This window comes from Cydia splendana, chromosome Z, assembly GCF_910591565.1.
Source record: "Cydia splendana chromosome Z, ilCydSple1.2, whole genome shotgun sequence".
Lineage (NCBI taxonomy): Eukaryota > Metazoa > Arthropoda > Insecta > Lepidoptera > Tortricidae > Cydia > Cydia splendana.
The window spans coordinates 15839307-15959345 of NC_085987.1; the positions used below are offsets into that span (position 1 = coordinate 15839307).

The 120039-nt window shown below is 37.5% G+C and overlaps 4 protein-coding genes across 5 annotated transcripts; 3 read left to right on the plus strand and 1 right to left on the minus strand.

Moving 5' to 3' along the window:
- Nucleotides 1-7413: 7413 nt before the first annotated feature.
- LOC134804570 (serine/threonine-protein kinase Pak) lies at nucleotides 7414-32722 on the minus strand. Of its 2 annotated transcripts, none has more exons than XM_063777679.1 (13): nucleotides 32509-32722; nucleotides 29514-29644; nucleotides 27725-27885; nucleotides 13732-13903; nucleotides 13294-13409; nucleotides 13097-13198; nucleotides 12841-12986; nucleotides 12245-12373; nucleotides 11585-11762; nucleotides 10535-10736; nucleotides 10227-10342; nucleotides 9010-9228; nucleotides 7414-8666 (listed from the first exon to the last, which is right to left on the minus strand). In XM_063777679.1, the coding sequence occupies exons 2-13, from the start codon at nucleotides 29623-29625 to the stop codon at nucleotides 8583-8585; spliced, it is 1737 nt and encodes a 578-aa protein (XP_063633749.1). In that variant the 5' UTR covers nucleotides 29626-29644; nucleotides 32509-32722; the 3' UTR covers nucleotides 7414-8582. The 2 variants fall into 2 exon arrangements, with proteins under 2 accessions (XP_063633749.1, XP_063633747.1); XM_063777677.1 differs by having other exon boundaries at nucleotides 7417-8666; nucleotides 12841-12989; nucleotides 32509-32721.
- Nucleotides 32723-35394: 2672 nt separating this feature from the next.
- Nucleotides 35395-61856, plus strand: LOC134804564 (GRIP and coiled-coil domain-containing protein 2-like). Its single transcript, XM_063777670.1, has 15 exons — nucleotides 35395-35540; nucleotides 37406-37520; nucleotides 37930-38373; nucleotides 39293-40942; nucleotides 41029-41125; nucleotides 41375-41664; nucleotides 44562-44752; nucleotides 45012-45428; nucleotides 45908-46035; nucleotides 46211-46376; nucleotides 47174-47398; nucleotides 47916-48118; nucleotides 48456-48612; nucleotides 54151-54259; nucleotides 57003-61856. Exons 1-15 carry the CDS (start codon nucleotides 35520-35522, stop codon nucleotides 57059-57061), a joined length of 4272 nt encoding a protein of 1423 aa, XP_063633740.1. The 5' UTR covers nucleotides 35395-35519; the 3' UTR covers nucleotides 57062-61856.
- Nucleotides 61857-63783: 1927 nt separating this feature from the next.
- Nucleotides 63784-85161, plus strand: LOC134805181 (elongation factor 1-alpha 2). The gene is made up of 11 exons (XM_063778490.1): nucleotides 63784-63936; nucleotides 64997-65211; nucleotides 71051-71200; nucleotides 71291-71510; nucleotides 72776-72921; nucleotides 76783-76915; nucleotides 77218-77333; nucleotides 79786-79875; nucleotides 81348-81468; nucleotides 81863-82029; nucleotides 83848-85161. Exons 2-11 carry the CDS (start codon nucleotides 65038-65040, stop codon nucleotides 83917-83919), a joined length of 1389 nt encoding a protein of 462 aa, XP_063634560.1. The 5' UTR covers nucleotides 63784-63936; nucleotides 64997-65037; the 3' UTR covers nucleotides 83920-85161.
- A 4274-nt stretch (nucleotides 85162-89435) lies between these two features.
- LOC134804566 (glutamine--fructose-6-phosphate aminotransferase [isomerizing] 1-like) lies at nucleotides 89436-91887 on the plus strand. Its single transcript, XM_063777673.1, has one exon. It carries the CDS (start codon nucleotides 89668-89670, stop codon nucleotides 91690-91692), a length of 2025 nt encoding a protein of 674 aa, XP_063633743.1. The 5' UTR covers nucleotides 89436-89667; the 3' UTR covers nucleotides 91693-91887.
- The last annotated feature ends 28152 nt before the right edge of the window (nucleotides 91888-120039 follow it).

The following is a 120039-nucleotide window of genomic DNA, read 5'->3' on the forward strand; positions in this document are numbered from 1 at the left end:
GCGATGTATAGTCTGGTGCAAAACTGAGTCAAGGCAAATAGCCTAACAAATTTGTAATTAGTTCAATTTTGGAGTGATCTTCATTCTGGGATAACTATAAAAATACTTTAGATATAATATTAATTATATACCACATTATAAAGAGCATGTAATGTACTATTTTAACTAATTACCTTACATGGACGTGTCAAAGAAATATATAAATTTTAGGCAGATTTAAAAAAAGGAAGTTTAACAGTTTTTCCGTCAAAATATAGGATGAACGAAAAAATCAAGATTGTGAATGCCATTAATAGGAATCAGTTTCACATATGGATAGATTGCTGACACCGAGACAAACACATATCACCTAAAAGTTTTATATTTTTCTGTAGATTTATCTGACTAATCTTCATTTAACGACATTGGTGCAAAACTGATTCAGTACTAAATAGTATCTAATGGATAAAATTATTATTTTTTATCTGCAATAACATAATGGTTCAGTCAGTTTATCAGTGTTGTAAACCATTAATAATAAAATAGTAACTGAATAACTAGCCTTTTCTGAAATAATGATAGAAGCATGTCAAAGTGATGCACATTGACTCAGTTATGCTACTAACTGTATGTTGCAAGTATTCATTTACTTCTCTCAAACTAGGAGAATTAGTACGCAGTACTCTAAGTTCTTGAGTATCAAACTATCCTCTGATAGTTCAGCTTAAAAACATCGAAATGCCGAGACGTGCCCCTAGCCAGTCGCGTGTTCCAAGTCGAATGTAAGAACTTCGTTCGCTTCGCTCGCTCGTTCGACTAAACATGAAACAAAAATATTAAATAATAAACGTCGGTATTTTAAAAGTAAAACTCTCTAGGTAAGTAAATAAAATAAAGGTAACTCTAGATTTGACCGGTTAACCCCGGGTTAGTGGGTTGGTGCAAGTAGCGTTGAGGTGTTAAAATGTAATGGCGATGGTAGTAGGTAAATAATAAAACTTGTTCATGGTGAGTCTTTTATTATAGTACCTCTATGTTCGTAATGCATACGCACAAGTTGCTCATACATGGCACTGGTGTTTTACAGCTGTCCAAAATCATGAAAACGTTTTAATCGCTTTAAATGTATTGTACATAACCTATTACATTTATTAATACAATCGTAACTTAGATTAAATACATAATTACAATTATATATCAAAATCAAATTTTTACGCTTTAATTTATGTTCATAATCACGAACTTGTTAATACGTTTCTTTCACAGAATATTATAGTGCTAGCGGTTGACCAAAATCAGCTGCAAATGGTGTTAAAGGTATTAAAATCGGCACGATTAATCTTTAGGCCATTTGAATCAATTTGACCCGTAGCACCAAAAAAAAAACAAGCGGAAAGGAGTTATGACGTCATCTATTTTTTGTATGGAAAAAAATTTGTTCAGAAACCTAAACCAGGATTCGAACCCGGGACCTCCTGCTTTATAGGCAGGGTCACTATCGACTAGGCTAGGAGGCCGTTTCATTGATAGATTGATAGATCACAATTTGTAATAATAAAAAAATTTAAAAAATACTAAAACTAAATATTTTCGAAATTAATTTCTTGGGGTTAGATATGACGATATTGGGTATTACTTGAGGTATATTTAAAAAAAAAGAATTCAAAGGTTTCGTATCTGGAGGAGCCCAAACTTGGTATGTTTTGAAATTTATTTTAATTTTAATTGAATGCAAGTGACGGAAATATAATAATGTGATATATTTTTAGAACCGGGTCAAAATGCCCTATCAGTCAATACCACACACGATAGGTTTCTGAACAATTTTTTTTTTTCATACATAAAAAAAGATGACGTCATAACTCCTCTCCGTTTTTTTTGGTGCTACGGGTCAAATTGATTCAAATGGCCTAAACATTAATCGTGCCGATTTTCATACCTTTAACACCATTTGCAGCTGATTCCCGAATTTCAGGCTGTACCGCTATCACTATTACAAGTGTTTAGCGATACAGAATAACTTTGTGTGAACTCCCTCAATGTTATACATAATTTACATTATTGCACAAAAAAATACTTTTGCCGTGGTTGGTGCAGTTCATAGTACATACTTAACTAACGTAGGCCATCTCATGAGTGGCCACATAACTGAAATTACAACTAAGAATTAGGCCGGATTGTTTACAACTTAAAATACCCAAGTCCCAGTGAATTTATTGCATGTAACTATATGCTGAAGAGTCGAGGCCATCAAAACACAAAGTAGAACTTTGGGCCCTAGGCCCGGGCCTACTGGGCCTTAGGGCAAATCCGCCACTGAAAGAGTGGTAACTCCATACATCAGTTTTCTTGTCAAAACGCGAGTTATTTCGTAGTCGACATCTAACGTCCAGATGTCACAAGTGTCGCTACTGTCGAAAAATATACTGCTAAAACAATTTACAAATAATATTGCGATACAGCGAGGAAATGCCGCCAGCATCCTTGGTACAATGCCTTAGGGGCCTATTTTAGATTTAAGCTAGTTATTAATTTCGTTTAGTAGTACCACTGTATATATACATATATTGTATTTAAATAAATGACTTTCCGTTCTGTTAATAGTAAAAAAAAATATTATAAGCAGGAGTTGGAAATAGAGTTCCGGTTAATCTGGTTATAATATTAGCTGAAAATTGTTGAGCATTAGAGTTTTTGTTCGTTGCGACATCTATTGTCAACTAGCAGTACTGATAAATTCCGCTACTTTACGCTAGATATCCACTACGAAACAACTCGCGTTATGGTATGAAAACTGATGTATGGACTTATCACTCTTTCTTTACTTATATTTCTCTATGGTGTAGGGTGACGGCACCAGTAATGGACAAGAACCAGTTACGGACATTTTAAATCGGTTAACTCAATTTTTAAATCATAAATGATCATAAATGGTGGGTTCTAAGGCATTACACCATTGCTGTCCATTACTGGGTACTACTGTGCTTAACATGTCCATGATTGGTGCCGTCACCTTAATATTTGTGTTTTTGGCGCTATATATTCACGCCACCTGCGGTTTTGGCGTCAAACGGTTAATACTTTTTAAATAGAAAATTACAGTAATCTGTTAGATTAATATATTAGTTCGCATAATTCAAGTCGTACTCGTAATTTTGATGGCTCCCACCTTTAGAATATAAATAGGTAACTGATACCAATACAATAAGTGCATGTTGTAGATGGCACCAACCTGAAACCTTTGCAGTACTTACGTAGCATTAATTGGTCACTTCATATTGTCAAAGAGTACTCGATTCTAACGTGTCTGTTGTATACTATGTACAGTAGGGTGGGCCGGCCCCGACCACACGCCCTGTTGTTTCTGTAATACCTTTTCTATACAATTCTCACTTTCACTCCTGCATTCATATCAACACTTACCTACAAGTAATAGAATTATAGCGAATATGCAAAGATCTAGACTAAATTAAATCGGAAACAATAGCATCATTCGGCACAACCTAAAATAAAAGCAGAGAGCCATTGATTACTAAGGCGTTAAGTATATTGAAAGCAGACTCAATAAAATATAATAAAATAAACATTAATCTTGATTATTTGAATCATTGGTACATATTTTGAAAATTGTGCCATAAAACGAGGAAACTTTAGCTTCGTATTACCGCCCAAATGTATACAAAGTTAATGCTCCGATAGACTTTATAAACTTAATACTAAGTAAATGCTTCACTTCTACACTAATATTTAATGACCTGAGGTATTCTTCCATAATGCGTTGCGGTTAGGAAGTAAACATTGCGCACATTTATCAAACACGGGCGCGAGATGTTCAACTCACACGTCATCTTAGGCTGCTTATTGCTGTTTGCATCTGAGTAAACCCTGACTTAGAATATATTTGGCTCTCAGAGTGTCGCTACAAGCAGCTTATTTATAGTGGCAATGTGCGTACGTCATGTATGGTCAAATAACATGCCAGTACAGTCAACTGTAAAAATATGGGTGTACAAATCATCTCAAAAATATGTTCCAAAACTCTTATGTCAGTGAATTAAGAACTATGGGACATATTTTTGAGTAAGTTGTCTACAACCATATTTTTATAGTTGACTGTACCTACCGGTCAGGTCAATGACACAATTTGCCTAACTTCAAAACATTGTTTATTGGAATTATACGCAATTAAATGTTTTCTTCTTGACAATCATTTTCGTCATTTTTGTGGTTAAATCGTTTGAGTCTCCTTGCCAGTAAAATAAATTAGTACCACTGAAAAGCCGCAACATGGCGAAGGCCAAATATAATCTTGTCGGGGTATACGCAAATGATATATAAGGACCGCTGTTGCCAAGACATACGTCACTAAAAAACTAAAGCTTTTTATATTGTTTCAAATCGTCTACTTGGTTAGTTTAAACATAGGCCCGCAGACACCATTGCATCTTGTGCAAAAAAATTAAAACCCTTAAGACGAAAGTGAACCACCGCCCCTAAACCACCTTACCATACAAACGTAGTCCCCATTTTCCTCTCTGGATATTAACATTGCCTATTCAAAATATTTTAACACAATTTTATGTATCTCAACCACCTTGTTTGATATTTTTTGAATTTTGAATTATTATAACTTAAAATAAGAGTTAGGAGTATTTAAAAAATTGTATAGAGGTTGATTTTTACTTGTAGCTTTTATAATAATCAAAAACTAGAAAATCAACTCAAACGCATATCTATGGTTAATCTTAATATACATCAAATTGCATAAACATATGTTCTATATGTGTATATCCAGACAGGAAAATGGGGACTACGATTATATGGAGAGGCGGTTATCCCCTTTCCTCTTAATATTACAGGCAACATACAAGCACACCATAAGTCAAAAATATAAAGACATGTCTTAATATAAAAGTACGCGGTCATAGTGCTCCAAACAATATTAGGTACACAGGAAAAACCTTATAAAACAAGCTAACATAGTAATTATAGGTAGGTAATGAGATGGGCCCCTAGACAGCGGGCAGACACAGCATTACGGAAACATACCTACCCCGACATCATTTCTCATTCAATAATAATTATAATATAATAAACATTAGTGTAAACTTTAATTTAAAAAATACGCACGGGTAAGAACAAAAGCAGTAAAATGCACTATAATTACAATAAAATTAACGTGTTACGAAAAATAATGATATAGTGATTCATTTTAATACATAATATAAGAGGCTTAAGGTGCGCCAAGACTATTGTAGCTAATGTTTCGGGTTTTCCCATGATTTTATAGAAACGTACTTATTTATAAGTACCTATACATCAGGGTTTTTGGTGCGGGAATGATTTCGTGTATTTATAAAGTGCATTTATTGTAAAATAATAACAAAAATAGTTATGAAATGTTAAAATAGTATATCAGTTTTTAGTGTTTTTACCTATTTATTGGCTAGTGTAAAACATTTCCGCACCAAAAACTCCGATGTATGCTTATAAGTGTTCATGGGAAATACCAGCTTCAAATAAACTTATAAATCCGCTACTTGACACTAGATGTCGACTACAAAAACAATAGTCGTTTTGGTAACAAAACTGATGTATGGAGTGGGCACTCTATGCTTACTTATTTCTCTATGGGTTAAGTCACTGATATAGAAGGTACCTATTATTCACCGATATTCTCGGTGACCTTGCTTTACAGTACGGTTGGTGACCTTGAAACTTGAAAACGGTGGAGCATATGAAAAAAATACGAGATATTCCGCGACTAATGAAGAGTCATTCATAATTTTCCAGCTTATTATCTCTCATTCCGTGGTGAAACTTTTATTTGACTGGGTTAATAAGGTTATTAATTGAACAAAAACAATATTTCGCTAATACCCCTTATAAGCTGCAAAAACTTTTGTATGGAAAGACTCACAGACATGTACTTAATGTACATACAACACCGTCCTTACATAATATATTGATTAAGTCAAGGCAGCATTGTAGTTTACATAACTTTACTCGTAAATCCATCCCTTCCACTTGGGTACCGTTGTGGTAACACGCCATGATTTAATGTCCGATTTCATGGGCGTATTGGAATGTACCAAAGGATCGCTCGAGTCTATTAACGAATTATGTCAAATTGGCCCTCGTAGCAGATGGTACATACAAATATAACAAAATCCTAAATTTATTTATGGGACTGCGACTAACTATATAAATGTACGAAAAGTGCAATTGCAAATAAGGAGAGTTGCCACAAGTTAATAATGTTGTAGGAATTCTTCTATTCCACGTCAAAAACATAAAAATCACCAAGAGTGTATAATTGTTCGTGGTTTAAATTATAATTGATCCACATACATTCCTCTTCCTTAAGAGGTCCTAAATAACATTGGAATATTATCAAAAAGGTTGTTTATTTATTAAATAATTCTGTTGTAGGTTGGCAAAATGCCAAAACGTCAATTTCATATAATAATATTGATGACTGTGTTTCCGTCTTACTGTACTCGATGGCTACCTCCAGATTTGAGGTAATCACTGTTACGGACCTAACGTATTCTACAATTTACATTTTACAAGATCTTCGAACTTTTAACTGCCAGTCTTCATTTGCAGCTACATTATTTATTACATTAGTAATGTCAAAATATCTAAGAGATCTATCTATTTCTATCGGTCCTAGAGTCAATCTCTATATGACGTCACAGTTGAAAAAACACGTCAATAAGAGATATCGTCGCTAATTAATAATAAATAACACCGCTACGTTACATAGGATTCCTTAAATACTTTAATTACTGGACTGCACTCTTAATTAATCTCTTCATGTAAAAATATGATCACTTTATTTTCAGCAGCCACTATACAGATAAAATATTGCTCTCTAACTATCGTCATCTCTAACATATTGCCTAGTTGTTTTGCGAAAGAGCATTATAAGTAATACGTCGGGCACGTGGTGAACTGGCGAGCTTCACCCTTTCACGACACTTGTACTCGTTGTGTAGGTATTAACTTTACTGATCGATGACAGCTTAGTTAAACGAACCGACTGGCTTGTATACGGGACTCGAACGGAACTTACGGAACGAATAGGCATTCTCTGACGGTCCTGAACCAATGGCCAAGTAAGGTTCAGCCACTATTTCATAAGTCAGTTAAATATCGACTGTCGTGATACTATAATTATATCTATTTATTGCTATCATGGAACACGATCTGTATCATCCGCTCGGGCTCCTCGTTTATATCCAGATTAAGGTAGACGTCCGAGTGATCGTCACTGTCCCAGAACATGACATTTTTAAACATAAGACATTATCAATAGAGGTGACGGTAGGGTGTCATCTATTGGGTTAACATGTTGAGCATTAGGACGTTTACCTTGACATTGCAAAGGATAAAAACAAATCAAAAGTAAAAATACTAAATGGATAGTGATAGTCAGACCCGCCTTTTCTTAAACAGTGGTATAGGGTGTTAAGTATTTAAGTCATTAGATCAATGTTATTACTCGTGAGTGTGCTAAAAGAACCATACAATTTCATGTTGCAGAGCTTTAAAGAATACATATATCACCTACACAAGTACATAACAAAACGTGTGGCCAATTTATGCCCCTCATATGTTTCCACGTTACCAAAGATTAATTTCATTAAGTAAGATGTGTCAACTCTAAGACATTTTCCCGTTTCGAATAAGACAGTTGGTGTAGATGGCGCTGTACGGCCCCGTACATTACGCGGTAATTCTGGTTGTCAAATATTACAACCAATAAATCTTTGCACGACACTTAGACATACATCCTAGTCATCACATCATATAGAAGTGAAGTCTTATATTCCAGAAATTATTAAACAACCATGTTTTAAAAATGCGTAGCCCTAGAGATATGAGAAATGATAATGTCCATAATAATAACAATGCACTGTATTAAATAATCTATGCAATACGAGTTAACTTTATATGTTTATCCCAAAAACATTAAAAAAGAGGGTCAACATTTTAAGTGTTCATCAGGATGACTCCTGGTTATTTGGTGAAGAGTAATTTCTCATTGAACAAGATGAGAGAGTGAAACTACGGCATCACATATTATTGTCAGGTCAGATACCACACGAATGTACCTACACATGCGTCTCTTGCGTCATCTCTTGACCTGCCATAACAAGTGATGCCAACGTTCACATCCCATTTTATGTGGCATCAAATTATTACATGAATATACATATACGACGTATGAAGACCATATTTAGTATCACGTATCACGGAGGTGGACTATACATTATCCTATTATTTTCTACACAGGTCTTAGCTAGGTGATCGAAAACGTTAATCATGTGAAAAACGCATATTTTAGCTATCAGTCTAAGTGATAGTCTGGAAGTACTGAATGTTTATCACAAATACGATCAATTCATGTAAATGAACCAAAAGAGGTTAATGTAGGTATTAATTAGTGGATTCGTACTGTGGCTGAGGTGTGTTGTAGTTAGTTTGTGTGAAGCGTTCGTTTAGGATGCAGCAGGCACTGAGGGCGCTAGGGGCGCTAGGGGCGCTAGGGGCGCTAGGGGCGCGGGCGCGGCAGCGGCGGCCGCCGGCAGCCTGCGCTAATGCCCCTTGGCGGCTTCCTTCGCCGCCATGATCACAGGCGTTAGCGACGCCAGAGGCCGGGCCAACTTCAAAAACGGATGCTGAAATGAACATTCATTTTTGTACCTTACAGGCATGATACACACATCAGCACATCACTTGTATATATATTTTAGAACGGCATCAATGCTCTAGTTCCAATATTGGAGTGTTTCTCAAACAGTTTTCCGCTGTAATGAAATAAACTGTCGCTTTGTGATAGATACACACAGCAAAGAAGCAAAAGTGTCAGTTATAATACTAATGTAAGTATATGATGTTGAACGGTCTAATGTATGCAGTAAGTAAAAAAGCGCCTTAGGGACTAACCTAGGTTAAGGCACTAGAAGAGTAAAAAACGGAATGCTTTCCACACGTTTAGTACTTGGTTTGTAAAGAACTAACCTTTAACAAATCAAGCGCGGTGGCCCGCCGGTCGACGTCCACCTCGAGGCACTTGTCTAGGAAGTCCTGGAACACGGGGCTGAGCTTCTCCTTCTCCTTGATGTCCGGCTTGCCGTTGGTCGCGATCAGGTACAGAGCTCGAAGAGGATTTTCATTCAGATAAGGCGGTTCTCCTTCGATCATCTCTATAGCCATAATACCTAACGACCACACGTCCACCTGCACAACATATACCACTTTTAGTACTTTTCTCATTTTGATACTGTCTATGTAATAGTTTAAGTAATCAAATACACTGACTTACAAATTGAAGTTTTTGAAATAAACTAATTAATCAACCTTTAGTCTAGGGGTGGTATTTCACCTGTCAAACATTTGATCAAATGTGCATTATTGTGCATGGCGTCTGACTCTCGACGCAAATACAAAGGAATGGTCCTTTGTATTTGCCCATGGGGGCAACTTTGTATGGAGCCTGGTCCAAAAACCAATTGAAATGAGAGTTAGATCATTAGGTATGTATTTCTAGGTACTTCATTTCATTATATGGGTACTGGACACCAAGCGGAATTCCATTGCAGAACTGAGATATTGGTATTTTAGTCAAAATGCCGTCATCCTCAGGGCGCCTGTACACGGTGCCGCCTCCGCGTCGACACCGCACGACGCGGAGGCGGTACCGTGTACACGAGCCCGTGCGGCGGCAGTGCGGTGTCGGCGCGGAGGCGGCACCGTGTACATGCGCCCTTATTACCTAGGTAATAGAGTTTAAGTAAGTAAATTAATTGCTGCAAGGTAGATGTTCGCGCACCGCCGGGCGAGCACGGCTAATGGTTTGCCACGCTCGTCGGGCGGTGGATTCTATTCCCTAGGTAATAAGGGTGATGAAATTATGACTAAAATACCAATATCTCAGTTCTGCAATGAAATTCCGCTTGGTGCCCATAGAATGAAAGTACTTCATTCTCAACTCTTGGTTTTTGGACCATTTTGAGGCATAGTCCTTTGATCAAATATTGGCCAGGTGGAATACTACCCTAAGCTCTCCGAAATAAGTAATCTTTGTAAACTGTACTAACTGCAGTTAGCTACCGGCAGCTTATTATAAGGTCCAAGAAAAGTTCTCAATGACATTGTCCCAGAAGGTTGACGTCAAGTTTTTTCCATGTTCTATTTCGAGTGTAGACCAGGTATTGTCAAATATCATTGAAGTTTACCTTTGGTCCATATTGCTTTCTCGTGACAACTTCAGGAGCCATCCAGTAAGGAGTTCCCACCATCGTCGTTCGTTTGTTTTGTTCGGGGGATATTTGCGCACAAAAACCGAAGTCAGCTGCAATAGAGCACATTCGTTTAGTAACACAATCTGAAGCAATTGTCTCTCAAACATATGATAGATTTGAATTTATTTATTACATAGTAGATTACGAAATAAATTATTTTAAACTAATCTGAACAAGAAATAACAAGCAATATATACATTATAAAAATGTCTAGATGTGAGTGATTAGTGAACGTAACTTACTCAACTTAACTTGTCCATCAAGGCCGAGTAGAATGTTATCAGACTTGATGTCTCGATGTATGACGTGGTTGGTGTGGAGGAAGTGCAGCGCCTGCAGCACCTCGCGGCACACGGCCGCGATCTGCCCCTCGTCCATGCACGTCTCCGTCACCACGTCCGTCAGCGACCCGCCCGCCAGGTACTCCATCACCACCCACAATTCCTATACCAAATCATATGTATTCATATCATATCAAATATTATAATCATTTGATATTTGCCAGTCGCTTTTCGCTGAAGGAAAACATCGTGAGGAAACCGGACTAATCCCAATAAAGCCCAGTTTACCAGAGGGTAAACTCCAACTAAAACTAATGCCTACGCCAATTCTTGGGATTAGTTGTCAAGCGGACCCCAGGCTCCCATGGGCCGTGGCAAAAATGGCGGAACAACGCAAGGAAAATGATATAATGTCAAATATTATGAATAGCTATTGAAAAAAGTAGACACGAAGGTAATTTATTATTGGCATGTATTGATGTAAGTTATTTACTATTATTTAGCCACTTGAAAACCTGTGTCATTTATTAACACTTTAACTGTCCCTCGCCTTCACTACTCACATGGATCGATACGTCCGTGCATTACAGGTAATGCACAAATATATAGAACATTCCCATTTCTGACGTCACTTGGACGTGACAGAGCTAGTTTGACGGTGCATGGCATATAATGCACGGACGGTAAACGTGTTAATACACTAGTGGTCCCGGCCAAGTTCGTACGAACTGAATGTCTTGTTAGCTTTTAGCTAAATTGAATTAAGGAATTTATTAAGTATTTTCTTCCACATTTTAATACTTACTTACTTACTGCTGTGGCGCAGCGACCGGAAGTGGATCTTGGCCTCCGACACCAAAGACCGCCATGCTAATAGCTATTCTGCTAATGGGGCAGAGACGCATCCAACAAGTCAGAAATCATTAAAGTCGATCAAGCAGAGTTATTAAGTTATAAATGTTGCAACTAACCCGACATTATTCTTTATATGTATATATATATATGATTTACCTCGTTAACCAAATAACTGTCTAGATAGTTAACAACGTTGTTGTGTTTGTTCTCCCGCATAACCAGGATCTCATTGATGATGAGCTCTTTCTTGGGTTGCTGGCTGAGGTTCATCTGTTTGATGGCCACTTCCATGCCCGTTGATGTTTCGATAGCCGTGTACACAGTGCCAGATGCCCTACAAAATACAGATTATTATACAATAATCACCGTCTCCGCACCGTCCGTTGTAATGTTTAGTAAGCTCACATCACATCGTCTTCAGACGCATATTTTTAACACAATTGATTGTAAGTAAGTATTATCATAGATAAATAAGTATGCTTAGAGTGCTTACTCCATACGTGAGTTTCCTTACTTAAAAATAATAAGTTGCCTATATACGGGAGATATGGTAAAACGTATTATTAATAAGTTAGAAACTTACTTAAACTGAATACTTAAGATTCAATCTTATTTATTACAAATAAATTTTCGCACAGCTCGCTTAAAACTTATTATTTCTTGTGTTTCACTTTACAATAGACCCACTATTGCATTGAAAATAACCTTTTTGCTTGCATCTTCCAAATTAATATACAAAATGGTAGTAAAATGTCAATAGTATACCGGATAAGATTTTCTCTTTCTAGAAACTATAATTAGCGACGCCATACGTACCCTTGGCCAATTTTTTCCATTTTTGTATATTTTCGATTGGGATCACCAACGCTAACAATCGTTCTTAACTTCTCTAAAATCTCCTCATCGGTCATTTTCTTTTTCCTCTGCTGCTGTCCAGTCGCTCTTCTGGAAATATATAATGATGTTAATGTTTATATTGAAAATATTAAGACACTTTTTATAAAGGCAAATGCCATGAAATTCCTTAAAAGGTTATAGTTGACTTGATAGAAAATAATCATGAAAACTTGTCTAATTTTCCTTTATTTTCAATTGCAGGTAAGTATATCGTTACCCCGCACATCACAGCAATATAATTTTAGTTTAAAATAACAAGTGATATAGCCAAGGGATTTGACTAGCATATTTTTAAACAGAAGTATACTTTCAGAGTTATTGAGGTAAAACGTTAAAACCCGCGCGATCGCGTAAACTTCCATCGCAGGTTTAGCGCCTTTCTAGATCTTTTGCTCCTTTCTAATTTCCTGGCTTTACGTCCCATCAAGCTGCTCATATAAATCGTGATTAAAGTCAAATAATTGACGTGTGTTGATGTTGACAGTATGTGAGAGAGAAGGAATAGTGTATTATACCCGGTATCGGTGTTGGTCTGTGCGCCGTTAGAGGGCGGCGGGTGCGGCGCGTGCGCGGGCGGCGTCTGCGGCGCCGGCGCGGCCGTCGGGTTCTTGTTGCGGTCCAGCGGCGTCGGCGCCGGGCTCACCTCCACTCTGCTCGGTATCTGCTGCGGTGACAATCACATAATAATCACTTCATACTATGAACATCTTAATGCGTTTCGGTTTCTCCTAAAGTTTTGAACATATAGATAGTAAACAAAACAGTGCATACCGGATGTGCAGTTATGGTAGCATGCGGGACGTGCGGTGGAGACGCCGGCGACGGCACAGGCCGCGGCGGCGGGGCCTCCTCCTCTTCGATTGGTTTCGTATACTGGAACAAATATCATATTCAATTATAACATTTGCTCAATTATTTTTGAAGCCACATCATAATTTGATATTTAAAATGGCTTTTAGTCAACTTACTATACTCTTTGTGCGATCGGGTCGAGACGGTGGCGGAGGCGGAGGCTCGGGGTGCTCCGTGTCCGTCGGGGTCGACGACGACGGACTACTGGAAGACACTCGTGATACCGATGACCCTGTGTTAAAGCATAGATAGCCTTCATTTAACATTCAAATAATTACAATGGGGAAGAGACAGTTATGTATTAACTCCTCCCTTTTATATTACTTATAGCCTAAGTTTCTTTATCTCGATCTTATTTCTCAGTTATTTCTGTTTTATGGAATCTATCAATCTAATTTCTAGTTATTTAAAAGGACTGCCAGTATTTAATGCCCAAGATTCCGTATAACTGAGTGGAGTTCAGTACATTCAGATGTTATAGTATTTGAGTTGTTATAAAGTATATTGCAAAGGCCCACCCCACCGATGAGCGTGAGGGGTGTTGGTGTCAGTACCTGAGTGCGTGGTGTGCATCTGAGCAGAGGTCATGTACTTGGAGGGCGGCGGCTGCGTGGCGGACGCGTCGTACCACTTGAGCACGTCGAGCACAGCCTGCGGGTTGCTCTTCTGCTCCTGCTTGCTGATGTTCGACGCCATAAGCAGCCGCGCCCATGCTTCCGGCATCCCCTGCACACACACGTCATTCATTACTACTGTACACTGTGGAAATACAATGGAGCAGATGGTCATGTTCCACTACGGCATCGAGTGACAGAGCCCAGTCGTCAGTTGGCATGAGTGTCACCACCGGCAACAAGTCGTCGGACTACCACGTTATTCATAAGGATCAAACCTAACGAGCCGTTGATAATAGTTTGTCTGTGTCACTTTTTTTTTTGTTTTTACACAAACAATATTATTGAAGGTAGAATATACTATGATTGATAACCTATGGTCACAATTAGAAACTTAGGTACAAAATAAGTAAAATAACCATACAAAAAAATCCTTACATATAACGAAAACACTTGGTAGGTACATAACATTATGTACATACAGATTAATATGTACATATAGTAATGACATACCATAAAAACAAGCCACAAAAGTGAAAACATCGATCGCTTAACTTTGAATACTGTAAAATGTGCCTACCTTGTACCTACTCTGTTCCCCACTGGGTAATTGTACTCCAACAGTTTTTACATAACCTACCTATACCTACATTAAAACTATATCACAACCTCATTTAAGTGTTACTTTAAGAGGGAGCGAACGCAAAATTGCAGTTTTATATTGAATATTTACGTTTAAATCAAGGGCAAATACCATGAAAATGTTCACTAACAAAGTAAACTATATTTACGAGGGTAGACTCTAAGCACCGTAAGGACCGTAAAAGGTTAAACAAAAAATGTCTAATTTTCATTTATTTTCAATTGTACATCGTTACTATAGCAGTATACAGGGTGTCCCTAGCCATTGGACAAAGCCGAAATGTACATATGCATTAGGGTATTTAGAACCAGTATACAAAGTATCATAACAATCGGTGTAGCGGTTACGAAGAAATTAACAAATTACGATTTTTTTACTTTGGAGCAACCTGTATGTGTTAGTAGCTCCTGAGGTAATAAATAGTATGAAACCTTCTTCAACCGTGTTGATTATCTTTTTTATTTATGACATTACTAAGATTCTGACTTGTGACAAACGTCATCATTGCCGCACATTTTCAAACAAATTGTCAAAAGCACTGCCAATGATTAATACAGTATGTTTCTTTTTGTTGTTGATTATTAGAAATAACTTTTGTTTGATAATTTATTTTTTTATCTTTTGTTCTAATTAAAAAAATATTACCGTTAGAGCATTTCTGAGAAGCAACCCTACGTGGGATTTCAGGGTTTGTCCAATGGCTAAGGTCACGTTGTATGTAATTTTATGGCATTAAACGCGTTACTGCCCTGAATGAGCTATGAATCGTTTGCCTTTATCTGTCATTTTGACTTATGTATTTGTAAGGAAGGTATAAAACATAATTTAACTAAATAAGGCCCGTAAAGTTTTATGAATAAGGGGGTTAGTATAAAACAATTAAATTATAAATTTAAAAAATCCCCTACGCTACGCTACTCTATATTTTAAAAAGTTTTTGGCAAAAATTTCATTTTTGGTACAAGCTTTTATCGCTGACTGTACTTTTCTTTCGACAGACAACTAATACTCATCGAGACAATTCTAAAGAACCCAAACATAATGAGGTTGCGTTGTTCCATCACAGAGTTCCTATGGCCACCTCATATCTCCATCATCAGATCAGCTCGATGGTACCATAATATTGCATTGTCATCCGATTTATACACGCATGCAAAATTTCAGCTCAATCGGAAACCGGGAAGTGGATCAAATTTAACTTGCAAGATTTGATAACAGACGAAAATTTCGGTTTTTGTTTAGTTTTGGGCGATTCTAACCCTAAAGGACTAGTTTTTGATAGTACCTTCCTCAGACCTTTTTAAAGAAGACTAAATTTGCAACAATACGAGATTAGAACTGTCTCTGTAGATTGAACAGTTTCCGAGATAAAGGCTTTCAAAATTTAGATTTTTTTGAAATTGAGCTCGTCAGCTAAGTGAGTGCAGTGAGTATGCACTTTTGACTCAGGCCATGCCGCTTGGCACGATTATTCCTAAGGTCAAACAAAGCTGATTTGGCGCGGTACCCACGATATCGTACCGTGCCTACCCCCCAAAAAGGGAGGGGAAAGGGTCGGATCCCCAAGTCCAATTTAAGCTATATTTCTTCCTGCTCTTAGCAACTAGGCTAAGTTATATATGACTTTCATATAATTTAGGGCTTCCTTATTCTATAAAGTATCACTTCAAAGCAGGCATTCATAGATTTTCAGGCATTCATTTCATTTCCATAGAAATGTAATTATGGCCAAAGTCAAAAATTAAAAATCTTTAAATAAACACTTAACTTGGCGTTTTAAAAGTATGAATATAATGTTTTCATCCCTAAATTATATGAAAATGATATATGTATAACGTGCCCTAGCTCCTAAGAGTAGGAAGAAATATAGCAAAGATTGGACCTGGGGATCCGACCTTTCCCCTCCCTTTTTGGGGGGTATGCACGGTACGATCTCGTAGCTACTGGGCCAAATCAGCTTTGTTTGACCTTAGGAACAATCGTGCCAAGCGGCATCGCCTGAGTCAAAAGTGCATACTCACTGCACTCACTTAGCTTACGAGCTCAATTTAAAAAAAATCTAAATTTTGAAAGCCTTTATCTCGGAAACTGTTCAATCTACAGAGATAGTTCTAATCTCGTATTGTAGCAAATTTAGTCTTCTTTAAAAACGTCTAAGGAAGGTACTATCAAAAACTAGTCCTTTAGGGTTAGAATCGCCCAAAACTAAATAAAAACCGAAATTTTCGCAGGTTTTTCGATTTTTGACAATTAAAGTTGCGTTCGGCGCTCAAGGTCACAAACTTGGATTATTAATTGGGCCAACATCATAAATAAGTCTGCAATAAATCAGAACTACCGGATTTGACGCAGAAGAGCCACGTTACAAAATTCTACAATTTCACTGGATTATACTACTAAACGGGACAGGTGAAAGTAAATAAAAGCTTGTAATAAAAAAAAGAGCTGATACTCTTCAAACTGCTGGATCGATTTCTATGCTATATAGCTAAGTAAGAACCACCGCAAGAAAACTCGCTTTCACGTAAAAAAACCCGCATCGAAATCGGCCCATCCGTTGGAGAGCTACGATGCCACAGAGAGACAGACAAACAGACATTGGCGGCAAACATATACACTCATCTTTTTCCGTCGGGGGTCAATAATATCTAGATGCGGCGAGAGTGCGTATAGGTATATTTGTTACAAAATATACCTATACGCGATAATGTTAACAGAAAAGAGATTCGATCTTTAAACAAACATATGGTTAGTTATGAATAGTGGCATACCCGTAACTGTCACATGCAAAACTCGAATGATGTGCTATCTGGTTGCATGACAACTGGAACGTGCAAGGAACTAGGATGTTTCTGGCTTTCTCAGTCTGATTTCCACCTACGCTCCGTTTAGATAGACAATAGACCTAAGTTTGGAATTCATAAACCTTGTACCCCGTGTACCCCGTGTATAAAGGGTGCCAATCTACCCCTAAAATTGAAATAAATATGATAACCGCTTAACTGCCCACTCCTACAGATTGTTTTCCTTTTTAGGGTTCCGTACCCAAAGGGTAAAACGGGACCCTATTACTAAGACTCCGCTGTCCGTCCGTCCGTCTGGCACCAGGCTGTATCTCACGAACCGTGATAGCTAGACAGTTGAAATTTTCACAGATGATGTATTGCTGTTGCCGCTATAACAACAAATACTAAAAACAGAATAAAATAAAGATTTAAGTGGGGCTCCCATACAACAAACGTGATTTTTGACCGAAGTTAAGCAACGTCGGGCGGGGTCAGTACTTGGATAGGTGACCGTTTTTTTTTAACCCTTCGTGCGCGAGTCCGACCCGCACTTGCCCGGTTTTATTTTAACTTACGTTTACGTGTTTAAGCGTGACACATGAATATTTCTACAATATTCTACATATAATTTTACATCAATCACGGTACAGGCATTCTTAAAAATTACCTGTAATCATTTCTTATTTTTACCATACTTATCAATAATTATAACTATTTAAACAACTATAACTATTTTGATAACTTAAGGTTCTGTTAATCTTACATTTTCATTATTATAAAATCTCAATGTTAATTAGTTATTAAATTATCAACAGTTCTGTAAGAAAATACGAATTTCTTGAACGTTTTAAGAAAGTTTAAACTGTCTTCAACCTTTACTCCTATTGGAGAGGCTTAGCGTGGCCGATTTGCATGAAAATGTCGGGCTGGTATGAAAACAGCTTACGTCGTATTACTACTATCCCATGCCAACAACTTCATTTCAATTATACATAAAATACTAAAAAAATATTTAATACGTGTTACGTTAAGAGTTATTTTATAAAAAAGTACAAGTTACATTCAAATTGCGGAAATACATAAACTGCTACGTATAATTACACATCAATAATAATAATCAAGAAGCATGCCAAATACCAAAAATTTAATAGAACCAGCAAATGGTAGGTAAAGAAAATAAATTCAGTGTGATACTACCCAAGTCAATATCAATACTTAAAAATAAGTACCTATCTATGAAAAATTATTAATCTGTTTTGCCACATACAAAAACCTTATATCATTGTGGCCCTGTCAGGTAGCAAATTATCTACAATATCACCACGATAGGAGCATAGACAATTAATATTATGTATATTTACTTACCTGAGTTATTCATTTACCTACGCTGCGATATTCCTAATTTTATATTAGTTATACATATTACATACCACTTTAGGACGACGTAAATGTAACATTTAAAACTTTCGCGTTTTGAACACATGTTTGAAACCGGGTCTATCGCCCATGTGCCGAAACGTTGGAAATAAAGGTAACAAGGTAAATTCGCAATAGACGAATTTTAAAATATGTTTTAATAAACGACGTAAATTAACTTTACTAATATAGACAAACAACAGTTCTAACGCGAATAGTTGCAACACACGAAAGTATAAACACCTAAGTATGAAACACCGCGTAACCAGTGTTCATTTTGTATGTATATGAAAATTTTCATCAGCCGCTGCTTTATGACAAAGCTTGAAACGTGATTTAGAGTGACCAGGTATAGGTTTAAGAATAAATAGTCCAAACAAAATAGGTTCAATAAGTTTCTGTCATATTCATTTGAAACTCACTTATTTATTATGTACCGAATGTACTTGAGTCCCCAAAGAATTGGATTCGTCGAAATGGATCAATTTCGAGGGCTCTACTAATAAACACCGAATAGATTTACTATCCATATATTGAGTATATTGACACATGTAAATGAATTGACTAAGTATAATACATAGGTACGTGGTACATATAAATTAATTTCTCGTCCTTAACTTATACGAAAATGATACAAAACGAAAAAAATATTAAATAATAAATTTAATTTTAACAAACCTCGTCGTCTTAGCTAAGAATCTAAAATAATTATAGATTAAGCTATTAAGTACTCCAAGCATGTACATATTGAATATTAAGAAATATCCAGTTAAAATTTCAATTTCACTTGACCTGACAGCTAAATAGACGTAGACCGCAAATTGGACCGCCGTTTAGTCGTTTTATTCCTTCCCTTTTTTCAGAAGTGCATACTTAATGTACTTACATCCCTCGCTATTTGAAATCGATTTGCTCGTTAGATACAGTTAATAATTGGGTCTAACTTATAGCTGGTTTGTTAGTGCACGACAGCTTGCATTTTGTGACTATGCGCTGAAACTTGGCACAGTTGATTCTTAGCTGGTCATGAGCAGATACAGACCGGGAGCCGTCGCGAGCCACCTCTCATTTAGTGGGGGAGAGGGGGAAAGTTCGACGCTGCCGCGCTTCACTTGGAGCTACATTTCTCTAAAACTATACTTATTAGGGCATGTGATATCTATATCATTTTCGGATAAATTAAGGACAAGGAATCTATTATGAGAACAAAAACAATACACTTTCTAACAAAAAAAAAATTAAGTAGAAAAGACTAAAAAACGTATTTATGATTTTTTTATAAATACTTTTTTTTAAGCGTAGCAGGAATCTGAAAAAATGTAGTCGTAAAGCTACACTTATTACGTTTATAAAAATATATAGTTTATTATACAAATCTGTTGACAAATGGGAGATAAAAAATAATATTAAGCGTGGGTCAGAGTGATCTCCTATTAAGGTGGGAAAGTTACTTATAACTTGTTCTACAATCGTTTCTTTTTTTTTGTTTTTCGTAAAAACTCGTAAACGGTAGCCCACAGCCAAAAAATATCTTTTACGTAAATAATCTGTTTCAGATTTGTAATAAAATAAGTGCTACTCGCTAGGATGAATATTTAAAAAAAAATTGAAGGGAGAAAATAAATTATATGGTCCCCGTTTTAGTAATTCGTAAATAACTCGTAAACGATGGCCAATAGCAAAACATGTTTATTACATGAATAATTTACATAAAATTTCCTACAAAAAAGGTTATTCAAACTTTTTCGCTAGGGTCAATATTAAAAACGATATTAAAGAAAGACAATAAATTCTAAGGTCTTCTTTTTAAATATTACTAAAATTACGAATTACTAAAAAAGGGGACCTTAGAATTTATTTTCTCCCTTCAATATCTTTTTTTAATATTGATCCTAGCGAAACAAAGTAGCACTTAGAGTCTGGCTAGCCAAAAATTGTTGACAGGTATTTCGTTGTTGTATCACCAATAGGGTATTATACTGTATTTAAAATAAAATATTTTACACCATGCATGAAATAAAGCATCAGATAATTATTAGAAAAACACAGATAGGAGTTATTTTTAAACACAAGTTATATTTAATAAATCGGATAGAAATATAAAAAGTAGGTGAGTTGACCGTGACGTCACGATGTAATGTTTCATATAAATTCCATATTAGCAAATCGTTTTGACAGTTCTAAAAAAGTAACTGATTTGACTAGTAGGAAAATACCCTATTGTCTATTATTAAAAAAAAAAAGCTAAAAGTCAGTTGTCAATTTATGTCATTCATTCAAATTGTTTGCGGTTTATAAGGGGTTTATTTTAAATAATTTTAATAATGTCTATACTGAGTGAGGTTCGCAAACGCTTATTTAAGCTCGTAAATAATTACGACACGTATAGTCGACGTGCAGTGTTGTATAACGAAAAACTGCAATGTTTACAACTGCTAAACAAATGTAAACAAATTAGGAGGTTGGTGCTCTATAAGTATTTTGATACTTAGCATTTAGCATAGTACTTATGTATTTTTTTTCGGTGAAGGAAAACATCGTGAGGAAACCGGACTAATCCCAATAAGGCCAGTTTCCCCTCTGGGTTGGAAGGTCAGATGGTAGTCGCTTTCGTAAAAACTAGTGTCTACGTCAAATCTTGGGATAAGTTGTCAAGCGGACCCCAGGCTCTCATGAGCCGTGGCAAAATACCGGGATAACGCGAGGAAAAAGAAGACTTATGTATTTTTTTTGGTGATGGATTAATATTACGGTATTATCGAGCTAGGTCTTATTTACACTACATTTCATTTTTCGCCTTGTTACAATGGTATATGGTGAGAAAGTGTTAACATATGTGTTTATAGTCGACTGTACTTTACATGTGGTAGAAATTATGTGAGCTGACTTTGAGTGCACGTCAACGTATATTTAACTTATATCCTTGGGTACCTTACGTGTGCACAGAAAATCAAAAATATTTTGTAGTATCAAAACTATAATTCCTACTACACAAAGTGTGACCAGCCCAAGATTTGTTGAATTTCCCGCCAAACATTTGTGTAATATTTCAGTAGCCAGACTCTATTTTATAAGAAATCTGCAACAGATAATTTGCGTAAAAGATATTTTTTTTGCTGTGGGCTACCGTTTACGAGTTATATACGAAAAACTAAAAAAAAAAAATTATAAGTAACTTTCCCACCTTAATATGAGATCACTCTGACCCACGCTTAATATTATTTTTTATCTCCCATTCTTCAACAGATTTGTATAATAAAGTATATATTTTTATAAACGTAATAAGTGTAGCTTTACGACTATATTTTTTTGTTTTTAGATTCCTGCTAAACTTTATAAAAAAAATAGTAATTATAAAAAAATCAAAAATACGTTACGTTTTATAGTCTTTTCTACTTTATTCTTTTTTTTTGTTAGAAAGTGCATTGTTTTTGTTCTAAAGATAGATTCCTCATCCTTAATTTATCCGAAAATGATATATCACATGCCCTAATAGGTATAGTTTTAGAGAAATGTAGCTCCAAGTGAAGCGCGGCAGTGTCGAACTTCCCCCTTCCCCCCCACTAAATGAGAGGTGGCTCTCGACGTCTCCCGGTCTGTATCTGCTCATGACCAGCTAAGGATCAACTGTGCCAAGTTTCAGCGCATAGTCACAAAGTGCAAGGTCCCCATACAACGGTGTGCACTAACAAACCAGCTATTAGTAGTAACTAACCATTTGACCCGAACAAACATATTACAAACACACAAACATTGCAAGTTAAATAATAGCTTGTAAAAATATTTCTACCAGTGAAAGTAACTGGTAGTTAAAATAAAAAAAATATATATATTTATTCAGAATGAACATTGTACAAAGCGAATTTAGACTAGAGAGATATTGTCAAAGTAAATTATGTAGTCAGTACATTTACTGCCATCTTTCGACACAAATGATTAACACTTTTAGAACGCCATTTCACTTTGATCCTTCTTTATTCACTGATATGTGTTAAATTTGTTAAATGTCAAAAAGTATCGCCATCTAGTCGAGAGTAGGCCAAAGGTATGGTGCCATCTTTAGCGATTACATAATTTACTTTGACAATATCCCTCTAGTCTAAATTCTCTTTGCATTGATACACAAAGCTGAGTTATCTCTGTTGTAGTATCACACTGCGCAATATCCCAAAAACGTCTCCGCTCACCCAATGCATCCAACTCTTTAACCATGTCGGCATTAGCCGTCGACATTTTTTAATTGTCCGGTTGTTTACTGATACATTTAAATAGAGAAGTGAAAACAAGGACATGTAATGCATAAGCTATATACTACTATATACTAACACAATATGCTATTACTTACTGTTATAGGCAGCTTGAAACAAAAGCGATAATCATGGCACTCCATCCAAAGTTTATTTTTAATTGACAAATAAATATCTAAATACATATATGTACGTTTCTAAACTGGGTACCTACTCTACAAGAATACGTAGGTTTCTATTTTCTATCTAAACACATCCTAAAATTCCTTAATGATTCAATTAACATTATGAAATTAATTTACGTATTTAGTTAAGAATAAACAACAAAGAAAAGGAGATACCACTCGAATTCATTACGGTTGAGAGGATTTCGTTAATAACACATTATATGTTTTCTTTATTATTGTTCGAACACATATAACCGACCAGTGTTAAGTCGGCTACGATTTCAGTTTTTATTATTTGTTTTTGCATTGATAAACAAATTGATTACTATTTAATATTCATTGTAGGTAGCTACTTACAAGCATATGTAAATAGATAACCCAACAATTTATTATTCACCACACCAGCTCGTAAAAACTCTCTTGGTACTTCAAAAACTGATAAGAAAGTACCATTTTATCCACATGTGCGGCAAAGTTATCTGATGCCAATTTCGAGTGGTTTGCTCGTGTTGGCTGATAGAATTGACTTTTTAGTGAAGATTTTGAATGATAAATAATTAATAACGTTCATTTGAATTTGTTTTGTATTGTTTTACAGGTAGTATTTTCCTCGCGCTGGAGTGGTGAAATAGTACATTGTAGGAGAGGACGGAAAACCGCTAAAAGATGGACGAGTCGTTTGTTCTCGTTCTCAAATAATACGAGTCCATCTTTAGCGTTTCCGGCCGAGGCATTACATAGTGCTTTTCACGACTACTGCGAGGAAATAAGAAAACATTTGCATAACTATACTTAAGTACTAGCCCGCGATTTTTCTGGTAGCAAATTACTAGCCACTGCCTGTGCTGTCTCTTGAATTTCGGTAGGCGCGGGCGTAAGAATATTATTTTCTTCACTAGAAGAACTCATTTTTATAGCGAGCGTAGATAAGTGTTTCTTGTATGTTTTAGTCAAACACAATTAACACTATCCAATTCAGTAAGTATTTTCAGATACCGCCTTTTTTACTTTTATTATCACTTTTAAGAGGCGTTTTTCTGTTATTTGCTTCAAACCGACTCTAAACTTAGAAGCGTTTTTGCTAAAAAAAACCACAAACAGCTACAAAAGTAAAAAACGCCTTAAGCGTGAACTGAATGCATAATTGTTAAAAAAAATGAACTGAATGGTTTTGACATTTCTTTTTTTTTTAAACAAGAAATTGGTCCTATGAATAACCTAATTTTATTTCTGAAGGAAAAAATTTGCGCAAAAAAGACCTTTTATTGATTTTTATGTTTTAAATGATACTCATTGCTGTAGCGAACCGTCGCCAATGACAGATGATGATAACAATGAAACATTGTAGTAGTGGTGGTTCAGGTGCTACAGCTATTGCCTACTTTCCAGCTTGGTTTTAGACCATATATTGCCACATTTCCGAACAGTGGCGTGAAAAAAATTGTGTTTCACTCGGGAGCAAAGTTCAAGATTCCACTTTTTAAACTTTTCGCTTGCTCGGATATAAATGTTAGCAACTTTGTCCCCTTGTAAAACAAATAACTATTGGCACACTTAATATGTTTTATAATATTACATCTTCAATGCATTTTTATTGAATGCTATATTAAATATTGAAAAATAGCATATTAAAAACATTCTACAAAATCTCTAATAAAAATATAAATATTGTCAACGTTCAGTAACTTAATTTGTCTACAAAGTCACTAACTTAAGGACGGGAAAGATGGACCTTAGCAGTTATGAGTTATGATGTATACCTAAGGAGTGGTCCAGTAAAAAAGTAGCAGTGAATTTTATGGTATATTTTTTTTGCTAATTATGAAGCAGTTTATTTTTTTTGTAATTTAGTTAATTATACTATAAAGTAAAAATATAAAATAAAATAATATCGATAAATACGAAATTGTTTGAGTTTTCTCATTTTTATTTTTATTGCAATGTACTTTGTAACTTTTTGAACAGTACAATTTGATAATATTTATTTACCGTTTTCTACAACGCCACAAATGAAGTTCCAGTTTCATAACTTTTTTTATGCTTTTAAGAACATCATCTAACGAATAAGCTATTCCAATAAACTGGAATTTATCTTGGGTAGTTAGGAAGCCTCTCCAATCTAACCTATGACAGAGGTTTTTCTATAGAAGTCAAATCTATGTAAAAATGGCAAATATACAAAAGTAGAAATTCCATGAAACTACCTCAAAGTGAAGTCAAATAAAAAAAGTTTAATATAGAACGAAAATTAATTTAATAATGTATTAATTCGCTTATCATACTTTTAGAAAAAACGATGTGTATGAGTAAATACCTTATAATTTCCTTCAAAAGACACTGTTCAAAAAGTGTCATGAGAGATGTAATATAAAACGCGAAAACTCTAATTCACCCTTTTGTATTAAAACGAGTGTATTTAATTGTAAAGAATAGTATCTACAGATCACTATAGAAATGAACTGCTTACAAATTATTACAAAATAAAATGAAAAATCCACATAATGTGCTGCTACTTTTTTTCCGGACCACTCAAATATTTTTATTAAAATATCATATTTTTCTCCAACATTGATTTGAGATTTGCTGTTATTACTACGAGTATAGAATGATTTATGATTATGAGACAACAATGCATATCTATGTAAAATTATATGTAGAAATCGGCACATGGAAGTATCTACAGATGTAAAGCAATACATTTTTCCTTCGTATTTTCACGGAAACGTAAGAGATAACGAGATACGAACGTGTCTTGCTATTTCAGTCAATCTCGGTACAAAAAGTACTGAGGTTTATTGAAGTAGCATGACAAATACGAACGTTTCCGTGAATATACGAAGGAAAACAATTATGCACTACATCTGTAGCTTAAATTACTAATAAATGTCAATGCGCCCAAATCCGTTCGAGGTGTAATTAGGGAAATTTCATGCTTTCTTTCAGATTACCTATTGTTAATTTTTTTTAGTTTACTTAGTGGGATAAATAGTGGCAGTGAGTCCGAACTTTCGTGTTAAGCAATGTCACTTGGCGCGTTAGTTCCTTGGTCCATACTAAGCTGTTTTTTGCCCCTAGCTACCTGAACTAGCTACCCCCAGAAACTTAGAGGAAAATCCGCGCTAGTTCCGACTCTATTTCCACCTACTTGTAGCTATCAGTTATGAATTTTCGCTCATGACTACTCATCACTAGATCAGCTTGTTTAGAGCCAAAGATACGTCGTTCCAAGCGTTGTCGCCTGATACAAAAGTGCAGATTGTTCCATACAATTATGCCGCAATATACCGCGATAAAGGAGTCGTGCATACTATGTGTAAAGTCCTTATTAAAATTGATCAGCAAGTAAATCATAAGATTATGCCTGCCAAAAAATATTGCAGCAACCCATGATTTGCTGAATGATTAATGTTTGCGGACTATAACTTGCTGTTCAACAAAATATTATACCATGAGAATAATTCTACACGGTTATTTATTAAAGTCCGTTAATCGCAAGGGTGCGCATTCCTGAGCTTAAATTAAGTAACTTTCTCAAATAAACCGGTATTCTTTATACTTCCACAGTATAATTAATAATAATCAATATTTTGCTGCAACTAAAATATGGTAATAAATAATATACTCGATGTACAACACACATATATATATATATATATCGTCAGGTGAAAACCAAATCTCACTAATTACCACCACAAGTTCATAGCCATAGTGAACCATATTAGTACCAAAATAAGGTCGATATTTGTTTAATATTTTTTAGTAATTAGTGAGTGTTTGTTGTCACCTAACGATATACGTATATTTCATTCTGTTATCGATTTTAAACAGAGCTAAGCATTAAAACAAAAAAATACGTGAATCAATACTTAAGCTTACTGAATAATATATAACCCCCAAAACAGAATAACAGCATTTCTAAAAAAATACACTAGAATCCAAACTAATACGCAGTTATTTGTGGGAAATTAACCAACCCATGTTCCAGTATAATATGAATTAGAGCCAAATTATCGCCCATGGACAGGATGTTGCGTTCGTTTCGTTTACAATTTTATAACCTCAAGTGATGCTAACTTTTTTCCTCCAAAATGAAATCTGAGTAACGCACTGAATTATATGTAGTATCGTTTACATATTATTGTATCGTAATACTAAACACATAGGATAGGAACCCTAGCATTTCGGAAGAAAAAGTTAACTACCACTACTTTTAATGTTAGAAAAATTCTAATCTTATAAAAACGGGGTCCAGTTACGTTGTAAAACTGTTTCACACAAACTACAAAATACTACATGCAGTTGTATAAAATCTTCGTCATGTTATTCATGTTTCAGTTTGCCTTAATATTCGATTACCTATTTCAACAATTTAAAAACTTAAAAAGATGTGCGGGTCATGGATTAAAACCGCAGTTCGTTTATCTCCACCTCTTTCACTTTTGCGACATTCTAGTGACGAGAAGGAGGTAAGGCGAATTTAGAAAAAAAGAGTTCGCAGTAGACCCCTCAAAAATATTTCTTTAGCAAGTTTTTGACACTACATATTTATAAAATTATTTATAGACTTGTGCTTCTCTATCGTGATATATGTAGTCAATCCCAATTACCATTATAAAGACAGACTAATTGGATATACTTGAATAAAACAGGCATTCAATTGAAATACGTCCTTACCGTAAATTCTCCGGTAACCGCATCAAACCCAACATGGACCGTGTGCTCGAAGTTGGTTGGATAGCTAATGTTTGGCTTATTATCATTGTGTGCGGTGCTTTTCGATCCCTTAATTTTAGCTTTCAATGTTTTCTTTTTCCTGTCGCCGCCGTCCTCCGGTTCTATAACGATGGGAGATACGTTATTAGTTGTCACATAAGTACGAACGCCATTACCGTACGTTCATTTTAGGTAGGTTTCTATTGTTTTCAATACTCATTACAATATAGTCTGGCAAACACAACTTGGTAGTCAGTAAGAACCAGGATAATTATACTCATCCCTTTCTTTTGGATGCTAACTAGCGTAAGACAAAGACAGTATGATTCTCTGTCTATGTTTGAAATGAGACAGTCCTGGGTCAAACTATAGTACCTTCTGTTCCTTAACGACACCCTTGTAAGTAAATTCTAATATCTTCGGAAGTTGTATACTTCGACATTGACTGCGGAATATTTGTTAGCACGGGAAAAATTATACAGTATGTATCTGAACGAAAAGCAATTACTCAAACCCGTTAATGTTTAGCTCATACTGAGCAACTTTTACTATGGGACCAAACCCGAAAACGCGGAAAACAAAATTGGATGTTTCATACATTTTGCTGGTCTGATGTTGATATTTCCTATGGGAGTCAATTTTTTTTTCGCGAGTTCCGGGTTGGTCCCATAGTAAAAGTTGCCTAGTATGACCTAAACATTAACGGGTTTGAGTAATTGCTTTTCGTTTAGATACAGGGTGTATGTACAGTCGAGATCATACATTGCATTATTCACCTTATTGCAATGGATTAAGGCGAAGAAATGTATACCAAAATAAATAGGGCAAATATGTGAAATCTCAGAAACCCACTCAATTACATTTGTAAAAGAATTTTGCTCGCGAGTGTAGTGCCAAACTCCATCAAAACCGGACAAGTGCGAGTCGGACTCGCCCACCGAGGGTTCCGTACTTTTTAGTTTTTGTTGTTATAGCGGCAACAGAAATACATCATCTGTGAAAATGTCAACTGTCTAGCTATCACGGTTCATGAGATACAGTCTGGTGACAGACAGAAGGACAGTGGAGTCTTAGTAATAGGGTCCCGTTTTTACCCTTGAGTACGGAACCCTAAAAAAGCAACAGCACAACAACAACACACTGTTGCTGGTTGAAGATAAGGGCCTCTACTAATGATGACTAATAAACAGCATTTCTGACACTTTTCAGAGCTCAGTGGTTCCTAATTCGCTTGAAGCGTTTTTTCTTCGTTAGGGTGGTATTCTATCCGTTCAATATCTTGGTCCAATGTCATTGCGTCTTACTCTCTCATTAAGCAAAATGTGAGACAAAATACACATTGGACAAAGAAATTGGATAGGTGGAATACCACCCTTAGATTGCGAGCGTGTATTAACTGTGAAGACACCGCGTCAAATAGTATAGATCTAAATATCTAGTCTTTTTTCATGTTTCACTCCTAATTTAAATTTTTACGACAAAATCCCTGTATCCCAGTTTACCCAGCATGTCTACCTGATTCTAAATTGATATCACTGGTAGGACAGAGCTTGACGGAGATTTTCAAAAAGAGTCAGTAAAGATGTCATCAGGGAGTAATGATTCACACGCCCTGAATGATTTTGCGGAAACAAGAAACATCTGGATTTCATGAAGACCTCTTTATTAACGCCTACCCGAACTCTAAAATAAACTACGACAATCTGGGGAAAGCAGAAAGAACGGCAGTCATGTATGAGTAGATGCAAACCTTTGGGTAGCGGCCTCATGTCGACGGAGGGGGCGGAGTCCACGCGGTCGACGGCGCGGTTGCTGGTGAGGCGCACGGGCGGCGCCGGCGGCTTGTCTTCGTCACTCGACATGCTACTCCACTTTGCCGTTCTACGGATGTAATATCGTATGAAAAACTATATGTAACATTAATCTCTTCATTTTGTTGTTTATGAATAAACATATAATATTAGCTAGATGTATAGTTAAATTAACATGAAACTATAAATTTGAAAAGTCAGTCTGTCCAGATTAATAAAACATTAAGAGTCACACGGACCCGCCGCCAAAAAGACGCTCCCATACAAACGACGTGATCACTTCCCATTTGATACTTTGTCAGAAGATAGTTTAGATATTATTATAAATAAAAACAACTGTCAGCCGGTTGTATAGCGGTGGAAAGACTAACAGAATTAATCACAGGACATAACACACTAAACAAACACCTACATAAATAAGGTAAAACAGACAGCCCCATGTGCAGAGTGTGCATGGAAGAAGAGGAAACAGCAAAACATATCCTCCTACACTGTAAACAGGTTAGAAGTATACAGGAACCAATAATAACTAGGGACTCCATGCACACTGAACGTGGAGGCAGTTAGCAACCTGAAGACACTGCTAGGTTTCATGGAGGAGCTTATTTATTTAATCGTATGGCATGTTTTTACAAAATAGGCATAGATACAATTTTACAGTTTTATCGCGAAATAATAAAACGGGTCCAGAGGAATACAATTCTAAAATGGAGGAGCTGGGGTGGCTAGAGTAGTGCTACCTCGTTTTCACGCAAAATAGGCACAAATGGTTGTCGACTTGCGGAAAATGGCCAGTATAACTAACTAACTTAGCGGTGGAAAGACCGTCAGCTACTTGCATAAAGACATAAAAAATAAGATCTGTACCTTTTTATTATAGTAATAACTAAATCATGAAACTTTGCATGTAGGATTTCTTCAGGCATTTCAATAAACGCCTTATGGATTTGCGGACATGATCAACTGACGGTCTTTCCACCGCGATACTACCGTCTGACTATTTTTTTTTAATTCATGATAGCATCTAAACTATCATGTATTATTCTTATTCTTATTCTTATGTGACAAACTATCAAGCGGGAGGGATAACTGATGATTTATATATATATATATATATATATAATTTAATTTATTGTTATATAAAACACATACATAAACAGTAACCAAATTTTGCCAAACTGTACAACAGTTTGTTGGTTGGTCCTGGCCCGCGGTCTACATGGCATGTATGTGTCAAAACTAGGAAAACATAATAAGAAAGTCGCTTTGCACATTTTTTTACAGTATAACAATACAGCTATGCAGACAGTAAATTAGGAGTGGCATTGCAAGATTGTAGAGCTCGTTATAAGAAAATTATTAGCTTAAAATTATTACTCAAACACTTTTTTAATGGGACCATCAGGGCAAATGTCTACTGCGGCACACACTTAGTATAAATGCAGCTCTACGGGGGTGGGTCTATAGAATTTATATCTGTGAACCATGTATGTGTGCCACTACAGATTGGTTAAAGTCAATTAAAGTATTTTTATCTTACATGTGTGTCCCTCTTGCTTCACATTAATAGGGTAGAAAAATAAGGCAATCACTGGCAATCGTCTTACATGGTCTTTCAATAAAAACTTCGCATTGCATTCTGCATGACATTATAGCAAAAAATTGTTGCCATTTGATGCTTGCAAAATAAATAAAAGCCCGTAAACTGATATGTCAGCTTGGGGAAAAATAATTTGGTATTTTGGTACACAGTACACTTTCTTACTAGTTAGATAGTAGAACAGTTGTATTAATTTTCACACCAAAAAAGAAAACCAAAAGATTTTTTGGCCACAGGCAACCTTTTGAAATTAGAAGTATGACATATAGGAAATGAAGAATGGATTTAATTTGATTTCAACCCTTCATGTTCCTCCTGGGTATAGTGTATAAGTTGACTCCACCTACCAAATGGATGTTTGGTATCTTATTAGGTACCATATTAATTTTAGTGGCTTAAGATAGTGTTGGATGCAACTGTGTGACATCTTTTTTAGTGTTCCGTACAAAACTTTGTTCACGGAACACTTATGGGATCACTTCGGTCTTGTTTTTCAGTAATATTTAACATTCATGTTTTTAAAAGAACAAAGATCTATCAAAAGCCTGTACAAAATAAAATAGAACAAATCCATGTTCAATGATCAAAAATCAACTGTTTGGAAATGTATACCTATGTCAAATACAATCAACAGTTGTTCTATTTATAAAGGTCCCTACCACTAGTGGTGTATAGACCATTGGTCTACATTGATTTACTATGGAAATGTGTCTATTGTATTTATTGTTCGATTACTAGAGTAACTGTTAGGATTTCAAAGAAGTAGATTATAATATTTTCTATTAATGCTTCAAGTAATAAAAGCATTAATTTAAATACATAATCGTGAATGTGCAAACAATTTTACATTAAATCAAGAAAGATACTAAGAATATTAACTTGCATTAGCAAGGAGTCAATAGTCAGCATAAGCAGAATAAAAATATGCTTTCTATGAAAACTCTGTAAAAAGGTAACTTCCCAGCACAATAATAAATGCAATTTATATTTCACACTTACAGGTATGATAGATATTACAGAAAGCCCAATTTTATAATGTGCTTGTTCTAGATAACAGTATTAAGATTTGGTAAGCAACAATCATAAATGAGAACTTCTAATACCTTGTGGCAGAATTCAGTCTATTTAGGCGCTATATGTTTGGATTGATAATACATTGAAAGCAGACTGTACCACTAGATTACAAGAAGTAGATTAGTTATTTGTTATTGTTTCCAATATTTGTCTTAAGACCGACTAATACTGATCACATCAATTATTTACTTATATACCTCCTAGACATTACCGACAAAAGTCAATCTTATAATGCCTGGAAGACATTTCATTTCACTTACCTGGAAATGTATGTATCTGGAAAAATAAATACTCGGAGACAGACCGAAGTCACATTTCAAGTAATCACCACACTAAAAGATTAAAGCCAAGATAATCTACAATTCAGTAAAACCATCTATATTATGAATGTAGGCTTATTTCAATAGTTAGAACTAAGACAGCAATGACTGGAGAAGCCGCCATTACTTTCAATTCCAAGACCATCATACATTTTCTTTCTTTTAAGCTAGTGATGTGAAAATGACTTTGTAAAATAAAATAATCTAATCTTTTAATTTTTGAAAGATTGATATAATTTTAATGTTATTCGATACTTTTTTACATAAATTATAAATAAAAATGGTTTTGAAAACTTTATAGTAACTAACAGAATCTTTAATCTCAAAACCATTTCAAATAACTCCATGTGCCCACAAGTATTAGCATTGGATTTTTATTCTTTATCGTGAGCGCCCTCGGTAATGACATGGTTTACCGTCAAATGTATGAGATTGTATGCAGTCGCTTTTACTGTTGTGGAGGATAACGGTAAACCGTGGACGATAGTATAAAAGCGACTCCATATAATTTCCTACAGCTTACTACTAGTGCCTCTGTGAGTTGTAGACCTCGAGAGCATAACAATGAGAATAAAAATATATGGCTCGACAAATTTTGAAAAAATAATTAAAATCGGAAACGTCAAAAAATGTATTTGAGTGTTGCCTCCCTGTCACACTTACGAACGATTTACACGTGCGACAGATAGGCAACTCGTCGAACGTGGTTCGCGGTAGGCCATCCCAAAATTTTAGGTCCACTTGCAAAGGAGAACATTACGAAATTACGAAAGCATTTTTGCCCAAGCTGAAACGGAGATCTTCGCTAACACTCGGTCAATTACAGTTGCATTGGACGCTTTTAATCTTTAACGTGGTCGTCCACGTTATCAATACGATTTAAATCACAACACAGCAGCAGAAGGAACCCCAAAATGTATGAGATATATATTGGTCACCACCTGTGTCATAATAAAATAAATAAATAATAAATATTATAGGACATTTTTTTACACAAATCGACTAAGCCCCACGGTAAGCTCAAGAAGGCTTGTGTTGTGGGTACTCAGACCACGATATATATAATATATAAATACTTAAATACATAGAAAACAACCATGACTCAGGAACAAATATCTGTATCATCATACAGATAAATGCCCTTACCGGGATTCGAACCCGGGACCATCGGCTTCGTAGGCAGGGTCACTACCCACTAGGCCAGACCGGTCGTCATGACGATAAATCGTGTCGTTACTGTGGAAACCCACGCTAAAGTTTAAAAGTGCCCAAGGGGTCGACTTTAACAAGTCTTTAAGATGAAGCTGTGGTAAAACAAGATGTTTCCTTTACTCTTAGTTTGACACTACTTCCGGTTTAAGGAGAAATTACTTGCTGATATCTGTACAGTCTGTCAAGTCATTTCCGTCAGTAGAAAATAGCGGCAAATTGAAAAAAATTTAGGCATGAAGGAGAATTGATGAAGGAGATCGAATAGAAAATTTGAATTTCGCGCCTTTTTCTACTTACAAAGGAGTTTTTTTCCTACACGATATCATCTTTCTCGCGTTGTCCCTGCTTTTTGCCACGGTTTATGGGAGCCTGGGGTCCGTTTCGCAAATAATCCTAATAATTGGCGTAAGCACTAGTTTTTTACGAAAGCGACTGCCATCTAACCTTCCAACCCAGAGGGGAAATTACGTTTTATTGCGATTAGTCCAGTTTCATCACGATATTTTACTTCACTGAAAAGCGTCTGGACAGTCTGGTACATAACAATATACTCTGGCACAGCGCCGTTGTCAGAAAAAAGGTGGCAAATAAAAAAAATTGGTGCAAAGAGTTGACTTCCCATAGAAAATTAGAATTTCGCGCCTTTTTCTAGTAATTAGTTGGGTGTGTTTCAGTATACATAAGTTCCGACAAACTCATTGCGAAGAGCTAGGGTTCACGCGCTCTTACTGCTAGGCTACCAGCGCTTTTTACACGACCTCTAACACTGATAAAAGTCATTAACATGATATGTCTATGTACTAACAATTTTATTTGGCACAAATAGTGTTTATTTTTTTCTTATTTTCCATCTTTACACAATCATTAAACACGTAATGGTTGCTTATATTCAGTTCATTATTTATTTACGTCAAACAAACGAAATATCGGATCAAATTCCTCGATATAAATATATACTGTTTATTTATTTTCGATTTAGATGTGACTTATAATTTAATTTTTATTATGACTCATCCCAGGAGGGTGGACAGCACTAGTGTTCATAGACAATGTATAAACTTTTTAATTCTAAACGCTGCGTACTTAAGGGCTCTACAGAGAGGTGCGATTTATTAACACAACATTAGAAAAAATCATCTAGTCTAGATCAAAGAATATAATACTCCCTAGTCTAGATACCTGGTCTAGATGCAAATTAGACGATAATAGTTTTATAATGAATAACAAAAAATTGTAACCCGAGTTACCGCTGATAAATAAAGATCTCTCTCTCTCTCTCTCTCTATCTAAATTGAAACCAAATATGATCGAATCGCTTAATCTGACGACACGGTAGATATATCTGCATCTCACTTCTCCGTATAGCTGCGTCTCTGTCGTCTGTTACTGAATTAAGTAAGGTGTGTAAAGCGCTTTATCCTTTCTAAAGGCCCGTTCAGGCGAGGCAATCAAATTACCAATTTAATCAGAAACTAAATTGGACATTTGATTGTTAATCCCATCTAGCGTCCACAGTCAACTTAATCAGATTGTGGTTTCTGACGTGCCGTGAGTTCCGTCATCCGTCATTTCATGTTGTGTTCATGATCTTGTCACATTTTGGTCACATTATTGCAGGTCTATGCATTATTGTCATAATTTCGTGTACATTTGGCTTATTCGTATTCTATTCTATTTATTATTTGACTAAGTATACTTCGATTATGAAACGAAATAAATAAATCAAAATAATTATAAACATGGATAACACGGAAACTAAGGTACGTAATTAAAATGTTTTATATCTGTATTTACCAACCACCTAGTGCCACGACTAATTTATGTATTTCGCTAATTATTTTTACTTAGTAATAGTAATTAACCTTTTATTTTAAACTATGTTTTGGTGAGACTGTGTGCGAATCTATTTTTATAGTTTAATGTGATCTACTTGATTTGTATGTAAGATTTAAGTAGTCATCAAATCATCTGCAAACAATTCATGACTCTGCTGACTAAAGATTATTCCGCTTGCTACACTCTAAAACTTGTTTTGTTACTGGTTCACATAATATATAGTATCTTCAAACAACAGTGGAAAGATGCTTAAAAGAAATGGAGTGAGCTCATGTAATTAAAATACACCGCGGGATTGAGAAACCTAAAAAAATCCTTAGTATAAATTAATTCTACCCAATTTTTTGTCTTCAAGGAGCCTTCCTATATTTAAAATTTATTTTAAATTAAGTTATTAGAAAGAAATAGAATCTAAATAGTATTTTAGGTTATTTACCTTGCATTTTGATGAAAATGAGCATAATAGTAATCTAGTAACAGTATGTCCATGTTTATTATCTGTAATGAAACCTAGAACATGATAAAGAATGCCACTGCATCCAGACATGATTGATAGACCCACACATATTAGAGTTTCTGAAGTAAGAAGAGAAATCTGCAATTATGTTAATATGGGCTCTATACATATTTTTTCAGTGGTAATCTTTTGTATGCTGCTAAGGGCAGAAACATGCAGACTACATTTGTCTACTACTAGTTAATGTGCACATTCTCAGGTGACAACCAATACCAAATATTACTCTACCACTAGTTCAGAGCCATAATAATATTAAACCATATGGGCTTTTTCACTTGACTGTGCACCTTTAACGGCCGGTTAGCAATCGTTACAAAACTGATGGTCAATGTCAAATCCCATACATTTTGTCAGGAATGTAACGGTTAGACGTTACTGAAACACGACTTAACTCATGCTTTAACCCCTGGAACGCCGAACCGACAAACGTACTTGTACCCGTCAGATGCCTAGTGCCGGATCCGTCCCATCCCCCTCAACTGCCGGAGGGTCTTCAATTTTTGTACCCGTCAACTGCCGCGATCAAAAAAAAGTGATATTGTGCAAATGATATAAAACTCTATTTGTAAGTGTTTAGATCTCAAAATTGTAAAAATATAATACAATAAATTTGGTGACTGATAAGGCACAAGGCAGTTGAGACACTTTGTACAGATCTGGGACTAGGCAGTTGACGGGTACAAAAATTGAAGACCCTCCGGCAGTTGACAGGACTGGTACGGATATGGCACTAGGCGTCCCAAGGGTTAAAGTACAAGTTAAATGAAAATGCCCATATGCTAGTAATCAAACAAGGTTGATTTTAGTATAATATTATTTTTGGAATTTGTGAGTATTGGGTGTCATCTGATGACATACTAACTAAACAACTTGGCTACAGTGTATTTTTTTTGTTTAGAAGAAAACTAATTAAATATTAATCTCATATGAAAATATGACAATATGTGGCAATCAAGTGAATATGTGGCACACTAAAACCCATATCATACTTGCTATGTAGAACACAAAATTATAATTACTTACAAATCTCTAACAACTATTTAATTTTTAAAAAGGGGGTTCTTATTATAGATATTAAATTACCTATTTTGTTGATAAGCAGAAGGTGCCCCTTCCTTCCATTTTATCTAGTTCTAGGTTCTTTAGGTAAGGGTTAAGTTTACAAAAATGTGCTTAGTAGCTACTAAACAGCTGTGTAAGAATACAATTAGGGTACTTATGAATGTAATATTTCATTTTTACCTATCATTGCAGAATTGTATCAATTTTCAGATGCAACAAGATGTTTCTAAGAAAAATTCTCTTGACGAACTGTCCAAAGAGGAACTGATTACGAAATGTAAAAGCTTGCTTCTAATTGCTCAAAAAGCAAGGATATCCAAGCAAGGTGAGTATCATAAATATCATAATAAAAAATCTGGCCAAGTGTGAGTCGGTCTCACACCCTAAGGGTTGTGTACATCACACATTTGTTTGTATTTTTTTGTAAGATCAACTCATGCTTTTTATAGGTTTTCATTTAATCTATATGTAAAGAATTATTTTCTATCATTGTTTTAAATTTTTTGCTCCATAGCTTAATTTGGAGATAGGATAAGGTAATGGTATATTTTTGCCTAAATTCTTAATTGAATTTTAAACTTTTTATCGAATATAAATAATTTTAAAGTAAAAGCTTTCAGTGTCTGAGAAAATATAGGATATTAAAAAAAAGATATTATGTATACCCACAATCATGAACATCACTTAACATATCATTCTAGTAATATGATTTCAAATATTTCTTTACATTACAGAGCTTCAAGGTGTAATAGACCAATATATAGTGAAAGAACAGGAATATGAAAACTCAAAGAAACAATATGATGAAAAAATTCATACTCTTGAAGAACTTGCTAATTCTCTTACTGAGCAGAAACTTAACTACATAACTGACCTTGAGTCTGCCCAGAATAAATTGAAAAATTTAAATCAACAGTGTATAAAGTATGAGGAAGAAATAAAAAATCACAAAGCAGATTTAGTGATAAAAGAAAAGAAATACGCAGACTCAATTATCAAGTTATCCAACCTCGACAGTGAAAATATATCATTCAAAAGACAAAATACTAGACTTGTGGAGGAAAATGAGCAGCTTGTTAACCAGCTGTCTGAGTTGGAAACAAAGATAGAAGAGTTCAATAATATTGGACTACAGCAAAGAAAACAATTAAAGGTGTTAGAAGAAAAACTCCAGTCAGGTAAGAAATTGTCCAACTTAGAGTAATGAAAAATTAATAGGTAGTAATAATCAAAATGTTATTTTAGTTACCTATTGCCATTATCATACAATCTTCTGACCTGTGGGCGCAGCACGGTTCCATTTTTATCGTCTATCACTATGCGCGTCCCTTTCGCACTTACGTACTTGTTAGAACGTGACAGGCATGGTGACAAGGGATAAAAACGCGACCGTGCTAAGCCGCCTGAGGTATATACCTTTTTTTCTTATCTTTAGTCTGGCTCATTTCCGTTACAAAGTCCTTAGTGTGGTAAGGGTGACGTGGGAGATATCAGCCCAGCAAATATAGCTGCATAGTTTTTTCAAGGGATGTACTTTAAATCAACATTAATTGCAATATTACAGTCATTGCCTGCCCATAGCCTGTATCTTGACTATAAAGCCTTTCTTGCTTGGTTTATGTTACTCAGGTTGCCCATACTATGATGTATGGCAGAACATAATCACTCGTCAACATTTGCACCGCGCATAATTTGATAACTACAAATCCTAGCAACATACTTTATAAGCATCACTTGTAGAGAATTTAATGAAGAACATATTGTTCACTGGCAGTTTTATTGTAACTTTTGCAAAATGGGACACAAAAGTGCGGGAAATACCCACTATTAATTACTAATTATAGACAAGTTGCTTCCCTTCTATTTTTTCTTGGCTACACAAACTACATGCATGCCAAGTTGTATGTTTGAGCAACTGAATTGGTCGTGCGAGGTTACCCTTGTACAGAGGGTAATGTGGCACTACCAAAAAGTTGCGGTTTTCTGTAAATGACTGTAATTTACTAGCAGTATTTCTTTGACGAGTCTAACTAAATATTTAAAATTACTAATGTTTTTTTTTTGCATGTGCGTAATATTTTATACTTTTCATTACAGAATCTGCATTTGAAGCAACATTTAAAGAACTTAACGACAAAATTGCTGATCTAGAAAGTAAACTTCAATCATCAGTAAACACTGATGAAGATAAGAATAAACCAGTTGAATATGAAAATAAGATAAAGGAGTTAACACAACTGTATGAGAATGAAAAAATCAACCAAGAAAAATCTAGCATTAAATTAAAAAGTTACAGAGATAAAATATCTAAATGTGCTGCTTGTATATCTCAACTTAAAAATTCCAGATTCATATTATCAAAAACAGTTAAAGAATATTCAGAAAACATTCCTAAATGGCAAAATGACATTATCGCGGCTTCCGTCGTTTTAGATGGCCAGTTAAAAAAGCTTAATGAAGAAAATAATAGGTTAAAAGATAAGTTAGCCGTATTAGAGGAGCAATTAAAACAACAGACGAGTGTAACAGACTGTGATGCTACTGTACCTATGTTAAAAGAAGAAGTTCAGGCCCTAAGAAACCAAATTATCCAATTACAAAATCAAAAAGGTAATTTGGAACAAAATAACAATGAACTAACAAAACATTTACAAACTCTTAAAGATAATATCCAAGATAGTGATAACATAAAACGTGAACTGGAAAAATTAGGAGAAAAATATGAAGCTTTATTAAACAGGAACACAGAATTGGAAAAGACAGAGACCAAAAATTCTGAACTCATTGACCAGCTACAGAAAAAAAATACAAATAATGAAGTTATTGAACATTTGAAATTACAAATAAGAGCTTTGGAAAGTGAAAAATCTACACTAGTCAAAGAAAAACTTAATGCTAGGGACATGTCTCTGGAATTAGAAGGGAAAAATAATACCTTAACCAGTCAAGTACAAAAAATGCAAAATGATATACATAATTTGAACTTAAAAATTAACGAATTACTGAAAGAGAACGAAATTTTACAGGAACGTGCGAAATCTGAAAAAGATGGGCAAGTCAGTGTGTTAAAATGTCAAGTGGCAGCTCTTCAAGAGCAGCATGATTTACTGAAAAAAGAGTATGAAAGTATGGTCGATATTAATGGATTATTAAAGGAAGAAGTTGAAACTCTGAAATTATCTTTAGAACAGCCCAAAGATGAGTCCGATAATATGTCTGAATTAAATGTATCTTTGCAAACAGATATTGTAAAGTTGGAAACAAAATTGTCGGCGTACAAACAGGAAAATGCTTCACTTATAGCCGAAGTTAAAGAATCGCGTTCGAAACTAAAAGAGTTTGATAGTCTAGTAGCTGAAAATGAAGATGCAAAATTAAAAATTTCCAGTTATAAAACGGAAAACGCAGAGTTACTAAACGAAATGAAAGAAATAAATCAAGTACTTAAAGAACGTGGTGAGAGTATATCTAAATTACAAAAAGCTATTGGTGAAATGGAGAGGTTAATAGATACATTAGAAAAAGACAGGGATATCTCTAATCAGGAAAAAGACGAACTTCGTAAAACAATAGGAGTGTTAGAACATGATTTAACTAATGCAAAACAGAAAACTACTGAAGAGAGTGACATAAGCCAGAAGTTATTATCTGACAGAGAAACTGCAATAAAGAGCTTGGCTGAAAAAGAAGCTGTAATTTTGGCTTTAAGGGAAGAAATAGAGAAACTTAAACAACAGTCTTGTTCTGGTGAATATGTGCATGTTACTAATTCGTTTGTTATTTTTTGTTTTGTTTTTAAATATACCGTAATCACTGTCAAATTTGTGTTTTAGCTGCGGACATAAGTAATGAAGATATGTCTACTTCAACGATATCTAAAGCTGAAGAATATTCCCGTATGCGAGATTTAGATGAAACTTTTGAGGAAAAGTAAGAAATTGTATTGATTCATTTAGTTACGAGTACTACACTTATTCGAATTGAGTATTGTTTTAGAGTTATACTTGGTCAAGCAGATCTTGTCAGTAGAAAAAGGCGGCAAATTTTAAAAATGTAGGCGCGAAGGGATATAATCTCATAGAAAATTTGAATTTCGCGCCTTTTTCTACTGACAAGATTTGCTTGACCATCTATATTAAAGTATAATTTAATATGATTGATTACGAAAATAAATTACAGGTACACGAAGCTACGAATTTTTGCTTTAAAACTAAAAAAGAAGTTGAATGAAACCATGATGCAACTGCAAAGCGCAGAAAAAGAAAAAGAGAAACTTGCTAAGTTACTTGAAGAGACTCCCAAAACAATGGTAGCCTCGAATGACGAGGTCGATCACGGGGACGCGGACCAGACTCAGCAGGAACAAAGAAACCAGGCTCTCATATCTGAACTCGAGACAAAAGTCCAAAGTCTCACTCTCTCTGTCCAGTCAATGGAAAGTTCTACGAGTGAATTACAGCTACTTAAAGGTAATATTATTATCAACGCAGTATAAGGACCGACATCGCTAGAGCTTATGCTTACGACGCGTTTACGGTGGTATGAGTACGTACATGTGTCTTCGATATTGTCGGCATCTTGTTTTTCGTTTCGTGTGCTCGTTTATCGAACTCTCTCTCTCTTCGCCTAGCCTTATCCCATCATTTGGGGTCGGCTCTCCTAGTCCTTCTTCGCCAGGACTCTCTGTCCCGGGTTGTCTCAGATGTGACATTTGCATCTTTCATGTCCTTGTTTATGGTGGCTATCCATGTTTGGCAGGGTCTTCCTCTTCCTCTTTTTGGCACCGGAAACATTTCAAGTACTTGTCGGGTCATGTGCTCGGGTGGGCGACGCATTACATGCCCGTACCATCTAAGTCGACCTTCCACTAGCTTCTCTTGGATTGGTTTTACCCTGAAGCTACCACGGATGAGGGTATTTCGGATGCGATCTAGCAGCGTTACACCTCCAGCCCAGCGCAACATCCTCATTTCAGCGGCATGTAGTCTATCCTCTTGTTGTTTTTTGAGGGGCCAGCACTCGGCGCCATACGTTAGAGCTGGTCGTACGGCGGTTTTATAAACTTTGCCTTTAATGTGTACAGGCATTCTCTTGTCGCACAATACTCCTGTTAGCTCTTTCCATTACACCCATCCCGTGTTAATTCGTTGGGTTATGTCTGTGTCAACAGTTGCGTCGGTGGTGATGAGCTGAGCCTAGATATTTAAAACAGTCGACCCTGTTCAGGGGTGTGCCTTCAAGACTAACGGTGTTACTGTTGCTTTTGCCGCTGAAATTGCAGTGTACGTATTCGGTCTTTTGTTTGCTGATTCGCAATCCGGCTTCCACTAGCGCGACTCTCCATTGCTCCAGTATTTGCTGTAGGTCTTCCGCATTTTCGCTGACGAGTACTATATCGTCAGCGTAAAGCAGATCCCAGGGGGGCGGCCGTTGCAACTTCGCGGTTAGATGGTTCATTACTAGATTAAAGAGCAAGGGACCCAGCGCTGAGCCCTGGTAAACACCGACCTTAACTTCGAATTCATCATCATCACTTACACCGGCTGGGCAACGTACTCTTGTTGTCACGTCCTTAATTGTACATGTCTTTGACAACGGTGATGTAATATTCTGGTACGTTATGTGCTCGTAATGCCTGCCAAATTAAGTCTCTTGGAACTCGGTCGAAGGCTTTCTCTAGGCCGATGAACACCATATGTAGATCACCTTCTGTACCGGTACTTTTCCATTAAGATTCTTATGGTATGGATGGCGTCAGTGGTCGACTTTCCTGCGACAAAACCGCACTGGTTTTCTGTGACCTCTGTGAGTTCAAGCAGTCTCCTGTTTATTACTCGTTCCCAAATTTTAAGGGTATGTGATATTAATTTGATTGCGCGGTGATTTCCACACAGCCTAATATCTCCCTTATTTTTGTAGAATGGGACCAAAGGCTACCTAAGCTTTTCCTCCATGCCTTTGGGATACCATTGGCCAGAATTTTATTGAACAAATTGGTCAGGAACGCTACACCATCCAGTCCTAATTTCTTCCACAGCTCAGCAGGGATATTATCGGGTCCCGTAGCTTTGTTGTTTGCCATTGCCTTAACAGCTGCTTGTACTTCGGCTGTTGTTATGCACGGAATCGGTCCTACTGTTTCTGCCGTTAGTTGAATAGGCTGTTTGCGGGGATACGTTTCATTTAGAAGTTGAGAGTAGTATTCCTTCCATCTTTGTTGGATGTCTTTATCTGAGGTGAGTAGCTGGCCGCTTTCATTCTTAATGTACTTAACGGTTTTCAGGTCCTTGCTGTCGTTGTTTCTGAGTCTAGCTATCTTGAAAAGTTCCCTGTCGTTGGTAGCCGCTTCTAGTTTCGCGTAGATATCGTGATCGCGACTTGCTTTTGCCTGCGCCACGGCGCGCTTCGCTTCCTTTTTCGCATCTTTGTACGAATTCTTATCACTATCGTCGTTTGTTTGTTGCCACAGCTTAAAGAGAACTTTTTTCTGCTCGATTTTTTATTTTACGTCTTCGCTCCACCAGCTCGTGTCCTTGTTGTTACTTTAGGGTCCTTTTGATATGCCCAGATGTCCGGCTGCTTTCTCATTGCAAAAACATTCGAAAGCTACCCACATGGTGTCGACGCTACCTGCATCATTAATAGTAGGGAAGTGGTCTGCGATTTCGCTACATAGTTTTTGTCCTTCTTCTCGCTCAAGTCTGTGCCAACGTATTTTTTTGTTCTATCTTTTTTCACTTTTACAGGTTTTCTCAAGAGAAATTCGGCAACCAGGATTCTGTGTTGTGATGTTAGGGGTTCCCCGGGAATCACCTTACAGTCTCTGGACAGCCTTAAATTTGCTCGGTTCACTAATATATAATCTATTTGAGTGTTGTTGCCTCCACTCTTGTAGGTTACAAGGTGTTGTTCTGATTTTGTGAAAAAAGTGTTGACGATGGCTAGGTCGTACGTTGAAGCGAACAGTAGAATGGCTTCGCCCTCTGAGTTAAGGGTTCCGTGGGTTTCCGTGGATTCTGTGGTATGAGTTTGTTGTGCTTCCTACATGACCGTTTAAGTCCGCGCCTATGTAGATTGACTCGTCTGGTGGTATTGACTGGAGTAGGTCATACATGTCATCCCAAAAGGTCTGTTTCTCATTGCTTGGGCGACCAACTTGTGGGGCGTATGCGCTTATCACGTTCATGCACGGTTGACCGTCTAACCCGGGACCCGAGACACCCGGGCTCGTTTATCGAACGGTATACACTATTTATTGTGTTATCATTTAAACCTATTTATACGAGTTGGTAGACTAATAATATTATACTAAATGAGAAATAGGTCCTTGTCATAAGAATAAAGCATTAGTTAATATTTGTTTTAGGCGAACTTGCAAGTGTAAACCAGAGGTTAGAAGCTGAAATAGAGGCACACAAGGCTACAAAGGAAAGCCTGGATAAAGCTCGTCGCGATGTTAAGAAAAAAGATGTTCTCAGCCTAGAAATGGAAGATTATGAGAAATCAATGAAAGATTTAACTTCAAAGATGCAAGAAAACAAGAAAAAAATAGTACAGGTGAAGTATCAACTTGCAACAATCAAGTTTATACTCTTTGTTTATATTTGAAATACCCTGCTTGTATTTGTTTTTATTAACACGTGTGAATATTTAACTTTTTAATTATAAAAGCTTTGGTTTTTCTTATTCTCAATTTATCCCTTATTCCCATTTGTCCCCGTCTCATGTATGGCGGCAGTCACTTAGGGCGGAGACAAATGTATTCCATAATGAGTACATAAATAAGTACATTATGGCGAATATGCCTCATTTTCAGATGGAGTCTACAATCGATACGCAAGAAGGAACCATCGCCTCAATGAAAGTACAAATTAATCTGTTAGAAGAACAAATAAAAGCTGAAGAAACACAGAACCGGTTGATCCGAGAGGAATTACAGAATGCTATCGACGAGTCAAAAGAAAAGGACGAAATCATTCAAGCAAAAAATAACATCATTGCAAAATTAGAGCTAGAAGTAGAGGACGAGAAGCGGAAAAATGAGGAATCAAACCTTGAGACTACCTCGTTACTGAGTGATAAAGAAAAGATAATCATCAGTCTCGGCCAGGACAAGGCGGAATTGAATAACAAAATGAAACGAATAGAGTTCAAGTGCGCTGAACTAAATGACCAATTGAATATCACAAAAATTGAGTTGGAGGATTTGAAGACTGAACATGCTAGTTATAAGGTGAGGTATTTGTTTTTAGAAAAGATATAAATAATGATGATTTAGAAAAAATAACTTACAAAGAAATGCTACTGTTTTTTTGCGATCATTTGGAATACCGGCTGCTGACACATGTTTCCTCGGGGTATAGTTCGTTTTTTAGCATTAGTAAAAAGGTAAACAATCTTCTTCTGTCTTTTTATTGAATTGTGACATATTTGCCGTGACTTATTTTTCAAAAGCGAAAAATAAGCCACGGCAAATATGTAACAATTATTTTTCAAAAGCGAAAAATAAGTCACGGCAAATATGTAACAATTATGAATCATATATGATTATTTACATTCTTTTGCTTTCATAAGTAACAGTTACTGATTTTTAAAAAGCGTTTTTCAATTAAAAGACACGTCAAGATCGCGTAGTCTTTTTCTAAAGCTAAAAAAAACGAACTATAGATGTAATTTTTTTTACTAATATACAAAAATAAATATTTGATGCAGGTTAGAGCTCAAGCCGTGCTACGACAAAATCAGACAGTAGATCACAGCCAGGAGGAGCGGCTGAAGGAAGAAGCCGCTGCGTTCAAGGCTCACATTGAAACCCTTACGTCTAAACTGGCGACCGTCCAGTAAGTACTCGTAAAAGTATAATTAATTGCATACAATCATTTCCGTGGCACTTCAGGTGGTTGGTGGTCCGCGAAGTTCGGTTTGCGTCGTTTTGGCTATGTGTACGATAAATACGCTTATGGTTGGTGCAACTGGCCTTTAAACTCATTCAAACCCGGTGTACATTGATTTCAGGTCGCAGTGCTCCGCGGCAGAGGAGGAGGCGACGGCGGCGCGGCGGCGCGTGGCGGAGTCTGCGGGCGAGCTGGCGCGGGCCCAGCAGCGGGCGACCAGGCTGCACGCCGACCTCGCGCGCCTCACCCACCAACTCGAAACCGAGCGGACGCACCACAAGCTACAAGTACACATACATTGTTTATAATTTCATACAAAACAACCTCGTGTCTTTTTAGCTGAGTGACACTTCAGACTGAGCATAGTAGCTCTACCCCCTCTGCCACGCATACGGTAGTTTTACTCCATTTTTATCGTCGATAGTGTCTTTGTGTGACGTCCGTGTCTTTGAACGGACCAGTCACGGCACGGGACCTCGCTCACCTCGTTCCCCGCACCCCCATATTTTTGGCAGCATCGGTTTCATGAAATAATTGCTCTAAACTCGGTCTAGAGGATTCCTAGTCTATGGACAGATGTCGTTAGCGAGATAATTATTAAACCCTCTTAAACAAACTATAAACAAATCCACATTTCAAGTCTCTTTGGCACTTTATAATCCTAAAAATTCAGTATAAGAAAAGAAAAATCCAAAAATAAGATATTATATCATGGCCATTATTGTGCCCCATAAAAAGTTACCTATCCTCATACCTACAATTCTGGAATACCACCACTATTTTTTTAATTTTGGAGGCATTTACCTTCAAGGGCGAGATGACTACCGCCATCCGTGAGTTAGAAAAAAAAAAAAAATTATTTAAAATACATAATAATTATATTTACGCTACGTAGGTAGTTCGAATGATTGTTATTCTTGCTTTTATAACGATACCGAGTCGTGTCTGGGCAAGAAACTCGTACGCAAAACACTCTTTGTGTACACTCTTTTTGTAATGCTTTACGACCTTTACGCTTACAAAATTCGTATCGCAAACATTGTCTTTTCAACGGTTTATTTATACCTGTATTGTATATGTTCAGGTATCAACACTTACACAATGCTACAAGACGCAAATGGCAGACATGGAGGCGCGGCACCACGCGGAGTGTGACGAGCTAAGGAACCAGCTGACGATCGCGCAGGAGACCGCGCCGCTGCCGCTGCCCGACCTCGACAACCGCAACTACGTGCCCGTCATACCCAAGGAGGACAGCGACTCGGAGATCGATATAAATGTGTCCATGATACCGAGAGAAGAAGGAGAGGTTGGTTCCTGGGCTCCACTGGTGACTGTCTTATGCATTCGTGAGCCGCATCAGGCTCTTTGGATAGGTTCAGGTGGTGAGGTTTGGATAGGGCTCAATTGTGGCTCTCCCAGGGCACCCAACCAATGGAAAATTGTCGATTTTGTCTACTCAAATCAACTTTAGTGGCCCTTTAACATATTATAATTATTTTAAAACGGGGTACTCGCGTAATTTTTAGTCGAATTATTGCAAAACATATTTTAATCCGTTTTGAAGATCAGTTCTACTGTTCGCACTTTTCTTCAACTGTTTGCCGATCCCTGTAAGGGATTATTTTAGTTGAACTTGAAACGACGTCTTAGAGTGTTATTGATTACTATAATGATCTGCGAAGGTCACGTTTATCGCCTGTTTAATACAACCAAATAGTTACTGATTCTCCTACAGAAGTCCGCCTTTATCTCTTTATCACAGGGATCCTTCCTCGTGAAATATGCATTTTAGTTGCTTTTAGTAATGATAAGTGTTTGTTTAGGGTTCAGAGTCGGCGCCATCGCCACCACCATCAAAGTACAAAGCCGAAGGGACGAAAGGCGGCGCGCGTTCGCCGGTGCCGCTGGAGCGGCTGCTGGAGGAAGGCGTGCCCGAGGACGAGGCCTCCGACGCTGCGGCCCTCGGCCTCACGCCGGACCAGGAGATCCTGGACCTGCGCCGCAAGCTGATGTCGCAGCAGCAGAGGTCAGTAGCGACTGGTGACGGCAGGTACATGGCACTAGAGCGAAGGTGCCTGAGGAGGAGGCCTCCTAGGAGGACTAGGCCAAAGGTATGGCGCCATCGCTCGAAAAGATGGTACCATACCTTCGGCCTAGTCTCGAGTAGATCGCACCACTTTTTGATATTTATCAAATATAACATATCTGTGAAAGAATAAGGATCAAAGTCACATGGCGTTCTAAATGTTTTAAATATCTGTCGAAAGATGGCAGTAAATTCACAGTGACTACATAATTTACTTTGACAATAACTCTTCATACACTCTATTCTCTTTGCTAATACTATGAATTTGTATTGGTAGAGTGAAACACGTGACCGTCCTGCTGTCGGAGTCGGAGCGGGAGTGCGCGCGCATGGCGCAGCTGAGCGAGCTACTGAAGGGCGAGCTGCGGCGCGTGCGCGGCGCCGCCGGCAACTCCGCGCACAACGCCGAGTACATGAAGAACGTCACGCTCAAGGTACGGGGGCCCGGTGAAAACTGATTGTAGATGGAGCGGAGCTATTTAATAGTACATACATTATTGTGAGGCTCGGAAGTAGCTACTTGCAGGCTGAGTCCGTTTAATTGAATCCGAAGCCAGCTAATAGCCTTCCAGGCGAGTCATATATAGTGCTTTTCTCAAAAATGCTGCAAGAAATGTAAATATAATAGAAATATTTTACAGATCACAGAAAAAAGTAGAAACAATTGAAAAAATTTGCTTTGCCGCCTTTTTATTTTTTTTATTAAAATATAGAAGTGTATTTTTCTACCGAAAATACGCCAACCTATTTGAGACAGCTAAATAGTCGCGGTACCAACATAATAATAATTAGTACTAATCATCTGTTTGGCGGTTTAATGGGCCTGTGCCTTCATTTGACATGGCCATTGCCATTACAACTTTTAAAAAGTTTAGAATTCAACCAATAAATAAGATTCATATCTTCCTACATCGTAAGGAATTTTTCTAGCATAGGAAGGCGAAATCATTCCCGTTAGCTTTAGTCCAAAGCCTTTTAATTTTAAGAGACTGTCTGTTTTGGTAAACTGTGGATTTCGGAGCAATTTGGGAAGAAACATTGAGTCGTATTCGTCTTCTCTTGCACCATTGCTGCAAATGTCACTTATCCAGTTGCCTACAGAAAGTTGGCGTCCGAAGTGCGTGGCGGGGGAAGTATGTTGTACAAGTATGGCGTGGGAAATAGTTATTAATACAACAAGCGAGCATAGTTTGATATTTCTTCGAGTGCTTATTTTGAGTCCCGTGCAAGCGAAAGATTATATAATTTACAATCTTGAGCGTAGTGAGGGACTCAAAACCGCACGAGGTGTAAATAACTTTGATCTCGTGTAGTACATACGACTTTTCACCTCAGCAGTGAGAACATATTAGAAGGAAAAATACAGTCTGAAAAAATGTAATCCTTCTTCATCACTTTTTCACCCATGGTTTCTTAGGGTATTCTAACAATAAACTTTTCAGTGAGATAATATGGGGATAACGAACATAAATTGACTGAAATAGTACATTACGATACAAGTGCGAAAAATAGGAATTCATTTCTACTCGTACGCGTTTTTTAACGGTGCTTTCTGACTTTTTCTGGAGTTTATTATGAACCGTCAATATACGGTCGAATGACGTTTGAACGTTTTTTTGTAAAAAGGGACAGAGCAAATGAAATCCAAGTACATATTTCGAACTTCTATTAGGCCCATCATGTAGAATTGACATTCGAATATAATGGTCACTTGAATATCGTTTTATTTCACTTAACAAAGTACCCTTGTTTGCACTGCTGAGGTGAAAATGTATTTTTTTTGGACGGCTATTATTCCCACTAGTTACCGCCAAGTTGTTACCAGTGCACTGCAGTGGTAACTACTGGCAATTTTTTCCCACCTTTTACCACTGGTAACTGCTGGGAAAAATAATTCACAGTAGTTAGCACTGGTAAAAGGTGGGAATTTTTTTCCCAGTAGTTAGCACCAAAATTTTGTATAATTTAAAAACTAATAAAAACAGAATAAATAGTATAGTATGAATATAGAGTGCTTTAATAAATAATTATAAGTCGATTAGTGTTTCAGTAAACTGCCTTAAAAGTGATCAAAAATATTAAAACAGTTTAACCGGTACAAGTGCAAAAACTAATATGTGAATGTAAGGATAAATTTAATCATCCATTTAGATTATTTTTCAAGTGATTTTATTAGGTAATTAAACAGTTTATGCTTTAGTATTTTTGATCGTTTTCAAGGCAGTTTACTGAAATGAAACACTAATCAATTTATAATAATTTATTTAAGCATAAATTTATTTTGATGTGTGTATAAAAGTTGGCTATGTCATACATTTTGGCTAGCCTGATATTGATATTTGTATGGGAGAGTAAATTTTTTATTCGCCTTTTCGATATTGGTTCCATAGTAAAAGTTGTTCAGTATGACCTACATATTTACCCCGCAAATTATTGCAGATGACTATAAAAAAACCGGCCAAGTGCGAGTCGGACTCGCACACGTACCATTATCTATAAAAACTGTCACCCATCCAAGTACTGACCCCGCCCGACGTTGCTTAACTTCGGTGAAAAATAAGTTTTTGGCAAAAATTTCATTTTTGGTACAAGCTTTTATCGCTGACTGTACTTTTCTTACGACAGACAACTAATACTCATCGAGACAATTCTAAAAATCCCTAACACAATTAGGTTGCGTTGTTTCATCACAGAGTTCCTATGGCCACCTCTTGTCTCCATCATCAGATCAGTTCGACAGTACCATATTATTGTATTGTCATCAGAACTACATACAGCTGCCAATTTTCATGACGCTACGATCCTTGGAAGATGGTTAAATTAGTTACCTTAGATTCCATTACATAGTTAGTTACGTACAGGTCGAGAGTTCCTATGGCCACCTACTGTCTCCATCATCAGATCAGTTCGACAGTACCATATTATTCTATTGTCATCAGAACTACATACAGCTGCCAATTTTCATGACGCTACGATCCTTGGAAGATGGTTAAATTAGTTACCTTAGATTCCATTACATAGTTAATAGTTACATACAGGTCGACCTAATAAAAGCTTGTTAATCACGTTTGTGGTATGGGAGACCCACTTAAATCTTTATTTTATTCTGTTTTTAGTATTTGTTGTTATAGCGGCAACAGAAATACATCATCTGTGAAAATTTCAACTGTCTAGCTATCACGGTTCGTGAGATACAGCCTGGTGACAGACAGACGGACGGACGGACGGACGGATGGCGGAGTCTTAGTAATAGGGTCCCGTTTTACCCTTTGGGTACGGAACCCTAAAAACAACCTGTATTTATACTGTTTTTATTAGTGTTGAACTCTAACAAAATTTTGGTGGTAACTACTGGGAAAAAAAAACACCTTTTACCAATGGTAACTACTAGGAATAAAAACTCCCAGTAGTTACCACCAACTAGTAGTAACTACTGGGATTTTTTTTTTCCCAGTAATTACCAGTGGTAAAGGGTGGGAAAAAAAATCCCAGTAGTTACCACTGGTAACAACTTGGTGGTAACTAGTGGGAATAACCCATAATAACTGCCAGATGTGAGATGATTAATGAATATAAGTAGTCTCAGTCTCATCCGGAATTTCAATAGAAATTTCATGATCTTTTACGGCTTTTACGATCTGCCGCCGACATTATATTATGTATATGTGACGTCCCACATGTAAAGGTACCTTATGGCGGTTGGCGCTTACGCTATTATTAATGCCGCTCCAATATTATTGTGGCGCTATGCGATGTAAGCGCCAGCCGCCATAAGGTACCATTTGCAGTGAACGTCACATATAGGTAAGCGATAGCGTAGTTCCAACGTCCGAAGCTGGTCCGAAGTAATCCAGACTTGTTGCGATTTTTAACGTGATTTACGAGTTACTACGTTAATCGCTAGAAAATGTATTGGATCAAGTTCGTTAACCTCGTTAATGGATATAAATGATAAATTGATAATGTAGCGTTTTTGTAATGAGAAAATAATTATTTAGAAGATATACAATATACATTACCTTTACTCATTTCGCGTTATGTACTAGTTTAATGTAACCAGTCACTGCCCGTTTGACGAAGGTTAAGAGTGCGTTTCTACCAGAGATGTACGAGGATGCGTTGCGAGGGATATGTGTTGTGGTCGAAACGCAGCCTAAGCGTGTCAGAGTGCCCACTCTTTGCGTATGACTTGAAATTGGTATATAATGTGGCGTGTTTATTGTATATGTTCCATCTAGTAATATTCGCGCTCGTGATTCCTTTAGTCTGTTCCTTTTTGGTCAGCCGTAGGTACTACTCATACAACATACATACTTTTTTGAATAGGAGCCACCATAGAAGATAGTGTCACAAGGGAGCAAAATGATTTACGAATAGGACATACATTGAACCCTGAACAAAGTGCACAATTCTAAAATAACATCTTGAGCGTAGTGAGGGATTTTAATAGTGTGAACACCTAAGACGAAAATAATTTTGCTACCGTGTGACACTAAACACCACATATGACCAAAATAAAATAACCACTATTAATCGATAATCACCACCTACCAAGAGTCGCAAGTCTTCACGACTCAAAGGCCGTCAGGCGCCTTGCAATACCTTGTAAAGAACACACAAACAAAGCTTTGTATAGTCGACGTCAATAGTAGATTGTTAACCAAGGGTTGAAAGGCACCCATTTCTGTCGAGGTAGTTTGGCGCTCGAACGCAGTGAGAGCGCCAATAGTCCGAGACAGAAACGGTGCCTTTCACCCGAGTTAAACACTCTACTTTTCATATCGAATGCGAGGAAACCAAACAAGACAAGGCAATTTCGTAAAATCAGTAATTGAAGTACATAACAAACCTACGGCCATGATTTTTTCCTTAGGACTTACTTGCAATCGGAGACTTTACATGCGTGAAGATTAATCACCCCTAACGAAAATCATTTAGATTGCAATATTTACGAAAACACACATTTTTTTACAAACTACAACAATTTTAAAATAATTTGTTCATTATAGTATGAAAATCAGCGGGATTGCCTCGTACTTTTTTAATTTTATACTTTTTCGTTCTAAAAGCCGCAACAGACTACCAGACCGCACCGCGACCATGGTGCGCCGCACCACGTCATAATATTATAAAAGTATTTTTAATATTAAATAACAATTTAATTAATAATATAAGAAACTTTTATCTTGTATTTTATTTTATTTTAATGAATATAGTTCTAAATAACTTTAAAAACCAATTTAATATCGTACAAACGTTTAACTGTGGCTGTATAAGATTCTGCCTTTGCTCATTTACACAAGCGTAAGGTTTAAAAAAATATTTTTGGTGTATTCCTTTTGGTTCCCGCTTTATGAAATCGAGTAAATAGAATTCAACGAAAGAAATCAAGAATAATTTGTTTTTAACAAATTACTTACATCATTTTTTATAAAAAAAGGATCAACGTGGGATTTGTAAAATTAAATAATTACCAATTGTTCCAGACGAGGAAATAAAGACACTATTTTTCCATTTTGTTTCCACCCAGTTGTTCATGGGACGGGGACGCAGAGGAGTACACCACTTTTCTGCGCTAGAGCATAAACGTATCACTTTCTGCGCACCTTTTAGAACAACAACGACCCACTTTCAGAGCATGAGATATGAAAAGATATGTTTACATTTTTCGCCTTATTACAAAGGCATAAGGTTCAAAAGTGTAAACATATCTTTGACGTCGACTATATATCATTGAGCATTATAGGTTTTCGGGTCTGTACGCCTTTAGCCTGTAAGAGTCTAAATTACATATTCAGTTTATATGTACGATGTAACTATTATCTGGTTTCTTTCGTCACGCACCCAAAGGCTGTCTGGAAGAGGTCGCTCTTTTTTGTTGACTGAGGTGTGGAATAAGGAATGTTGTATTGTATTAGCTCTAACTCATAATACTATCTACTGTTGTTATAAAAATAGTGTCGTGTGTTTAGTTCCTGACGCTACCTCCGGGTGACGAGCGCAGCCGGCTGGTGCCCGTGCTGCAGAAGATCCTGTCGCTGACCAATGACGAGACGAGCAAAATTCAGGCAGTTGCTAAAGGTAACATTACCTACTTGTACCTACTGTTTAAGCTGGCCGGTAAACATCCTGCTGATGGTCCCGGGTTCGAATTCCGGTAAGGGCATTACTAGGTAATTCATATCGATGATTTATTGATTGTACACGTTTTGCAGTCGAAGTCTAAGACATTCGTGTTTCGAATTTAGCAACTAATGTAGGTGGCCCTGTACGGCGTGGTACTGTAATTAACTAAAAAGTATTTTTCATCTCTCCTGTTCGGAAAGTTCACCTTTCATAGGCTGATAACCAGGTGGAAAATTGCATTTCCCATCCTAGGGTGGAAAGTAATTTTTTTTTAATTTTTGCTTCGAGCAACGGCTAACAGCCATATATGCCATATTATTCAGTTAAAAGCTCTCATATTAGCTTCCGCATGACTGAAATTGGCGCCGTTTACATTTTGATCGGAAAAAAATCTAAAACCATAGACAATCCGATCTTAAATTGGGATGTGTCTGAAACGGCCTATACGCGCCTTAAAAAAAGTGAAACTGAATGAATGAATGTAATGTAATGATAATATTTTAATAAACATTCATTGTCATTTATATTAATTTATTAACAAATATATATGTTTATTTTATACATTTAAATATTAAATACAAGTAGTAGAATTTTCATACACTCTCTAGTTGTTTTCTTCATTGCTGAAGGTCGTGTCCGTCTTGAAATTTTCTGATGACCTCTGTCACCAATCGCTTCCATCCTACCCTACTCTCGGCCTTCTTCATGGCGATTGCTATTGTGAGGCCTGTAAGGGTAGAGACCTGATCCGACCACCGAGCAGGAGATCTGCCACGTCGCCGCTTGCCATCTACTTTCCCAACAACTACAAGTTTCTCCAAGTTGTCAGGTTCTCGGCGGGCTATGTGTCCAAAATAGCTAAGAATCCTTTTAAAACAGGTGGTGGATAGCCTTGTCTGGATCCCAAGCTGCTGGAGGATAGAGACGTTTGTCCTCTTGGCTGTCCATGGGATACGTAGCATCCGTCTCCAGCAGCACAAAGGCCTCTTTTTTCTTGCGTTCCGCTGACCGGATTGTCCATGATTCCGAGCCGTAGAGAAAAATCGAGAAGACCAGCGTTCTTATGATTCTCATCGTGGTGTTGTTCGAGATTTTTCGATCCTGCCATATTCGTGTCATCTTACTCATGGCAGATTTGGCCATTTGAGTCCTCCTTCGAATTTCTCTCTCGCTTCCTCCTTCGTTAGTAAGTAGTGACCCCAGGTATACAAATTCACCAACGAACTGTAAGTCAGAGAGTTCTCCTGTTCGTGTGAGTTGTCCAGCTCGGTCTACGATCATAACCTTTGTTTTTGCTCGGTTAATTGAGAGGCCAACTAGATTACTCTCGTGCTCCACTCTACCACTATAATAAATATATTCATACACTATAATAAATATTTTGGCAGTAAACACACTATAAAAATAATAAAATAGAAAAAAAACTAATTAGAAAAAGGCGGGAATAGGTATTGGTACTAAATAAACTATCGAGACATTACTTGCCCTGGTTCAAAATGGATTTTTCACTTCTCATGCTCAAAAAGTGCACCTTTATGTCGTGCGTAGACGACATAAAATCGCATTTTATGCTCTAGAGCATAAAAGTAAAATTTTCTTCTAAGACTAAGGTAATCGGTCTCAACAGCCAAACAGGTAAAACATATTGCACAATTTTACTGAGCAATAAAATTGTGTAGATGACAAAACTTGTTATATTATTAAATTTTTGCTTCAATTTATTAGAAATCCGTATTTTCTGTCATTAAATTTAGTAAATCACATAAAATAGGAGTCGATTATCGTTCAAAAATGTTCCGAAATGTTTGACTTGGCAGAAAACCAAGCGTCTGAAACTCTGATCACATGTTGAAAATTTAAAAAAAAATTTAAAAAGTTAGTTGGCGGGAATTGGTTATGTATTATGTTCTTTCGCTTTACGACAATTTCTTGGTGTAAATTGCCGTGAAAAATATAATTTTATTTTCCTCGCAATCGAAGTGAAAAGCAGAGTGTACAACAAGGGCATAAATGTCCATTTTTACCCTCGTCTACTATTTTGGTCTTCGCTTCGCTCAGACCAAAAAATTGCCTCGGGTAAAAATGGGTCACTTTATGCCCAAGGGCATAGTGTACAATCTACTATTTCAAGTGATTCGAGTGACTTATAGTAATGTGGTTTACCTATGTATCTGTTAATAATTTGTTCTAAAGAAATATACTTACGAATAATAAACCTACATTTCTCGTGTTTGACTTTCCTCATAGTCGAAATGAAAAGTAGAGTGTTTAACTCGGGTAAAAGTAACCATCTCACCCTCGAACTATTAGCGCTCTCTCTTCGTTCGAGCGCCAAAATATCTCGGGTGAAATAGTTCACTTTCCACCCTTGGTTAACAATCTACTATTTTTTCCACTAACTAAAAAAACATAACATACTACCATATATTACATTATACTACAATAATATACTACCCAATAACAGTACAATCATTTGTTTAACGCATTCACTGCCAGGGGGCGTGGCCTAGGAACAAACTTGTATGACGGTGAATGCACATGTGCGTTGGGGGCAGTGAATGTGTTAAAAACTGTCTATTTTTAGGGTTTCGTAGTCTCCCTTTCCGTATTCTAATATGAATTAAGAAAATTGTTTTATTACGCTCTATACCTCATCAGTTTACATGTATTCATTACAAATTGTCTGTTTTTTTTTCAGGAATGGATCCAAATCCAAAAGGCTGGGGAAGCTACCTGCCTTGGCCTGGGGGAAAATAGCGTTGTATTTTTGTAGCCGTATGCTTTGATGAAATTAGAAATAAAAATAAAAAGGTTAAACAAATAAATTAAATACTTTATATATAAAAAATGTTACATTGGTTGTAGGTATCAGTGAAATTAATTTCAAAAGTATGTAATTTTGGCAGTTAATAATTGTTTGATCGAGAAATAATGTACTCTTACTTAATTATGCTAGCCGCCTGACGTGTCTCGATTACCCGCGCCAGTCTCCTCCAGTTAATTATTCCTAAATATGATTATAACTTGAATAATTACTGTTCTTAAATGAAATAACGCGTTGAACACGAAATAAGGAGGATTAAGAGGGTAAACTATAAAAACACAAACTTTTTCATTCCTATTGCTATTTTTATTTAAGAAATGTAATAAAAATGTGCTTTATACTATCTTTACGAGTACGTACATATGTATATCGTAACATATAGGTATTTGTATGAATTTTTAACTTCTTTAAGTATTATACTTAGTTGTTTTGTATTATATTCGTTTTTAGTTCAGGAAATCATATTTGTGTGAAAGGACATACAACACACATAACATTACAACATACATGACGTGACCGTTTATATTTTATTTGGCTTTACCAGTTTGTATTTAATAGTTACTCTATCATTGTTATATATTTTATTTGCGAAATTTAGCTCATTAAATTATACTATTTAAGGAATTTATTACTGTGTAGTGCATTAATGGACCCCTCGAACAGAGGCGTATTTACAATTCTGGCGCCCCGGGCCATTTTGATTTGCCGCCCCCCTTCATCAGTGACGATAAAGTATTTTATTTAAGAAAAAAAAACCTGCAACAAAAGTATCTTTGGGGTGTGAAATATAAAAAAAACTAAACATTTACCATTTACTCACATAGACATTTACATTGTTTTCCTATGTACAAATTGGTTGACAAAATCATCAATGACGCTGTCGTAATTTAAAACGTTTGTCAGCTCAGCTTCTATATTAAGAAGAGATAAGCTATTCAGGCGCTCTTCGCTGATAGTGGAACGTAGATAATTTTTTATTCTTTTGAGTGCAGAAAGGTGACGTCACTAATGTCACTATTCTAGATACAGATTTGTATGGGCCGTTTTTGTCACTCAATGACGATGCGACCTCGTTATATTTGCCTGATCTGATCGGTGACCGGTGGGTACTGCATGGGTTTAGGCCATTGAGAATCAAGGTGAGGCATTGGCAGTCAGGCTGGATATAGCTAAGGAGTTCGGTCGGGTCTGGCATCGAGTCTGCTCGAGGGACTATGTTATACAAATGGATCGCTAGCTTTTTTTCCGGTAGACGCATATGAGCCGTATAGTAGACGGAAGCTGCTCCGATAGTGTGGACATCGCTGGCGTTGCACTTAGGTTCTGTGCTGTCATTGCTGCATATCAATGATAATCATTGCTATGCAGACGACAGTAGTAGGGATGCGTATTTCACAGGCCGTGCCATTATCCCTCATTCTGTGGTGCTGGAAAGTCATGAAAAGTATTGTATTTGTATCTGATATCGAGAGCACTCTATCTATACTGAGTTTCGGCATGGGATCGGAACAATTTAGTGAGATTCAATACCACGAAGACACAAGAACCGCCGAATGTAGTCAGATGGGTCACAAATAATGTTGGTGGGTAAGTGAAAACGTGAGCGTAGCGAGCGCGAAATTTTTTCGAGTAAATAGTAGGTAAAAATTTTAGGGTTCCGTACTTCAAAAGGAAAAAAACGGAATCCATATAGGATCACTTTGTTGTCCGTCCGGCCGTCTGTCTGTCTCAATATAATGGGTCTTGACATGACAGAGGGCGGCAAAATCGACAAATAATGCTTGTTTTTTAATTTTTACAGCAAATAAAATATTTTTTGACCCAAATTTGCCGCCCCCTAAAATCTGCCGCCCTAGGCTTCAGCCTACTCAGCCTAGTGGTAAATCCGGCACTGCGCCGTACTAATACTTCTTGAACGAAAATGTTGCTTAATTTAGGTACTTGTTGGTAGATATCGTTTGTTTATTAATTTCAGGGGCTACCCGAGGTTTTCATGGATTTTTGACATGTTTTGAATCGTATATCTCCTTTTTTTGCACTACAGATAGAATTATAAGACAAAAGGTTATCGGTTTTTCGATCTTTTATCTCCGGTTTTGTCCACCGGATTTTGAAAAAAAAAATACTAATTTTTTTATGAATTTTTTAAACATTGTCTAAAAAAACACTTTTTTCGTACTTATCTAGTTTGCAGTGAAGGATCTTACATGTACGAAATCTAAATATTTGGGTTCGTCTTTTACGTCTCGAAAAACGTGTCCAGGGTTTTAATTTTAAACTAATTAACACAAAAGTTATGGCCAGCAAACCAGTTTTTTAGCCTAAAATTGTTCAACTTTGATGCCAAATATCTCGAAGACAATGAACTTAGAAGTAAATATGGGATACTATATTGCTTAAAGGCGTTGCTGTTAATATAATAAGCTACAAAAAACATTAGAAAACTAAGGGATTCAGATCGAAGGTCATTGGCGTGGGGTAGCCCCTTAAATGTCAATTAAAATATAATAAAAAATATAGCTAAGTTTGATTATAAAAGGCGCCCAGAAAAAGCCGCGAGGCTTCGCCGCCCCCCCGCGGCCTGCCGCCCCGGGCCATGGCCCCCTTGGCCCTAGGGTAAATACGCCCCTGCCCTCGAATATTAATAGGTGCCTATTCAAACTTGTTTCATTATTAAAATGATCGCGGTCATTAAGCAGTGACATCATTTTCAATGGCAAAAATGATAATAAACATTAATTTGAATAATAAATGCCATCAAGTTTGGAACCGGATGTCTGTATTACCTAATATAACAAGTATAGTGTCAGCCTGGTGAATCTGTTTTAATTGCATATTACTAGATTACTACATTAAAATATTGTGTTCGCCTCGAAGTTAATGCTTCAGGCGTTGTTCGTGCATTTCACACTCAAGATTCTATATGATGTGCAAACTATTACCACTAAAAATAAACATTAATTATAATTTAGGTTTATGTCGATAATTACTTATGCATACTGATTTAGATTCAGATACAATATCCAGTATTTTCTTTTTCCTAATGAACTTATATTTCGTCGCATACTATATTAAGCATATATATTTTCAGTAGGTACATACTTAATAAAAACATGTAGGCCATAATGGTAATAAGGTCTTAACGTTGTAGAAACCCCAAGAAAAGGAATTAAATCCCCTTATTGTCGGAGAGCCAAACTATTATCTAAAAAGTCTCTGGCTCTTATTTTCTTGCTTCTATTATAATTCTCTTTAAATTAGGATAGCGTCGAATTAGGTTACATGGGGATTTCGTAAGACATATTGTTAGAATATATTAACTCGGTTGGTTCACTTTTCACCACACCCGCACGGAAATGGTCTCTTTTATTTGCAAACATTGATGATTTTGAAATTTTTAAGTTGTTTCTTCACTTTAGCTAGTGGGTTTGACTCAACATTTGACTGAAGAAGAAGAAAAGATGCATAGAAGGGATGAGGTTGAATGGTAAATATTATAGACGTGAGACGCAATGACATTGAACTAAGATATTGGACAGATGGAATACCACCCTAAGCAATATAGGTACCTAAACAACAACTTGAGCAAACTTGTATAATAAATACGGCAGTGCATCTCCTGCATATACAACACAGATGACTTATATTTAAAAAGACGGGCACAAGACGGGCACTAAGGCTAACTACCTAGCCTTAGTGCGCTGAACTCAGCGGTGTCACTCTCGAATTCGAGCCAATCGTGCAGTCTAACGCAACTAGTTGCGACCAATCGCGCGCGTGATACTAACTCATTAACCAATCGCGTTGTGGCGTTAGACTGCACGATTGGCTCGAATTCGTGTGCGTGACACCGCTGTACTGGCCCCTTTCTTAGTGCCTATATAGGCCCGTCTTTACGAGTAAAATGTAAAACACCGAGGCCTTATGATTGGCTGTTCCAAGCCTCCGTGTCAAATGTAGGAGGTCATTACATATAGATGGTCAAGCAAATCTTGTCAGTAGAAAAAGGCGCGAAATTCAAATTTTATATGAGACGAAATCCCTTCGCGCCTACGTTTTTAGGGTTCCGTACCCAAAGGGTAAAAACGGGACCCTGTTACTAAGACTCCGTTGTCCGTCCGTCCGTCCGTCTGTCACCAGGCTGTATCTCGTGATCTGTGATAGCTAGACAGCTGAAATTTTCACAGATGATATATTTCTGTTGCCGCTATAACAACAAATACTAAAAACAGGATAAAATAATGATTTAAGTGGGGCTCCCATAAAACAAACGTGATTTTTGACCGAAGTTAAGCAACGTCGGGCGGGGTCAGTACTTGGATGGGTGACCGTTTTTATAGATAATGGTACGGAACCCTTCGTGTGCGAGTCCGACTCGCACTTGGCCGGTTTTTTTAAATTTGCCGCCTTTTTCTACTGACAAGATCTGCTTGACCAACTATATTTCGGAAGGAAATACCTACTACAGTGGGACATAAAATAGTAGAAAATAGAATGGAACTAAAAAAAAATCATACTAAATTGTTGCCATGTTTAAGCATTTTACGTCAAAAATGTGTCCTTCACAGACAAAGTGGAGCCCTTATTTAATTTCTATTATTTTATTTTATGTCGCAATATACTACTAACCAGTTTGTTTAAATAATTATAAGAAATGTAGATGAAATAGATTTATAAATAAATTTATTTATATGTAGATAAATAATAAAACACTTATATAATTCAGAATTTTGTTTTGTTTATAGTTCGTTTTCTTTTAGCATTAGAAAGAAGGTAAGCGATCTTGCCATGTCTTTTAATTGAAAAACGCTTTTTAGAAATCAGTAAGTAACTATTACTTATGAAAGCAGAAGATTATAAATGAATTTGCCGTGACTTATTTTTAAACCGTGTTTTTCAATTAAAAGACACTCAAGATTGTTTACCTTTTTTCTAATGCTAAAAAAAAGGAACTATAGTTATGTACCCAATAAAATCTCACGTGGAAATAAAGTGTTTTTGACAATAGATGATAAATGTGAATTGGTCTCACATAATTTCTAATATCTGGGAGACCGAGCTTTGCTCGGAAAACATATAAAAACTCAAAAATGCGCGTTTTCCCAGAGATCAGACCTAGGCCAGATCGATTTATCGCCCCCAAAAACCCCCATATAGCAAATATCATCGAAATCGTTAGAGCCGTTTCCGAGATTCCCGAAATATACCTATATATTAATAAATATACATATAAATAAACAAGAATTGCTCGTTTTAAGGTATTAGATAGATAAATAGATTTTATATTGACAGTAACATTTACTCGTAAAAATCTTTCCTTCACAAATGCCAGTGGCGTGGCGTTCATAGAACTCGTTTTCCACTAGTTTATTGCTTATCCTTTTGATGCAGTTTTGATGTTATTCAGCTTTCCTAAGTAACTTCTCTCCAGCCCATATGAACAGCATGAGAGCCGACTCTTTCTCAACAGAACACGGGATAACCCGCACTATAATGGCTTGCCGGCGACTGCCAGCCGAGAGCATTGTGTGCAACATTGTCTTCACCACAATGGATAGTTGCGTATTTGTCGACACTGAAGAAGAAGAAGAAGTCACGCAGCCAAAAACTAGAATCGAATTTGTAACAGACACGAAAAGGGTAGTAAAGTGTCTTGCGACGAGCGAACGTTGGACTGAACTCAGGGTCAGAGTTGGGCTAAAGCGGCTGACGCCTTATTTATTCTGACGGCAATATCTGCTGCAACCCGGCTCTTTACTATGCTGACAAAGTTTCGCCCACCGAGCGTTCCGTACAAATTGCTTGACAGAGTATAATAAAATAATTTGATGTGTTCCCTAGTTGTTATACTCTGGCAAACCCAGTTTGTCAGTAGAAACAGGCTCGAAATTCAAATTGTATGAGAGGACAAATCCTTTGCGCTGGGTACGGCTTGCCTAATTACATTGAATTGAACTGTTATTACTTCGTTGAAGTATTATGAAATAATAATAACTCAGCAGTGGCCTAATTATAGTTTAATGGCATTTCAAACTGTTTTGAGAACTCGATTATGTTTCGCTCGGAAAAAAAATCCGATACCTATATTATTACGATAAGTAATATCCTAGCTCAATCTCTGTCGTGCTGTTTTGATTTGTAAATTTTTGTCCAGAATGTGTAGCGGTTTTAGTTAATTATAAGGTGGTCAAGCAAATCTTCTCAGTAGAAAAAGGCGCGAAATTCAATATTTCTATGAGAAGTTATCCCTTCGCGCCTACATTTTTCAAATTTGCCGCCTTTTTCTACTGACAAGATCTGCTTGACCAACTATAACGCGTATTTACTCACTTGGTAAAAAGAGACAAAAGCTATTTATGAATGAGTTAGGCTCTTATAAATTATTATTAAATTATATAAAATGTATAAAAAATTAAGCATTTATCACGTTATTTTTAATTATTATAATCAATACCCAATCAACGGAATAGGTTGCTTCTGATATCCGCTTTTTTGCAAAGCTACTGGCAGGATTGGTGAAACAGTTGAACAGAATGAAAATTTTACTCAGTGAAAAGAAAATACTTATATCCGGCATCTTGTTAATCAACGCAATTAAAATACAATAATTGTGATATTCAAGTAAGCTGAGAAATTAAAATAAAACTAGATATTTATTATATGAAATCCACGAGGGATTAGAATTAATTAATAAAAATAACTAGTCAAAAGGACCTAATTTGATTCTATTGATTCGAGTTCCCGGGCGACGTTGCAACGGCGCATGCTCGAAAAGCGCTCTGAAAATTCGCGACTACGGCTGCTGAAGGTGAGTATTCTATATTTTCTTATTATAATCTTATTAGATTCTATTAATTACCTATCTTTATAGAAACGCATTTTTCGGATTCTATTGATAATATTTATCAATGTAAGTACATTTTGACTTTGTATACGTGTAAATTGATTTTGCCGGTCTTCGTTTTAATTGCGCAATTCAATAATCTTTGAAAACTTATGATTTGATTAATTTATGTAGAAATATTTGTCATTTAAAACTTTGTGGTGTATAGAGATAGACTGCCAAAAGTATTAAATATTGCAAAGGACTTCCACCACAATGTGTCGATCTTAAAGGTAGGTACTTAGTCTTTTTAGTTATTCTCATTATAAATTTCGTCCTTCAAAGTCGGCAAGTTATTTTAATTTTGCAATAAATATTATGGATGTGAAATACATAAACCTAGCTCGTTGCTATTAAATATTACTTATTTTGACATATCTTTTGTAGTTTGCCATTTGAAAAGAGACACGTCACCACGTGAGTCTTTAAAACTTTTAGTGTGTTCGTCCATATGTACCTAATTGGGGCATATTTTTACCAATTGGTTTACGATTTCACTCCTTTGAATGCAAGTATTAATCGTTCTTGCAGGGAATTGATCGTCTTTAGATATAGACGGACAAGATGGAGGCAGGCAGCGTTGCGCCGGCAAGTCCATGTGTCACGCTCGCCAATATATATGCGACTTTAGATTATTCTATTTTCAAACGTGCAAATGTATGCACTTACGCTTTCTATAGCACAGATCAAGTCTACTAAATTTAGACAATGCATTGACTTATCGTGGCAATACACGAGTTTATTTTCTTTTAATGTGGACAGAAAATTAACCGTCTTGTCTGAGCGTCTGCACCTAAGTTTTACAGTGTGAATTATATCTTAGAAATCTTAGAATCGACCGTTGCGCATTAAATTGCATTTAATAAACCTGGCAGAATATTACTTGCCTATCTTACATAATTACCACGAACAAGAGTTAGAAATGTTGTAGGTAATTCTATTTTAGTTATTTAAATATATTTCGTGATATTTGTTTTGTCTGTAGGTCCGGTTGGTTTCAAATAAGTAATTTGATAACCGCGTAAGATGGGTAAGGAGAAGACTCATATTAATATCGTGGTGATCGGCCACGTGGACTCCGGCAAGTCCACCACCACCGGGCACCTCATCTACAAATGTGGTGGCATCGACAAACGTACCATCGAGAAGTTTGAAAAGGAAGCGCAGGAGATGGGCAAGGGATCCTTCAAGTATGCTTGGGTAAGTCTTTATTAGGTTCCATCAGCAGGTCCATCCAGATCCAGTAGGAAAAGCATTGGCGCTATTGTTTTATAAGATAGGTATCAGTCCACTTTAGGTACCTACGCCTACGTATCTTTGCAAAAATATAAAAGCTTAAAAATAAAAAATTAACTTGTTCTGAAAGTGTAAATATTTTTTTATATAGGGGGAAGCGGGGCAGATAGGCACAAGGGGCAGTTTTGAACACCCACACTAATTCCTTAACTAAAAACTTATGTTCACCTTCTGCAACACTATAACGTGGCTTTGTATGTGTGAGTGAGGTACCAGGACGGCTACCGTGAAAATCGAAAATCGTCAATTGCGGGCATTTTTCTCTGTCACTCTAATTACGCCTTCATTGGAGTAAAAGAGAAAGATCCCCGCAATTTGCGAATTTCTGTTTTCGCGGTAGCCCCTCAGCTTCGGCACATCTCTCCTGCCAGCCGTTGCCGCTTAGTGCGTGAAAACGTGTTTCCGCGGTCGCATAGTAAAAAAATTATGATTTTTTTATCGAGTTGTGGTGCGAAATTTTAGACTTTACCGGATGAACATCATAATGAGCGCTTAGTACGTTTATTCAGTAATAGAGTAAGCTTATTATTTTAAAGTAATAGTTAATAGTATATTTTTAATAAATTATTTTTCATTTATTTGACCATTGGGGTACTTTGGTACAATAAAGATTGGGGCAGTTTTGAACATGTCAAAGTGCCCCTCTAGTGTATCTAAGTGCCCCTGCCAGTTTTTTTGTTGTGAAAATTTTTTTACTGAATAGTGCGAACGTACAAAGAGAAAAAAATTGACAAAGAAAAGTTAAAACAACCAAAGTAGCTTTTTGTGAAAAACTGACACCGATTTCATTAAAGTTTTTGTTTTGTAGTTTTAGTGCACCTGCTTCTGAAGTATGTTCTAATAGCACCGCACTGAATAGACGTTTTGTAATGTTTAAAAAGTTTACTACTGGTCAGCTAACTGAGTTGATCTGTAAAGTGTGCTCTGCGGGGCAGTTTGAAACACTTACGGGGCACTTTGATTCACGTGCCAAAGTACCCCAAAACGATGTATCAAAGTGTCCCATGTAATGTATCAATGTGCCCTGCAGGTGGGGCACAATTGAACAAATCCCATTTTTTGTTAAAATCCTTATATATCTTTTACTGGCCATAAATTTAACAAAAAAAGATATATTTTGTATACCTTAGTAAATTTGTTATCTACTAAATACAAAAAAAATATATTTAGAGTTCATTTTGAGGCCTAAAATCGATTTCAAAAAAAGGTGTACCAAGCTGCCCCGCTTCCCCCTACCTGGGGGCCGATTTTTGAATTTCGGCCGCTCGATTTCGGTGTGCTACTCTGCAGCGGCGCCACCATAATGAATACCAATGAATTATATGGTGAAATGATGTACCTAAAAGGTACATCATGTACGTATAATGTTTATGGCTGTACCTGTGATAGGAAACGAAATAATCGGCATTGAAAGTGGCGCCGCTGGGGAGCATACTCCCCAGCGGCGCCACACAGTACTCATAGATGGAGATGATATTAGCTATTTTTTTCTTAAGTAAATTGATGTACTAATGCTGCTTATTACGTACCTATTGAAAAAAAAGAATTGTTTTGCATTGATTAGTGATTTTATTTACATTTCAATTCCGCGTTCCACCTAAACGGTATGAGTTGTAAGAGAGGCGCGCGGGTGAGCGAGATGGTGATAGAAATTCTTCCCGCGGAACCGCGCTCCCGCGGCCCGTTCCGATTTTCAATAATAAATATTTTTGTTATTGCTTTCGTTATGTTTCTGTGTCTGTACTTCTGTATCAAAAGAAAAGTTATATTAAGTACGTTGTATTTTTTTTTATTTAAAAGTATATACTTAAATAACATTTTCTGTATGATAGTTTCAGATAAGAATTACATCTTGTTTCATTGCGATTTTCAGTAGTCGGGTTTTAGTTTTTGAACTTTTTTTCATAAATAATATTTTTGTTTTGGCTTTCGTTATGTTTATGTGTCTGTAAAAAGAAAAATAGTTATTCGTTTTACGAGGGGGCAAAGTTGTTGTCCAAGATTCCAAAATTATATAAAAAAGCGAATTATTGGTTCGAATAATGGAATCTTGAGCGTTGCGAGAGTTACAACATTTTTCACCACACCAACCCGACGAAAATACTAATGTAAAATATCAAACAAATTAATAAATAAATATCATAGGATTTTTTTACACAAATTGACTAAGCCCCAAGGTAAGCTCAAGAAGGCTTGTATTGTGGGTTGTGGGTACTCAGACCGCGATATATATAACACTTGCACTGCTTGGGCTATCAAAATCGCTGCAGACTTCCTTTGGTCTAACTTTATACGCGATATAATCCGTTTTAATAGTTTTATTTCATGAGTAACATATGCAATCGCGGTAACCGAAGACAATACATATTATAATACGTAACGTATAAGTTAACAACTCAAAATTTGCATTAGGTAATTTAATTTTCACCACACCAGCTCGGAAAGACTTACTTTGCACTTCAAAAACGGATAGCAAAGTGCAACTAATTCACATGTGAGGCAAAGTAATCAAATGCAAATTTTGAGTTGTTTTCTTATGTTTACTGGTAGAATTGACTTTTAAATGATGATTTTGGATGATAAATATTTAATAACATTAATTTGAAATTGATTTGATTTTGTTTGATACCGTCATTATAGCCATCTTTGCCCGCTTTTTTTGAAAAAACACGAATTTCTCAAAAAAATATATAACACATCATATGACTTTTTTTGCTCAGCACGTCCATAGTGATCAAACGCATCAGTTTAATTGAAGAAAATTTTTAAATCATGTTTTTACCCACTTTTTTTGGCGTTTTAGAGGGCGGGCAAAGATATCCGGGATTTGCGCCAACATTGCCCACGACAATTTGGTGTTCAAATACAGCTCGTATGTATGATGATGATGTCTAAAGGGGCCCACTTATTAACAGTCCGCCGGACGGTATCGGCCTGTCAGTCGTTCGGAACTGTCAAAATTTTGTTCCTACTGACAGGCCGATACCGTCCGGTGGACTGTTAATCAGTGGGCCCCTTAAGGATTATTTAATGGTTTTGGGCAATCGTACCGTTCCCTGTTAATAACTTAGCGATAAGTGTAATAACTTTTGAATTGGTGGGCAATGTTGCCTACCCGTTTTTGGCCATTTCCATACAAGACTCACCTAAGCATTTTACAAAGGCTAAGGTTGTCACTTTAGAGAAAACATGTAGTTTAATGGACTAAAATATGAGTTTTGCTGTAGTTTTCATGCGTTAAAGGGATAAAACATCTAAATAAAGGATAATAAGACCAATCAAATACAGTATATAATTATAAACTTACTTTAGTGTACAAAACATAACCATAACATTCGCTTACTTGCGAAGTTGGGTAAATTTGTCAAAAGTGACAACCCTAAGCCGTTTTAAGTGGTGGGCAATGTTGGCATCCATAGGTCTGTAAATTACCGGATTACATTGCCCACCGCCAAAACTTTTGTGTCTTTAGGCCTTTTTAGATTAAACCTCAATGGACATAATCTATGCTTCATGTTTTATAACTGAAACCCGGAAATATTTGTCAGTGTTCTCATTTTTTTTCTACTTGCATTCATTTTTCAACAAGTTTTGCCCTCCGAAATATACCCTATATTTGACAACTCGCTGAAAATTCCCAAGTCAAGTTGAGCATATGTTTGGTATATAGTTTTGTCACTAATTTAACCTATTTCCTTTAAATATTTAATAATTTAACCTATTATTTAATGTTTAAAATTGTCGTTTTGGGCAAAGTTTCCCCTGGTGGCAAAGTTGGCTATAATGACGGTATTTAACATTTAATATTTGCTTCGGGTTGGTGAGGTGAAAAATTTTGTGTTTCACTCGGAGACAAATTTTGTTTAACCCTCGTGCTTTAAAACCCTCGCAACGCTCAAGATTCCATTTTTCGAACCACTCGCTACGCTCGTGGTTCAATTTTGGAATCTTTCGCTTGCTCGGGTATCAATATTAGCACGAGCGGTTAAACAACAACTTTGCCCCCTTGTAAAAAAAATAACTATTATTATTGAAAATCGGAACGGGCCGCGGGAGCGCGGTCCCGCGGTAAGAATTTCTATCTCCATCTCGCTCACCCGCGCACCTCTCTTACAATTCATACCGTTTAGGTGGAACGCGGAATTAAAATGTAAATAAAATCACTAATCAATGCAAAATAATTCTTTTTTTCAATAGGTACGTAATCAGCAGCATTAGTAAGTACATCAATTTACATAAGAAAAAAATAGCTAATATAATTTCTATCTATGAGTACTGTGTGGCGCCGCTGGGGAGTATGCTCCCCAGCGACGCCACTTTCAATGCCGATTATTTCGTTTCCTATCACAGGTACAGCCATAAACATTATACGTACATGATGTACCTTTTAGGTACATCATTTCACCATATAATTCATTGGTATTCATTATGGTGGCGCCGCTGCAGAGTAGCACACCGATTTCGTGTATTTCGTTGAATAATATCTCCACTACTAGGCATTTAAATTCTACTGATAAAATTGAAAACGAGTGGTCAATACCACTCGATTCCCTATCGCTCGTATTTCAAAACTTAGCATTTTGCCGTTTTCCACCGATTTTCGAGTGACGAATTCGCGCGATCGAAATTCAAAAATCGCCCCCCTGATCGCACCGAAGTTCAAAAAAGGTTCCTTGCTGGCCACTACCTTATAAAAACCTTGATGAATGTACTTAAGTGAAACTTAATAAAGACTTAATTTCATCGAAAATGTAGGTACATACCTAACTATCGATTAAGGCGTTTTTGAGTTTTCGCAACATTCTCCAGTAAAATCACATTAAGGAACGTGAAGATAGAGTCGGACCAAGAAAAGTCTGCAGCGGATTTGATAGTCCACGCAGTGCAAGTGTTATTTTAAACGCCAAACTTCTATGAAATTATGACGTATAAATAACACTTGCACTGCGTGGGCTATCAAGTCCGCTGCAGACTTTTCTTGGTCCGACTCTACTCCCATTTGTTTTGTCTAATGAATTTCCGCGAGCCTGTTTTCATGATATTCTCTTTTTTACTTCCAATATTTTTTAAGTAAAGGTGACAGTTATTAATTTGGAAACAATGTCAATGCAGAAGAATTGTAAATTAAAATCCATTATAATTGATCTAAAGTTATAGTTTTCCCCTAATTTTCATTTTCTTAATGACTGCTATTATATTGCACACACGATATATATTAGGTCCTTACCTATGAAATTGGCGTTTTTGTTCATAGATATAAGTCTGATCCTAGTTTTTTTTTTTTTACAAAAGTACATACACAATTACTAACTAATGGTACCAATTTTCAAGAAATAGAGATATTGAAAACATACCTTAAAGGTGTCAAAAATTACTGGAAAAATTTTGTTTGGTTTGAATTAGCCATCAAAAAAATATCCGCAAAATTAATTGTATGGAAATTCGTGTTTCGTTGAAATTCTCCGAACAAAACGCCAATTTCATAGGTAATGACCTAATATTTACTTACATATCCGGTGACTTTTTAAGTTTTTATAAGCCAGGGACGTTGCTATAAAATGTTGCTACTTACTTAACCCATTCAGCGCTAGTCACGACACGATGTCGTTTTGCCTCTACGAATCATTTTCGTTACATACCGGGAAACCCATGTTATCGGCTACGACGTAGCGATACGACCGTAGCTCAGCGGTGAATGTGTTAATATTTTGCCCCATTTTTTTTAAATTGTGTACTATTTTAGGTATTAGACAAGTTAAAAGCAGAGCGTGAGCGCGGTATCACGATAGATATTGCATTGTGGAAGTTTGAAACTGCTAAGTACTATGTCACAATCATCGACGCACCCGGACATAGGGACTTCATCAAGAACATGATCACTGGCACTTCCCAGGTAACTAAAGCTGATGTAAAGTGGCTGTTTTGCAAGGAAATGTCTACAAAGAAGTAAATGGATAGTTAATTGGAGTGATGCAATTTGCAGGCGGATTGCGCTGTTTTAATAGTGGCTGCCGGTACGGGAGAGTTCGAAGCGGGCATCAGCAAGAACGGGCAGACGCGCGAGCACGCGCTCCTTGCCTTCACGCTCGGAGTAAAGCAGCTGGTCGTGGGCGTCAACAAGATGGACTCCACCGAGCCGCCTTACCACGAGGCCCGCTACGAGGAGATCAAGAAGGAAGTGTCCTCTTATATCAAGAAAATTGGTTAGCAGTTCATTCCCATAATATAGTGACTAACACACACTTTTTCACTTCAAAGTCTGGGCAGAGTTAGCTTAGACTGATTCTACCTATAACTTGATCTGAGTATAAATTCGTGAGGATTTCGTAACTTGATAGACTCTACCTATTTAAGATTACTTGACAGATTTTAAAGAAAGCTATTTTTGAGTTTCGAGGAGAACGGGAAGGTAAGTACCAACCTAATTGTGGCGGAAGCGATTCGAGCGAACAAATATAGCACAGTCAATGCCGGCTTGCACCTTTTACTTGCATTCCATTCGACCTTCAGTCCAATCGTTTGGTTACTTCCCATTTGTCCTTTAGAACAGAAGTATTTCACGAATTTAAAATGGCGAAAACTAAAATAGATAGCATAAACTATATTGCAAAAAGGCTTCTGCTAATTATCTTTTTATACAATACTAAATTTGGATACTTAGCTATCTCTTCTCTTGTATAGGTAAGTAATTTATATTAGCGAATCTAATTAATACTTTAGGTAGGTACTTAACTAACTTGATACAAAATCAAAACCCAAATACTGGTAAAGCGCTTCAAACACCTTAACCCTTTACCAGGCTGACATTTCAAAAATGACAATCGGATGTCAGTCTTACTCATCGAAAATAGAACACATGTTTGAAGTGCCGTATGTGGGAAATATATATATATCCCTTAGCCTGGAAAAGGGTTAATTCAGAAACTGACGACAGGGACGCAGCATTACGTAGAAGTGAGATGCAGATAGGTATCTCTACCGTCTCTAACATATAGCTGCGTCCCTGTCGTAAGCTACTGAATTAAGAAAGATGTTTGAAACGCTTAACTGTTAATAAAAAAGAAAATTATATAAAAACTGCGCTATTTCCGAATTCATAAGAAAACAGCTATTTTCTGCAATGTTAAATTGGACCCTCGACTCCTAAGTGGCACTGCAATGCAATATGCACGTTATCGATTTAAATATTCTTGGACGACATAAGTAATAAATACCTATGTTTAGTTTCGTGTATTAACCTTTTCGCCGCCAACGTCAATGAAGTAATAAAGTGTCATCAACGCAAAGCCACACATTGCACGCAAAGAACCCGTATAGGTACCTAGTGCATCATCAAGTCGCGTGTGGTGCACGAAATGTACCTACTGACCAAGTCAATGGCGGCGAAAAGGTTATGTACCTAAGTACTTTGACTAAGTATTTTAATATTCATTGCCAAGTCTCGAAACTGTATGTGAATTGTGTACAGGCTACAACCCGGCAACCGTGGCGTTCGTGCCCATCTCGGGCTGGCACGGCGACAACATGCTGGAGCCCTCTGACAAAATGCCCTGGTTTAAGGGGTGGACCGTCGAACGCAAGGAGGGCAAAGTCGAGGGGAAGTGTCTCATTGAGGTAACGCACATTATTTTTTTTACTTTTTTTTGTACTTGTTGTCATTTTATGTAACTAAAGCTCTACCATAACTTAGAAAGAAATAATTGGAGAAATACCTACATAAAATATATAAATAGGTATTAGGTAATTGTAGGATTGGCCAGCAGATTTTTTATATATAGGTATGATGATGATGATGATGATGATGATGGTATCCTCTTATCCCTCATCAGGGACATAGGGCTCTCAGAAGGGTTCTCCACTGTTGTCGATCCTGCGCTGTCTCTTCGAGTTAGTATATATAGGTTCTTAGTATATATAGGTATACAGTTACCTATATAAAACAAACGGTTCATTAAATTGTTACATTTTTACGATCTTGTATATGGTTCTGCCAATATTTTCTACATTGATGCACATAATACCCCAAATCATTACTTATAGGATAAGTAAGTAATACAATACCCAATGCTTATAACTTGTAAATAATAGTAGATTGTACAACAAGGGCATAAAGTGACCCATTTTTACCCGAGGCAATTTTTTGGTCTGAGCGAAGCGAAGACCAAAATAGTAGACGAGGGTAAAAATTGACATTTATGCCCTTGTTGTACACTCTGCTTTTCACTTCGATTGCGAGGAAAATAAAATTATATTTTTCACGGCAATTTACACCACGAAATTGTCGCAAAGCGAAAGAACATAATACATAACCAATTCCCGCCAACTAAGGTTTTTTTTTTTTTTTAATTTTCAACATGTGATCAGAGTTTCAGACGCTTGGTTTTCTGCCAAGTCAAACATTTCGGAGCATTTTTGAACAATAATCGTCTCCTATTTTATGTGATTTACAAAATTTTATGACAGAAAATACGGATTTCTAATAAACTGTAGCATAAATAAAATAATATAACAAGTTTTGTCATCTACACAATTTTATTGCTCAGTAAAATTGTGCAATATGTTTTAACTGTTTGGCTGTTGAGACCGATTACCTTAGTCTTAGAAGAAAATTTTATTTTTATGCTCTAGAGCATAAAATGCGATTTTATGTCGTCTACGCACGACATAAAGGTGTACTTTTTGAGCATGAGAAGTGAAAAAGCTATTTTTCTGTTAATGAATATTTACATAAGTTTAGTAGGTATTAAGTGACCATTTAAGATGTATCGACCGACCAGTGGCGATGGCGCCCTTATTAGGGTGATTGGGTTTTCTAATAAACCAATTCATTTCTGTATAATCCAGTATATTAATGTTGTTGTCCTACTGATTCCCCAACTTTTGGTCTATTGTGATATAGATATACTTGCTTTTGACTTCATCACCTGAACGGAAAAAATGACCATTAAGCAAAAAATAAGCAAAATACAACTACCTATGTGACAAAGACCAAAAATTGGGGAATCAGTAGGATTTGATTATACAGATATGAAGTTAAGTATTTATTGCTACGCTCTTGCAGGGCTCATGTTTGAGAGATCTCATTTGTTATATAATACGTATTGTAGGTAGGTCTGTACAATATGAATGTAAATAAAGAACTTGAAACTTAAAAACACTAAGCTTAAGTAAATTTTGGCACTCACTTCTACTTGCTTATCTAATCAAACTCGTCATCTCACACCTCTACTGTGTTTCGGTACCAATTATGTAAGTAAGAATAAATGACTGTCATACTGGGGGACGATCTTTGAAAGCTGCATCCGCCCTTGTATTGTTTCACCTAACCGACCATACCTACCTACTTTAAATTCTGAAGCATTCACTTACGTCTGATTGTATGGTTGAATACCGAAGGTCGATCGCTCGACTTCGCGACAGACTGCTAACCTTCAGATGATATATTCTCAATGTTTATTTATGAGAAGCGATAAAACTAATATTTCCGTATTTTGCTGCACCAAGTTAAATGTCATCAAAATAAAAAAACTAAGACCTATCATAATCATATTACTTAAATTGTCTTAAATGCATATTGTCGCGTTTGTTACGCGATTAGCAATCGAGTTAAGTAGGAATCTTTTTTAAGTCTGCCTTAAAACAACTGTAGCTTACTGCACATATATTTTGTGCGGGTTTTAGATGTGTATTATTTGGCAATGAGAAAACCTAATTCATTAAATGTTTTGAGCGACATCTCTACAAGTTTGCTAAAAATAGACACAGGTATTCCTACAATACATAAATATCAAAATTAATATTGAGAATAGAGTTCAGTCTAAAGTCCCAAATGGTATTCGGTGCGCACAAGGTCGTCCTTCGAACTCGTTCTATGGACCGCTCTCCTTTGACCTTTTAGTTTCAATTTTAGCTTGTCGCGGACGCCTTACGGCATTTAACATTGAAATACCTAATGTTATTCTGTGCCCATTATTCCATCTGATTCGGATGTCTAATGTTATTCTATGATACATTTAATACATTTGCAAAAGGGCGTACAGTCAAGTGTACAAATAGGGGTGTAGACAAGTTACTCAAAAATATGTCTCATAGCTCTTAATTTGCTGACATAAGAGCTATGGGAGCATATTTTTGAGTTGATTTGTGCACCCATATTTTTATACTTGACTGTACAGTCGACGTCAAAGATATGTTTGCACTTTTGCATCTTACTCCCTTGTAATAAGGCGAAAACTGTATACATATCTTTGACGTCGACTGTACCTTCGCAGCACTTTTAATAAAAAGACAATTTTAAAGGAAATAATCTGATTAATGGACAGACTACAGTTTGACGGACATGACGAAACTATAAGGGTGACAATTGTCATTAGCTTCGCAAATAAGTACTTATTTATTGACGATATAATGGAGTTTTTTTTTAATTAAAATGTTGGTGGCAAACAAGCAGACCGCCGTTACCGTAGCCTATGGCCTGTGACGCCAGTAACAGTGATGTCGACAATTATCACACCTGTCACCGTGGTGAAATAGGGGCCTGAATGTAGGATGACACTATCCCATTGTCTTGTTAGAGTTCGACTATGTGGGAAGTATTGTGTCCATAGCCCGGTTAATTAATTGTCCTGTCGTATCATGTAGGTTATAAAATTGTTATTGTATTCAACTTTATTTGATCCATGTACGCTCTCCTTGGTCTTCCGATCAAATAAAGGAAAAGGTCAACGTCGTGTCGTATCAGGCTGTCAAAGAGAAGGCAGAGGACCGCCAAACATGGAAATTGCTCCACCGACAAGAGTCATACTCTTAAATATATGATGATAATTCAACTTATAACTAGGGAAATTGCGTAGTTTAAAAAGCTCCCTCTAAAGACTTGCTCTCTAAGGCTCACTTGCACCATTCCACTAACCCGGGGTTAACCGGTTAAACCTGGCGTTACCATGGTTACCAGTACAATTTGACACTAGATTAACAGTTTAACCGCTTAATCCCGGGTTAGTGGAATGGTGCAAGTGGGCCTTGGGAGATTTGTTCAAAAACTCCAGAGTTAAAAAGTGACTATGGTAAACGATATACTATGTGGGAGGCATATCACCATGATCAATAATATATTTACACTAGATTGAATAGGTAAGTCAGTACTCAGACAGGCAATGGGATTATCGTATCCCATTTTGCTTTTCTGGTTTACAGAAACATATCCGACTTTTGTAAGTACATTTTGTACAAGACATTCAATACGGTTGCAAATTTATATAAAGTACTTATTAAGACTGCGGGCTCAGCACGGTTCCATTTTTATCGACTATCACTATGCGCGTCCCTTTCGCACTTACATACTTGTTAGAACGTGACAGGCATGGTGACAAGGGATAAAAACGCGACCGTGCTAAGCCGCCTGTTCTTCGCGGCCTGGTAAAGGGTTAAAGCACTGCAGTCGCTTACCTTAGCCGTACGTAATGTATGTGTCAGGCGCTGGACGCGATCCTGCCGCCGTCGCGGCCCACGGAGAAGCCGCTGCGGCTGCCGCTGCAGGACGTGTACAAGATCGGCGGCATAGGCACCGTGCCCGTCGGCCGCGTCGAGACCGGCATCCTCAAGCCCGGTAAGTGCTCTCAAGTTCATTTATAAGTACCTACCTACTGGATATCAGGATTTACCAACATTTATTGTATCGAGCCTTACATCGGTGCACAAGTTATGGGTGCCCCAATCATCTCAAATATATATCCCATAGCTCTTATGTCAGCGAATTAAGAACTATGGGACATATATTTGAGTAAGTTGCCTACACCCATATTTATTAGGTATATTTGACTTGTACCTACCCAAAAGTTATTATAAAATAGTATTTTGACAAAATGTATCCTTACACCTTAATAATTTCTTCTTTCTTCTTAATGTCAGGCATGGTGGTTGTATTTGCGCCGGCGGCCATCACCACCGAGGTAAAGTCTGTGGAAATGCACCACGAGGCGCTGCAAGAGGCGATGCCCGGTGACAACGTCGGATTCAACGTCAAGGTAAAGTAGCCTACCTACCATCATCTGCAGGTGAGTAGAGTTAATTTGGCTAACCGCGAATAGGGCCTACTTCAAACTAACTCAGAAAATCGAGAAATGAATATAATAAAAACGAATAAGACGAACCAAGAAGGTAGTACAGTCTCCCGCAATAATCTGTTACTCTTCGAAGGCTGCAAAAATATGTAACACGCTCTTATGGCTCTAATATTTGGGAGACCGAGCTTTACTCGGAAAACATAAAAAAATAAAAAACGCGCGTTTTTCCAGAGACAAGATTTTTCGCCCCCGAATACCTATAGCAAAATTCATCGAAATCATAGAGCCATTTCTGAGATCCCCGAAATATAGGTACCTATATACATATTTTGTATACACCGTGTTTTTATAGAATTCCGTTAACTTCGGGGTATGGTTAAGTACGTTTAAGAAAACTAAATGGCATAGTTAATTTTCTTTTTTTTTATAATCGGTTATTTAATATATATTAGCGTTGTTATAACACGGGCATTACATTTAACTCAACCAAGCAATTGATAACTGTGACATATCAATGTCGTCATTTCGAACATCGATCGTCCGAGTTAGTACTTAAGTTTAGTAGCAAATGTATGAACTTTATACTAAACACTAATCATAATCAATATGTGAACAGGCCCTAAGTGGCAGGCAAGTGTACACGCTCGTAGGGGCCTTATCAGATTTATTTTAGTAAGTACCTACTTCGTCGTAGTTTATGGCCAGGGCAAAACAGGCACCCTGTAGCTGCCTGCAACATGTAATGCGTGTAGTTTTTTTGCTTATTGTCAAAAATATCTCAAAAACCGGCGAAGTGAACCAGTTGGTTTCGCGCCCTAATGGATCGACTTTTTCATTTTTCCATAAGACTGATTCACGCTTGACAGGTTAATTTTATGCAGAAGTTTATTCTCTATTATTACGCCAATTGTGAGGTAAGTAAACTTAACCGTTATATAATAAAAAGAAACATAAGTTTCTTGTAATTTTGCCGGTTATTAATTTTATACAGATGCGGAAAATTTCTAAACGGTTGGAAAGTTTTCAGAAATCAAAAAAAAATAGGTAACAGTTTATATTTTGGAAATGGAAAGTTTCTATTCCATCTCCAAACAAAATTATAATTTTTTCTGAAATTTTCCTTTGTTTAAAATGACAATTTCAGAGACTTTCCAGCGGCACATCAGTAGTTAAACGTGTTCTCTTGCGTACTTAATTTACCTAAGGGGTCATCCATTAATTACGTCACACGTTTAGGGGGAGGGAGGGGGTCAAGAAAATGTGACATATTGTGACATGGGGGAGGGGGGAGACACAAACTTTGTGACGTCACTTTAACTTCATCAGTAACCGAATTTTTTTTTTTAATTATTTTATTCGCTGTACATTTAAATAACAAGTTTTTAAAACGATAATCGTTTTTATTCTTTTAATTTTCTTTCCTAAGCAGTTTTGGGTTATAAAATTACTAATATTTATATCGTCAAAAATATTTTGATAAAATATTAATATTAGGTCATTACCTATGAAATTGGCGTTTTGTTCGGAGAATTTCAACGAAACACGAATTTCCATACAATTAATTTTGCGGATATTTTTTTGATGGCTAATTCAAACCAAACAAAATTTTTCCAGTAATTTTTGACACCTTTAAGGTATGTTTTCAATATCTCCATTTCTTGAAAATTGGTACCATTAGAAAAATATAAGTAATTTTAATACTCGAACCGACAGCACATGAAAAGACCTATTTTCAAGGCTTAATTCTGAACACTTAACAATAAAAAATAACAATTAATTGCTGTCAAGCAGTTTGGCGAAATCATATTGTAGTTTTATTGTAATTGTGTATGTACTTTTGTAAAAAAAAAAAAACTAGGATCAGACTTATATCTATGAACAAAAACGCCAATTTCATAGGTAAGGACCCAATAATACTTAGGTACTTACTTAATTCGATTTGGCGATTTCGTAGAAAAAATGTGACGTCACACTAGGGGGGAGGGGTTTGCCAAATGTGACCAAATGTGACAAGGGGGGGGGGGGGAGGGGTCAAAAAACCTAGAAATTCGTGTGACGTAATTAATGGATGACCCCTAAAGGCTGCGCGTCGCAAAGAAATTATTCCATGTTTGTTATAGTAGGTATAATGGATCTCTTCGTGTGTGAACCAAGCACTTGCAAATTGCAATGACCGGTTTTGTTGTAATCTCAACTCGTGAACCGTGGGTGTGTCGAGTTGTTCTTTTGGATTCGTGACAGGGTTCATTGAAATACAATACCTACATGAAATCGAGTGTTATTTGAAAGTAGCTCTTAGAACACTGCTATGTTGATTTCACAATAATATAGATCAAGGTTGTTGGAGTCGAAATAGTTAATTAAGGTGATGCAATAGAAAGTGAAGGCATGTTTGTGCGTTTGTGCATTTCAGAACGTGTCGGTGAAGGAGCTGCGCCGCGGCTACGTGGCCGGCGACTCCAAGAACTCGCCCCCCAAGGGCGCCGCCGACTTCACCGCGCAGGTTGTTCACCCTCCGTTAATTCCGCTTTATGCACATTTCAAACAATACAACACTATAGACATAGTCAAAATCTAACTGTGCAACCAAAGGAATTTGCAGTTGCAATAGTGCGATTATTTCGTACCTTTGCCGTACCTACTACCTACGTAAAAGTAGGTATAGACTAGCCCCCAACATCACTGAATGCCAGTGGCCCCTGTACTGGGGTTTTTTAAGTGTTACCTATGTAGTTACGTCTAGTTTACTACATCATTTTTAATTAAGTATCTATTAAAATAATTACCTAAGCGCTATCGTAATCTTGTAGTCCAGGCAACCACTTAATTGGGGAAATGTGTATTAAATATTGTATTGTTAGGCTAACAACTAACAATGCAATGGTTACCGGGCGCTGAGCAACGAGCATCATTAATTTGAATGCAGCTTGTGAGCTTGCACAATAATGAATGCTCTTTAATACTGGTTGCGGTGTAGCTGTAGGTATATTAATTTGTCGAAATATCATTTGCACCGGCCTCTCGAACAGCTTGTATGGCGAATCGGTGCAAATTATAATTTTTTGCCAACTGTGTATTAAATAGGTACCTATATATATATAAATAATTAGTTGAGCGCCATAGAATTTGTCATCGAGCGTGCTCGTGTCGCCGGGGGGCACGAAGTTATACGAAGTTTTGTCTTATTTATCAGACCGCGGCGAAATGAGCCCGATTTTGTTGGTCTTGTATATCAGACTACGGCGGTCAAAAGGTTATATTATTTTAAACGAAATAACAATGTCGAATATGACTTGATTATTTGACCCAATGCTCTTGCTCAATTATTAATTACCAACTACTAAGTAGAATCTTGAGAACAATACCAGAAACATTACAAAATTTAATTAAATGAGTTACCTGTTTCAGAAAGTATGTAATTCAAGTGCTTCGCCAGTAAATCATAAAATATTGTAGGTTCCTTAGAGGTCTGTATCATTGCGAAGAAAACCTTATTCAATTATTTTTTAAGTATTTTGTACAGACCGCCAGATAGATGGACATTACGGGCGAATGATCACCATCGCAAGGCTTGGCAATGAGATTCCGTTTTCAAATTGTTGTCCTTTGGCTACGAAATCGTAATATAGCTTTACTAGTAACAGACACATTACTAGTAACTTATTACCTACATTAAGGCAGTAAACAAGAATTTATGAACGAGTGTAAATTGATTACGAGCAAGTGTGATGAAAAATATATTTGCGGTCCGGTACATTACGTACGAAATTAGGCAGAAGTTTATGTTTTTGCCCTTTTTTCCCACGAGTGTGTGCCACGAGCGGTATAAGAATTACGAACTCGTGTTAATTAAGCTTCGGCTCCGGGCTTCAATTGACACTCGTAAGTAAATTCTTGTTTACCGCCCTTAATACACAATGTAAGTACCTAACTACATAATTCGCTCTATAGTGTTTGTTTTGTGTACCTGTGCAGGTGATCGTGCTGAACCACCCGGGACAAATCAGCAACGGCTACACGCCGGTGTTGGATTGCCACACGGCGCACATCGCCTGCAAGTTCGCCGAAATCAAGGAGAAGTGCGACCGCCGAACCGGTACGTGTACACTCCTGTTATTGCTCCGACGTAGGTACACGTGATTCCAAACATATAGAGGCATTCGCGGAGCCAAAGCCAATAAGTTGAGGTTATTTCCATAATTTAATAAAACGGAATGGGTATACTGAGTGGACGCTGCACCCTCCCTGTAGGTATCATGGGAATGGGACACACGCAGATAAACATTGTGTATTATCATAAGGTAAACTTTCCCCTTAAGTAAATGTTATCGATAAACATTTAAGGGTAAAAATGGAATCTTAATTTTATTTTTATACGGCCAATACGGTTCAATTAAGCGATTTAATCATTTACCTACTTAGAATGCAAAATTTAGGAAGGTGTAAAACGGTCTTAGTACTTACTGTTGTTAACTTGTTATTGCGATTAGGCAAAACCACGGAGGTGGATCCGAAGTCGATAAAGTCTGGCGACGCGGCAATCGTGACGCTGGTGCCGACCAAGGCTCTGTGCGTCGAGTCGTTCTCGGAGTTCCCGCCGCTCGGCCGCTTCGCCGTGCGTGACATGCGCCAGACCGTCGCCGTCGGCGTCATCAAGGTATAGTGTGAATCAAACGATCTGAGCTAGTTACTCAAAGAGTCTGAAGAATACAATACCATTGAGTGGTAAACCACAAATTAGGATAATCACCTCGTATTAAAAGCAGATTATAACCCCCTTGGAATGTTAGTATAGATTAACGACTCTATTTCTTTAAACAATAGACTACAAATTACACTAACTAAATAATGGCTAACCTAACTTTTTTTGCATTTAACAACCATCGACACTCAAAAAGAATGCACTCAGTAGAATAACAGCTATGAGATACCATAAAATTTCATTATATTATCGGCTCTATAGTCTTATCATAAGGATAAAAATGCTTTGAAGGTAAGAAAAACACTTCACACGTTTTGCATTTAGAGATAACAGATGTGCCGCCAGGGTCGTACTCGCATTGTTGCAATTGATAAGCACGTGGTTTATCTGTTTAACTATGTCGGAATGTTAGCGTCTCCCCAGATATATCGACGCGCATTCGGCAAAAGCCGATAGGAAAAAGCTTTATGTCCACGCAATAAGAGCGAAAAAGCCGTCGACGCGTCGGCAGGCGCCGGCCGATGCGAGCCGAGCCGAACGACGACTTTTTCGCTCTTATTGCGTGGACATAAAGCTTTTTCCTATCGGCTTTTGCCGAATGCGCGTCGTTATATCTGGGGAGACCCTTATTTAGTGGTAACTTTTTCTGACCTATACCTAACTACAATTGTAATAAAAGAGCGAGCGAGACACCAATAAAAAAAAATTACCTGGCCTGTTATCAAATTGTGGGACACATTATGATATGATTGTAGTTTTAAATCTTAGTGTCTAACTGGCTTTCGCTCGTTCAGTACATGTGTTCTTATTCAATTCCTACTGATCTTTTACGCAACTTGGCTAAGTTTTACCGGACATTCCCTGCTTTCGATTGGATTTTGTACCTTGTGATTTTAACGACCCTGGCTACGTTTTACTTGATATATATTTGTATAAGAACTTGTTGGTTTTGATTAAATGTGATTATTTTTGTTAACTAATATGTATAATAATTATACATTTTTATCTTTCTACATATTTTATTTAACACCAGAAAACGTCCCTGTCGTGGCTAAGGTGCATGTGACTTTCCAAAAGATTGAATATGATATTATCTTTTCACACCACCTATTCGGAAAAGAGCTTTTTGTTCCCTGCTAGGAGGGATCAAAGTGGCACTTTTCTTCCCTGCTAGGAGGGATCAAAGTAACACTTTTCTGTTCTAGCACACTATTTTTACATTTTTTTGCACTGTATTTTTTTAGCTTAAATAATCTGTTTAAGCATTAGATTGTGTCAACACTAAGATTTTTTTATTTTCCTCATAGTTGATGTGAAAAGCAGTATGTGTCACACGGTCTCCAAATTATTTCGTCTTGGGCGTTAACACTTGAATCCCTCATTACGCTCAGGATTCAATGTACGCCCTTGACGGAAATATATCATTTTGATCCCTTGTAACACAAACTACTATTTCCGAATAGGTGGTGTGAATTTTTTTTTATCTATACCACAGCACTCTCGTCTATAATGTGGGCTCTGTACAGTCAGAATCAAATAGATAGTGACGTCCAAATAAGTGGCCAAATACTTATATCAGCACAAATGGTTTTACAAAGGGAAATCTATCTGCAAGATTTTATGGACACATTATGACCATTCATAATGTGTCCATAAAATTTTGCAATTCAATGGTATTCACTCATAAAATGGCCATCTGAACATACACTTTGCGGCTGGGTGTACATGCGAGTTGATAACTTATCAAACAGCTAAGCAAGTGTTTTTTTACAGAGTGTCAACTTTAAAGAAGTCACCACTGGAAAAATCACGAAGGCCGCCGAGAAGGCCCAGAAGAAGAAATAACTATGGAGCAGTTTAAATGTTATTACATTGCTGCAGCCGGTGAACATCGTCCGCTGCGCAACGCCTCGTTCTGTCGTGCTCCTCTGTTCGGTTCCGGTCAACCCCCCTACCCCTATCGGTAGCCCGCCGGCCGCCAGCGCCCCGCGCAACCCCCTCGTAGCCTCCCTTACTCGGAGCTTCTTCACTGGTGACATCACGCTCATCCCTCAAGTATGCATTTATCATAGCACGATATTGTTAAAGTTAGTTCGTTTTAGTTACGCTTACGTGTTAAGTTTATGTCTTTGTGATTATTTTAGTCGTAAGTTACTCTCAAAGTTTGAGTTACCATATCTACAAGCTCGTTACGTTTTGTTTTTTCATCGCAAGGAGTTCAGAAGGAAAACCAATGGTATTGTGGTTGAATTTTTAAACCACGTCTCAACCCAAAATTCGCTAACTTGTATGATTAAGAGCGAACTTTCTTCAAATATGTATACTTTTTCATTTATACTGAGCTCAGTATCATCAAAAACTCTGGTAAAACTTTGTATAACTATTATAGCATTGAACCCTTTTTTCTGTCCAATTGCTAGATGTAAAGAGTTATAATAATGCGTTAGTACTCAAATATTTATTGGATGTAATATTGCAGCCTACCTCCAGGATGTTTTTTTTTCTAGTTTTAGAAATTTTTTGTGCACTTTGATACTTAAGTATTGGAAATATTTAAGTATGTACTACTACTACATAATTTTTTAACATGTTAGTTGATTTATTCTACTTCCGTTATACCCAATTAGTAGCGGAGGAGTGAATGGATGTGTCAACATCAGGAATAGAAAGCAAAGGGTTCGTTGATTATAAATCTGTTCCCTGTAGTTGAGTACTTACTGAATTACATCAGTCGCATCGCATCGCATTAGACGTTAAACGTCTCTAACAATTGGGAAAGTGTGAGCTGTAGATAATTGAATGTTATGCTTTGTTGTTAGTTATATAAAAGATAATCAAATTTATCATTTCATAAACATAATTTTAAACTAACGTCATTCTTGTGTAGGGTTTAATAATTCAAAGCAATAAATCCGTTACGTTGTTCTTTTAAAATTTTATGAATTATGATACTTACATAGTAAATGTACCACTTCTTACATAAAACACAACTCATTTTAAGCTAATGAAACTTTGTAATGTGTTTTCAATAATTTTGTAAAGACCTTTGATCCCGATAAACCAATAAAGAAGCTACTGGTATAAGAATGATTTGTTCATTTAACCCTTTACCAGGCCGGCCCCGAAGAAAAATATGCTTTCACCTCATTGCAGCAGTTGCAGCAGCTCGAACAGGTGTACAGTCACCTGCAATAATATGTTACACAACGAAGGCCGCAAAAATATCTGACACGATCTTATTTGTAGAGCCATAAGAGCGTGTCACATATTTTTGCGGCCTTCGAAGAGTAACATACTATTGCAGGTGACTGTACCTACTTTGGTGAGCGCTTGGCCTTAAGCCCCCTCCAGACTATGCGCGTGAATCGCGGGCGAAGCCGCGAACGCGAGTGTGGAGTCGATTTCGCTGTCTGCTAAAATCGACTCCACACTCGCGTTCGCGGCTTCGCGCCGCGATTCGCGCATGAGTGTGGAGGAGGCTTTAAAGTATAATAAAAATCAAACCACAAGTTATTTTTAAAAGTCGCTGAACAAATGTTGGTCAGTATGAAGAGTACAGCCTACAGTTCAATTTTTTGCTCATGTTAAGCCTCCTCCACATTCGTGCGCGAATCGCGGTGCGAAGCCGCGAACGCGAGTGTGTAGTCGATTTTCGCAGACAGCGAAATAGACTACACACTCGCGCTCGCGGCTTCGCCCGCGATTCACGCGCATAATCTGGAGGGGGCTTTACAGGCCACACCCGGTATATTATACTAGAGTCTGGCTACTGTAATATTACACAAATGTTTGGCGGGAAATTAAAAAAATCTTGGGCTGGTCACACTTTGTGTAGTAGGAATTATAGTTTTGATACTAGAAAACATTTTTGATTTTCTGTGCACACGTATAAGTTAAATATACGTTGACGTGCACTCAAACACACACATAACACACACACACACATAATTTCTACCACTATGAAAAGTACAGTCAACAATAAACACATATGTTAACACTTTCTCACCATATACCATTGTTGCAAGGCGAAAAATGAAATGTAGTATAAATAAGACCTAGCTCGATAATACCGTAATATTAATCCATCACCAAAAAAATACATAAGTACTATGCCAAATATGCTAAATGCTAAGTATCAAAATATTTATAGAGCACCAACCTCCGAATTTGTTTACATTTGTTTAGGAGTTGTAAACATTGCAGTTTTTCGTTATACAACGCTATACGTCGACTTCGCACATTGTGGTAATTATTTACCAGCTTAAATAATAGTTTGCGAACCTCACTCAGTATAGACATTATTAATATTATTTAAAATAAACCCATTATAAACCGCAAACAATTTGAATGAATGACATAAATTGACAACTGACTTTTAGCTTTTTTTTTAAATCATAGATAATTGGTGATACAACAACGAAATATTTGTCAACAATTTTTGGCTAGCCAGACTCTACTCTTTGGGTTCGACCCAAAGAGTAAAGTAAGTAAAATATAATATATAGAGTCTGTGCGGAACTTCGAGCAACACCGGCTTCTGACACATCGGAAGGGAGGGGCCCAAGCGATACCTTATCATAAGCCCCCTCCAGACTATCCGCGTGAATCGCGGGCGAAGCCGCGAACGCGAGTGTGGAGTCGCGAACGCGAGTGTGGAGTGTGGAGTGGACTCCACACTCGCGTTCGCGGCTTCGCCCGCGATTCACGCGCATAGTCTGGAGGGGGCTTTACAAAACTTTCTGCCATTTTTTGCGGGGGGAAAGGTGCACACAGTCGCACTTCTCACACACTTACATACAAAATCCAATCTGTAATGACGACACAAATACATAGAAAATGACACACGTCAAAGACAAATCTTGCAAACCTAGATCTCTTTTTGTGTACGGACGAGTCACAAGTGTCACAACACGCACACTAACACATTTTCGTCGAAGTATTTTCAGGGGTGCGAAACTCCTGACTTCGGTCAAACTCGGCTCCGCTCGGCTCAGAGGGCCTACCGCGAACCACGTTCGACGTGTTGCCTCTGTGTCGCACTTGTAAATTAGTACGTAAGTGTGACAGGGAGGCAACACGTCGAACGTGGTTCGCGGTAGGCCCTCAGCATTGCTCCGAGCAATTATTAGGGTTGGCACCACTTGACTTCCTTTTGCGTGCACGACCACAGATAAGATAATCACTTGATTTTTGACAACCCTAAATAGCCGAAAGGGATAGTGCCATATATTAGAAAGAGACATCATGATTCGACCCTGAACCGCTGTCAAACTTCGTTTTTGTAGGAAGTTTCCTTTCTGTACGGTAGTACTATTAATTATTCTGTGGTATTTTATTGTATTCTGACAGATGAGAAGTCGGATTTGTCGCTCGACCGATCCGCAATTTGTAAATCGATAAATCCAACAATTACATGAGACTAAAATATAATAATTGTGTTTAAATGTAATTAAACGTATGATATGAAAAAAAATATTACATGTGAAATGTAACACCTTCTTTTTGTAAATTGATGTCTCCGACCTCTTTTTACGACAAAAAACCGGGCAATCAGGCATTTTTTCTGCTACTGTGTTCACGTACGAGTCTGGACTCGATTTAGTGAAAAATCCGAGCGCAAATAGTTTTATTACCCGCGCTAGATCAGTTGATCTTGTACCTAGGCAGAGGGGAAATAGTGCGAATGCCGCCTCCCTTCCGTGTTGCTCGAAGGTACTTCCCGTGATTATATTCTCTTTGTACTACCCCTCTATGTGGCAACGTCGTGGGATAGTCGTGGGTTATGGAGTGTAGAAGTACCTGTACCAGTGGGGAGGCACTCCTGACTTCGGTCGAACTCGGCTCCGTTCGGCTCAGCATTGCTCCGAGCAATTATTAGGGTTGGCACCACTTGACTTCCTTTTGCGTGCACGACCACAGATAAGATAATCACTTGAATTTTGACAACCCTAAATACCCGAAAGGGATAGTGCTATATATTAGAAAGGGATAGCATGATTCGACCCTGAACCGCTGTCAAACTTCGGGTTTGTAGGAAGTGTCCTTTCTGTACGGTAGTACTATTATTTCTTCTGTGCCTGTACCTCTACCTTCAGCCCCCTCCAGACTATGCGCGTGAATCGCGGGCGAAGCCGCGAACGCGAGTGTACGTGTACCTTACGTACAAAATAACCATACATTTGACGTGCCCAAAAATCGGCAGACTGTTTTGTACAGAAAATGACAGACAAGGCGTCTCCAGTTACTAAATGCTCTAAAACAGGGAGTCCCACGATATGGAAAGCGCCCTCCAGACTATGCGCGTGAATCGCGGGCTTTTAGAATCGCGCTGTAATATATCGCAGAAAATTCACTGCGCGCACTGCGATGAAAAAGTCGCGGTTTGTTCATTCTCAACATGGATTTCGTACCAGTCGTTTGTCATGAAACGTTGTCTTTAATATGTGATCGCTGTATGACTTTGAGTATTTATACCACAAAGGTGATCTCCTTCTATTTCCATAATTAAATGGTCAACATCTAGCGTCTTCAGCAGCAGGTTCCGACATGTTGACGCTTGGAGAGCGATATGCCGACTGAGGTCCGGGTGCGATTTTATTATCGCAGTGCGCGCGGGGCCATACAACTCCGTATGCCGCAATTCACTTTGCGACAATCGCGTCGCGAGCAGTCGCGGAAAAATGTGACAAATCACAATTTTAAAATCGCTGCGATTTTTTTGTCGCATATGCGTGCACTGCCATATAAACACATACGTTACCTCGGAGTAATTAACAATGGAGCCGCCATTAACAGGCGTTCCCCTCTGTCGAAAATAGGCGGCCAATGGTCAACCACATGTCAACCATATGTATGGACTGACGTTTATCTGACATGACGTACCTATACATTTGATGTGCCCCTCCCCCGCAAAAAACGGCAGACTATTTTGTACCGAAAATTTTAGACATGGCGTCTCCGTTGGTTATATTCTCTAAGTACGTTACATTTCTGCGACTAAATTATCGCGCGACAAAAAGTCGTGGTGCGCGCTTGGCCTTAGCCCCCATTCCCACGGGCGCTTTTACAACGCGCGTTAAAAAAGCGTTTGAATGACACAAATAGATACATGTGTATTTATTCACACGACAGCGGTGGCGCTTTTTATCACGCGTTGTTAGATTTTCGACTTACCTAAGCCTTGGTCGTTAAATCGAATTTAGAGTGCGGACAGATTCAAGCGCTTTTTTAACGCGCGTTGAAAAAGCTCTCGTGCGAATGGGGGCTTAGTGCTATAACATAACATCCGTTTCGGTTTTTTATTAGGAAAAATAGTCTTTTGGTATGTCATTCTGACTGACAAACGTCAGTTTTGACGTTTTGAGATCCACGTATCTACGTCGGCAGAAAAGTTTGCCGCGATAATTTACCAGCAACTTGTATCTGTGATAACGAAACATGATGACGTGTGCTTTGCCGCAAGTGAAAGTAACTCATTAGTGGTAGGAGCAATACACGTAGGCCTTCAATATCAGTTATATGTTTTGTTGATCGCAGTCCCTCGCGAGTCGTCGTTACGTTCAGTCGACATTTTTACGTTTCACTCCGATAACGATGTGCGGAATATTTGCATACATTAATCACTTGACTCCGAAGACCAAACGGGAAATATTAGAACTGCTGGTTACTGGTTTAAAACGCTTAGAATATCGTGGCTATGACAGTGCGGGTGTTGCGATCGATGCCGCAGACCATAAAGATATAGCTGTGATTAAAAACAGCGGGAAGGTAGCGGCATTAGAAGAAGTATTGCAAGAGCGCAGCTTGGACCTGTGCGTAGAAGACAGTGTCGAGTCGCACTGCGGCATCGCACACACCCGCTGGGCCACCCACGGCGAACCCAGCTCCATCAATTCGCATCCGCAACGCTCAGGTGATGATAACGCTTTCGTCGTCATCCACAATGGCATCATCACCAACTACAAGGCGGTCAAGACTTTCCTTGAGAAGAAGGGGTATGTCTTTGAATCACAAACTGACACAGAAGCCATTGCCAAGTTGATTCATCATCTTTACAACCAGCATAAGGACTACAACTTCCAGGAACTGGTTGAACAGGTAATTCAGCAGTTAGAGGGGGCATTTGCTTTGTGCTTTAAATCACGTTATTTTCCTAATGAGTGTGTTGCAACCCGAAGAGGAAGCCCTTTACTTGTGGGCCTTAAAATGCACCATCACAACACCAGTGATCATGTCCCTATTATGTACACCAATAATAAAGCTACCCGTGGTGTCGTTCCCACAGTTCCACGAGTTGACAGTCATGCCCAATTTCAACCAGAAGAAGAGCGTACTGTTGAATATTTCTTTGCATCAGATGCATCTGCAGTAATTGAACACACAAACCGTGTCCTGTACTTTGAGGATGATGATGTTGCTCATATCAAAGATGGGGTCCTCAGCATTCACCGGTTGTCGGGCAGCAGCAATGATCCGCATCAAAGAGAAATTTTGACTTTGAAATTGGAATTACAGCAAATAATGAAAGGAAACTATGATTATTTCATGCAAAAAGAGATTTTTGAGCAACCGGAATCCATTGTGAATACTATGAGGGGCAGACTTAACTTTGCTAATGGTACTGTCACTCTAGGAGGCATTAAGGATTATATCCCAGAGATTAAACGGTGCCGCAGATTAATGTTGATTGCTTGTGGAACCAGTTACCATAGTGCTGTGGCAACTCGTCAGTTGCTGGAGGAGTTAACAGAGCTTCCGGTTATGGTTGAACTAGCCTCTGATTTCTTGGACAGAAACACTCCAGTATTTCGTGATGACGTTTGTTTCTTCATTTCACAATCTGGAGAGACAGCTGATACTCTGATGGCCCTGCGCTATTGCAAACGTCATGGTGCTTTAATTGTTGGAATTACTAACACTGTGGGCAGCTCCATCTGCCGTGAGTCCCACTGCGGTGTGCATGTCAATGCTGGTCCTGAGATTGGTGTAGCCTCAACAAAGGCTTACACTTCACAGTTTGTCTCTCTTGTTATGTTTGCCTTGGTTATTAGTGAGGATCGCATTTCCCTACAAAAACGCCGTGCTGATATTATAGCGGGGCTTCATGAATTGGACAGCAAAATTAGGCAAGTCCTAGCCTTGGATTCTGAAGTGAAAGCTCTCGCAGAAGACCTCTACCGCCAACGTTCGTTGTTGATAATGGGCCGCGGCTACAATTTTGCTACGTGCCTGGAAGGCGCTCTCAAGGTAAAGGAGTTAACATACATGCATAGCGAAGGCATAATGGCTGGGGAATTAAAACATGGGCCTCTAGCATTAATAGATGACTCTATGCCTGTCGTGATGATCGTCATGCGGGATCCCGTGCACACCAAGTGCATGAACGCGCTGCAGCAGGTAACGGCGCGGCAGGGGCGACCCATCGTGGTGTGCGAGGAGGGCGACGAGGAGACCATGTCCCTAGCGTCCCGATGTCTGCAGGTGCCAAAAACTGTCGACTGCCTGCAAGGGATCCTCACTGTGATTCCTATGCAGCTGCTAGCCTATCATATTGCTGTATTACGTAACTGCAATGTTGACTGCCCGCGAAATCTCGCAAAATCCGTAACGGTCGAGTAATTGTAAAATCGTTATTAATACGCAACAAATCTTATCATCATTTCATTTTATTGTTCTTGTTATAATAGTGAGGTAAACAATGTTAGGCATAGTTTTGGATTACATTGCAATTTAAAATAAAAGGTAATAAGTTGTACATCAACAAAATCTTTGATACCTAGTTGTTAAAGAAATATCCCGCTGCGATGTGTTATTTGCCTGTACAAGATAAACAACCATCGTAACAAAACAAACCATGCACGCATTTACGGCGTCTTAATATCAGTTTTCGAACTAGCTATAGCCTCTAGCTAATAACATGCTCCTCAAGGAAAATATTACCTATTTATTCATTTAATACAATTGTTATTGTTTAATCTGATTAGATATTTGTGTATCCATGTTAAGTTTCGTAGATCGACGACGACGAGTATTTTTTCGATCGTACCAACTGTTACTGATAGTGTTTTGAAAGTTATCGCGTACAGTTGCCTATCGATGTCGCCTTCATTCTTGCATCTTAAAGCGTGCGGTTGCTTTTTGCGATAAACGCAGCGTTAAACGCGATGCGTTTGTCGCACACAATTTTACATTAGATACCTAATCTAAAGATAATGACCATACATTATTTTACGCGGTAAGCGTCTTGTCATTTTTTCCTACATTTCCGTTGAATGCATGCGTTCAACGCTGCGTTTATCGCATAAAACAACCGCGCGCTTAAGAATATAACAGTATAACTTAACTAGTTAACTACATATGTATTTGACTATAAAGCCTTCATACTAAAAACAGTTCGGGTATCTACACAAACTTTGCCTGACAGGCAACTACCTACCCTATTATAACGTTTTCAATTCAATCTTAACAATTCATTGGCGATAAATTAAATAAGAAAGTATTATGTTTCTTTAGTTCACATGCAACATTCCAATCACAATCAGAATCACAATCGCTAGTGAAAATGTGACTCGCTTTTACCATAGATTCATTGATTGTGTAAGACGTGTAAAGTCTGAAAATATCGTGCTCAGAGTTTGACTACTGAGAAAGATGGCTCTATACCGCACCATATAGTGGTATTGTGGTAACTGAATTACCAAACGTCATCTTTTTTGTTGACAACCAAAGTAACCGCATAATATACGGAGCCGTACAGCGCCATCTATATTAGCTATCAAATTAGAAGCACGAATTCGTCTTAGGCTTTACACATCCTATATTTAGTGAATCTATACTTTTACTTACAATGTATTGTTTTGAAACTTTTGTTTATTATACCGTAATTAGATGCCTATATTTTAATTGTTATGTTTTATAAATAATATATATGCACATTGATATACCACGTGCCCATTAGGAACCCCGAGATATTTTAACAATATAATTCCTGATCAATAAGTATTTAAAGACCAAAATGTCCTATAAACTTTTTTGGAATTCGCCTAGTTTCAAAGTTAAAACCAGTTTGGCAAAACGCCTTTTTTGATGGCGATGTTGCAAGTTGCAACTGTGGGACCTAGTCCAAATATCCTTATTGATAGATGTCAAAAAGTGACAAGTAACACTTTGCAAAAACTAGGAAAAAAATAAAATTCATTTTGAGTGTACAAATAGCATTTACATTGTACAAATACATACAAAAAAAAAAGCAATAAAAAATTTTTTTTTGGCGAAATTGACCTTAACTCATGTAGTAACATTTTTTCTTTCTTTTGGCCTCAGAAATATCTCGGGTTCCTCGTGGGCACCTTGTATACTTATACTATGTTTACTTGTTGAGTTAAATATAATTATGTAGAGCTTGTAGGTATATTTATGTAGCCGAGGATACTTTAATATGATAATAGAAGGTCTCTGAAATGAGTTTGGTCAAAACTTTGCGCGTTGGTTAGGTAAATGGCAGTAGGTAGGTACACCTGAAACATAAACCTGTCGAACTAATTACATCATTAAATTCAAATCAATGTTTGATCAAAATAACTCAGAGATAAAAGTGACCAGGTTACGCGATATTACTTCTTAATATATTTATAAAGAAACGTGAATATAATTTACAATGGTCCTAGTCAAAAAAGAAAAGAAAATCACGACGTGTGTTAACATACCTATTTGGTTTTAAATGTGGCTGGGAGTATAATTTGCGAACTTGTTTAAAATGTTTATAATTTTAATATCGTCCAGAAAAAGAGGAAAATATAATTTGCTATGCTTCTAATAAAAAGTAAGATATAGGTAGAGTCACAATAAACGTCATTGGTATTTTTTCATAGAAATTTGACGTTTATGGAGACACTCCACACTTTGTCACGTAAAGTCGGGGCTTGATCCCACTCATTTTCCTTTCAACGTCTTTTAGGATCAATATCTGGGAGGCCGAGCATTGCTCGGAAAATATAAAAACTCAAAAATACGCTTTTTCCCAAGGATTAGACCTAAGCTAGATCGATTTTTCGCCTCCGAAAACCCCCAAGCAAATTTCATCGTAATCGTTAGAGCCGTTTGCGAGATCCTCGAAATATAGGTTTAAAATCTACTTATAATAGCGCCCCATTTTACGCATTTATTATTAAGATAATTTTAATTGAAATCTATGGCCTGCATCTGCTCGTTAAACAAAAAACTTAAAAATTAATGCATTTCTCGACGGAAATTAATACTGCCAATCCTGATGATTGGTTAACTTTAGACGAGAGAAGTTGGGCTGGCCTCAGTTGGAGATACCTTAAAAGTCTTAAAACTAATATTGAAACAGCAGTGACGCAATAAGGCCTGCGTCAAATGGCTGATTAATGTCTGATAGAAAAGCACGCAAGACAACCAAAAAAAAGAAGACTATGTGTAATTAATCTTACTGCTACAGAAGGCTTACTTCAGCCATGAAGCATTGAACTTTATGAATTGACCGATACCTAACTCACAGTCCTATATTTAAGTATCTACTTATACACCTAATCACATTCCGATAGATTTTCCTATTGTACTCGTACGTCAACATATTCTAACTATCACATTTCTGGATTATTTTTTGTTACATTGCTTGATATGACATTGTATTATTACATTACTGCGACTTTCTATAGTACCTATTTGTACTTAGTAGTACTTAGTGTATTACAATTATCAGTTTATAAAGTTTCTTTCAAGATATAGGTAGGTACATTAGAGATTATTAGTAGGTAATGAATGTAATGATGTAAGCGAAAGTAAAGTAGTTTGGTACACAATTGAACTACGTCTTGGATGGCACCTAAAATTACCTAGATCTTTCAGTTTTATATAATGTTATGCATGCATGCCAGCGATACAAACTAAAATCAATTAAATATACCAACTACCGATCTATCTTATTTGTAAATAAAAGCTTAAGCGCCTGTTTAAACCTGTACCAAGACCAAGGTAGTAAATTTCCTATCATCTAAATAAGTGCCCGTGTACCAGCTATGTACTTCGTTTTCATTATTTTTACATGATAGTTATCATACTTTAGTAAGCTAGAACTTAGTGTAATAAGAAAAATAAACTACCAATAAGGCTTTTACTCTTAATTCTGAATGGATAATGAAGGTGTACAGTGTAACTGTAGTACAGCTAAACTCCATTGTAACTATACATATTCTAACTGTTTAGAAGTAAAATAATTGGAGTAATGCGTTCAAAATCCGTAAATTGTGAGTTTTATTATAAGTAATCTAAGTTTATATATCTTCAAGATTTTTTCATATTAAAAGACATTAATAACCATGGTAACTAACGATCTTTGTGGCAAAAAAAATCTTATTGGTTATGTGGTAATACTAAGTGATGACAGCAAACATGTACTGTGGAAAAAATGTAAACTTTCGTTGTATAGTACTAATTTTTAATACTATTTGACAAATGTCAACTGTCAACTAAATGACGGTCATAAAACAGTAGTCATCTGTAAGTATCTGACGTTTTCTATATACTAGTCAAATTAATGTACAGTCACCTGCAATAATATGTTACGCAACGAAGGCCGCAAAAATATTTGACACGGTCTTATTAAGAGTCATAAGAGCGTGTGACATATTTTTGCGGCCTTCGAAGCGTAACATATTATTGCAGGTGACTGTACCAATTTATGGTAATATCGTGCTTGTATGACGCTGTATTACTTACTTGGCACAGAGTAACTGGGCTGGGCTGCAGTAACTTTATACATTTAGCCTTTGCGTCAAATCCGGTAGTTCTGATTTTTTGCAGACTTGTTTATGATGTTGGCCCAATGAATAATCCAAGTTTGTGACCTCGAGCGCCGTTTATAAAGTAAAGTTTGTAAAGTAAATTTAATTAGCTACAACACGAGACTAGAATTGTCCCTGTAGATCTAATAGTTTCCGAGATATAGCCTTTCAAATATTTTTTTCGAACTTGAATTCGTAGGCTAGTATGCACTTTTATCTCAGGCGATGCCGCTTGACACGATTGTTCCTAAGGTCAAACAAAGCGGATTTGGCCCGGTAGCCACGAGATCGTACCTTGCCTACCCCCAAAAAGGGGGGGACAGGGTCCAATCTATGCTATATTTCTTCCTGCTCTTAGCAACTAGGGCAAGTTATATATCATTTTCATATAATTTAGTCAGAGTAAATCAGAACTACGGGATTTGATGCAAACGAACTCCGTACTTTTAGGCGGCAAAGTTTCTGGATTATTAATTATAAAGCTATTTATGCATTTTACTTGTGATACTTAACTCAATTTTAGTGGTTTAGATTCCATAGTTCACTTTTCGGGCAACAGTTTTAAGAGTCTGCTGCATAGTTACATCGCAGGAGTCCTAAGTTGAGCGCGTCGCCTTAGGTAGAAGAACGAAATAAATGTCTCAAAGTTTGTAAGTAATTTAGGTACGCGTAATGAGAGCGTTTGGCGAGGTGATGCGCTTGGCTTGGTACGCGCAGACTAAATTTATTTAGTTATCAATCAATATTTTGTATTCTTGTTGACATTGTTAGATTGTCTTACAAATCGTCACAATCACAAGTATTTGGTATAATGTAACGTAGTGATTAATACTAATATACCTATACGTTTTATTTTTCATATATTATGTACGTGCATAGAATTATAATATAACTTTATTTTGTGATATTATTTATCGTTTTATTTTATCAATATTACCTATCTATAACAGCTATTAATCCTCCTCCAAAATCACCAAACCAAACGTCCAATCAAATTTAACTTAAGCCATGTTTGTGAATATTATTATATAATATTTCTACTTTTCTTTTTATTGGATAAGTAGGTACTTTACACATTAAAGAATTTCGAAAGCATGCTAGATATCAGGGTCCATATCTTTAAATCACTACACAAAAGGAACCATCGTCGAGGGAGATATCAAAAACTTCTGACGAATAACATCAAACGGAGAGCCTACCGCAAACCAAAATGATCACTTGAATAATACAAGAGCGCAAGAGATGGTCATGGTAGACATATAATAATAATGCTAAGTTGGCTACGGAACCCCAAAAAGATCAATTTGTAATAAATGCATCGGGTCTATTAGGCCCGATGCAGGTACGCTTATATTTGCGAAGTTGACTAATTGCCATAGCGAAGGTATTAATTAACTCGTGGATAATATGATTATTTAACACGCACGTTTCTCTGCGAGAAAACTGAGCAAAGCACAATAAATGAGTTATTTTCAGACCGCCCCTTTTGAGTTTATTCCTCAAGATTCTTAAAATCCTATGTAATGCTAAAACGGCTGTACGCTACTGAGTCGATAGGCATTGAATAATTCGCCTGCTCGGGGCTCAAATATCATTAGGTATACTCGCAGTAACAATCAACGGTAGCTCTCTAGTTGCAAAAAATAACTATTTATTGTATCACAATGACATCGTGTATATTAAATTTTAATATTTAAGTATTAAGTTTTTTTCTGTAAATGCACACTATACATGTTTTCTGTTGCTATTCGAGTGATGTCATAGAGAAATAAGTTGGTAATCATAGTAGTCACTCCATACATATTTATGTATCATTAGTTTTAAGCGAGCTTTGCGAAAACTTAGGCACTTATAATATGATTTAATAAGCTTTAGGTATACGTTTTAAGAGAGTTTAAAACGTATTATGAACGGTTCCGTGCGTGGTGCATACACGCTGCGCTGGTTGTAATGTATAGAATTATATGTAAGAGTGCACATTGCCGTGCGTGCCGAATACGCATCCGTTGGGGCCTTGTCTTTATTAAATCTTCTCAGAAATGACTGCCGACCTGTCAATCGTAGCGTGACCCTGCACCAAATAATACTTTACTCTTTCCCCACCATGAGCGACACCCTAGCCAGAACCATAATTATAATTATACTAGGTCACTTGCGCCATCCAGGGTTACCACTAACTCGGGGTTAACCAGTTAAACCCGGAGTTACCAGTACAATTTATACAGGCTGTCTCTAGCCATTGGACAAAGCCGAAATGTACATATGCATTAGGGTATTTAGAACCAGTATACAAAGTATCATAACAGTCGGTGTAGCGGTTACGAAGAAATTAAGAAATTACGATTTTTTTACTTTGGAGCAACCTGTATGTGTTAGTAGCTCCTGAGGTAATAAATAGTATAAAACCTTCTTCGACCGTTTTGATTATCTTTTTTATTTATGACATTAATAAGATTCTGACTTTTGACAAATGTCATCATTGCCGCACATTTTTAAACAAATTGTCAAAAGCACTGCCAATGATTAATACAGTATGTTTCTTTTTGTTGTCGATTATTGGAAATAACTTTTGTTTGGTAATTTATTTTTTTATCTTTTGTTCTAATTAAAAAAATATTACCGTTAGAGCATTTCTGAGAAGTAACCCTACGTGTGATTTCAGGGTTTGTCCAATGGCTAAGGTCACCCGGTATAAGCCTGTGTTATCGGTTAACTCCGAGTTAAGTGGCTAACCCTGGATGGTGCAAGTGGCCCTAAGTACCATAACGTCCATAACAAAGATGCTAGCTATAAGCGAAAGTGTGAAATTTCCTTGTCTGTCTGCCTGTCTGTCTGTGGCATCGTAGCACTTCAATGGATGGACCGTTTTCGATGCGGTTTTTGTACGTGAAAGCGACTTTCCTTGCGGTGGTTCTTACTTAGCTATGTTTGAGTATCAGCTCTTTTCCCAAGTGATCATGTACCAAAGACATATTTGGCATGAAATTGTTTTTTTGGCATAGGTATAGCGTAGAGGGTTTATTTTTTAAATTTTATAGTTATTTTTCTGAGACATTCATTTTGTAACATGTCTGAAAGAAGTCTTTAACGGTAAGACCACCTGTTGTCTGGATTTCGTATCGAGGTGTGTGCGAGTTCTAGTGGATAAAAACTTATTTTCAGGCAATAAGCATTAGACTAGCTAGAGCATTATTCGATCCGGGTATGGGCATTTATTTGTGTGTTCATCACAAATATTTGTTCCTGAGTTATGGATGTTTTCTATTTTATATATATCGTCGTCTAGGACCTACCCACAACACAAGCCTTATTGAGCTTACTGTGGGACTAGGTCGATCTGTGTAAAATTGTCCTATAATATTTATTATTCTCTTTATTCATCATCCTCCATAATATTTATTTATTATTATTATAACGATAGAGCTAGCCCCGGAATATGAAACCAGTCTAGTTAGTTTGCTATAAGTAGGTACTACCCTTATTACTGGATCCAGAAGTTGTCGGAACGAAAAAGATTGTAAATCTTCAACGATTTGACTTATATGATAACAGATAGGTACTCCAGTAATCTATTGGCATACTTATCAGTTATGATGATAAATTCAAATCTGATCAAAGCAGTTCTACGTACTGGCAAAGCGACATTTCCGCCTGATATCAATTAGGTACTTCACATAACACAGCGATCATAATCTGTGGTATTAATAGCCGACGAAATGATAACATGCGTGAATGTGGAAATACCCCTACATAGCCCCTACATGATCTTGTGTTGCTTTTTTACATTGCTATTAGGTATATTTTTACATTGCAATTTTGGAATCTTTCGCTTACCTACGTATCAATATTAGCACGAGCGGTTAAACAACAACTTTGCCCCCTTGTAAAATAAATAACTATTGTTTCCGTTTGCGGAATACCGGTTAAAGAACCTGTTCTATTGAGATACCGGATTACGCCAACTTCTTTCGTTTTCGTGGAACGAAATTAACCGGTTAAATTCACAATATCGAAGTAAAAAGATTTAAAAGATAGAACGAGTAAGTTAAAAAATACATTCTCTCAATTATTATACATTGAACACCTATTGAACTACTCATTCAACATAGCTACTTACGCGGAAATATTTACCTAACAATCTAGACCTAGATATCTCACAATGCAGTCAATGCATCTAAATAATCCGTACACGGCGGGAAGAAGTTCTCGCGGGAAAAAAATTAAGAAATTTGAACCTTATGTAATTTAATTTTAAGTTCAAATTTCTTCACTAGAATATCTCGAGTTATCAACTTCTTCCCGCCGTGTACGGCTATAATCCAGTAATTTTGTAAAATTTTGTAACGGGGCTCGTTTGCGCCAAATCCAGTAGTTCTGATTTTTTGCAGACATTTATGATGTTGGCCCAATGAATAATCCAAGTTTGTGACCTCGGCCTCGAACGCGAACGCAACTTTGGGGGGTAGGCACGGTACGATCTCGTGGCTACCGGCACAGAATAACTAATAGTACCGGGCCAAATCAGCTTTGTTTTACCTTAGGAACAATCGTGCCAAGCGGCATCGCCTGAGACAAAAGTGCATACTTACTGCAATAACTTAGCCTACAACATCAATTTCAAAAAATTATAAATTTTGAAAGGCTTTATCTCGGAAACTATTAGTAATCCAGTAACTTTGTCGAATTTTCTAACCTGGCTCTTTTGCGTCAAATCCGGTAGATCTGATTTTTTGCAGACTTGTTTATTATGATGTTGGTTCAATGAATAATCCAAGTTTGTGACTTCGAGCGCCGAACGCAACTTTGTCAACCCTGTTTGGGGGGGGGGGGGGGGGGGGGGTACGATCTTGTGGCTACCGGGCCAAATCAGTGACCTTAGAAACAATTGTGCCAACCGGCCTGAGACAAAAGTGTATACTCACTGCACTTACTTAGCCTACGAAAACATTATACATTTTGAAAGGCTTTATCTCGGAAAATATTAGATGTACAGAGACAATTCTAGTGTCTTATTGTAGCAAATATAGTCTACTTTAAAAACGCCCTAGAAAGTTACTATCAATAACGAGTACTTTAGGGTTATAATCGCCCAAATCTAAGAAAAATTGCGGTTTATTTATTTATTTATTTATTTAAACTTTATTGCACAAAAGAAAACTTATCGTACAAAAGGCGGACTTAATGCCAAAAGCATTCTCTACCAGTCAAACCTTAAGGCAAAGCAGAGAGATTGTTTATTCGCTTTTTGACAAAGTTGCGTTCGGCGCTCGAGGTCACAAACTTGGATTATTCATTGGGCCAACATCATAAACAAGTCTGCAAATCAGAACTACCGGATTTGACGCAAACGCAAAATGTATAATTTTACTGTATTATAGATCAACAGAGACAATTCGAGTCTCGTAACGTAGCAAATTTTATCTACTTTAAAAACGTCATGAGAAGGTACTATCAAAATCTAGTCCTTTAGGATTATAATCGCCCAAATCTAAAACAAAAGCGAAATATTCGCGGTATTTACGATTATTGACAAAGTTGCGTTCGGCACTCGATGTCACAAACTTGGATTATTCATTGGGCCAACATCATAAACAAGTCTGCAAAGAATCAGAACTACCGGATTTGACGCAAACGCTAAATGTATAAAATTATGTGTTACTACCCACACTTGGTTTAAATAAGCATAATTCGCAAACGGACTTCAGGTTTGATTCGCTACATGTGGCACTTTGTAGCTTGTCACCAAATTATACTGCATCGTGCTCACAGGTAAGTATAATTCATCTTATGAATAGATATGCAGGAGGTCCGCCGCCCCCGCACGACGCACGCGATTGTGTGGTGCTGTTATGTGTGACAGTGGCCGCCATGTAGGTCGTGTTGTGAAACAGAGAGAGGCGTCTGCTGTGCAACAAGCTACAACGTGGAGTGGAGAGAACCCGCGCCGCGCCGCGCCGCCGTACAATGATGAATTGATGATGACGGCGGGTGCAAGCGCCAACAGGACAGGAAAGGGACTAAGGTGAGATGCAAAAATAAATGTTAAGGCCCCAATTGAGTCTTAATTCTTTCACTGTATGATACAGGCATAAATATTATTAAATAAAAACTAGTTCTATATACTTAGGTACATAGTTCATTTTCGTAACACAGTGGAATCAAATCACCTTAAAGACTTAAGTAATTGTACAGTTCTTAATTATAATTATATTACCCATATCCGATCATATAATAAGAATATAAATAGTTTGTTGTTATTGCTAAATTGAAAATCGATAATCACCTGTAAATCATGTAATATTGATAACGAGGGATAATTAGCTGATTTAGTTTCCGGTTATGACGGAAAAGCCCTGCTTCTAAAAATTCAGAATCAGAATAGGTAAGACTTTAAGGAATTGCATCATTATTCATTGTTTATTATTCGATTCATATGATTATTCAGTTGTTGGCGAAATATTATTTGCATCAATTCGCCGTAGAAATTGCTAGAGAGATCAGTGCAAATTATACAGTGTAAATCCAATACGGGCGATAAATTAAATCAGGTACCTACCTATACACGGTGTGGCCTGTAACACGAGCAAAGAATTAAAACATAGATTGTACTCCTCAAACGGTGACACTTTTGTTCAACAACTTTTAAAAATTATGAAGTATTTAGACTCCCTATTTTTCATACAAAATAAATATTATCTTCAATGGACGCCATGGCCACGCCATATTATTGTGATTGACGTTGCTTGTCACGCCTTAAACATAACAAAATTCGCAATACATTGCGTCTTAGAATAAACTTTATAGTGTAATAAAAATCAAACCACAAGTTATTTTTAAAAGTCGCTGAACAAATGTTGGTCAGTATGAGGAGTACAGCCTACAGTTTAATTTTTTGCTCATGTTACAGGCCACACCCGGTATAATTTATCCGTGTAATTAATTAATAAGTTTTTTAAGTTACACTTGTTTATGACCCCGTAATTACTTTAAATATTTTATTAAATAAAAGGTAAATTTTTTCATTGTATTTCAACGCAAAATTTTTCTCAATATACTTCTTCGGTCCTATGCTAACCACCGGTTAAATAATACCGGGATAAGTGGCGTACTCGTACATAGGCCTCTCTACAGGCCTATGCTCAGCAGTGGGCGATAATGATGATGATGGAATTTACATTATTTCGTCAACTCCGCCCAGCCCTGCAACCAGATACTCCCCCCCCCCCCCTCCGGCGCCGACAGTGGCCCGCGCGAAAGTTTCTCAGGCGCAATATGTCCCTCATTTGTCGAAATGTCATCGACGTGCTTCGTCTCCGCACACGCTTCCCGAATTCCCGGACAGCAATGTGCCGTATACAGGATGAAATTTCATTACAATATAAAGCCGAGAAAGTTACAGTATTAGAATGCAACCTAAGCATTAAAGTAAGTCTCGGACGAGCGACTTAGTAGGCCGAGGAATTTGTACATAACACATTCATATTATTATCGTTATCGCTAGCCCCGTGTGTAAGCTCTAGACTAGAGAAGAACAATGATAACAGTTCTTCTTGCTCAGAGTATTCAGTAGGTATCAGTAGTACCTATAAGGTAAACGTACAGGCGGCCTAGCCAAGGTGACAATCGCTATCGCTTCGCCATCGAATCGCTTTGTGTCTCTCTATCACTCTTCCATATTAGTGCGACAGTGACAGTTGCGTGTCGATCGCTACGGAGCGTAAGCGATTGGCACGTTGGCTACGGGGCCAGGTGCTCGACGCGGTCCCAGTACATGTCATCTTGAAACTTAAGTCATTGTCAATAGAGGTATTGGGCATTAGCATGTCGAGCACTAGTACGTTTACCTTACACGACTTTACTTATTGTACGAACTGGTATTGAGTAATGTCCAAAGAGGTGCCGACGATTATGACGGCGAACTTAGTTAAATTCAAATGAAAAAAATGAAAAATGAAAGAATGAAAAATTATTTATTTCCTTATTAAACGTATACAAATTGCCATCAGTGGTTGGGACTTCCTTTTAGGTGAGTGAACCTGTATCAGGATGCCCCGCTCCTCCATAACTAAACAGTCTTGTTGTTAATTATAGGAAATCTTATACATAAGCAAGTAACTTATTTTATTTATAAACTACTTATAACTAATATTTTCAATTTTTTATTTTAAAGAATGTTTTAGGTATTTATGCTATTATTTAGTATTCTAACCTAATTAAATACTATGTTTATGATGAGGATATATGAATGAATGAATGAATGTGTGTGTGTGTGTGTGTGCGTGTGTGTGTGTGTGTGTGTGTGTGTGTGTATGCATGTGCGTGCGTGTGTGGATTAGCGTATGAGTTCTGCCAATATGTAATTTTTTAATAATTAACGCGGTACAGTAATGACTCTGTATCATCATAACTTAGTTGTTTCAGCCATTTAGTGAGTTCTATCTTACACTTGTACAACAGTAGTGGATGGATGTCGATTAGCTTGTTTACATTGTTATAGATGTATACCGATTGCGCTTTATATTGCCTTTTGGCAAACATAGATTTATAGCTAGATAGGGGGGCAACATTGTTTTTGCGTCGTCGGGTTTCATTTGTAGGGTTAAACTCTAGGGTTTTGTGTAGCCTGAGTGTTGTACTCAAAACATACAGCTTCCTGATAGTTAATTGGTCACTGATTTCATATAGTTTTTTTGTAGGAAACCTGTATGGTTTTGAGTACATCACCTTGAGCAGGCAGCGTTGCCCTCTCTCCACCTCTAAGAATTTTGTTTTGGCAGCGCCACCCCAGACAGTTATACAGTAGCTCATGACAGGTTGTGCCAATGTAATATACAGTTGATTCAGTAGTTCCTTACTAGTAATATATCTAAAAATCTTGAAAATCCAATTAAGTTTTCTTATTCTATTGTTTACATTTTCCAGTTGCATGTGCCATGAGAGGCGTTGGTCAAGTAGTACACCTAGATATTTTGTAAATTTAACTTTTTCCAGTTCGATGCATTCACAGGGGGAAGGATCATCTTGGTTACACAGGTGTATTTTTAGTTTTAAGTTAACATTAGGTTGCGAACTGTCATATTTACTGAAACATATATAATTAGTTTTGCTGGCATTAAGCGTAAGGAGGTTATTTCTAAGCCAAACAGCCACTCTGCAGAGGCCAGATTCTGCACTACTAAACACTGACTCCCAGGATTCTCCATCAAACACTATAGCTGTGTCATCAGCATAAGCATAATAAAGCAGCATTCAAAGAGTAATATAAGGTATCAGGGTGGGGTTAAGACTATCACCGGGGCAAGACAATTACTTATATGGAATCCTCATACGAGGTTTACCTCATACCTCATTTGAGGTCACGGAACTCCAAAAATAAATATAAAATCCAACGAAGGGGCATAGCTGTGGTTAATATGCATTAGGTAAATTGCCTAATAATATTTTCCATTGTTATAAACCAGAAAAGAAAACGGGGACTACGTTTGTATGGAGAAGCGGTCAGGTGACTTCGTCTCCTTTCCTCTAAGCCAGCGGTCGGCAACCTTTTAGCAGCCAAGGGCCACATAGTAGGTAAGGAAGTAGACGCGGGCCGCACTTTTTTTAATATGTGTGACTTTATCAGACATTGTTGTTTGACAATATTACATATAACATAGCCAAGGGGGCTCGCGGGCCGCAAGTGAGAGGTTCGCGGGCCGCATGCGGCCCGCGGGCAGCTTGTTGCCGACCGCTGCTCTAAGCTGTCAAATATATTCTATTTGAATTCGAGCTATAAAGGGTCCACAATGTGCGCAAGGTTGCTTCTTTCGAATCCAAAGGCTATGGTGCTCGCTAACATGCAACCTAAGCATAAGTCATGAGTTGGTTGTGCAGCGCCGCGAGCACTAGCTCAACTTGCAGGCGCAGGCCAACGCCGGCGTCAATGAGCTTGGGGAAATTCCTGACGCACGCACGCTGAATAATAATAGGGTACCTACTTGTACTTACCTACCTACGGTCTGCCACAAATTGGATGTATACAGGTAAGGGGGCATCTATTATACATACTTCTCAAGGCTTGGCGATTTTTCGTCGGAGATTAAAGTTTCCCTAAATCTCTTGTGAGATTTTTCAACATCGAGTTTTAGTGAATAATTAAAATGAGCTGGATGAGTACTTACGTTGGATAGGTACATTAGGTACATATAACAAACAAACCGGCCAACTGCGAGTCAGACTCGTGCTGCTAGTATTTCGTACATCACACTTTTTTTTTAAGTTTTTTGTTATAAGACCGACACTCGCTTGACCTTCTTAATAGATCCTGTTATTCTATAGGTATGTAAATACAGTGAAACCTGGTTAAGTGGAACCTGGATAAGTGAGAAACCTCTATAGCTGGGACTCATGGTGCGGTCCTGACACTTTAGCACTGAATTACCTCTGTTAGTGAGATAAAACGAACCTCTATAAGGATTAGTTGTTGTGATTTTATAGTCACATTTACCTCTATATTTGAGACAGAGAGTGTATTTTACCTCTTTTACTGAGACTATATTTATAAGATTACATTTTCCTAATTGTTTTTTAGAATTTTATAAGAATTGACCTCTGTGTCTGAGATAACGTCAATCTATGACCTCTCTAACTTGGACTTTATTGATCAATTTCCGTATTCTTACGTTAGTTACTAACGTAAGAATACGGAATCTCTTAGTATATCCACAAATTCCGCATTTGCTTAATTGTGTCTAAACGACTTCAAGTTTGATTTAGTTACTTTATGTAGTTACGACGTTCTTTATGTAGTTCGATAGAAACGAAATCTTGATATGTAACACGAATAAACAAATTTTCATTTAATAAATTTCTAAGACGCAATGAAGTCCGTATCAAATTTAATTTAATTTTAAAATATTTATCCTTTGGAGAATCATTCAAAATAAACTCAAAGAAATATTTAAACAGACTTAAAAAATATTTAGGGACAAGGATTATTTTACCTTATTTATTTTTAAAGATAAAAAAAAAAAAGCGCTGGTGGCCTAGCGGTAAGAGCGTGCGACTTGCAATCTGGAGGTCGCGGGTTCAAACCCCGGCTCGTACCAATGAGTTTTTCGGAACTTATGTACGAAATATCATTTGATATTTACCAGTCGCTTTTCGGTGAAGGAAAACATCGTGAGGAAACCGGACTAATCCCAATAAGGCCTAGTTTGCCCTCTGGGTTGGAAGGTCAGATGGCAGTCGCTTTCGTAAAAACTAGTGCCTACGTCAAATCATGGGATTAGTTGTCAAGCGGACCCCAGGCTCCCATGAGCCGTGGCAGAATGCCGGGATAACGCGAGGAAGAAGAAGATTTATTTTTAAAGATAATTACAAAATATATCTTATTAACCACCTCTATAACTGAGATATACTCTATTCTCACCTCTATTAATGGAACCCTCTGTAAATGAGACAGAAATTTATTTGTACCTGGCTAACTGAGAGCCTTGGGTAAGTGGAATACCTCTTTAAGTGAGACAAATCTGCTCGTCCCATGAAGTCTCACTTATCCAGGTTTCACTGTAATTATCTTTTTATTTTACTTTTCACTCTGCGGACAATCAACAGCTTTATCTACCTAGGAATAAACAAAACACACTCGCTCGCTCAGAAATACTTAAAATAGTTTCAAATAATCGCCGGTGGGACGAATGAGCCTTAGTAAAACAAATGCCAAGGTGAACGGACTTGCGCATTATTAAATGGGCGCGTCTGCTTTTCCAACAGGTAATAGTTATTTGTACAACAAGACATCAAAGTTTGATATTTCTTCGAGTGCTTATTTTGAGTCCGAGTGTACAACGCGACTGAAGTAGTTTCTAATCTATGTTTGCTGATAACTATCACACTTCGTACAAAAACCTAACTCATACATCATACTACAGTACTCTTTGACCTAACTCCAGAAATATATTGTGTAATATATAGATATTCATTTAACTGGACTTACGACCTGCGACTAGTTACTAAAACATTTATAACTGCATTTCGATTAGCAATATTTAAGGATGTCTTAATTAGTCTGTGGAGAATCGCTCTTTTTCAAAAAAGTTATGCACTTAATTACCTAAGTCGTCTTGTGCACTAAGATAACTCAGGTGTAAAGTACCTACTATAGTATATTACCTACTTATGCCAAGCTGCATGCCAATACATATTAAATACAATAATAAATAATGAAAGAAAAGGGAAAGGCTCTGTATAAGTAGTCAACCTTGCAGAGTACGTTTGTGACGTTTGCAATTGCTGCCTTGGATGGTTTGCTGTCTAGCTCCCGCTTCCTGGCTCGTCGGTGGTGCCCAATGCGCAATGCACATGCGACTGCGAGACAGAGATGCCAGAATTTCTGTTCAGCTTGCACTGAGACGGTTCTTCTAACTTCGGTGAAGGGAATCAAGACTGTTTTCAATAGTTTTCATTGTTTTAGTTACCCATTCTGTTTCGATAGTTTCGCAATGAGTAGGTAAAGGATTTACTACGTAATAAGGGAAACAAACCAAGATACACCAGTAGTTCGCCCCGAACAGAGAACTCGCGTTTCGGCAAAAACTATAACAAGTAGAGTAGAATTGTGTCGCTTAAATCCATTCGACCCTCTCTCAGCAAATATCTACCCTCTATTACCTTTTCTTAATACCAAAATCGCATAATCTGACAGATGGATTTACCCGAGTTTGAATAGTTAAGCGACTCAATTATACGAGTAGACATCAATTTAATTTGAACGCGATTGAATGAAAAAAAGTAAAAATCACTTTTTACAATTTTGCCCAAATTTTGCCTACGGTTTTATGTTAAAGGGCTCTCACATTCCCATATCGATACCGTGAAACACTATAACATTGCCCACCGCGTCAGGGTTCAGTAAAAGCGAAATAACAAAAGTAGGTAGGTTCTTTTAAGTGTACTTTTAGGCAAAGTTATTTTGAAAGGGCAATGTTATACACTCGGGAGCAAAAAAAACGACTCGAGACGCATTTATAAGTTTTTGTCGTGTTTTTCGAAAACGGTCAATATTTTAGTAAAAGTAAGATTGCAATATTATTGTTTATTTATTAAGCTATCAAAAACATTAATAACCCATAAAATCGGTAAGGTAATTTTCAGGTAATTCTTATTTTTGTAGAAAATGAGATTTTACCTGCTTTGATTACGCACGAGTTGAGCCCCTTTGAGAGCCATAAAAACCGATTTAACCGGTTATTTCTTATCAGTCGCTTATCAGATGTTTGACCTGTGCATATCTCACGCAATTATTCACTGGAATTACCTGGATAAAATGGACACCACAGAAACTGAAGCCAGCCAAGTCATCGTCTTGCTGAATCAAGGCCTTAAGCAGCGTGAAGTTGCTGAACAGCTGAATTTAAGTCAGTCTGCTGTCTCCAGAGTCTACCAAAAGTTCACATGGACTGGAAGGCTTGCTCAGAAGCCTGGATTTGGTCGTCCCACATCGAAGAGAGAGGCCACTTCACTTCATCTCATCGAAGAGAGAGGCCACTTCATTGTTGCGGCCAGTCTGCGTGATCGACACCGTGCCGGCGTTGACATCCAGCACCAGCTGATGCAGGACCGAAAGTAATCAGTGAGCTCTTGGACAGATCGGCGAAGACTTAAGGAAGCCAACCTTACCCCAAAAAGGCCTGCCACAGGGCCCAAACTGACCGGGAGGCACTCGGTTCTCCCCTCCATTGATATCCCCGCCCAAATCATGACAGAACCTCCACCGTAGGCGACTGTCTCGGAGATGCAGTATGGCGCAAACCGTTCTCCAGGTCTTCGGTACACCTGTCCTCTTCTGTTACTGCCATGGAAATACACCCTGCACTCATCACTGAAGAGTACGCGGCTCCATTGCCCGTACGTTCAATTTTCATAAGTCGAAACGAAATCCACGCGAGCGTCCCGGTACCTCCCTGTCAGTTTCGGCGCTGTAGCAGGCCTTTTTGGGGTAAGGTTGGCTTCCTTAAGTCTTCGTTGAACTGTCCAAGAGCTCACTGGTTCCTCTCGGTCCTGCATCAGCTGCTGTTGGATGTCAACGCCGGTAAAGTGTCGATCACGCAGACCGGCCGCAACAATGAAGTGGTCCTCTCTCCTCGATGTGCACCTGGGACGGCACGATCCAGGTTTCTGAGCAAGCCTTCCAGTCCATGTAAACTTTTCGTAGACTCTGAAGACAGCAGACTGACTTAAATTCAGGTGTTCAGCAACTTCACGCTGCTTAAGGCCTTGATTCAGCAAGACGATGACTTGGCTGGCTCCAATTTCTGTGGTGTCCAATTTATCCAGGTGATTCCAGTGAATAATTAACTTCTGATAAGCGACTGATAAGAAATAACCGGTTAAATCGGTTTTTATGGCTCTCAAAGGGGCTCAACTCGTGCGTAATCAAAGCAGGTAAAATCTCATTTTCTACAAAAAATAACAATTACTTACCTGAAAATTACCTAACCGATTTTATGGGTTATTAATGTTTTTGATAGCTTAATAAATAAACAATAATATTGCAATCTCACTTTTACTAAAATATTGACCGTTTTCGAAAAGCACGACAAAAACTAAAAAATGCGACATGAGTCGATTTTTTTGCTCCCGAGTGTAGTGTTTTACGGTACATCATCTAGTTGTCCAGTATACAAGACCCCTCAAAAATAGTTTTTGAAACAACAATATACTTCTATTAGCTCCCTTAATTATAAATAACCCCTTGATCGGGCCTGCTCACAATTTAATGAATAAAATATTATACCCCCAACACACTGACCGTAAAATCAGGTAACTTCTGTCCACAAATTACAACTATGGTCTAAATTCAAGTTCCAGTAAAATATATATATGTTTATATATATACAAGAATTAAGGTTAAGCTTAAGCTGGCTCATTTTACTTGGTTATTCCCACTAGTTACCACCAAGTTTTTACCAGTGGTAACTACTGGGATTTTTTTTCCCAGTAGTTACCACCAAAATATTGTTAGAATTCAATACTAATAAAAACAGTATAAATAGTACAGTATAAATGTAGCGTGCTGTAATAAATAATTATGTGTCAGTTAGTGATTCAGTAAACTGCTTTAAAAGTGATCAAAAATATTAAAACAGTTTTTCCGGTATAAGTGTAAAAACTAAAATAGAAGAGTCTTATTCTAGTTAAGTAGAAATTAACTTACTAGCAAAAAGCAGAGCTTTGTAAGGGCTCGCGGAGGTTTTCTACCTTAACGTACCGAATCGGTTGCTGTCCGGTACGCCTGTCTGTTACAGCTTTTACTTTGTCCTTTAAAAACGTGTCCAGACGACAAAATCAAATTGCCAATATCATCCACACGTAATAATTATACAATTTCATAAGTGCTTATTACATCCTACACGGCCGCCCAGTACTTTTTGTAAGGAACCCAACTGGCTTTCCAATATAATGTTAGGTCAGCGAGCCAATGTTCTTGAATTTATTTTTGCGTCCACTCCACACAATTGATCGAAAAACTATCCCGTCTGGACACCGGCCTACTGGCGGTAATCACGCTGCTCCGCACATAAACTAACACACACAGTTCCACTAGGTACAGCCAGGGTCCAGCATCAGCTCTATCTTGTGTACTGCTCTTCCAAGTTCTCATTAAGACGTGTCAGATGACCAAAACAGCGTGGGCCTATGTTGCACCAAACCTGAGTTCCACTAGGTACAGCCAGGGTTTAGCATCAGCTCTATCTTGGGTACTAATCTCCTAAGTGCTCATCAAGACGAGTCGGATGGCCAAAACAGCGTGTGCCTATGTTGCAACAAACCTGAGTTCCACTAGGTACTGCCAGGGTTCAGCATGAGTTCTATCTTGGGTACTGTTCTCCCAAGTGCTCATCATGACGAGTCGGATGTCCAAAATAGCGTGTGTCTATGTTGCATCAAACCTGATCGAGTTCCACTAGGTACAGCCAGGGTTCAGCATCAGCTCTATCTTGGGTACTACTTTCCTAAGTTCTCATCAAGACGAGTTGCATGACCAAAACAGCGTGTGCCTATGTTGTATAAAACCCGAGCTCCATTAGGCACTGTCAGGGTTCAGCATCAGCTATCTTGGGTACTGAAAGTACTGTTCTACCCAGTGATCATCATGATGAGTCGGATATCCAAAACAGCGTGTGTCTATGTATGTTGCATCAAACCCGAGCTCCACTAGGTACTGCCAGGGTTCGGCATCGAATCTATCTTGGGTACTACTCTCCTAAGTGCTCATCAAGATGAGTCGGATGAACAAACCATAATGTGCCTTTGTTACACCAAACCTGAGTTCCACTAGGTACTGCCAGGGTACTCTGGGTCATTTTGCTGAACTGCACGCCGACGTTTCGATTGGCGTGCAGTTCCCATACAAGTTGCAGTCGGGTTGTAGTCCGTCTGTATCGGCCCTAAGTCACTGAAGTTTGTATTAATTATGCTTATCTTTATTTATAATTTTAGCAGTTCCAAGCAATAGTAACACTAAAGGCGCCATTCATTAATTACGTAAGACAATTTTTGCCAGCTTTTGACCCCCTCCCTCCCCTATGTAAGAAATAATAAGAATAGGCTGACCCCGTCCCCCTCCCACCAATATAATTTATTTTCAAAAAAATATTTTTATGAATGTAGAACGCAGAGCTGGAATATGTATGGTATATGGTATTCATAATTTGTAGTCAAGCTAAATAAGTACAGGGCATGGTTGTTATTAAAACCGCTTAGGGCGCGCTTCAGATGGGCTGACTGCTCGGACTAACCAGCATAGGCTCGCATTCCAATTACGCTCGGGTAGTACATCGCTCGGTCATGTTACGCTGGTTGTTTCGATTGCTTAAACACCCACGCTAGCGGGATGGTAATAACACTCTATTAGAGGCATCAGGTACTATTCGTACACTTCTTTTTTGTACATATTTTTATTCTTTTGGAAAATATGTTTATTGGAAGAACATGTAAGTAATTAAAATGACATAAAACAACCTTAAATTGAGTACGACGAAGGGGCAAGAGGGCGTCAGGCTAAAAGCAATAATCAGAAAAAGAGTAAAATAATGATTATGTACTTTATCTCATTCTGATGGCGATGGCGTACGAATGCGAATGTCTATAAAACCTGGTAGAGTTGGTAATGTGAATGTGATCTTGCAATTAAATTTGATATAGATGTTTTTAAGTTTTCTACATATTTATCACGGTAAAGTAAGAAACAATGTAGGATCTTAATACCTTATGCATATTTGATAGGTTACAACTTAGATTGGTTTATTGCAATATAAGTATGAATAATATCGATACCTATGTCTTGTATTTGCAAAACAATCGTTTAGTTCCTAAATATCTTTAGTGTTGTTTTTATTAAATACCACGAGTGCAAAAAGGCCGAACCGAGTGTGGCGCACACCGTGCACCCTTTTGTTCTTAACCGCCGTGTCGCCCGTGTCCGACCCTTGCGAAATATTCTTCGTTCGGCATAACTGCCAGCCCCAATGGCCGATAAGAATGGTATTGGTTGACATAATTTGATAATTATATTTACCTATCGGGTGGCATATGTTGCATCAGAGCGTCTACATACAATACAATATACAATAAACAAACTATGTAACCTCAGGGATTGCACTCAAATGGAAGCGAAAAAACTACTTTTCATACTGCTGCACTCACAAAATTATGCCGAGACAGAAGCCATATTTGACAGGATTTAGTTTCAATATTGTGTCTAGGGTTAGCCTTAGTTTGTAGTTTGGATTAGGTACTAGTCGTAAGTAGTTTCTTACTAAATGCTAGACTAATTGTCACAACTCTGATATTTAATTGTAATTTGGTTCCCCGCGATACAGGCATTGCCTAGTGCGGATACCCCTGGTATATCTGTAACCTTTGCTGAAATAAATGATCTTTATTCTTATTCTTTAAACCGAAAGCTCACGGATCGTGGTAGTGTTTGTCATTGTCTTATGCCAACATTAGGATTAACCAAGATGGGATGAGAAGATGCGAGTTGTGGTGCAGAGGGAACATTAATAAGATAGCTTGGATATTATTATTACATATTTGCCACCACTAGTTCTTCCAATAAACATATTTTCCAAAAGAATAAAAGTTAAATATGTACAAACAAGAAGTGTACGAATAGTACCTGATGCCCCTAGGTAGAGTGTTATTACCATCCCAGTAGCGTGGGTGTTTAAGCAATCGAACCAACCAGCGTAACATGACCGAGCGATGTACTACCCGAGCGTAATTGGAATGCGAGCCTATGCTGGTTAGTCCGAGCAGTCAGCCCATCCGAAGCGCGCCCTAAGCGGTTTTAATAACAACCATGCCCTGTACTTATTTAGCTTGACTACAAATTATGAATACCTACATATTCCAGCTCTGCGTCGTGTTATAATAGAACGAAATGAAGTAGCTGTAAATAATAAAACGAAATCAGTTCTGTCGGTTTTTGTCTGATTTGTTGGTTCGTTTGTATAAATATGTAAGTCAATTTACAGTTAATAAGATATTTCATCCGTATAATAAGTAAATTTCTACTTAACTATAAGACTCTTCTATTTTAGTTTTTACACTTATACCGGAAAAACTGTTTTAATATTTTTGATCACTTTTAAAGCAGTTTACTGAATCACTAACTGACATATAATTATTTATTACAGCACGCTACATTTATACTGTTTTTATTAGTATTGAATTCTAACAATAGTTTGGTGGTAACTACTGGGAAAAAAAATTCCCACCTTTTACCAGTGGTAACTACTGGTAAAAATTCCCAGTAGTTACCACCAAGCCGAGTTGGTGGTAACTAGTGGGATTTTTTTTTCCCAGTAGTTACCAGTGGTAAAAGGTGGGGAAAAAATTCCCAGTAGTTACCACTGGTAAGAACTTGGTGGTAACTAGTGGGAATAACCCATTTTACTTAAAGGAGACATTCCTTTATTTTTAAAAAGAAACAAAACTTAACTACATTTTCGTTAGTAAGTTGGCCCTTAAGTCAATTTGTTTCGGGTTTTTTTTTTGAGTACCTCTTATGGTGAAGGATATTTTTGCTGAGTATCAACATCCTACTAGTGACAGTTTTTGACTTATGATTTTTTTTTTTTTCTTTAATGTATTGTTTTTCGGGATGTATTCAAGCGATTTGCTTCAGTTTTTTAAACAGTGTTCTTTATTTAGGTATGCATCGATACTCAAAAAACGAATACCAGTTGTCATACATTTTTTTTATGTTGTGGTGAAGTAGTGACACCTCTAATTTTTTTTCTAGTTCTAGGCCAGACATTGGCCTACTACATGCCTAAATTCCAAACGGTACTTCCTGTCAAAAATTAGCAATGTGTGTGGACAAGTTTTGTACTCCATCGGTGTTTTTCAATGACAAACATTAAGTTGTCATTGGCATTTTACTCTTAAATACGACAACCTGATAAGAAATCGCAAACAGAATCGAAGAGTTTGTATACTACATTGAAAAACACCGATTGAGAACAGAACTTGACCACACACATTGCTAATTTTTGTCAGGAAGTACCGTTTGGAAAATTTTGATATTTAGGCAAGTAGTAGGCCAATGTCAGGCCTACAACTAGAAAAAAAAATAGAGGTGTCACTACTTCACCACGACATAAAAAAATGTTTTATTTTAGTTTTACTTTTTTTTATATGACAACTGGTATTCGTTTTTTGAGTATCGATGCATACCTAAATAAAGAACACTATTTAAAAAATTTAAGCAAATCGCTTGAATACATCCCGAAAAACAATACATTAAAGAAAAAAATAATAAAATCTTAAGTCAAAAACTGTCACCAGTAGGATACTCAGCAAAAATATCCTTCACCATGAGTACCTCACAAAAAAAAACCCGAATCAAATTGACTTAAGGGCCAACTTACTATGGAAAACCGACTATGGCCTTTGCATTTTTGTATGGTTAATTTTCGTTACGAAACTGAGAATGGTAAGAAAAAATTAGACAAACGTAGAAAAAAATTGCAAATGACCCTTGTATGGAAAGTCGGTTTCGGGGAGGTCGTCCACTTTCGTCATAATCTCGTAGGACGTAGGTATATACCTATAGGTACCTACCTCCCACTAAGTAGGTACCTTTAGGTATATACATACTCTTATAATCACTTATGTAATAAAATGCCTCAATTGTTCCCCGATTGGTTTTTTAAAGGCAAAGTTGAAACGCAAAGTAGGTATCTAACTATTATAATTTGCAAGCGATTTGGTGGCCAGGTCCAACCGGTTTGGCGCATACCGGCCGTTCGCCGTCGAGATTGAAAGTTTATCGTGACATTTCGGATCTTACACAAGTAGCAACTATTACAACACTAACTTTGGTTGTTTAGATGGAGAATTAGCTGGTGAACGAGGGCAAGTCGAGGAACATATAAATAACAAACACAGACTGATAGGACAACAAATTATCTATCTAATCTAATACATTTAAAAGCAATTCTTATATATATATATATATATATATATATATTTCGGGGATCTCGGAAACGGCTCTAACGATTTCGATGAAATTTGCTAATGGGGGTTTTCGGGGGCGATAAACCGATCTAGCTAGGTCTTATCTCTCTCTCTCTCGGTCTCCCAGATATTAAATATAAATGGCTTAATGGGGTTGGCAACTATCAAACTAGAATTGCATAGATGGCGCCTTCATAGCTAGCTCCTTTTTCTATGAGATTTGGCTTAAAGGGCTGGCATCCGGGGCATAAAACTCCATTAAAAAAAAACAAAGAATTACATAATTCCAGGCGTGACTCACTCCGCGATTTCGTCGCTTTGCTACAGGTAGCCTAAAAGTACATCCGTTCCACACCAATTTTGGTGGCTAGCCATAAGCCGCGCGTGGCGCTGTCGCCACCTAGCGGCCATATCTGTCCTGATCGTAACAGACGCGTTTTGTTAGAGAGTGAGTCTTCTGTACCTAGTACTATTATTTATTTTGTGACAATTCTAGGGATTGACAGGGCATGCCATGCTGGCGCCATCTGCTAAATACTTCGACCGGAATGGAATCAATTAACTTATGACTAATTACACGCTATACCACAGAATAACTAATAGTACTACCGTACAGAAAATTCACTCCTTCACAAAAGTCAGATTAGGTATAGAATTATACCTGCACTCGCCGCCTGCAAGCAAAATTGAAAGTTATAACCGCGCACGAACCGTGAATCTTCTTTGCGCGCCGCAGTTTTATGACCGAGCTGTGAGTGTCGGCACGGGGTTGTCACTTGACAAGTTTTCGTTTAGTTTAAATATGTAGGAATTACAAACGTTGATTCTGTAAACATAAAATTTTTATCCGGAGATAGTATGTCTGATTCTCAAGGAAGTAGGTATGCCACATCCGTATTCCTTTGAAAATATGTCGGTCAGTTTAGGAACTGACCGACATATTAGGATATTGATTCTGTGCAACCAATATTCAATAAATTAAGGATGTTTATTTTAACTATTACTAAGTAAGGACTTAGATTTAGGTTTCGAAGCCATTATTGTGTATTTTCAAATTTGCGCGAGCGCCACGTGACACGACTATCGTGCGAGCCGAGCGGCAGCCCACTGCCACACCTCGGACACTGGCGATCAAATGTATGAAACAAACGCGTTCCTACGCACACAGTCTAAGCTCTTGTAGGTGAACGCGTACCATGCTTGTGTGAGTGAGATGGATATCTAAGCTCGATTTATTCAATAGTTTCCTATTTTGAATCAGTATATAAACGAAGTAACAAAAATTTTGTAAGGAAATTCAGGCCACCAAAATATTACGTAAGTTTGAAAACATGATTTATGTTCATATATAGATATTGTGTTGTTTTCAGTGTGATCTGATAGGTTTTGTAAATATTTGTTTAATATTTGAATATTTTACGTGGCCTCCGCTCTGCGCACCGCGTCGTCGCGTCCTTGCCAGCCGGTAACTGTGAGGTAACCGAGCGAGCGGGTGGGCGGCACTTTCAACGGGAGGCAGGGAGTGTCCATACTGTACGTTAGTACTCTTTATTATACTGTGCCACTGCCATACGCCTGCGCGGGAGGCGCGCCGGCCAAATGTACCTAAAGCCCCCCATTCACACTCCTACCTTGTAGTCCGCCTCGTAGTCCACCTCGTTGGGTAGGATTGTGTATGGGGGTTGCGGACTACGAGCCGTCCTACCGATTAGCCGTTTGTAGGACGGCTCGTAGTCCGCAACCCCCATACACAATCCTACCCAACGAGGCGGACTACAAGGTAGGAGTGTGAATGGGGGGCTTAAACTGCGTAGTGACACCCCCCTGGCAATACTGACAAAAAGTGGACCATAGAAACAACAAAACGGAGAGGACCACCAGGGGGGCGGCGGTCTGGCCGGCCGCAGCAACGTTGGGCTGCCTGCGACCTAACCCAGACTGTGGGAAAGCAATGGAAGTGATCCTATAAGGCCTGCCTTATAGGATAAATAACAGCAGCAACCAGATCCCCCCCCGGCGCCGAAATGCTGTGTGCCGTGGCCCGCGCCAAAATTCTGAGGCGCAATATGGCCCTCAGATAAAAAAGTTTGGAGACCCAGGGGTCTACAAACTTTTTTATCTGAGGGCCATATTGCGCCTCAGAATTTTGGCGCGGGCCACGGCACACAGCATTTCGGCGCCGGGGGGGGATCTGGTTGCTGCTGTTAGGGCTGTGAACACCTGGGGCCTGGCTCCCACTACGGAACCCTAAAACCATACAAATGTAAACAAAACTTAAAATGGCTTTTTTATTTTTATTATAGAGTTGGGGAGGCGCCGATGCTAAATGTGTAGTTAGGTACTCGAGCGTCGTAGAGACCTATTGGAATTGAAAGATTAGATGATAGGTTTAGCGAGCAGGAAAGCGTCTACAGATATTTTTAAATTTCAGGGGGTTGGTGGAGGGTAAAAAAAATTGGTAAGTAGATTGTGGATTCGGTCGTAGGCCAAGCAACATTCAAGAATATAATACCATAAATGATTTCAGCACCCCAGATTTATACGAAAACGATACCAATCATGGCCTAGCAGCTTCACTGATGTAGAATTGTAGATAATAGATATCAAGATACAATTTAGAGCCCCAAATAAACTTTCAATAGCGGATATCTCAAAAGCTATAATACAAGATACATATCATAAAACTTGACCGAAAAATGGGACCCCCCTCCTCCCAGCCGGCTCAAGGGTTACGGCCGGGGACTTTTATATGCAGAGTTCGGACAATTTATCGCAAAAATGAATATGGTATGGAACGTGATACAATTTTTTTCACAATTTTGAACTGCAGTTTTTGAGTATAATCTGGAAATTTTATAAAGATATTGTGTACATAATATGAGTTTAATAAATCTTGTCCTTTTGAGATATAAATGATTATGGTTTTGCGATGATTTGTCCGATCACTGTTTATATGTTCACCTTCCTAACTAGTCCAAACAGAGTTATACCCCACTTCAAATGCCATGGCCCGATTCCACTTGAGGCCTTCATTAGGCGTATTAAATACGAGTATCTTTACTTTAAAATACGGGTATCTTTTGTTGGAAAAACCTTTCTTGCAGCGTACAAAATAAAAACAAAAGATACCCGACTTTACTTCACTGTAGGTAATACCACCACATGCTGACTTTGAAGAGCAGAGCTTGTAAAGAAATTATTAAACAATAAACCAAGCATATGGTGCTCTCTGTGCAGTTTCAAGTGAAATCGGGCCATGGTAATCATGACTCATGACACGGGCTAAGGCAGAATCCGCTCAAGCCAAACCAAGAATATGGTGCTCTCTGTGCAGTTTCAAGTGGAATCGGGCCATGGCAATCATGACTCATGACACGGGCAAAGGCAGAATCCGCTCAGTGTACTCCTTACACAATTCCATTAAAGTGTCAGAAGGGACCCTACATGTTGGCTTCAGCCCCGCGCACACCTCCCAAAGGCCCGGAACACCGTTTTTTTGTGATGCTGATGGTTAAAGAATTACAGTCGCAAGAGCCAGTGTGGCACAGCGGAGCCAGATATTGCATCTGGACTGAGGGCTGCCACGCCGAATACGGCGCTATACGTATCGCGCCTGCATGTTTCCGCCACGGCAGACGATGTGGTGGAATAT

Coding starts and splice junctions, on each gene's coding strand:
- LOC134804564 (XM_063777670.1), top strand. CDS start 35,520: ATGGATAACACGGAAACTAAG. Junction 41,126..41,374: donor GATGAAACTTTTGAGGAAAA/GTAAGAAATTGT, acceptor AATAAATTACAG/GTACACGAAGCTACGAATTT. Junction 41,665..44,561: donor TGAATTACAGCTACTTAAAG/GTAATATTATTA, acceptor TATTTGTTTTAG/GCGAACTTGCAAGTGTAAAC.
- LOC134804566 (XM_063777673.1), top strand. CDS start 89,668: ATGTGCGGAATATTTGCATACATTAATCACTTGACTCCGAAGACCAAA.
- LOC134804570 (XM_063777677.1), bottom strand. CDS start 29,625: ATGTCGAGTGACGAAGACAAGCCGCCGGCGCCGCCCGTGCGCCTCACC. Junction 13,904..27,724: donor CGGTTACCGGAGAATTTACG/GTAAGGACGTAT, acceptor GTGTGTGTGCAG/GGGATGCCGGAAGCATGGGC. Junction 12,990..13,096: donor CTACCATAACTGCACATCCG/GTATGCACTGTT, acceptor TTGTCACCGCAG/CAGATACCGAGCAGAGTGGA.
- LOC134805181 (XM_063778490.1), top strand. CDS start 65,038: ATGGGTAAGGAGAAGACTCATATTAATATCGTGGTGATCGGCCACGTG. Junction 71,511..72,775: donor CTCTTATATCAAGAAAATTG/GTTAGCAGTTCA, acceptor AATTGTGTACAG/GCTACAACCCGGCAACCGTG. Junction 76,916..77,217: donor GACCGGCATCCTCAAGCCCG/GTAAGTGCTCTC, acceptor TCTTAATGTCAG/GCATGGTGGTTGTATTTGCG.